A 115,875-nucleotide genomic window follows, 5' to 3' on the forward strand; every position below is an offset into this window, starting at 1 on the left:
TCCTACATTAGCTAAGCAAGCTGTTTTTCAGCATCGAACATGAAAATTCAGCCAAACACTACGAATCCACGTGACCAAGTCTGATATCTCGTAAAATAACAGAACTGTAAATGGTTAACTCAGATGTTGGCCAACCCTCTCCTAATCAGCACACAGCGTTTTCTTCTGCTAAAAAAAAAAGGGGCATGCCTCATAAATATCTCTTGCACACATAATTCTATTTCTTCCCAACTTTATTTCGATAAAATTGGCACATGACATTGTATAAGTTTAAGGTGTACAGTGTCATTAATTGATATACGTATATATTGCAAAATGATTACCACAGTAAGGTTAGTTATATCCGTCACCTCATGTAGCCACCTTTTGGGTTTTTTGTCTAGGTTTTGGGTTTTTTTTTTTGTTTTGGGGGGTTTTTTTGATGAGAACTTTAAAGATCTATTCTCTTAGCAACTTTTAAGTATACAATACAGTATTGTTAACTGTAGTCACCCTGCTGTACACTACATCCCCAGATCTTATTCATTTAATAACTAGAAGTTGGTACATTTTAACCACTTTCACCCATTTCCACCAGCTCCACCCCTGGCAACCACCAATCTAATCTGTTCCTAGGAGTTCAATGTTTTTAGATTCTGCATGTAAATCATACAATATTTGTCTTTCTCAGTCTGACTTATTTCACTGAGCATAAAACCCACAAGTTTCATCCATGTTGTCACAAACAGCAGGATTTTCTTCTTTTGGTGGCTGAATAATATCCCATTGTGTACATATACCATGTTTTCTTTATCAATTCATCCATCAGTGGATAATTAGGTTGTTTCTGTATCTTGACCATATAAATAATGCTGCAATGAACATGGGGATACAAGTATAATTTTTGTGTCCTTCAGATAAATACCAAGAAGTGGGATTGCTGGATCACATGATAGCTCTACATTTAATTTTTTGAGGAACCTCAATAGTGTTTTCCATAAGGGCTGCACCAACCCACATTCCCACCAACAGTGCACAAGGGTTTCCTTTTCTTCACATCCTTGCCAACGCTTTCCTTCTCTTGTCTTTTTGATAATAGCAGGTGTGAGGTGATATTGTGGTTTTGACTTGCATTTCCCTGATAATTAGTGATATTGAGCATGTTTTCATGTACCTGTTGGCCATCTGAATGTCTTTTTTGGGAAAATGTCTATTCAAGTCCTTGACTTGTTTTTTTTTTTTAACGTCTTTATTGGAGTATAATTGCTTTACAATGGTGTGTTACCTTCTGCTGTATAACAAAGTGAATCAGCTATACAAATACATATGACCCCATATCTCTTCCCTCTTGCGTCTCCCTCCCACCCTCCCTATCCCACCCCTCTAGGTGGACACAGAGCACTGAGCTGATCTCCCTGTGCTATGCAGCTGCTTCCCACCAGCTATCTATTTTACATTTGGTGGTGTATATATGTCCATGCCACTCTCTCATTTCATCCCAGCTTACCCTTCCCCCTCCCCATGTCCTCAAGTCCATTCTCTACGCTTGCATCTTTATTCCTGTCCTGCCCCTAGGTTCTTCAGAACCTTTTTTTTTAGATTCCATATATGTGTTAGCATACGGTATTTGTTTTTCTCTTTCTGACTTACTTCACTCTGTATGACAGACTCTAGGTCCATCCACCTCACAACAAATAACTCAATTTTGTTCCTTTTTATGGCTGAGTAATATTCCATTGTATATATGTGCCACATCTTCTTTATCCATTCATCTGCCTTGACCAGTTTTTTAATTGGCTTGTTCTTTTACTCCTGAGTTGCTTGAGTTCCTTAATATCCTTTGGATATTAATCCCTTATCAAACATATGGTTTACAAATATTTTCTCCCACTATGTAGGTCTTCTTTTCATTTTGTTGATTCTTTCTTTTTCTGTGCTGAAGCTTTTTTGTCGATGTAGTTCCACTTGACTGATTTTTGGTTTTGTTGCTTGTGCTTTTGTTGCCATATCTAAAAACTTGCTGCCAAGACCAAGTCAAGGAGTATTTTCACTTGTTTCCTTCTAGGAGTTTTAAAGTTTCAGGCCTTACAATCAGGTCTTTAATCCATTTCAAGTTATTCTTTGTGGGTGATATAAGACAGGGGTCCAGCTTCATTCTTCTGCATGTGATTATCCAGTTTTCCCAACACCCTTTATGGAAGAGACTATTCTTTCCCCATTGAGGGCAGTTGCCTCCCTTATCTAATATTGGTTGACTGTTAATGCAGGGCCTTATTTCTGGGCTCTCTGTTCTGTTCCATTGGTCTATGTGTTTTTAAGCCAGTATACTATTTTGATTACTATAGCTTTGTAATATACTTTGAAATCAGAACATGTGATGCCTCCAGCTTTGTTCTTCTTTCTCATGATTGCTTTGGTTACTCAGGGTCTTTTGTGGTTCCATACAAATTTTAGGATTGTTTTTCTATTTCTGTGAAAAATGCCACTGGAATTTTGAAAGGGATTGCATTGACTCTATTGACAGCTTTGGGAAACTTGGGCATTTAAACAATATTAATTCTTCTGATCTATGAACACAGGATGTCTTTCCATTTATCTGTGTTTTCTTCAACTTCTTTCATCAGAGGCTTACAGTTTTCAGCGGAGAGATATTTCACTTCCTTGGTTAAATTTATTCTTAAGTATTTCGTTGTTATTGATGCTATTGTGAATGGGGCTGTTTTCTTTATTTCTTTGTCAGATGTTTCACTGTTAACATATAGGCAGGCCATTGATTTCTGTATGTTTATTTTGTATCCTGCAGATGTACTGAATGCATTTTTAGGTGTAAGAGTTTTTGGTGGAGTCTTTAGGGTTTTCTACAAGTAACACTTCGTCATCTGCAAATGGGAACAATTTATTTCACTTCTTTCATTTTTTTGGATGCCTCCTATTTCTTCTTCTCGCCTGATTGCTCTGGCTTGGAATTCCAGTACTATGTTGTGGTTACCCTCACTTACATAAAATACCTTATAGTTATAACATCCAATTGTAAGTTGATAACCACTTAACTTCAATAACATACAGAAACCTTATACTTTTACTTCTCCCCCTTCCTCACATTTTACCTTATTGATGTTACACTTTATATCTTGTTTACATTGTGTATCCAATAGCAAACTATTATTATTATGGTTTTTTAATCCATTTGGTTTTTAACTTTTAAGCTAGAGTTGTAAGTGAATTATGAACCACCATTACAATATTAAAGAATCTGACTTTGATTATATTTTATCATTACCAATGAGTTTTACACATTCATACATTTCTACAATGTTAATTAACTTTATTTCCACTTGAAGAACATCCTTAGCATTTCCTGTAAGGTAGGTCTAGTGGTGAGGAGCTCCCTTAGCTTTTGTTTGCACAGGTAAGTATCTCTCACTCATTGCTGAAGGACAGCTTTGCTGGGTATAGTATTCTCCGCTGATGATGGTCACTCTATGGCCCTTTCTGTCTTTACCAGAGGTCGATGGCTATTTTGTGCCCCCAAGTTAAGTTCTGAGGTCTCTAATATATGTGCTTCTTCTGGTATATATTGCCCACGGGCAGAGTTGTCCACACTAACTCAAAGAATTTTTCCTGGAACAGATGCCATTTAAAGATAGAAATTTTTCAAGTTACTAAGTATGTGATCTCATGATTATTCCCAGGTGAGGTGTGGGCTAGCATTAGAACTCAAATAGTCTGAACAGCAATTGGGATTGACTCTTACTTTCCCACTCTTAGTTAGTGGGAAAATGACTTAATATGTTCCCATCCATCATCCCACCCCAGAAACGTAATGATGGTGGTAGAGTCTTTGATTTTATCTGGGTTCCTGGCCACACCATCTCTCTCTTTGGCTACTCATCAGAGTTGAAAATTTACCCTGAAAAGACGTTTCATCTCTACCCAGCCATCCATCCGCTCCACGCTCATCATGATATCGACATATTGTGCTAGATACAGCAGCAACCCAGATTGATATCTTTGTGCAAGTTTACATACTGGAAAGTTTGCATTTGCCTAGACAAACACAACAAATAATATGACAAAAGGTATCTGCCGGGGTGGTTAAGCACAGGCTCTGAATCAGACTGTCTGGATTCAAATCTCAGCTCTGTTACATGTGAGCTTCTATGTCCCAATTTCCCAGTTTATGAAATGCTACTAATAATTGTACCTACCTCACAGAGTTGAGATTTCAACCCTGATTTTTAACTGGGTCTAAATATTTCCGTCATCTAAACCATGTTTCTTATCTTAGAAATAAAACTCCCAGTTAAAAGAAGAAGAGTGGATACACATTCACAGAAACACATTTCACAGTTGCAGACTCCAAGATTCTCTGATACTCACCTTTGGGTTTTCATCCATGTCTTGCAAAGTTTCTGTGTGAAACTTTACCTTGCTTAAACTGCCTCATCTTGCTTAAACTGCTTCTTCCTTAGATTGAGGAGCAAAAGCCAACTCGTTGCTTTTGCTCCTTGAAGCTTCTACTCGTTCCAGTATTCCAATGAAGTCAATTTACAGTTTTACAATGTTTCTGACCTAACACAGCCATACCATCTGCATTTTACTAAAGATGGTAATCACTAGCCCCCTCGCCCCACACTTTTATTTTTAACTTGTTAACTGGAATAAGCAAATATGACACCATTTTCTTAATGCATAATTTCTTATGAGGTATTTGAATAATGTATTTTAGAGTCAGTACTAATTCACAGAAAGGCAAGCAAGTGGTAGGGATTTTTCTTTTCAGTAAGGAGCAAAGATTCCTTACAAATCTTTGATTCAAATATTTAAATGCAAAAGGTGGGTATATAAATATATTATAAAAATGTTTTTTGAACCACATGCCATAATGACAAAAATAAAGGCATTACAATTGTGGCATTTCCATTTAAGAATGATCAATAAAGAGAGAGGAACCAAGATGGCAGAGAAGAAGGACGTGCTCTCACTCCCTCTTGTGAGAACACCAGAATCACAACTAGCTGCTGGTCAATCATCGACAGGAAGACACTGGAACTCACCAAAGAAGATACTCCACATCCAAAGACAAAGGAGAAGCCACAGTGAGATGGTAGGAGGGGTGCAATCACAATCAAATCAAATCCCATAACTGCTGGGTGGGTGACTCACAGACTGGAGAACACTTATACCACAGAAGTCTACCCATTGGAGTAAAGGTTCTGAGCCTCACATCAGGCTTCCCAACCTGGGGGTCAGGCAACAAGAGGAGGAATTCCTAGAGAATCAGACTTTGAAGCCTAGCGGGAATTGACTGCAGGACTTCGACAGGACTGGGGGAAACAGAGACTCCACTCTTGGAGGGCACACACAAAGTAGTGTACATAGGGACCCAAGGGAAGGAGCAGTGACCCCAGGGGAGACTGAACCAGACCTACCTGCTAGTGTTGGAGGGTGTCCTGCAGCGGCGGCTGTGGGGGGAGGCTGTGGCTCACCCTGGGGACAAGGACACTGGCAGCAGAAGTTCTAGGAAGTCCTCCTTGGTGTGAGCACCCCCAGAGTCTGTCATTAGCCCCACCAAAGAGCCCAGGTAGCCCCCAGTGTTGGGCTGCCTCAGGCCAAACCACCAACAGGGAGGGAACCCATCCCCACACATCAACAGTCAAGTGGATTAAAGTTTTACTAAGCTCTGCCCACCAGAGCAACACCGATCTCTACCCACCACCAGTCCCTCCCAGCAAGCCTCTTAGATAGCCTCATCCACCAGAGGGCAGTCAGCAGAAGCAAGTAGAACTATAATCCTGCAGCCTGTGGAACAAAAACCACATTCACAGAAGGATAGACAAGATGAAAAGGCTATGTACCAGATGAAGAAATGAGATAAAACCTCAGAAAAACAACTAAATGAAGTGGAGATAGGAAACCTTCCAGAAAAAGAATTCAGAGTAATGATAGTGAAGATGATCCAGGACCTCGGAAAAAGAATGGAGGCAAAGATCGAGAAGATGCAAGAAATGTTTAACAAAGACCTAGAAGAATTAAAGAACAAACAAACAGAGACGAACAATACAATAACTGAAATGAAAACTACACTAGAAGGAATCAATAGCAGAATAACTGAGGCAGAAGAATGGATAAGTGACCTGGAAAACAGAATGGTGGAATTCACTGCTGTGGAACAGAATAAAGAAAAATGAATAAAAAGAAATGGAGACAGCCTACGAGACCTCTGGGACAACATTAAACACAACAACATTTTTATTATAGGGGTCCCAGAAGGAGAAGAGAGAAAAAAAGGACCTGAGAAAATATTTGAAGAGATTACAGTCGAAAACTTCCCTAACATGGGAAACTAAATAGCCACCCAAGTCCAGGAAGCACAGCGAGTCCCATACAGGATAAACCCAAGGGGAAACACACAGAGATACACAGTCAAAATGTCAAAAATTAAAAACAAAGAAAAATTATTGAAAGCAGCAAGGGAAGAACGAAAAATAACATACAAGGGAACTCCCATAAGGTTAACAGCTAATTTTTCAGCAGAAACTCTACAGGCCAGAAGGGAGTGGCATGATATACTTAAAGCGATGAAAGGGAAGAACCTACAACCAAGATTACTCTACCCAGCAAGGATCTCATTCAGATACGATGGAGAAATCAAAAGCTTTACAGACAAGCAAAAGCTAAGAGAATTCAGCACCACCAAACCAGCTCTACAACAAATGATAAAGGAACTTCTCTAAGTGGGAAACACAAGAGAAGAAAAGGACCTACAAAAACAAACCCAAAATAATTAAGAAAATGGTAACAGGAACATACATATCGATAATTACCTTAAACATGAATGGATTCAATGCTCCAACCAAAAGACGCAGGCTTGCTGAATGGATATAAAAACAAGATCCATATTTATGCTGTCTACAAGAGACCCACTTCAGACCTAGGGACACATACAAACGAAAGTGAGGGGATGGAAAAAGATATTCCATGCAAATGGAAATCAAAAGAAAGCTGGAGTAGCAATACTCATATCAGATAAAAAAACTTTAAAATAAAGAAGGTTACAAGAGACAAGGAAGGACATTACATAATGATCAAGGGATCAATCCAAGAAGAAGATATAACAATTATAAATATATATGCACCCAACATAGGAGCACCTCAATACATAAGGCAACTGCTAACAGCTATAAAAGAGGAAATCAACAGTAACACAATCATAGTGGGGGACTTTAACACCTCACTTACACCAATGGACAGATCATCCAAAATGCATATAAATAAGGAAACAGAAGCTTTAAATGACACAATAGACCAGAGAGATTTAATTGATATTTATAGGACATTCCATCCAAAAACAGCAGATTACACTTTCTTCTCAAGTGCGCACGGAACATTTTCCAGGATAGATCACATGTTGGGTCACATATCAAGCCTCAATAAATTTAAGAAAATTGAAATCATATCAAGCATCTTTTTGGACCACAATGCTATGAGATTAGAAATCAATTACAGGGAAAAAAACGTAAAAAACACAAATACATGGACACTAAGCAATACATTACTAAATAACCAAGAGATCACTAGAGAAATTAAAGCGGAAATCAAAAAATACCTAGAGACAAATGACAATGAAAACACGATGATCCAAAACCTATGGGATGCAGCAAAAGCAGTCCTAAGAGGGAAGCTTATAGCTATACAAGCCTACCTCAAGAAACAAGAAAAATCTCAAGTAAACAATCTAACGTTACACCTAAAGGAACTAGAGAAAGAAGAACAAACAAAACCCAAAGTTAGCAGAAGGAAAGAAATCATAAAGATCAGAGCAGAAATAAATGAAATAGAAACAATAGCAAAGATCAATAAAACTAAAAGCTGGTTCTTTGAGAAGATAAACAAAATTGATAAACCATTAGCCAGACTTATCAAGAAAAAGAGGGAGAGGACTCAAATCAATAAAATTAGAAGTGAAAAAGGAGAAGTTACAACAGACACCACAGAAATACAAAGCACCCTAAGAGACTACTACAAGCAACTCTATGCCAATAAAATGGACAACCTGGAAGAAATGGACAAATTCTTAGAAAGGTATAACCTTCCAAGAATGAACCAGGAAGAAACAGAAAATATGAACAGACTAATCACAAGTAATGAAATTGAAACTGTGATTAAAAATCTTCCAACAAGGGCTCCCCTGAAGGCGCAGTGGTTGAGAGTCCGCCTGCCGATGCAGGGGACACGGGTTCGTGCCCCAGTCCGGGAAGATCCCACATGCTGCGGAGCAGTTGGGCCCGTGAGCCATGGCTGCTGAGCCTGCGCGTCCGGAGCCTGTGCTCTGCAACAGGAGAGGCCACAACAGTGAGAGGGCCACGTACAGCAAAAAAATCTTCCAACAAACAAAAGTCCAGGACCAGATGGCTTCACAGGTGAATTCTATCAAACATTTAGAGAAGAGCTAACACCCACCCTTCTCAAAGTCTTCCAAAAAACTGCAGAGGAAGGAACACCCCCAACCTCATTCTGTGAGGCCACCATCACCCTCATACCAAAACCAGACAAAGATACTACAAAAAAGAAAATTTCAGGCCAATATCACTGATGAACATAGATGCAAAAATCCTCAACAAAATACTGGCAAACTGAATCCAACAACACATTAAAAGGATCATACACCATGATCAAGTGGGATTTATCCCAGGGATGCAAGGATTCTTCAATATCCACAAATCAGTGTGATACACCACATCAACAAATTAAAGAATAAGAACCATATGATCATTTCAATAGATGCAGAAAAAGCTTTTGACAAGGATGCCACCACCACAGGAGCTGGGGGGAGTAAGGAAAGCTTCTCCCTAAGCCTTTGGAGGGAGTGCAGCCCTGCTCACATCCTGATTTTGACCTCAAGCCTCTGGAACTGTGAGAGAATAAATTTCTGTTGTTTCTCCCCAGTTTGTGGTAATTTGTTATAGCAGCAACAGGAAATTAACACACTGATTCACCCACCGTGGCTGCCCCCCTGCATGTCCATCCATCACAAACCCTGATTCTACCCTCTGAGTGACTCTCACACCCTATGTTTCCTCCCTTCCCCTCCCGTCTCTCATATCCTTACTGTGCAAGCACCTAACTGGCTCCCGCTGTTGATTTCTGCTCTTCTCCCATGCATTCCTACACAGTAGCAAGGATGACCGTTAAAGACACATATCTGAAGGGGCCACTTCTTGAACAAAGCACAGCTACCACGAAGAGGATAAAGTCCAACAGCTTCAACATAGGCGACAATCCCTTCAGGGACCTCCTGCCACCTTCCTCACTGCTCTCTCTGCCCTATCATGACTTCATCAGGTTCCTCCGCCCCGCCATGCTGCCCCCTCTCTGTACTCCCCTTCTGGCGCCCCACATGCTTAGTCATGTCTCTAACACGTAAATCCCTCCATCACATCCACCAGCACGTGTCCAGCACCAAATGTGTTCCTGGAAGATACCAAGTGCTCAGTAAACACTTTTTGAAATAATGATACAATGTAATCAAATTTCCTCAAGTCACATCAGACCAAATGTGATCAGATACATCTTTTCAGGAATCCAAGTTTCAACTCAGAATCCATTTTAAGAGAAATAACGTTTGAAACATCCGGTCACCATTGAGAACATTGTTTCCAGTGAGACAAAATGTTGTTTCGTTCAATCAGCCAAAAGATGAACTCCGGCTCACAATCTCTTTAAAATTAGGAACTTGCTCACCTCAAAGCTTGTTCATCAATTACCACTTGCCTTCCCTCAAGCCAAATCTTCAAACAAAACATGCACCCATATGTGCTCTGGGAATGCCGGGCGGGGGGGGGGAACCACAGGTCCTAACCCTTCCTGAGACAGGGTGCCACACCCAGAGAGAGTAATGACAGGAAGGACAAGGGAAAGAAAATCAATATTCTCCGCCTGCCCGGGGACCCCTCTACTCCATCTCCCCTTCCTCCCATTCAGCCGAGAGCTGCGCACAAGCCCAGTGCCAGCTGGTAGCTTCGAGGACAAGTTCATCTCTGCAGTTGAATGTGGTCACACTCCTCCTCTTCTTTACCACCACCATTCTAGGACTTGCCCAAATTAGCAACAAAAACCAACAGAAATCCACTTCTACATTCTCCCCCAATCCATTCAGTACATTTGTGATTGCAGTGTCCACCACCATTCTTTCCTCTGGGACACTGATTTATGTAAAACTAATAGGAGTCCTGTCATTCCTTCTAGACCCACAATCGTCCCACCCGAATCTAAGCGTCTTCCCATGATCCCTGCCTCAGTAAATAGCACCACTGTCCACCTAGCTCTGCCAACCAGAAACCTAGGAATCACTTTTGTCACTTCCTTCTCCCTGGAACCCATTTCCAATCCCTCAAGTACTGTCAGTTTTACCTCCTAGTCTGTCCATTCCTCTCAATTTCCACCATCATAATTAATTCTCATCTAGATTATTATCGTAATCTCCTAATTGGTCTCCCTTCACCCACTTTTGCTTCTTCTAATTCATCCCGCGTGTCAAAGGCAAAAGGCACTTATCAAGTTGCCGCTCCAGCTCTTCTGCAGCCCCACCCCACCGCCATCTTGACCTGTATCCTTCAACTTGAACCTTTCAATAGCTCCCTTATTCTTGGGATAAGAATGAAGATGTTGCCTGTAGCCAACAAGGACAGTATTATTTGGCCTCTGCTCTTTCCTAGTTTCATCTCTTCTCACTCAGCTCTTCAGCCTCTAACCTCCCTACCCTTCCGTGAATTCACCGTGTTTCCTTCATCCGGGAAATCTTTGCACATTCTGTTCCTGCTGCTGGGAGTGCTCTCCCCTCATCCACTCTGTCTGCACCGACTTCTACTCAGCCTTTCGACCTCAGTGGAAAGATATCTTCCTCGGAGGACTATACCCCCCAAGACTGCACCCCTGTGTCATCCTATATCCTCAGGCACTGAGTGCCTTTCTGTTCAGCTCTCACCACTGCATCTCAAAGCACCAAACATAGGAAACGTAAAACAAACCTTGTCCAATTCAGTCTTTGCCCTGGAGGCTTCAACTTGCCAAGAAGAAGAATACCTTGCTGCCCATCTTGAATCTTGTTTCCACTGCCACCTGCATACTTCTTCTTGCCCTTTCAACCCCCCACCCCCCCCAAAAAAAGGCAACGGTAGGTGAGATAGTATCACATACCGCCCTTTACTACAGATTTTAAGCCCAGAATGCTCACCAATAAGCTTGGTTGTCTAAAACTTAAATCTCTCTCAGATCATGGATAGATTCTGGGATAAACATGTTGGTGAGAAACAAGGATCTCTTTTAAAATTAAGCACTTGATCTTTGTGCTTTATATGTGCACTATGCTCAGACAATTTACACATTTCACTTTGTTCTCTCATTATTTTTTGACTTTTGGAAACCACACATATATTTACTCATCAATAATAGGAACTGTGTGTTATTTGTCTTAGTAAAATCAGTCCACAGTTTGCACTTGGTAAACATTTAATTATCATTTTTAATATAATGGATTTAGTCCCCTTAAGCTTGAGGGAAGAATTTGAGATACATCCTTCTTAAGTAGGATTTCTCAGAATATTCTGAGTTTCCCCTTTTATCATTAGTAATATTGCTGATAAGAATGAAAACACCTGACATTTATTAGCACTTATATATCAGACACTGCAAAGCATATTATGCATTTAATATTCATAATAAACCTATGAAATAGGTAACATTTTTCACCTATTTTACAGCCTAGGTGATACAAAGAGGTTAAGTAATTTGTCCAAGGACACACAGAGTGTAAGCGATAAAGCTAAGATTTGAAACCAGGCAGTCTGATTCCAAAGCCGTGATCACTCACCACACCACACTGCCTTCTATCACTTTAAAAAGGCCACCACCATAGTTTTCCACTTTGGATAAAACCAACTATGCTCTTAGCTGACCCAAACTTCCTACAGATAACAAATATGAGTACTGTCCAAAGTACAAAAGAGAAAGAAGGAAGGAAAGAAAGAAGGAAGGAAGGAAGGGAGGGATGGAGGTGAATTCTACCAAACATTTAGAGAAGAGTTAACACTTATCCTTCTGAAATTATTCCAAAAACTGCAGAGGAAGAAGCACTTTCAAACTCATTCTATGAGGCCACCATCACCCTGACCCCAAAATCAAACAAAGATATGAAAAAAAGAAGAAAACTACAGGCTAATATCACTGATGAACACAGACACAAAAATTCTCAACAAAATACTAGCAAATCAACTCCAACAATACATTAAAAAGATTGTACACCATGATCAAGTGGATTTATCCCAGGGATCCTAGGATTTTCAATACCTGGAAATCAATCAATGTGATATATCACATTAACAAATTGAAGAATAAAAACCATATGATCACCTCAATAAATGCAGAAAAAGTTTTTGATAAAATTCAATATACATTTATGAGAAACACTCTTCAGAAAATGGACATAGAGTGAACACACCTCAACATAATAAAGGCCATATAGGACAAACCCACAGCTAACATCATACTCAATGCTGAAAAGCTGAAAGCATTTCCTCTAAGATCAGGAACAAGACAAGGATGCCCACTCTTGCCACATTTATTCAACATAGCTTTGGAAGTTTTAGCCACAGCAATCAGAGAAGAAAAAGAAATAAAAGGAATCCAAATTGGAAAAGAAGAAATAAACCTGTCACTCCTTGCAGCTGACATGTTACTATAAGTAGAAAATCCAAAAGATGCTACCAGAAAACTACTACAGTTCATCAATTAATTCAGCAAAGTTGATGGATACAAAATTAATATACAAAAATCTGTTTAATTTCTATACACTAACAACAAAATATTGGAAAGAGTAATTAAGAAAACAATCCCATTTACCACTCCATCAATAAGATTAAGATACCTATGAATAAACCTACTAAGGAGACAAAAACCTCTACTCTGAACACTTTAAGATGCTGATGAAAGAAACTGAACATGATACAAACAGATGGAAAGATATACCAGATTCTTGTTTTGGAAGCATCAATGTTATTAAAATGATCATACCATCCAAGGCAATCTACAGATTCAATGCAATCTCTATCAAATTACCAATGGCATTTTCACAGAACCAGAACAAAAAATTTTTTAATTTATATGGAAACACAAAAGACCTCAAATAGCCAAAAGAATCTTGAGAAAGAAGAATGAAGCTGAAGGACTCACGCTCCTTGACTTCAAACTACATTACAAAGCTACAGTCATCAAAAAAGTATGGTACTGGCAGAAAAACAGACATATAGATCAATGGAACAGAACAGAAAACCAGAAATAAACCCACTCACTTATGGTCAATTAATCTATGACAAAGGAAGCAAGAATATACAATGGAGAAAAGACAGTCTCTTCAACATGTGGTGCTGGGAAACCTGGACAGCTACATGTAAAAGAATGAAATTAGAGCATTCTCTAACACCATATACAGAAATAAACTCAAAGGCACATGAAAAGATGCTCAACACAGCTAATTATTAGAGAAATGCAAACCGAAACTACAATGAGGTATCACCTCACAACAGTCAGACTGGCCACCATAAAATGTCTACAAATAATAAATGCTGGAGAGGGTGTGGAGAAAAGGAAATCCTCCTACACTGTTGGTGGGAATGTGAATTGGTGCAGCCACTATGGAGAACAGTATGGAGGTTCCTTAAGAAACTAAAAGTAGAGCTACCGTATGATCCAGCAATCCCACTACTGGACATATATCCAGAGAAAACCTAATTTGGAAAGATACATGCATCCGAATCTTCACAACAGCACAGTTTCCAATAGCCAAAACATGGAGGCAACCTAAGTGTCCATTGATGGATGAATGGATAAAGAAGATATGATATATATATATATATATATATACAATGGAATATTACTCAGCCATAAAAAAGAATGAAATAATTCCATTTGCAGTAACACGGATGGACCTGGAGATTATCATACTAAGTGAAACAAGTCAGACAGTGGATGACAAATATTATATGATATCACTTTATGTGGAATCTTTAAAAATTACACAAATGAACTTATTTACAAAACTGAAATAGACTCAGAGACATGGAAAACAAACTTACGCTTACCAAAGCAGATAGCAGGGGCATGGATTAGGAGTTTGGGATTAAAATATATACACTACTATATATAAAATAAGTTCCTACTGTATAGCACAAGGATCTATACTCAATATTTTTTAAAACCTATAATGGAAAAGAATCTGAAAAGAATATATATGTTTAACTGAATCACTTTGCTGTACACTTGAAACTACCCAAAATTGCAAATTAACTATACTTCAATTTTAAAAAAAGACACTTTGGAGTCTTAACTCCCAGTACCTAGGAATGTGACCTTATTTGAAGATAGAGTCCTTGCAGAGGTAACCAAGTTAACATGAGGCAATGAAGGTGAGCCCTAGTCTAATGTGACTGGTGTTCTTATAAGAAAACAGAAGTTTGAAAACAGGGACCTGCACACAACAGGGAGATGCCAAGTGAAGATGAAGACAGAGATCAGGGTGATGCGACACAAGGCAAGGAACATTAAAAATTACCAATGGGCTTCCCTGGTGGCGCAGTGGTTAAGAATCCGCCTGCCAATGCTTCTTGAGCTAATTTCTAGGAAAATTCAGAGGCAACACTTTTTAAAATAGATAACCTCACAAAGATTCTTAATTGTGTACACGAATTAACTAAGGACATAATTTGCCTTAAAAATTTCCATTTGGAGGCTGAGTCCTTAAGTTTTGCTAAGAACATTGTTACTATTTGTAACAACAGCTAACAGTCACTGAATGCTTTTACAGCAAGCAGGCCACTGTGCTGAGAAGCTTCAGAGATTCTCCGATTTAATCCTGCCCACGGCCCTGTAAGCAAACGGATGCCCAGAAAGATTAAGTACCTTGTGCAAAATACCCAGCTGGCAAAGTATTAAGCGGGACTTAAAACAGCGGTCCCCAACCTTTTCGGCACCGGGGACTGGTTTCGTGGAAGACAGTTCTTCCACAGAGTGGGGAGTGGGGTGGGAATTGTTTGGGGATGAATCAAGCGCGTGACATTGATTGTGCACTTTATTTCTATTATTATTACATTGTACTATATAATGAAATAATTATACAACTCACCATAATGCAGAATCAGTGGGAGCCCTGAGCTTGTTTTCCTGCAACTAGATGGTCCCACCTGGGGCTGATGGGAGACAGTGACACCCGAAGTGCGTTGTTTATGTCCACTCTACTCCATGATCTCATTTTGGTTGCTGTCACTGCAGAAAACCCCGCTTCTCAAGGTTAGGATGTTGGAAATGGAAGCAGGCTTTTCAGTGCTTTTGTGGCCATCTCAGGATATCCCATCTTGACTTTAACCCAGAACATATGGAGATTTGAAATTGTCTCAAACATACTTTTAAGGCCACTGTCATTTGCGATCTCAAGCAGTTGATCCTCTTCTAGCACAAAGTTGATTCACCTGGCTTATTCACAAATGGGTCACAGACCCATTCCTTCCCAGTTCAGGGGGTCTTTTGCGGTTGTGAAGTAACGCTCAAACTCTTCTGAAAGCTGAGATAGCTGAGCATGCACCAGGTGGGAGAAAGAAGGCCCTGGCTCAGTCTCTTTCAAAATCTCCGCTAATGTTTGAAACATGTCAAAAACCCCAGTGTTTACTCGCCGCCCCCATAATTCCAGTTCGGCTTTGAATGCAGCCACTTTATCTGTGGACTTGAACACAGCTGTCATTCTCTCCTGAAGTGACAGATTGATGTCGTTGAGCAGGTGGAATATGTCACACGAGTAAGCAAGTTTTGCGACCCATCCTGTGTCACTGAAATGTGCTGCCAGTGGCGACTGTTCTAAAAGAAATCTCTGGAGCGGCTCTCGTAACTCAGAAACTCTGGCCAGTGATCTACCTTTAGAAACCATCTCACTTCTGTGTATAAGAGAAGACGTGGGTGCTGTGTGTTCATCTCCTCACAGAGCTGCATGAACAGACGTGAGTTAAGGGCGTGTACTCTAACGTGGTTGATAATTTTAATCACATCCTGCAAAACGTTGTTAAGTTCAGGTGACATTTTTCAGCTAGCTGGCATTTCTCTACGATGACACAGTGTGTGGACTCACATTCAGAAGTGACCTCTTTGACCCGAGTAGTGAAACCAGAAAGCCATCCAGTCATGGCAGCCGCTCTGTCCGTTCATATACCGACACAAAATGACCCATTCAGTTTTCCTGATATGTAATCATTCAAAGACTTGACTAGCTCTGCAGCTGTGCTGTGGTGTTGTTTGGCAACAAAAGCGCACATAACACATCCTCAGGCACATCCTCCTGAAAAATATATCACACAAAAACAAGCATTGTTGCATTGTTGTCAACAGCGGTAGACTCGTCAACCTGGATTGCATACCACGGTGACTCATTGATCCTCTCTAACAATTGTGCCTCAACATCCTCTGCTATTTCATCAGTTCGTCTAGTTATGGTGCTAGCCGAAAGAGGAACATGTGCCACCTTTTGAACTGCAGCCTCTCCTAAAAGTTCACGACAAATGTCCTTAGCAGCAGGCATGATCGACTCTTCACCAACAGTAAAGGGCTTCTTAGGTTTAGCAATGTGGTTAGCCACTAAGAATGATGGTCTCAGTGCAAACACATGTGATGAAGTGGTGGCCTTCAGTAATTGCTTCTGTTCTTCATGTTCACCTTTTTTTCTTTTGAAAAACTCTAAAGCCTTGTCTTTTAATGCAGGGTGCTTGGTCTCCATGTGGCGAACCAGTTTTGAAGGTTTCATGGCTTCACTGGATAGCAGGTCACCACATAATATATAAAGTGGGCTTGGAGAATGTGACTCACCTGTTGCGATGAACCCGTAATGTAAGTAGGACTCTTGGTATTTTCTTTTAAATGCAGCTTTCTTCTTGTTAGCAGTCTTAAGAGTCTTCTGCTGTCTCATCATTGGGTCTTTCCCCCTTTTCAAAGACGCTCTCCCACAACGTTTGTTTTTTACTCATTTTGGCTAGGATTAGCTTGTGGGCTTACCAAAACTGTGACTGTGAAAAGTGCACAGTGCAGGGAAGAGGCATGGATGGAAGTGGTAAATAAAATAATGGGTGGGCCACACACGGACTAAAATAAGTGTCAGATTCTGACTTAAAGCCTGCCACCAGATGCAGCTTGTCACTTGCCAGTCACTGAGAAGGTTTTGACCTGAGTCTGCAGTGGATTTATGATGGTCTCTGTGCCGTCAGACCTCTCTGCTAAGGATCATCTGTATTTGCAGCCGCTCCCCAGCACTAGCATCACCGCCTCAGCTCCTCCTCAGATCACCAGGCATTAGATTCTCATAAGGAGCGCGCAACCTACATCCCCCGCATGCACGGCTCACAGTAGGGTTCGCGCTCCTGCGAGAATCTAATGCCACCGCTGATCTGACAGGAGGCGGAGCTCAGGCGGTGACGTGAGCAATGGGGAGCGGCTGTAAATACAGACGGAGCTTCACTCACTGGCCCGCCACTCACCTCCTGCTGTTCCTAACAGTCCATGGACCGGTACTGGCCCGTGGCCTGGGAGTTGGGGACCCCTGATTTAAACCACTTGAAGTCTCTGAATCCAGAACTCCATCCCCGCTTGGGTTTCTAGTAGCTTTACTAATGATATTACCTGTGTTCCTCAGCTGGGGGCATAAAGATTTCCCTGGGTTATCCTATCCTGTGGTTGCCAGGACCTATTAAGGGCAGAAGTGTCTCCAAGACCAAATTATTTATGTCTAAGAAAGCCCTTGGCCGAGGGTCAATACTCACTTGTGCAGGAAGAACTCAATAATGCTTACCGAATGAATGAATCCAGGGTGGAATTTGGTGAAAAGAAATGATTCTTTAATACCCATTTAAGAATTAAAAAAGAGACTGTCTCCAAATCTTCTCTCATTCAGGGCTCACGTGGAATGCTGTGCATTCCATTTGGATGATTCAGGAAGGAGAAATCACGGCTAAAACTGGTGCGAGTCTGAGGAAAAGGATTATTCTGTGAGAAAAGGGGACAAGGTGCTATTAGCCCCAAAGACAGGCATCTTTTTGGATCGACACTTGCAACCTAAATCTACACTGAGTGGTCAAAAAAACCCAAGCGGAGGAAAGACGCTAAAATGTGAGGAGAGCCTCAGAGTGATTCTCCCAAACTTTCTATCAGCACTCCATCCTCACTCTAAAACGCTCAGATCTTGCAAACAGGGGCGCTGGAAATCACCCGCGTCGCTTTGGTGACTCCCCAGGAGACTGTCTATATCTATCCTTCTGAGAGGAGAGTTTTGCGCCCTGTTGCTCAGGCACCCAGGCCGTGCGGCTGGCCCTTGAGGACCTGGGCACAGAGGACTCAGGCCCCTCCACCAGCCCCTCAGGGAGATCCCCGCCGACTCCCCGGCCAACCCGACGCTTTCCTGCGGCGACTCCAGCTGCAGGGTCAGGAGTCAGACCTGGTTTTGAATTGCCTCAGGCCCTGGTTCAGGCAGGCAGCCAGCTTCCCCGCACCTCCTGCGCCAAAACGGACGGCCAGGTTGGAGGCTTGCTGCCAGGTCTCCGGGCGGAACCGAGGCCTGGGGCGGAGACCAGTCTGCAGGCGTGGAGGGCGGGGCGGGCCGTGAGGCGCTGCCGGGGGCGGGGACGCGCTGGATGCCAGGCTGGGGGTGGGGATCGGCCAGGAGGGCCGAGGCCAGTGGGTGTGCTGAAGGGCCTTGGAGGCGTGGTCACAGGTCTGGAAACCCACCGGAGGGGCGGCCGGTGGCCATAGTCCGCGTCGCGCAGGGCGGGAGGGGCACGCATCCTAACCTGCCAGTGGACTTTGCCAGTCCTGCTACGCGCCAGGCCGGATCCTAACCAGGCTCTCGCGCAGCCAACAGCCGGGCCTTCGGCGGCCTCTCCTGGCGCCGCGCGCCGGACCACACGCGGGGGACAGCAGAGGTGGCCTTTCCAGGGCAGGGATTAGGGGGCAGGATTGACGCGGATCCTTGGTTTTCCCAGGCTTCAACTACATAAGGCGGGGCTTGCCGCTTGGAATCCGAGAATGAATTACACACGGTTCATCACGGCTGCGAGCGCGGCCAGAAAGCCTTCTGCCATTCGAGTCATGAGTGAGTCCGGGCCCTGCTCTCCCACTGGAGGGGGCGGTCCCCGCAGAGCTGCTCCGGGCGGCCTGTGCCCGGCTCTGCGCAGACCTGGCACAGAAGGCGCGCTGGAACGGGCACGAGTGTGGGCCATCAGCAGTAGAGAGAGGGCAGGCCGCTGTGGACACGTCCTGCTTCGGCTCCAGAGGGCTCTTCCGGGCACAGGAGTCGGGGTTCGACTCAGCGTGCGGGCGAGTGCGGAGTGGGGAGGGCGGGTTCGCCGGAGACAGAGGGGTGCGCGCGGAGCCGGGCACGGACGGGCCGAGTGGAAGCCCGTCTTCTGTTACTGTGACCCTTGGCTTGTCCGCCTGATCACTCCGCCTTCTTAGATGCACGTGTCTATTCCTTAGTTCCTCCACCGGTGAGGTCGGCCCACAAAAAAAGGCATCTTCTGTGTTTCTTTCGGACTAGCATTCTATCACTAGAAATCGTTACTCTTTAAAGTTTTACTGACTTTAATGCAGCATGCTGAACCATCTCTGTTTAGGAAGGTCTTCACTGAAAGTGTTTCTTCTCCTCCTCCTTACTTGTTGTAGCTGAGATATTGGGCAAGTCATCGAAATCTGTCCTCTCCCTGGCGACTGGAGCACCAAACCCCAACACGTTCCCTTTCAAGTCTGCGGTTATCACCATAGACAACGGAGAGACCATCCAATTTGATGAAGAGATGATGAAGAGAGCACTGCAGTATTCTCAGAGTGCTGGGTACTGATCAGTAGATAATGTAACCTTGTTGGTTCATTTTCATGAGCAATATTCTACAGCCCGCTGATAGAGTGACGTGTGTGTTTTTTAACTGGGTATTCAGCAGTGAGGAAGGTTTGGGGAAGAGCTTTAGAAAAAAAATAATTGCAGCAATGATACTGAATGCCTAAGATGCCAGGGACTGCTTCTCAACCTTACTCGACTAGGAGAGGGAGAGAAGGCTTTTGAAAGTAGGTACCATTTGAGCTGAGACTGGAATAAAAGAGAGAGAGAGAATATAGCTAGGTGAAGAAGCAGGGTAGGAGAAAGGAGGAAAAGGATGACCCAGGAAGCAGCCAGTTTAGGTCCTAGGGAAATTTCTTAATGATTATGTTCCCTTTCTAAACAGGCAGCTATGTAAGCATGTTGCCCTCAGTTCAGATGTGTTTAATTTCATAAAGGCAAACTGGAACACATATTCTAAGGCTTTCCTTAGCTGGTCTTCTTCAAGTGATAAAGGGTAACTTGCAGAGTGTCTATGAATTATACTTTATTAAAGCCTGTCTGCTCTGTGATTGAAGAATAATGCATGTTGGGTGCATAAAAATTGTGTTGTATATAATGTATACCTAGGCTTTTCTTTCCATGATGCAAAGAACTTACTGAACCTGCACTTCTAGGTATCCTACAGAAATCTCCCTAAGGGAAACAAAAAATGAATTACGCAGTGAGAGCTCTCATGTAAAAGAAAAAGTACAGGCTTTGGAATGAGAAAGCTGTAGATTCAAATCTCAGCTCTTTTAATCACCAACTGATTAACTTATGTGGATTTCTTAATCTCTAAGTCTGTTGCCTTGTCTTTTAAGTAAAGATATTAATATTGGCAAAAAGCATTTGAGGACCTTTAAACTGCCTGCTATAAAGACACCATTTAGTTCCTGTCTACTATTATTATGATTTCCACTACTGTCAATTTTTACATGCATTTTATGCTTTAGACTCCCAGAGCTGTTATCCTGGCTAAAACAGTTTCAAGTAAAATTGCATAATCCTCCCACCATCCATTATCCAGCCAGCCAAGGACAAATGGACATGTGTGTCACATGTGGCAGCCAAGAAGGTCTCTGTAAGGTAAGACTGGAAGGAAAGACACCCGTGGGAAGAATCAAATATTACGTGCACCCATACAGCCATCTCTCCCTTAGCCACAGAGCATCATGTTCTGTGGGTTATGAAGGCTTCCCTGTCTTCACCTAGAATCATAAGTGGAACGTAAAGACATTCACCAACCTGATTTCTCTTAAACAGAGATCCCACCATCAATGACCCAGAGCTCTGAGTCATTAGGACAAGATTCCGGTTCAGGAAGAACTCAACCACTACCTGCACCTTAGTGAGCACTGCTTAGTTTCATCTAGCTCGGAGATTCAGGCTACATTTCAGTTATGTTTGTGGTTATGGCATTTCAACCCATGACTTTTAAATTCTTCGAGGGTGTATCCTGATACTCCTGAGATGAAACGTCATTCGTTTGTGTGTCTGCTGGTGTCATCATCTGTGCCGGCTGCCCCTTGTACCCTGACTCCCTCTTGGCTGTGCTTCTCCAGGTCTACGTATATGTCTGTGTCTGTGGCTGACTTCTCCTCTGGGTTACTTTCTCTCTCTCTTTCCCTCTCTCTCTCTCTCTCTCTGCCTCTCTCCTGGGTTCCAGGAACTCCACAGAGGTAACCACCACTGGGGGGTCCCCGGATAAAGAGACTGCATACATGGTTCTCAGTTTCATCTATTTGTTTCTTTTCTTTTTCATGAATAATTAGTCCTGGAAAGGAGGCTCTACATTCAGTCCTCACACCTAGATGAAAGTATGACTCTTGTTTTTCTCAAAGCAGAGTAGCTTTCTTGCTCTTCTTTTTTATGTAAATGTGAAAGCTGGTTAGTTTTCATGAATTTTCATTAAATTATTATTACATAATAATGTATTAAAGTAATAAGACTATAATTTTCCTCCCTCTTCTTGGACTTAATTAGGAAAAACAAAAGGATTAGCTGCTGTTTCAGTTTTATTGTTGAAGAGAAATATTTGTGATGCCCCAGACAAGTAGGGAAAAAAAAGGACTTCAGTGAATTTCTTTTCTTAGGAAGGAACACTATGTGCCTTTTTTTTTTTCCAGAAAGATGCACAAGAAAGTTTCTTCTTTGTCTGTTGCAACATCAGTCATATCAAAGAGGAAGAGAGCATAGATGGCCAAATGCATCAGTAACTCACTGGCTTATAGCCATGCTTGTTCCAGAGGCCTCCTGGGAATCCGGTTTAATATTTCTCTCACTTTGTTCTCCAGGAGGGATATTATTTTAGGTGTCCGTGTCTCAGATCATAAACAGCCCTCCCTCCTCATTTAGGATATTTGACTTTCTCATGTCCCCTAATTGACATGGGAAATGAATGTGATGAGGTTTTCATCTGATCCACAGATGATACACAAGCCACCTCAGTGATCTGTTTGGTCCTAGGATGTCTTGTAAATCCTGAATCAATGAACTTGTCAGAGGAAGATACTGTTTGTCATAAAAGGTCAAAAGCTCATAAGGAAACGTAAATGGAACATCCTAGTCCAAATTGGAAAAAAAAGTCACATCTTCTGTCTCAATGGATAATGGCCGTGCTGTTTGTCAAGAGATCTAGTTTGTTAAAATGATATAGGGAGGAGAGGCTTGACCTGGGGATTGTGAAATGTCACAGGTTGGGAAAGGATTATTCTCTGACTCGTGTAAGATTTAGTCAGAATGGACCCCTCTGATTTAGGCTGGAAAAATCTCTTGTGTGGCTCTACTGATGTCACGAGGCATCATACTGTCCTCAAGATCCCCCGAGACTTGTGGGCCTTGTCCTCCCTGACCTCTGAGTCTCCTTTACCCTTGCTGAGCCCCGCTCCTTTCTGGAATGCTCCCCTTCCTCCTTGCCCTGCCCCCCTTGCAGTGTCCCTTATGTATGGGAGCCCCATGAGGCTGGGCCCCCAAACCTCTTTCCCCTTCACACACACGCACCTTCCCTGGGCATCACACCCGGCGATCACGTCCATGCCATTAACTCCAGGCTCCCTGCACATCCACGCGTCCACCGATCCAGGCTGTTTCAAAGGCACCTCAGACCAAAACACTGATCTGCTTCTCCCTCAGAACAGACAGCGTTGGGGGTGTTTTTCAGTCAGTGGCACTCCTCCCACCACCTCCCCACTTGCATAGCCAGGAATCCAGGGCTCCCTCCTGACACCTCTCCTTCCTCGCGCCCCCTCAGTCCACAGTTAGGTCTGCTGGTTCTGATTTCCTAAATACCGCTCAGTTCTCTCCAGCCCCACCATCATCAACCCATCCAGACCACCCTTACCTTTCCCAAAGACTGCAGCAAAAACCTCCCAAATGAGCCTAAAAACTTCCCAGACTCCACCTGTACTCTCATTCCTTTTTGATACTTTGAGTTTGCAGCCAGAATGACTTTCTCAAATGCCTGTCTGGTCACCTGACTGCCCAGTCCCACCCTCTACTTAAAATTCTCACTGGGTTCACTTGGCCCAAAGGCCTCCCTGGGACGCTCTCTGCCCACTTCCCTCTGAGCTCCTTCCACTCTCCTCTTCACACTCCACCTCAGCCACAGGATTCTTTCAGTTTCTCAAACTGTGCACGTATTGTCACCCCTCCTCCTACTCGTCACGTCCTCATGGAAGCCCTCCCTGAATGCTCTAAGTTCCCTGAGTGCCCAAGTCCTCCTACAATGAGTACGTAGAGCCTTGGCATCTATACGTAATAGCGCTTATCACCGATTTTACATATGCATTTATCTGAGTAGTTATTTGATTAGAATCTAGCTTTCAATGAACTAGCACCTCCACGAGGATAAAAACCATCCCACTATACTCATCAGTTTGTCTCCATAGGTCCTGGCTTATAGCAAAGATTTTTAAATTATTCAAAGAAGGAATACATGAATTTTAGGAGCCAAACCAGTTATGTATATATATATATGTTAAACCTAGAACGGAGGTTTGCAAACTGTGGCTTGAGAGCCAAGCCAGCCGTTGTCTGATTCTGTAAATAGAGTTTTATTGGAACTCAGCCACACCATCGGCTGACGTATTGTCTACAGCTTTCTCACCATAGAGGCAGAGATGAGTAGTTGCAATGGAGACACCAGGGCTCACAAAATATGTCCCATCTGGCATTTACAGAAAACTTGCCAACTCCTTCTCTAGAATCCTAGTGAGCCCAAACTAAAAAAAAAAAAAGGTGGGGGGAGGTGTTTTCTAAAAATGGAAACCAGACTAACGAAGCTAACCTATGCTTCTTTTGTTAGGTATTTGAAATGATCGTTAATCCTGGAGATAATATCCTCGTAAATGAACCTATTTATTCAGGAACAATTCATGCTGTGAGTACACATTTCTACAAAAGGCAACTCTCTTTTCTTCTAACAAATAAGAAACCACTGCACCTTGAGAATTCTCTGTCCACTGAAACATAAAATAGCATCTTTCTTCTTAAACAGGAGAATCATTAATATATGCAAAATATGTGAAATGTACCCTCTGCTTTATACATTTCTCCTTATAAGGTCTAAATGTAGAGGTGCTAAAATTGGGTTGTGCAAAATCATGTCCAGATTTGTTAATATTCCACCTGAAATGTGACTTAATTTACAAAGACATTTTTTCACTACCATCTATATTACCACATGCCTGCTCTGCTGTGCCCTGGTCAGAACACACCACTGTCGGGGGCACAATACTTTTGGGTGGATGTGAATACAGACTGGAGCACAGTCAGAGAAAAGCAACCAGAGTGAACAAAGAAATGGAAATAATACCATAGGTTGAATTGTTTTAGGAACTATGCTCTTTTCTGCAGAGAGAGAAGACTCCACGGGGCCATGAGAATTGTCCTCAAGTACATGAAATCTAGCCATGTGACAGAGGAGTTAGATTTGTCTGAGCATGTCCTCCGGTTCATAGAACTTGAACCAAAGGGTAGAAACTCCAGGGAAACAATTTCAACTCAATGTAACAACCGTATTACCATCAGCCTTACCAGCTCTCTGAGGAGTAAAGCACTGCCCATCACTGCAGGGGCTCAAAGAAAGAAGCCAGACACAAAAGGACAAATATTGTATGATTCCACTTGTACAAAATATAAAAAATAGGCAAATTCATAGAGACAGGGAGTTGATGAGAGGTTACCAGGGCCTGGGGGAGGGGGAAATGGGGAGCTGTTGCTTAATGACTACAGGGTTTCTGTTTAGAGTGATGAAAAGATTCTGGAAATTGATAGTGAGAGACGCACACATTATGAACGTAATTAATGCCACTGAATCCCACACGTTAAAATGGCAGATTTTTTGTTATATATATTTTACCACAATTTTAAAAACTAAAGTAAAATAATGGCCTTAATCATTGGATACTAATTATTATTTTCCTGAACTCCAAAGATGTAAGATTACACGATGCCTGTAAATGTAAAACTTGTATCTATGTAAATAGCACGATGCACACACGTTTTCACATGCCCAAACAGAAACCCGTGCCACACTGTGAGGGAATATGCCGACGGTTCATATGTGTTTATCTCGTGACCCAATATGAACTTGTTTTATTCATGTACATGTGTTTTTAAAGTCTAAGCCCTTTTAAATTTGCCACAAGTAGGGTCTGGATTATTCTCACTTAGTGCATAAGTCTACATTTGACCGCTAATATGTGTGTTTGCATATCCTTTGAAAAATTTTTTTTCTGAGAACTTCACTCAATTATTGGGTTTTTTTCTTAATTTTTATTGAAATATAGTTTATTTACAATGTCATGTTAGTTTCAGGTATACAGCAAAGTGATTCAGATATATATATATATCTGTTCTTTTTCACATTCTTTTCCATGATAGGTTATTACAGGATATTGAGTATACACTTCCCTGTGCTATACAGTAGGAACTTGCTGTTTATTTATTTTATATATTGTAGTATGTATATGTTAATCCCAAACTCCTAATTTATCCCTCCCCACCTTTCCCCTTCAGTAACCATAAGTTTGTTTTCTATGTCTGTGAGTCTGTCTGTTTTGTAAATAAGTTCATTTGTATCCTTGTCTTAGACTCCAGATATAAGTGCTATCATATGATGTTTGTCTTTCTCTGACTTACTTCACTTAGTATGATAATCTCTAGGTCCATCCATGTTGCTGCAAATGGCATTATTTCATTCTTTTTTATGTCTGAGTAATATTCCATTGTATATATGGACCATATTTTCTTTATCCATTCATCTGCTGATGGACATTTTAAGTTGCTTCCATGTCTTAACTATTGTCAATAGTGCTGCTATGAACATTAGGGTGCATGTATCTTTTTGAATTATACTTTTCTCCATATATATGCCCAGGAGTGGGATCACTGAATCATATGGTAACTCTACTTCTGGTCTTTTAAGAACCTCCATACTGTCTGTTCTCCATAGTGGCTACACCAATTTACATTCCCACCAACAATGTCAGAGGCCCTTTCCTCCACACCCTCTCCGGCATTTATTATTTGTAGACTTTCTGATGATGGGCATTCTGACTCATTTGAGGTGGTACCTCATTGTAGTTTTCATTTGCATTTCTCTAATAATTAGGGATGTTGAACATCTTGTCATGTGCCTGTTGGCCATCTGTATGTCTTCTTTGGAAAAATGTCTATTTCAGTCTTCTGTCCATTTTTTGATTGGGTTTTTTTTTTTGTTTTTTGATATTGAGCTGTATGAGCTGTTTGTATACTTTGGAAATTAATCCCTTGTCAGCTGCACAGTTGGCAAATGTTTTCTCCCAGTCTGTAGGTTGTCTTTTCATTTTGTTGATGGTTTCCTTTGCTTGTTATTAATAAGTCCCAATTTTTTCTTTATGAACATAAAACATAAAAATACAAGACTTTTATAAACCTATGTCTATAAGCAAGGCCACTATTTTCAACTTCAGCCTCTGCAATTGGTACAGTATTGAAACACTTCTACATGCCTTGATGGGCCACTGCCACTATGCTCCCTGGCTCCCCTGGCTCCTCTCCTAAGACCACCCTGAACCCCCCATGGTACAGAGCTAATGCTGACCTGGCATGGGGCCTACAGGATGCACCTGAAGTGCCCAGGCTACACCACTTGTCCAATATTTTGAATATCACCTCTGCTTATAACTATTTTATGTATTAGCATCACAGATGCTTTACATGATGAATTTACTTTGTAAAAAACTTCCTTAATAAACTCCTATTTTATGAAGCAGTTCTAACCATAATTATAAAGATGATACAGTCAGAAGAGGCTGGGTTATGCTGTGGAATAGCTGACTTCTTATCTCGCTGGCCTATGGCTGCAAAGTCCTGTCTTTCTCTCACACGTCGTGTCCACGGTCAGGCCACCAAGCTCTGTGCCATGCTATCTTCATCCTAGGCCCCAGAGTGACAGAAGCAGCCTCATCTGGACCGCTGCCAGTCTTAGAGCAGAGGGAACAGGGAACGAGAGACCCAAGCTGGAATTTAAAGCTTCTGCTTGGAAGGAACACCCATCACTTCTGCACGCAATTTATTGACCAAAGCCAGACCCCTGGCCAAGCCTGACATATATGAGCAGGGATGTCTACCCTTCCTCTAGGAATTGACAGGGAATATTTTTGAACCATAATAGAACCTTAACCGGGGCAACAGTAGAATCAGAAAATACCACCTCAGGCTGAGTGCAGGTTTGTGTTTAAGGATATAAATGGTAACATTTTCGTTACTGTAAGAACCAGTGACTATGATATTTGGTATCATGTCTGAGTCTTGGGTTTTCTTTTCTCCTGTCCTCCACAGGTGCAACCACTGGGCTGCAACATTATTAACATTTCCAGTGATGAGCACGGGATTATTCCAGACTCCCTCAGAGAAATACTTTCCAAATGGAAACCAGAAGATTCAAAGAACCCCAAGAAAAACACCCCCAAATTTCTTTATACTGTCCCAAATGGCAACAACCCTGCTGGGAACTCATTAACAACTAACCGCAAAAAGGAAATCTATGAGGTATTTTCAAAGATTGTGTTCCGTGGCTGTGTTCTTGTTTCTTTCTGACCCTTTAGAAGAGTGCTCTCAAGTTCCTTCTCTGATTAACCTCTTGCTCTCAAGGAAGATGATTTTTTTATTTTATTTTATTTTTTGCGGTACGCGGGCCTCTCACTGTTGTGGCCTCTCCCGTTGCGGAGCACAGGCTCTGGACGCACAGGCCCAGCGGCCATGGCTCACGGGCCCAGCCGCTCTGTGGCATGTGGGATCTTCCCGGACCGGGACACGAACCCGTGTCCCCTGCATCGGCCGGCGGACTCTCAACCATTCGCTACCAGGGAAGCCCAAGGAAGATGATTTTTAATAAAAGGGTCCCCGTAAATTTAAACTCAAGAAACTATTACGCTCTTGCTATGAGGTTTTCCTTTCCCTTTAATTGATATTTTGGTTGAAAGAGACGTTACTGTTGGTGTAGTGTTAAACTCACCTCTTCCTCCCCTCTCTTCCTTCTGTCTTCCCCTCACCCCCACCTCCAATGCATCCCGTGGCTCCCACCACCAACGTTATCCAAACCCACCGTCTCCTTGGCCACCTGCCCGCCCTCCCAGACCCCGTGACTGCCCCCCTCCTCACAGCTCCCGCCCCCGGCTCGTGGCGTCCTTCCTGCTCAAGTGTAGATCTACAACCCCTCCTCCAGCTGCTTCCCTGCACTTAAAACAAGATCAGAGTCCTTCACCTGCCACGCACAGTTATGCGACCTGGGCCTCGGTTCTCAGGTCTCTCACATCCTTCTTGTTGCAGCTACAGAGCCTTCCTTCTGTCCCTGACAAACCTATGCCTTCTATAAACGTCTATCCCTTAAACATGCCAAGTATTTTCTCACCCCCAGGGCCTTTGCTCCTGGTCCCTCAGTCTAAAATCTTCTGCCCTGTCATCTGCACGCCTGGTCCTTCCTGCCGGCCTGAGCTCTCCTGGAGCTTCCATGTCACTCTCTCTCTCTCAGACATCCACCCTCTTTAACCTTCTGCCCAGACCTCAAAACCTCCCTCCTGACCCTCTGTTCACTATCCACTGGCTCACGTTCCTTCTCTCTTTCCCACCAGATCGTAAGTTCCCTGAGGACAGAGCTTTTAGGGCTGGCTCCTGTCCTCCTAGGACACGGAGCCCTCAGTAGCTTCTTGGATGAATGAATGAATGAATGAGTACAAAGAACTGTGGTTCCAAGTGATTTTCATCTTCGAGCGCTCTGAAGAAATAAACATGCTCCTTTAACCTTTTTTAGCTCGCAAGAAAATACGACTTCCTCATCATAGAAGACGATCCTTACTATTTTATGCAGTTCAACAAGGTAAGTGCAGTGTCAACTCAACCCACAATCAGTAGACAAGTGGCTGTAAGTTACTGTGCTGATGTGAGTTTAGCCGGGCTGCCGAGCATTTTCATCTCTGGTATTACTGCTCTTTCCAGAAATTCCTTTCCTTTAGAATAACGGCTGGCTCTCTGTGCCAGGCACGTGGAGGGACGAGTGAGTCAAGGGTGAGGGTCGTCTGGACTCCAAATCCAGGTCGTGGCTCCTTAGACATCGTGCCAGGGTTACGGAGTGGGTGTCTCCTTGGGTGTCAACCTCAGTCTCTCGGGGGTGGCTGACGGGTGGAGGACTTGGGAGGCGTGTCCAGGCGGAAGGAGGAGGACGGCCGCGCTCGGTCGTGAGGCGGTGGTGGGAAGAGGAGGGGCGTTCCTAGCACCGTGCTGCCCACTCGCCATCCCTGTCACTTAGGGTCGGGGACTTTCCTGCAGAATCATGGGCTTTTAGATCCTTTCCCACTATATATGTACACCACTGTCCACGAGCATGGTTTCCTAGGAGACAACAGTAGTGGTACAGACTCCCAATGCCCAATTCCGCAAAATCCAACACTGTATTTGCTCTCAGGGCTGCACAGAACAAACACATGCACTTAGTCCCCACTCTATATCTACGGAGAAGAAACAGAACTCTTGGCTTTTTATCTAGTTTGCCTGAATACCATGTCTGCCTGCCGCCCACCTTCAACACGACCATGGCCCCCTTTCTTGTTGGCATTTACGTTTGAAGTAAATATGGAAGTTTCAGCATTGCAGACCGACTACACTGCTCGTCTTCCCTTGCACCTTGTGTTTCTAGTTGGTCTAAGGCTCAGCATCTCTTCCTAAACAGCCCTGAATGCTGACGGCCCTCTTCGCTTTGGTCTTTTCCAAACTAGTTTTTCTTGAATCCTTCCTCGAAATCTGTTCATCCTGGATCTCAAGCCTTGGGACAAGGAGGTCCTGTGTGAGTTTCCTCTAAACTCACGGGAGTGGCAGCGTGAGCAAGTGCAAGGACATGTGTGTGGGTTTGGCAGAAAAGCCGTGAAGATCGGCAGATACGAATAGAAGAACGTGCATCTCTGGTTCTTACTCCATTTCAAAGGCTGAGATGAAGACAAGGAAAAGGATGTTTGTCCTACTGTTCTCCAAATCCATTCCTCCCCAGTCTCTGCACAAAGTAGGGATACGGTCTCTAACAGACTTCCCAAACCAACAGTATTTTTCTTCCATTTCAAGCCCTGGGCACCGACTTTTCTCTCCATGGACGTTGATGGGCGTGTCATCCGAGCTGACTCTTTTTCCAAAGTCCTGTCCTCTGGGTAAGGCCCTGGCTGTGCCTGCAGGCTGCATCTAAAGGTGACAGAGGCTGCACCTCAGCAAACAGTTCTCATTTAAGATACCTGTATTCCCGTTTGATTTTATCTATTAATACCAGGCTTTTCTCCCAATCTGTCCCCAGTGGTCAAAGATAGTTGGCCATTAAATTTATAGCTGTAGGGGGACTGGTCAGGTTTTTGGTTACATATACGAAAGAGCACATTTAGAAACACGTGGTCTATTTTAAGTGTACAATTAAGTTTAAATGTGTATTTTAAATAAGTAGTTTTATTAGACTGTGTTAACTAAGTGCTTGTCCCCAGGTCACAACTTTCTTCCCCATGAAATCACTAACATGGTATTACTTGTTAATGCAGTGTTGGTACTGTGCCTTTTCTCTTTGTGCAGGTTGCGAATAGGGTTTATAACTGGTCCAAAGCCCTTGATCGAGAGAATTGTTTTACACATACAAGTTTCAACAATGCACCCCAGCACATTTGCCCAGGTATGGACAACTTAGGAAATAGGAATTTTTTTGAATCAGATCATAAAACAAAATAGATGTTGGCAAATAAGACTGAGTGAACATGACAGGGAGAGAAATCACTGATTGCATCTCTAGTTCCGCATGGACTGAATTAGGAGACCACGCACAGCAGATGTTTGCTTTAAAAGCCAAAAGAGATTTGAATGGACCTGGTACTGTTTCACAGTGTAGACCAAACACCTTGAGGGTCAGAGATCTTATTCAGCTGTGTCCTGGCATCTAGCCCAGGAATCCCATGAAAACTGTGTTGTACTCGACAGGACAGAAGAGTTTTGGTGAAGTAACACACCATTAGCTTCACTGTCCTGGAATCTGAGAGCAAGGGTTCCAAACCTACATCGTGGCCCGATCTCTCCCTTCACTGCCCATGTGCTAAGCTCCCTACAAACAGTGGCTGGAATGTATTTTAATTAAATACAGTAAAATTATTTTTGGAGAATGTATAAATATCTTCACAAGCTTTAAGAAATGATTGGAGCCATCCCTAAGGCAATCTTGAGAACCAACCATAAGGACAGGACTGCTACCTAACAACTCAAAAGGTGTAGTTTATGTAGAATGGACATTTCTTTGACATTATACATTCCACAAAGTGCACGTGACCCCGTGTTTTATCTAGTTGGGGACTTTTCCATATTTTCTGTATCTCTTATCAAACGAATTTCACTATCCATTTACATTTAGAACTTCCATTTTGGATAGAAAATCTCTGAATATATTGTATAACTTCATGTATCGACTGTACATGGGGGGGTTGTTTATTTTTTTGTCAATTTATCTCTTTATTTTGATCATAACATTTGTTCAATTTCTGGAACTAATTTTTTTTTAATATCTTTATTGGACTATACTTGCTTTACAATGTTGTATTAGTTTCTGCTATATAGCAAAATGAATCGGCTATATGCATACGTATATCCCCATATCCCCTTCCTCTTATATCTCCCTCCCACCCTCCCTATCCCACCCCTCTAGGTGGACACAAAGCACCGAGCCGATCTCCCTGTGCCATGCGGCTGCTTCCCACTAGCTATCTATTTTACGTTTGGTAGTGTATATATGTCCATGCCACTCTGTCACTTCGTCCCAGTTTACCCTTCCCCCTCCCCATGTCCTCATGTCCATTCTCTATGTCTCCATCCTTATTCCTGTCTTGCCCCAAGGTTCTTCAGAGCCTTTTTTTTTTTAGATTCCATATATATGTGTTAGCCTACGGTATTTGTTTTTCTCTTTCTTACTTCACTCTATATGACAGACGCTAGGTCCATCCATCTCACTACAAACAACTCAATTTAATTTCTTTTCATGGCTCAGTAATATTCCATTGTATATATGTGCCACGTCTTCTTTATCCAGTCATCTGTCAATGGACACTTAGGTTGCTTCCATGTCCTGGCTATTGTAAATAGAGCTGCAATGAACATTGTGGTACATGTCTTTTTGAATTATGGTTTTCTCAGGGTATATGCCCAGTAGTGGGATTGCTGGGTCATATGGGAGTTCTATTTTTAGTTTTTTAAAGAACCTCCCTACTGTTCTCCGTAGTGGCTGTATCAATTTACATTCCCACCAACAGTGCAAGAGGGTTCCCTTTTCTCCACACCCTCTCCAGCATTTATTGTTTGGAGATTTTTTGATGATGGCCATTCTCACTGGTGTGAGGTGATACCTCATTATAGTTTTGATTTGCATTTCTCTAATGATTAGTGATGTTGAACATACTTTCATGTGTTTGTTGGCAATCTGTATATCTTCTTTAGAGAAATGTCTGTTTAGGTCTTCAGCCCATTTTTGGATTGGGTTGTTTGTGGGGTTTTCTTGATATTGAGCTGCATTAGCTGCTTGTATATTTGGAGATTAATCCTTTGTCAGTTGTTTCATTTGCCAATATTTTCTCCCATTCTGAGGGTTGTCTTTTTGTCTTGTTTATGATTTCCTTTGCTGTGCAAAAGCTTTAAGTTTCATTAGGTCCCATTTGTTTATTTTTGTTTTTATTTCCATTCCTCTAGAAGGTGGGTCAAAAAGGATCTTGCTGTGATTTATGTCAAACAGTGTTCTTCCTATGTTTTCCTCTAAGAGTTTTATAGTGTCTGGCCTTACATTTAGGTCTTTAATCCATTTTGAGTTTATTTTTGTGTATGATGTTAGGAAGTGTTCTAATTTCATTCTTTTATATGTAGCTGTCCAGTTTTCCCAGCACCACTTATTGAAGAGGCTGTCTTTTCTCCATTGTATATTCTTGCCTCCTTTGTCAAAGATAGGGTGTCATATGTGCATAGGTTTATCTCTGGGCTTTCTATCCTGGTCCATTGATCTATATTTCTGTTTTTGTGCCAGTAACATACTATCTTCATTACTGTAGTTTTGTAGTAGAGTCTGAAGTCAGGGAGCCTGGTTCCTCCACCTCTATTTTTCTTTCTCACATTGCTTTGGCTATTCAGGGTCTTTTGTATTTCCATACACATTGTGAAATTTTTTGTTCTAGTTCTGTGAAAAATGCCATTGGTAGTTTGAGAGGGATTGCATTGAATCTGTAGATTGCTTTGGGTAGTGTAGTCACTTTCACAATGTTGATTCTTCCAATCAAGAACATGGTATATCTCTCCATCTGTTTGTATCATCTTTAATTTCTTTCATCAGTGTCTTATAGCTTTCTGCATACAGGTCTTTTGTCTCCTTAGGTTGGTTTATTCCTAGGAGTGTAAATTGGAGTGTTTCTTTAATTTCTGTTTCAAATTTTTCATCATTAGTGCATAGGAATGCAAGAGATTTCTGTGCATTAACTTTTTATCCTGCTACTTTACCAAATTCATTGATTACCTCTGGTAGTTTTTTGGTAGCATCTTTAGGATTCTCTATGTATAGTATCATGTCATCTGCAAACAGTGACAGCTTTACTTCTTCTTTTCCAATTTGGATTCTTTTTATTTCTTTTTCTTCTCTGCTTGCTGTGGCTAAAAATTCTAAAACTATGTTGAATAAGAGTGGTGAGAGTGGGCATCCTTGTCTTGTTCCTGATTTTAGAGGAAATGGTTTCAGTTTTTCACCATTAAGAATGATGTTGGCTGTGGGTTTGTCATATATGGCCTTTATTATGTTGAGGAAAGTTCCCTCTATGCCTACTTTATGGAGAGTTTTTATCATAAATGGTGTTGAATTTTGTCAAAAGCTTTTCCTGCATCTATTGAGATGATCATATGGTTTTTATCCTTCAGTTTGTTAATATGGTGTATCACATTGATTTGCGTATATTGAAGAATCCTTGCATTCCTGGTATAAACCCCACTTGATCATGGTGTATGATCCTTTTAATGTGCTGTTGGATTCTGTTTGCTAGTATTTTGTTGAGGATTTTTGCATCGATGTTCATCAGTGATACTGACCTTTAGTTTTCTTTCTTTGTGACATCCTTGTCTTGTTTTGGTATCAGGGTGATGGTGGCCTCTAGAATGAGTTTGGGAGTGTTCCTCCCTCTGCTATATTTTGGAAGAGTTTGAGAAGGATAGGTGTTAGCTCTTCTCCAAATGTTTGATAGAATTCGCCTGTGAAGCCATATCATCCTGGGCTTTTGTTTGTTGGAAGATTTTTAATCACAGTTTCAATTTCAGTGCTTGTGATTGGTCTGTTTATATTTTCTATTTCTTCCTGGTTCAGTCTCGGAAGGTGGTGCCTTTCTAAGAATTTGTCCATTTCTTCCAGGTTGTCCATTTTATTGGCATAGAGTTGCTTGTAGTAGTCTCTTAGGATGCTTTGTATTTCTGTGGTGTCTGTTGTAACTTCTCCTTTTTCATTTCTAATTTTATTGATTTGAGTCCTCTCCCTCTTCTTCTTGATAAGTCTGGCTAATGGTTTATCAATTTTGTTTATCTTCTCAAAGAACCAGCTTTTAGTTTTATTGATCTTTGCTACTGTTTTCTTCTTGTTTACTTGAGATTTTTCTTGTTTCTTGAGGTGAGACTGAACTTAGTATGATTTTAGGCAGCCTCTGTGCTGATGGGAGGGGTTGTGCCCCTGTTTTACTAGTTGTTTGGCATGGGGCCTCCAGCACTAGAGCTTGCTGGCCATTGGGAAGAGGTGGGTCTCAGCATTGAGACAGAGATCTCTGAGAGAGCTCTTGCCAATTGATATTACATGCAGCAAGGAAGTCTCTGGTGGTCCAATGACCTGAACTTGACTCTCCCACCTCAGAGGCTCAGGCCTGACAACAGGCCGGAGCACTAAGACCCTGTCAGCCACACAGCTGAGGGAAGCCTTCAGCCAAACAGAAACATGGTGAACGGAGCACACGCCTGTAGAAACCCTCTGCGACTGTATGTGTTTTACATTTAGAGACCATCCAGGGTGGCAGCTATTGGGTGGATCTTGGACTGGACAGTCTGACTTAAGTCCCGGCTCTTTGAGGAGCAGTGACCTCAGGAACGTTAACTTCACCTCGTGCCTCAGTCTCTTCCTCAGTATATTAGAAATCATGACCTGCCTAATAAGGGTATTACGAAGATCAACTTAGCTTAAATACGTTCATATGGTACAGCAGTTTCCGGCACATAGCAAGGACCACATAAATATTTTGTTATTTTTACTATTATTCTTGTCATTGTTAATAATCAATCTTATTATAAGTTGCTGGCTCTACAAAGCTTGGTACAGCCTGTAGCATCCTCTTAGGGTGGTTTGCACATGATCAAGAGTGGTTTGCTTTTACGTTTGGGCAAAAAACACATTTCAGAGGATGAATGATGACCTTATTACTGTCTCATCCCGTTTAGCTCCTGGTATCACAGCTTCTGTACCAATGGGGAGAAGAGGGCTTCCTGGCTCATGTAGACAGGTATTGTATTGTAGGTTCCATACTTTACATAGAAATGGACTTCACTCTATTAATTTTCATTTTTGAAGTATTCCAAAATAATGGAAAAACCACAATGGTAAAATGTTTACCACCCAACAGGTCAAATAAATATGCTCTATTCCCTCATCAAGAATTCAACATTTTCATCAAGATAGAAAATAGATTCTTACAGACTGGACTTCAGAGCCTTTTAATTTCTGCAATCAATGTACTAAATACATCCTTTTCATTGTTTTCTTCTTCTAGGGTTATTGATTTCTATAGGAAGCAGAGGGATGCATTATTGGCAGCTGCAGACAAGTGGTTAAGTGGTGAGTGGAACTTACATCCTGTCCTGGGATGAACAGTAGCCCTTATATGAGTGAGTGATACACACCACAGAGTATTATTAATATCCCTGGGGAAGGAAACAGGGTCCAGGAGTATTCTTGTCAAGAAAATGTTACCTTATAAATAATCTCAGAAGTAACAGCACAAACCCTGGCACAATTCTACGCACTTCTACTATACTTGACTGCTACAAAGAATCTGTGGTTTAAAGAAAAATGGCCAATTAGTCTAACACCAGCAATAATCTACTTAAAGCTAAATAATATCTGTACTCAAAAGGTTTTCAAAATTTTGCTCCAAATAGAAGAGGAATTGTGACATAACATATTCCTTTTCTAACTAGACTCTATAAAGACAAAACAGTCCAATAGTACAAACTAAGTACAGTCTAAGGTGGATTTCTCATTACAGATGATTTGCCTTTTAATCATTAACCTCATTAATCAGTAGTATTTCTATTGCTAATTTGATTTCAAAATGCTTTAGATTTTTTTTTTGCTATTTGTTTTTTTTAATTTTTAAATTACTCTTTTTTTGTTAGTTTCTGCTTTATAACAAAGTGAATCAGTTATACATATACATACGTTCCCATAACTCCTCCCTCTTGTGTCTCCCTCCCTCCACCCTCCCTATCCCACCCCTCCAGGCGGTCACAAAGCACCGAGCTGATCTCCCTGTGCTATGCAGCTGCTTCCCACTAGCTATCTACCTTACGTTTGGTAGTGTATATATGTCCATGCCTCTCTCTCGCTTTGTCACAGCTTACCCTTCTATTAAGGAAGAAAGTAAAATGAATTACCCGGGTTTAATTACACCACTAAAAATGCCTTTTGTAGGAATAATAGTAAATACAAAGTATTCACTTCTTATTTCCCTCATATCTTGTTCCCTATGTAGTCCTGATAAAAACACAATTACTATCTTTTTCATAAGAGTACTATTCTACCACTTCCTATAGTGAAGTTGAAAAAAAGGTTTTAATCAACATCAAGGTTTTTTTTTTAAAGGTAATAATCAAAATAACTCTTGTTCCTTCTTGGTTTCTCTATCCTTATATTCAATGAAATATAAAGCCTACAAATACACCAGGAATTCCTGAATTTTAAGTACTTCTTAATTACATTGCAATAAAAACTACAATTCATTGGACTTCTGAACGATTATGTAAACGATAGGATTTACTGAAACACTAGAAGGCTCTAGAAAGGGTTGAGGAATCCTCTTCTAAAATTGAAAGAGCCACATTTGGCTTAGGGACAGTTCTAAGAAAGGGAGGTGGGCATGGCACTGGATTTCCTGCACTGCCCTGAGACCCACTAAAATCAGAAATATACACGAGTCCCCTCTCTCCCTTTCAAACCCTCCCCTCACTTTTTAAAATAAAACTCAGAACACCAATTTTCAGGACTCCTAAAACTATATTTTTAAAAAATGCTATCACCAAAGGAACTTTTTTGGAAACACTAGTTTACAGTTACTGCAATTTGTCATTTCAGCGATATAGCTGACATCATCAAAAATGGTCTCGGGGAAACATTTCTTCTCTTCTTTTGTTTGTAGGTTTGGCAGAATGGCATGTTCCTACTGCTGGAATGTTTTTATGGATTAAAATTAAGGGCCTTCATGATGTAAGAAAACTGATTGAAGAGAAAGCCTTTAAGAAAGAGGTAAAACAGGAAGAAAAGCTATATTTTTTCTTTAAAGTAATATCTTAATAAAAATGGCGAGAGATGTTTATCACTGCCCGCCAACCCAAGGCATAATGTTTGCCTATCAGATACATTATCTCCTTACTAAGAACATAATAGATTTTGGGTTACGGAATTAGTCTCCTGGTCTAAACCAGGGGAAATACTCAGCTCAGCTACTGATTAGCTTAGTGGCTAAGAGCACAGTCTCTGGAGCCACGTCCTTGGGTGTGAATCCCAGCTCCAGCCCTGCCCCGATATGTGGCACTGGATGAGCTGCCCTTCCTGAGTTTCATCTGGAAAATGCAGATAATGAGAATCCCTCCCTCTTAGGGTTGCTATGATGAAAGCAGTCAATATGGATAAAGCACTTAGACTAACACCTGGCATATAGTAAATGCTTGATAAATATAAGCCATTAGTATTTATAATAGAAGGATTTTTTTTTCCTGATTATGAAAGTAAAGCATACTTATGATAGCATTATACTTCATTAAAGCATAATGAAAAATTTTTAAATAGCCCATAATTTTACCACCCAGATTTTATGACCATTTGTGAAATATTTTCTTCTTGAAGAGGTTGTATACATCTAGTATTTTGGCTACGAAATTATTTTTTTATTAAAGCATAGTTGATGTACAATATTACATTAGTTTCAGGTATATAACATAGTGATTCAGTATTTTTAAAGATTAGACTCCATTTAAAGTTATTATAAAATATTGGCTGTATTTCCTGTGCTATATAATAAATCCTGTATCTTCTTTATTTTATACATAATAGTTTGTAGCTCTTAATCCTCTACCCTTATTTTGTCCTTCCTCCCTTCCCTCTTCCAACTGGTAACAACTAGTTTGTTCTGTATCATCTGTGAGCCTGTTTCTTTTTGTTGTATTTATTCATTTTATTTTTTTAGATTTTGCATATATGTGATAACATGTTATTTCTCTTTTTCTGACTTATTTCATGAGGCATAATACCCCTCAAGTCCATTGATGTCACAAATGGCAGGACTTCATTTTTTTTATGGCTGAGTAGTATTCCATTGTGTGTGTGTGTGTGTGTGTGTGTACACACATACCACATCTTCTTTATCCATTCATCTGTTGATGGACACTTCGGTTGTTTCTATATCTTGGCTAATATAAATAATGCTGAAATGCATATTGGGGTGCATGTATCTGTTCAAATTAGTGTTTTCTTTTTTCCGGATATATACCCAGGAGTGGACTGCTGCATCATATGGTAGCTCTATTTTTAGATTTTTAGGAACCTCAATATTGTTTTCAATAGTGGCTGCGCCAATTTGCACTCCCACCAACAGCGGAGGAGGGTTCCCTATTCTTCACATCCTCGCCAACACTTGTTATTTGTGTTCTTTTTGTTAATATCCATATTTACAGGTGTGAGGTGATATCTCTTTGTGGTTTTGATTTGCATTTCCCTGTTGATTAGTGATGTTTAGCACCTTTTCATGTACCTGTTGTTCATCTGCATTTCTTCTCTGGAAAAAACATCTATTCAGGTCTTCTGCCCATTTTTTAGTCTGGGTTTTTTAAAAATAATGCTCTGCAATTATGTTACATGATTAAAATTACACAGGAAAGTTTATATCCTGTTTTTTTCACTTAAAATTAGCCCGCAAGGATTTCTTCTAGGTTTTCTTTCTCCTTTTGTACTTAAATCATAAGTCTACTTAGATTTCATTCAGTGGCACTAATTAAGCTGAGACATCTAAATATGCTTCTGTGTAGCTTTCCAATTTACAAAATCAATCTACCGTTCTCCATTAATTAATTCCTTTATCATGTTCCTCACTTTTTTGTAAACACCAAGTTCTGTTTCTAGTATCACTTTTGTCTTGAGGCAGTGAGTACAAAGAACAGATCGTGTTGTTGTTGGCAAACTCCTGTGCTAGAGCATAAGAGACAGTCTAGAGGTCAGAGCTGAGAACTGGCTGACTGGACCGGTGAGCCAATCCATTCCCCTGGGAAAGTCACTCATTCCCTGTAATCATCATACTTGACCGCAGGACTCATGCTTTATTAATTGTTTTAATGCTAATAACAGCACATAGAAAGTGCTTAATAAATACTTAAATGACTTAACTCATATAAGTGCATTTTAGTACAATAAATCAATTTTATTACTTTTTTTTTTGCTTTCTTATCAATGCCATTATTCTCCAGAACATTTGATGTGTGTATCCCTGAACTAGAAGCTAAGGATACAGACTTCATATTTATTGTCATTTTTTTTCAGTCCCTTTCTTTTATTCCAAATACCCTGTTGCACGTACCTTTCTTTACCTTTTCTAAGTAATCTCTAACACTGCTGCCTTAGCCCAAATTTTGGTTATCTTGCAAGGAGATTATTACCATCCCCTCCTTCTCTACAGAAACTTGCTTCTGGCACATCCCTAAGCTGTTCCACAATGTTGGTAGAAATTATGGTTTTCATTTCATTGTTAATCAGGACAAAAAAAAAACAACTCATCTTCTGCCTTGAAATTTTCTCCCCAGAATGCCCCCAAATCATTTCATTCCCAGCTCACCTAACCTCAACAACAAGGAGCCAGATTTACACCATGAAAAAACAAGCAGTTTCTTAAAGTTCTGAATGTCATGATTTTACTAGACAACAATCTCAAAGACTTAACACAACCCAGCTTAATTCTGACTCACGCACAGTTTTCAAAGACATGCTCTATAACCTCCTCTGCTCCTGCCATGAGTCAGAGACCCGGGTTCCATTTTAGTTTCATTGATCTTTTCTATTGTCTTCTTAGTCTCTATTTATTTCTGCTCTGATCTTTATGATTTCTTTCCTTCTACTAACTATGGGTTTGGTTTGTTCTTCTTTCTGTAGTTGCTTTAGGTGTAAGGTCAGGTTGTTTATTTGAGATTTTTTGTTTCCCAAGGTACGACTGTATTACTATAAACTTCCCTCTTAGAACTACTTTTGCTGCGTCCCATAGGTTTTGGATCATCATGTTTTCATTTTCATTTATCTCTAGGTATTTTTTGATTTTCTCTTTAATTTCTTCCATGATTCATTGGTTGTTTAGTAGCATATTTTTAGCCTCCACATGTTTGTATTTTTTGCAGTTTTTTTCAATAGCCACAAATCAATCTGTGTGACACACCACGTTAACAAATTGAAGAATAAAAACCATATGATCATCTCAATAGAGACAAAAAAGGTTTTGATAAAATTCAACATCCATTTATGATAAAAACTCTCCAGAGAGTAGGTATAGAGGGAATACGCCTTAACATAATAATGGCTATATATGAAAAACCCACAGCTAACATCATACTCAACAGCGAAAATCTGAAAGTATTTCCTCTAAGATCGGGAGCAAGACAAGGATGCCCACACTCACCACTTTTATTCAACAAAGTTTTGGAAGACCTAGACACAGCAATCACCGAAGAAAAAGAAATAGAAGGAATCGAAAGTGGAAAAGAAGAAGTAAAACTGTCACTGTTTGCAGATGATGCTATACATAGAAACTCCTAAAGATACTACCAGAAAACTACTAGAGCTCATCAATGAATTCAGTAAAGTTGAATGATACAAAATAAATACACAGAAATTTGTTGCATTTCTATACACTAACAACAAAAGATCAGAAAGAGAAATTAAGGAAAAAATCCCATTTACCATCACATCTAAAAGAAAAAAATACCTAGGAATAAACCTACCTAAAAAGGCAAAAGACCTGTAATTGGAACCCTATAAAATGCTGATGAAAGAAATTGAAGACAACACAAACTGATGGAAAGATACACCATGTTCTTGGATTGGAAGAATCAATTTTGTCAAAATGACTTTACTATCCAAGGCCAATTACAGGTATAGTGCAATCCCTAACAAATTACCAAGGTCATTTTTCACAGAACTAGAACAAGTAATTTTAAAATTTGTATGGAAACACAAAAGTCCCCTAACAGCCAAAGCAGTCTTGAGAAAGAAGAACGGAGCTGGAGGAGTCACATTCCCTGACTTCAGACTACACTACAAAGCTGCAGTAATCCAAACAGTATTGTAGTGGCACAAAAACAGAAAAATAGATCAATGGAACAGTATAGAGAGCCCAGAAATAAACCCACACACCTATGGTCAATTAATCTATGACAAAGGAGCAAGAATATACCATGGAGAAAAGACAGTCTCTACAATAAAGGATGCTAGGAAAACAGTACAGCTACATGTCAAAGAATGAAATTAGAACATTCTCAAAGATCATATACAACAATAAACTCAAAATGGTTTACAGACCTAAATATAAGACTAGATATTATAAAACTCCTAGAGTAAAACAGTCAGAACACTCTTTGACATAAATCATAGCAATATCATTTTTGCTCTGTCTCCCAGAGTAATGGAAATAAAAAATAAATAAATAAACGGGACCTAGTTAAACTTAATAGCTTTTGCACAGCAAATGAAACCATAAAGAAAACAAAAAGGCAACCTACGGAGTGGGAACAAGTATTTGCAAATGATGTGACAGACAAAGGATTAATTTCCAAAGTATAGAAACAGCTCATACAGTGCAATATAAAGAAAAAAAACCACAAATAACCCAATCCAAAATTGGGCAGAAGACCTAAAAAGACATTTCTCCAAAGAAGACATACAGATGGTCAACAGGCACATGAAAGGATGCTCAATATCGCTAATTATTAGAGAAAATCAAATCAAAACTACAATGAGGTATCACCTCATACCAGACAGAATGCCCATCATCAAAATGTCTACAAATAATAAATGCTAGAGAGGGTGTGGAGAAAAGGGAGCCCTCGTACACTATTGGTGGGAATTTAAATTGGTGCAACCAGTATGGAGGTTCATTAAGAAACTAAAAATAGAGTTACCATATGATCCAGGGATCCCACTCCTGGGAATATATATATGGAGAAAGGTATAATTCAAAAAGATACCTGCACCCCCATGTTTCACTGCAGCACTATTTACAATGGCCAAGACATGGAAACAAACTAAATGTTCATCGAAAAATGAATAGATAAAGAAGGTGTGGTACATATATCCAATGGAATATTATTCAGTCATAATCAAAGAATGAAATAATACCATTTGTAGCAAATGGATAGACCTAGCGATTATCACACAAAGTGATGTCAGACAGAAAAAAAACAAATATCATATGATATCACTATATGTGGAATCTAAAAAAATTATACAAATGAACTTATTGACAAAATGGAAATAGACCCACAGACATAGAAAACAAACTTATGGTTACCAAAGGGGAGAGGGGGGAACGGATATATTAGGAGTTTGGGATTAACATATATACACTACTATGTATAACATAGATAACCAACAAGGTCCTACTGTATAGCACAGGGAACTCTACTCAATACTTTATAATAACCTATAAGGGAAAAGAATATGAAAAAGAAAAGATACATAGATAGATTGATATACATATACACATATACATATGTATAACTGAATCACTATTCTGTATACCTGAAACTAACACAACATTGTAAATCAGCTATAGTTTAACTTAAAAAAATGAAATAAAATAAAATATTTTTTAAATGATATTTCATTGTTTGGATTTATTTTACTTTTCTAATTATGTTAAAATTTTATTCATGTTTATTACCATTTCTATTTCTTGAATAAGCTGTCCTTGTCCATTTTAAGGTTTTTCCTCTGTTTCTGTGCATTCTTTATAATATATGGAGAAGAGGTAGAATTGTTGTATTTATTGTAAACACTGGTTTCTATGCTTTTAGTTTTATTATATGACATGCAGTAATTTTATATAAATTGATTTTTCTCTTGTGATTTTTTTCATTGCTTTTTAAGTTTAAAAGTCATCCTCCACTCTGAGATTAGATTCACCTATATTTTCTTTTAGTTTTCTTTAATGGTACATCACCTGTTTTCATAAACTCTCTTAGATATTCATGCTTCCTGGATATCATTTCTACCTTGATAGTTCAGCTCCTTGCCCCTACTTCAGAGCATCCTTCTCTTTAGCTTCTCCAGAGCAGATGGACATGGTGAGTACAATATTCTCTTTAGAGTAAAAGTAGATATCCATTTATTTTTTTGTGTTCATTTTGTGAGTTACAACATTATTTGATAGCTTCTTGAGTTTCTGCAAAATGGGTATTGGTTGGAAAGTCACAAACTACCATTCAGAGAAGTTGCCAGGCTTCTATAGACAAATGATGCAACCAAGTTGGAGTTGAATTTTATTGCTTTCATGAATACATGACAGACCTGTTCAACAGTGTTGGCAAATTATCAACACGTTAAAAAGAGAAACTCTTTCATTTCTTCATAGAATTAACATGAGCCATAGTACAAATTCATGAAGCCATCCATCTCTATCTCTTGAGGAAGGGTCAAATAGAATAATATGAATGATTAGAGTTAAGTAATTGCTTAATCACAAAGTCCAGCTTTAACCAGGATTACAGGAAACCAAGAAGAAAGTTCCTAAGAACTGTGTGTCGGGAACCCACAGAAGAGCCATAAACTGAAGAGTCCAGGAAGTGTAAGAAGAGTGTATACTTATCCTTGGAGATGGGCTGTCTCCGGCTATGTTCTTGATTGACTTCCTTTCTCATGTCATTAAATATGCTTTTCATAAGTTATATATGCATAGAGCCGGACAACTGAAACTATACAGAAGGCATGTGCAGGTGAGAGAGTATATGAAAAAAATAATTCGTGTTCTGGGAGAAGAGGATGATCTTGAGGGGATAAGGATTTGAAATATTTCCTGGGCCTCTGATGTGCTTCCGTCTACGTATATTAGTGGACATGACGGCCTCTGACCCAGATAAAACTGAGGTTAATCCTGACTTTTCACTGTCTGATCTCAACCTAAGATGGATACTCTTTGTTTAAATTTCTCAAGTTATGACAGACTTTTCCTAAACAGCATCCTAATTTTATTAATTCTTCTCTCTGTTCGCTTTTAGGCCTTCCAGGGATTAGCCCAACTTATAAAGGAATCTTTATGAAGAAATCGAACTCTTCATAGCACTCACGGTTTTCAGATAAATTATTTCTATGTTTTAGCAGGAAGAAATGATTGTTAGTGTCAGACTTACAGATTGGGTTTCACCAAATACGTCATATCTGTAGTAATTTAACTAGACAACTTTTAAAGTGCCCTTGAATGCATCAGATTGCCAAAATATATTTATAATCCACATATACATGTTGATAACTTTTCAATCCACAAAAAAATATTTTTATCCTGGATTTTATTGTAAAGATTTTTATAGTTGCTTTATCATTTCCCATAAATTTTCTTTGAAAATAACATTTTTACAGTAAATTATTTGTAAGCAAACAATCATGTTCAAAATGGTATGTAATGTGAACTTCTCCTATTTTGAAGAAAATGTAATGAGAGCTTGTTGCAAAAATTGTTAGAATTTGACCATTATACATAATTTTTAGTAAGAGTATCACAGACATTATGTTATGGCACAGAAATCTATTTAAAATAAAATTCTGAATCTAAACATACCTAAACGTCTGCCTATTAATTCTAAGTAAGGAGGAGAGATTAAGGACTGAGAAAAAGGTACTACATTGTATTTTTATGAAACTACACAACTTTCAAAAGCACGTTCTTATCAGTTACGTTATTTCAATCTAGTAGACTCCTTTGAGGTACTTAGGATATACTTGTAATGATTTTCTTTCTCACCTTTAAGATCTTTATTTTCCCCATCTGATTATTAAATATATGCTCACTTAATTTTTTTCAAACAACCCAGTAAGTATAAGGAATAAAGTAAAAGCCACTGGGTGTCTCACCCCCAACGTTCATATCCATCCTTTTAGATGTTTTCTATGCATGTACATGTAATAGGTAAAAGAATGGGATCTCATTAGGACAGTATCATAAATACCCTGTATCCATTTTCTATTGCTGTATAACAATTTACCAGCATTCCAAGCCCCATCCTTGTAAGGTCATCAGGTCCTTTAAGGAACTAGGAAGTTTATGTCACTGTCATTCTCGCCATCCTTGTGTATGTAAACATTTCCATCACAGTTAGTATTTTCCCAGCATATGAATGAGCTGCAGCGTTTGGTCCTGGTGGGAATCAATATGGCTGTTTCAAGTTGACCTAAAATGAACAGTTGTCAGGAAGCACAGAGAGTCCCAGGCAGGATAAACCCAGTGAGGAACACGCCAAGACACAGTAATCAAATTGACAAAAATTAAGGACAAAGAAAAAATATTAAAAAAAAAAATATTAAAAGCAACAAGAGAAAAGCAACAAATAACATGCAAAGGAATTCCCATAAGGGTACCAGCTGATTTCTCAACAGAAACTTTGCAGGCCAGAAAAGAGTGGCATGATATCTTTAACTTTATGAAAGGTAAGAACCTACAACCCAGAATACTCTAGCCAGCAGAGGCTCTTATGCAGATTCAATGGAAAAATCAAAAGTTTACAGACAAGCAAAAGGTAAGAGAATTCAGCACCACCAGACCAGCTTTGCAACAAATGCTAAAGGAACTTCTCTAGGCAGAAACGAAAAGGCCACAACTAGAAACAAGAAAATGATGAATGGAAAAGCTCACTGGTAAAGGCGAACATACAGCAAACATAGGAAATCATCCACAAACACGTATGATAGCAAAACCAGCAATCATGAGAAGAAAAGAGCACAAATGCAGGATATTGGAATACATTTGAAATTAAAAGACCAGCAACTTAAAACAATCTTGTTTATATAAAGACTGCTATATCAAAACCTATGGTAACCTCAAACCAAAAATCTACAATAGATACACACACAAAAACGAAAAAGGAATCCAACCACAATACTAAAATCAGTCATCGAATCAGAAGAGAAGAGAAAAAGAGGAAGGGAAGAAAAATGACCTACAAAAACAAACCCCAAACAATTAATAAAATGGCAATAAGAACATACATATCCATAATTACCTTAAGCATAAACAGAATAAATGCTCCAACCAAAAGTCACTGACTGACTGAATGGAAACGAAAACAAGACCCTTATACACACTGTCTACAAGAGACCCACTTCAGATATAGGGACACACACAGACTGAAAGTGAGAAGTTGAAAAAAGGTATTTCATGCAAATGGAAATCAAAAGAAAGCTGGAGTAGCAATACTCATATCAGACAAATAGACTTTAAAATAAAGACTGTTACAAAACACAAAGAAGACACTACATAACAATCAAGGGATAAATCCAAGAAGAAGATATCACAATTGTAAATATATATGCACCCAACATAGGTGCACCTCAATATATAAGGCAAATAGGAACAGCCATAAAAAGAAAATAGTTGTCATTTGGCATGGTTTCCTTCTGAATTAAATTTAAATATTGACTTGTCCACTTTAGGAAACTGCACCCCCCCGCCGCCCATGTAAGAAAGTCATTAATGCTTCCCTATTGATCAATGAAACTAAAAGCTGGTTCTTTGAAAAGATAAACAAAATTGACAAACTGTTAGCCAGACTCATCAAGAAAAAAAAGGGAGAGGACTCAAATCAATAAACTTAGAAATAAAAAAGGAGAAGTTACAACTGGCACCAGAGAAATACAAAGGACCATAAGAGACTACTACAAGCAACTATACACCAATAAAATGGACAAAGAAACGGACAAATTCTTAGGAAGGTACCAAGCCTGTACCAGGAGGAAATAGAAAATATGAACAGACCAATTACCAGTACTGAAACTGAATCAGAAACTTTAAAACTTTAAAGTCCAGGACCAGAAGGCCTCACAGGTGAATTCTACCAAACATTTAGAGGAGGGTTAACACCCATTCTCTAAAACTATTCCAGAAAAAAATGCAGGGGAAGGAACACTTCCGAACTCATTCTACGGGGCCACCATCACCCTGACACCAAAACCAGATAAAGATATCATTTAAAAAAAAAGAAGAAATTTACATGCCAATATCACTGATGAACATAGATGCAAAATTCCTCAACAAAATACTAGCAAACAGAATCCAACAGCACATTAAACGGATCATACACCATGATCAAGGGGATTTATCCCAGGGATGCTAGGATTTTTCAATATTCAGAAATCAGTCAATGTGATACGTCACATTAACAAACTGAAGAATAAAAACCATATGATCAGCTCAGTAGATGCAGAAAAAGCTTTTCATAAAATTCAACATCGATTTATGATAAAAACTCTTCAGAAAGTGGGCATAGAGGGACCATATCTCAACATAATAAAGCCATATATGACAAACTCACAGCTAACATCATTCTCAACAGTGAAAAGCTGAAAGCATTTCCACTAAGTTCAGAAACAAGACAAGAATGCCCACTCTCACCACTTTTATTCAACATAGTTTTGGAAGTCCTAGCCACACCAACCAGACAGGAAAAAGAAACTAAAGGAATCCAAACTGGAAAAGAAGATGTAAAACTCTCACTGTTTGCAGATGACATGAAGTATACATAGAAAATCCTAAAGACACCACCAGAAAGCTACTAGAGTTCATTAATGAATTCCATAAATTTGCAGGGTACAAAATTACTTTACAGAAATCTGTTGCATTTCTATACATGAACAAGGAAATATCAGAAGAGAAATTAAAGAAACAATCCCATTAACTACAGCACCAAAAAGAATAAACTACCTAAGAATAAACCTACCTAAGGAGGCAAAGACCTGTGCTCTGAAAACTATAAGATGCTGATAAAAGATATAGAAGACAACACAAACAGATGGAAAGATATACTGTGTTTTGGACTGGAAGAATCTATATTGTTAAGATGACCATACTATGCAAGACAATCTACAGATTCAACACAATACCTATCGAATTACCAATGGCGTTTTTCACAGAACTAGAACAAATTAATTTTAAAATTTGTATGGAAACACAGAAGACCCCTAAGAGGCAAAGCAATCTTGAGAAATAAGAACAGAGGCAGAGGAATCACACTACCTGACTTCAGGTTTTACTACAAAGCTACAGTCAAAACAGTATGGTATTGGCACAAAAACAGAAATATAGATCAATGGAACAGGATAGAAAGCCCAGAAATAAACACACAAACTTATGGTCAATTAATCTACGACAAACAAGGCAAGAATATACAATGGAGAAAAGACTGTCTCTTCAGTAAGTGGTGCTTGGAAAACTGGACAGCTGCATATAAAAGAATGAAATCAGAACACTCTCTAAACCATAAACAAACATAAATTGAAAATGGCATACAGACCTAAATGTAATACTGGACACTATTAAACACCTAGAGGAAAACATAGGCAGAGCATTCTTTGACATAACTGGCAGCAATATCGTTTTGGATCCTCTCTTAGAGTAACGGAAATAAAAACAAAAATAGACAGGTGGGACCTAATTAAACTTAAAAGCTTTTGCAGAGCAAAGGAAACCATGAACAAAACAAAAGGACAACCTACAGAATGGGAGAAAATATTTGCAGAAGATGCTACTGACAAGGGATTAATTTCCAAAATATACAAAGAGCTCATACAGCTTAATATCAACAAAACAAACAACCCAATCAAAAAATGGACAGAAGACCTACATAGATACTGCTCCAAAGAAGACCTACAGATGGCCAACAGGCACATGAAAAGATGCTCGACATCATCGCTAATGATTACAGAGGTGCAAATCAAAACTACAATGAGGTACCATGTCACACCAATAAGAATGGCCATCATTAAAAAGTCTACAAATAATAAATTTTGGAGAGGGTGTGGAGAAAAATCAACCCTCCTACACTTTGGTGGGAATGTAAACTGGTGCAGCCACTAAGGAGAGCAGTATGGAGGTTACTTTAAATACTAAAATGGAATTAATATATGGTCATGCAACCCGACTCCTGGGTATATATCTGGAGAAAACTCTAATTCAGATAGACACATGAACCCCAATGTTCATACCAACACTATTTACAATAGTCAAGACATGGAAGCAACCTAGCTATCCCGTGACAGATGACTGGATAAAGAAGATGTGGTACCTATTACTCAGTCATAAAAAAAAGAATGAAATAACACCATTTGCAGCAACATGGGGAGACCTAGAGATTATCATATTAAGTGAAGTAAGTCAGACAGAGAAAGACACATACCATATGATATCACTTATATGCAGTATCTTAAAAAAGAAAAAAAGATACAAATGAACTTATTTACAAAACAGAAACAGACTCACAGACATAGAACACAAACTTATGGCTACCAGAGGGGATCCCGAGGGGTGGGGGCAGAGGGAGGGGGAGGTTACATTAGGAGTTTGGGATTAAAATGTACACACTACTATATCTAAAATAGATAAACAATAAGGTCCTACTGTATAGCACAGGGAACTATATTTGAAATCTTGTAATAACCTAGAATGGAAAAGAATCTGAAAATGATACATATGTATAACTGAATCACTTTGTTGTACACTTGAAACTAACAGAACATTGCAAATTAACTATACTGCAATTTAAAAAAAAGAGATACTTTGGAGTCTTAACCCCTAGTAACTAGAAATGTGACCTTCTTTGAAGATACAGTCCTTACAGAGGTAACCAAGCTAACGTGAGGTGATGAAGGTGAGCCCTAGTCTAATGTGACTGGTGTCCATATAAAACAGGGAAGTTTGAACACAGAGACATGCACACAACAGGGAGACACCATGTGAAGACGAAGATGCAACCACAAGCCAAGGAACATTAAAAATTACCAGCAAACCACCAGTATCTAGCCGAGAGGCCTGGAACAGATTCCTGGTCACAGGTCTCAGGGAGAACCACCCCTGCTGATACCTTCATCCTGCACTTCCAACCTCCAGACCTGTGGCTGGTCTCCACCATCTCTTTAGACGTGTTACAGCCCCCAGCACAGAGGAAGCACTCAACAATTGTTTACAGGATGACTGGGTCCACAAGCCCTGGCCCTTTCATACATTCTGTCCCCAGGAGTCCTAAGCCAAGTCTTTAAAAGGCAGCCTGAGCTGTGTGACCTCGCTCACTCACCCCACACCCGGGAAACAACTCCTTCTGCGGTTGCTCCTGACAATTTCAAAGTCTGGTCTGTTGGATTTCTCTGGCAATCAACTATCTCTTCGGTTTTCAGCTTCTGACTGTCAGGTAAGCTGTCCCCAACTCAGCACTTGCCTACCCTTTCCCACCACTGTGGCCATCCTCTGCCTGCATTTTCTAAGCACAACCCTCAGGGCCCCTGCGTTCCAGTAGCCGCCCTGATGGGCCACCTCTCTGCCTCCCTACCTGACCTAAATCATCACCACCTCATAATGAATCAGCACCCTCAGCCTCTCACCTGTCAAACTCCAGCAGCCAAGTAGAAAATTCAGCAAACACATGAAGCTGGAGAGCATGCATCTTATGATGAGCTGGCCTGAAATCTTAGTTTTTGATCCTTTAGTTTTATTGCTATTGATTGGAAATATGGGCGGATATTAGTTCCGTACTTAAAAAAAAAAAACCTCTATGTAATAAATATTATAAGCAGCATAGACCTGAGAACACGAAAGACCTTTCACAAACAGGTTCCTACAACCAAAGGGAAGAAGTTTAAGTTTGTGTATCTAAGGTATCTAAGTATCCAGGGGAACCACACTAAGGGGGTGGGAGAGGAGTCCTGAATCTCCAGTAACATCAAAATCTCCACTTTTATTTAATAATTAACTATGGTTTATAATTTAGAGGTTAGTTAGAGCTTCTTGAGCAAATTTCTAGAAAAATGCAGAGGCAACACTTCTTTAAATAGGTAACCTCACAAGGACCCTTAATTGCCTACATGAATGAACTAAGGACATAATCTGCCTTAAAAGTTGCCAGGGGCTTCCCTGGTGGCGCAGTGGTTGAGAGTCCGCCTGCCGATGCAGGGGACACGGGTTCGTGCCCCGGTCTGGGAGGATCCCGCATGCCGCGGAGCGGCAGGGCCCGTGAGCCATGGCCGCTGGGCCTGCGCGTCCGGAGCCTGTGCTCCGCAACGGGAGAGGCCACAACAGTGAGAGGCCCGCGTAACGCAAAAAAAAAAAAAAAAAAAAAAAAAAAAAAAAGTTGCCAGTTTCTCCAGCAAAAACCATTAGGAAACTGAGTCCTTAGTTTTGCTAAGAACGTTGTTACTAGTCATAATAATAGCTAACAGTTACTGAAGGCTTTTGTAAGATCAAGTCATGTGCTGAGGAGTGTCTGAGATTCCCTGATTTCATCCTGCCCACAGCCCTGTGAGCAAACTGATGCCCAGAAAGATTAAGTAGCTTGTGCAAAACACCCAGTGGTAAATCATTAAATGCGGCCTCCCGCACTGCCTGCGCCAACAAAGAGAGCAGGCTGCAGGCGCGTGGTCAGGACTCCAGCAGGACAGGCGGTCACGGGCGGGAGGGGCTAAAGGCATACGAGGGCGGGGGCGGGATGGAGGGGCGTGTCAGGGGCGTGGCCGGAATCGAGGGGCGGGGCGGGCGGGGCTGGGATGGAGGGGCGCGGCAGGGGGAGGTACCAAAGGGAGTGGGGCGGGAGGGGCACGCATCCTAACCTGCCAGTGGACTTTGCCAGTCCTGCTACGCGCCAGGCCGGATCCTAACCAGGCTCTCGCGCAGCCAACAGCCGGGCCTTCGGCGGCTTCTCCTGGCTCCGCGCGCCAGACCACACGCGGGGGACAGCAGAGGTGGCCTTTCCAGGGCAGGGATTAGGGGGCAGGATTGACACGGATCCTTGGTTTTCCCAGGCTTCAACCACATAAGGCGGGGCTTGCCGCTTGGAATCCGAGAATGAATTACACACGGTTCATCACGGCTGCGAGCGCGGCCAGAAAGCCTTCCGCCCTTCGAGTCATGGGTGAGTCCGGGCCCTGCTCTCCCACTGGAGGGGGCGGTCCCCGCAGAGCTGCTCCGGGCGGCCTGTGCCCGGCTCTGCGCAGACCTGGCACAGAAGGCGCGCTGGAACGGGCACGAGTGTGGGCCATCAGCAGTAGAGAGAGGGCAGGCCGCTGTGGACACGTCCTGCTTCGGCTCCAGAGGGCTCTTCCGGGCACAGGAGTCGGGGTTCGGCTCAGCGTGCGGGCGAGTGCGGAGTGGGGAGGGCGGGTTCGCCGGAGAGAGGGGTGCGCGCGGAGCCGGGCACGGACGGGCCGAGTGGAAGCCCGTCTTCTGTTACTGTGACCCTTGGCTTGTCCGCCTGATCACTCCGCCTTCTTAGATGCACGTGTCTATTCCTTAGTTCCTCCACCGGTGAGGTCGGCCCACAAAAAAAGGCGTCTTCTGTGTTTCTTTCGGACTAGCATTCTATCACTAGAAATCGTTACACTTTAAAGTTTTACTGACTTTAATGCAGCATGCTGAACCATCTCTGTTTAGGAAGGTCTTCACTGAAAGTGTTTCTTCTCCTCCTCCTTACTTGTTGTAGCTGAGATATTGGGCAAGTCATCGAAATCTGTTCTCTCCCTGGCGACTGGAGCACCAAACCCCAACACGTTCCCTTTCAAGTCTGCGGTTATCACCATAGACAACGGAGAGACCATCCAATTTGATGAAGAGATGATGAAGAGAGCACTGCAGTATTCTCAGAGTGCTGGGTACTGATCAGTAGATAATGTAACCTTGTTGGTTCATTTTCATGAGCAATATTCTACAGCCCGCTGATAGAGTGACGTGTGCGTTTTTTAACTGGGTATTCAGCAGTGAGGAAGGTTTGGGGAAGAGTTTTAGAAGAAAAATAATTGCAGCAATGATACTGAATGCCTAAGAGGCCAGGGACTGTTCTCAACCTTATACGACTAGGGGAGGGAGAGGTTTTAGGAAGGTGGTTCCATTTGATCTGAGACTGGGAAAAGAAAGAGAATATAGCTTGGTGAAGAAGCAGGGTAGGAGAAAGGAGGAAAAGGATGACCCAGCAAGCAGCCAGTTTAGGTCCCGGAGAAATTTTTTTTTTTTTTTTTTTGTGGTACGCGGGCCTCTCACCGCTGTGGCCTCTCCCGCCGCGGAGCACAGGGTCTGGACGCGCAGGGTCAGCAGCCATGGCTCACGGGCCTAGCCGCTCCGCGGCACGTAGGATCTTCCCGGACCGGGGCACGAACCCGTGTCCCCTGCATTGGCAGGCGGACTCTCAACCACTGCGCCACCAGGGAAGCCCCTGGGGAAATTTTTTAATGATTATGTTCCCTTTCTAAACAGGCAGCTATGTAAACATGTTGCCCACAGTTCAGATGTGTTTAATTTCATAAAGGCAAACTGGAACACATATTCAAGGCTTTCCTGAGCTGGTCTTCTTCCAGTGATAAAGGGTAACTTGCAGTGTCTATGAATTATACTTTATCAAAGCCTGTTTGCTCTGTGATTGAAGAATAATGCATGTTGGGTGCATAAAAATTGTATTGTATATAATGTATACCTAGGCTTTTCTTTCCGTGATGCAAAGAACTTACTGAACCTGCACTTCTAGGTATCCTACAGAAATCTCCCTAAGGGAAACAAAAAATTACGCAGTGAGTGCTCTAATGTAAAAGAAAAGGTACAGGCTTTGGAATGAGAAAGCTCTTTTAATCCCCAACTGATTAACTTATGTGGATTTCTTAATCTCTAAGTCTGTTGCCTTGTCTTTTAAGTAAAGATATTAATATTGGCAAAAAGCATTTGAGGACCTTTAAACTGCCTGCTATAAAGACACCATTTAGTTCCTGTCTACTATTATTATGATTTCCACTACTGTCAATTTTTACATGCATTTTATGCTTTAGACTCCCAGAGCTGTTATCCTGGCTAAAACAGTTACAAGTAAAATTGCATAATCCTCCCACCATCCATTATCCAGCCAGCCAAGGACAAATGGACATGTGTGTCACATGTGGCAGCCAAGAAGGTCTCTGTAAGGTAAGATTGGAAGGAAGGGCACCCGCGGGAAGAATCAAATACTACGTTCACCCATACAGCCATCTCTCCCTTAGCCACAGAGCATCATGTTTTGTGGCCTACAAAGTCTTCCTTGTCTTCACCTAGAATCATAAATGGAACGTAAAGACATTCACCAACCTGATTTCTCTCTCTTTCTTTTTTTCACATCTTTATTGGAGTATAATTGCTTTACAATGTTGTGTTAGTTTCTGCTGTACAACAGTCAATCAGCCATATGCATACATACATCCCCATATCCCCTCCCTCGTGCATCTCCCTCCCACCCTCCCTATCCCACCCCTCTAGGTGGTCACAAAGCACCGGGCTGATCTCCCTGTGCTATGCAGCAGCTTCCTACTAGCTATTTATTTTACATTTGGTAGTGTGTATATGTCCATAACACTTTCTCACCTCATCCCAGCTTCCCCTTCCCCACTCTGGGTCTTCAAGTCTGTTCTCTACCTCTGCATCTTTATTCCTGCCCTGCCACTAGGTTCATCAGTACCGGTTTTTTTAGATTCCATATATATGCATTAGCATACGGTATTTATTTTTCTCTTTCTGACTTACTTCACTCTATATGACAGACTCTAGGTCCACCCACCTCACTACAAATAACTCAATTTTGTTCCTCTTTATGGCTGAGTAATATTCCATTGTATATATGTGCCACATCTTCTTCATCCATTCCTCTGTCGATGGACATTTAGGTTGCTTCCATATTCTGGCTATTGTAAACAGTGCTGCAGTGAACATTGTGGTACATGTTCCTTTTTGAATTACAGTTTTCTCAGGATATATTCCCAGTAGTGGGATTGCTGGGTCGTATGGTAGTTCTATTTTTAGTTTTTTAAGGAACCTCCATACTGTTCTCCACAGTGACTGTATCAATTTACATTCCCACCAACAGTGCAAGAGGGTTCCCTTTTCTCCACACCCTCTCTGATGTTTATTGTTTGTAGATTTTTTGATGATGGCCATTCTGAATGGTGTGAGGTGATAACTCATTGTGGTTTTGATTTGCATTTCTCTAATGATTAGTGACGTTGAGCATCTCTTCATGTGCTTCTTGGCCATCTGTATGTGTTCTTTGGGAAAATGTCTATTTAGGTCTTCTGCCCATTTCTGGATTGTTTGTCTTTTTGATATTGAGCTGCATGAGCTGCTTGTATATTTTGGAGATTAATCCTTTGTCAGTTGCTTCATTTACAACCTGATTTCTCTTAAACAGAGATCCCATCATGATTGACCCGGAGCTCTGAGTCATTAGGACAAGATTCCCGTTCAGGGAGAACTCAACCCCTACCTGCAGCTTAGTGAGCGCTGCTTACTTTCATCTGACTCAGAGATTCAGGCTAAATTTCACTTTTGCTTGTGGCTATAACATTTCAGTGTATGACTTTTAAATTCTTTGAGGGTGTATCCTGATACTCCTGAGATGAAACGTCATTCCTTTGTGTGTCTGCTGGTGTTATCATCTGTGCCGGCTGCCTCTTGTACCCTGACTCCCTCTTGGCTGTGCTTCTCCACATCTACGTATATGTCTGTGTCTGTGGCTGACTTCTCCTCTGGGTTACTTTCTCTCTTTCCTTCTCTCTGTCTCTCTCTCTCTCTCTCTGCCTCTCTCCTGGGTTCCAGGAACTCCACAGAGGTAACCACCATTGGGAGGTCCCCAGATAAAGAGACTGCATATAAGGTTCTCAGTTTCATCTATTTTTTTCTTTTCTTTTTCATGAATAATTAGTCCTGAATAAGGAAGCTCTACATTCAGTCCTCACATCTAGATGAAAGTATGACTCTTGTTTATCTCAAACCAGAGTAGCTTTCTTGCTCTTCTTTCTTATGTAAATGTGAATGTTATAATCCAGTTAGTTTTAATGAATTTCAATTAAATTATTTTTACAGAATAAGGTATTAAAGTAAGACTTTATAATTTTCCTCCCCCTTCTTGGACTGAATTAGGAAAAATAAAAGGATTAGCTGCTGTTTGATTTTTTTTCTTGAAGAGAACCATTTGTGATGCTCCAGACTAGTAGGACAAAAAAGTTCTTTTCAGTGAAATTCTTTTCTTAGGAAGGGACATTATGTGCATTTTTTTCCCCAGAAAGATGCAGAAGAAAGTTTCTTCTTTGTCTGTTGCAACATCAGTCATATCAAAGAGGAAGAGAGCATAGATGGCCAAATGCATCAGTAACTCACTGGCTTATAGCCATGCTTGTTCCAGAGGCCTCCTGGGAATCCAGTTTAATATTTCTCTCACTTTGTTCTCCAGGATAGATATTATTTTAGGTGTCCGTGTCTCCGATAATAAACAGCCCTCCCTCCTCATTTAGGATATATGACTTTCTCATGTCCCAATGTATGTGATGAGGTTTTCATCTGATCCATGGATAATAATACGCAAGCCACCCAGTGATTTGTTTGGTCCTAGGAGGTCCTGTAAATCCTGAATCAATTAGAAACTTGTCAGAGGATGACACTCTCATAAAATGCAAAAAGCTCATAAGGAAAAGTAAATGGAATATCCTAGACCAAATCAGGAAACAAAAGTCCAATCTTCTGTCCCAATGTATAATGGCCATGCTGTTTATCAAGAGCTCTAGGTTGTTAAAATAATAGGGAGGAGAGGCGTGACCTGGGGACTGTGAAACATCACAGGGCAGGAAAGAATGATTCTGTGACTCATATAAGATTTAGTCAAAATGGTGGACTAGTGTCTCCGTGAGGGTAAAAACCATGCCTTTAGGCTCATCATTTATCTCCATCCTTTACACAGGCCTGGCTTATAGCAAATATTTTAAAATTTTTCAGAAAAGGAATAAAAGGAATAAATACATTTTAGGAGCCAAAGCAGTTATGTTTTTTTTTTCCAACCTAGAACGGAGGTTTGCAAACTGTGGCTTGAGAGCCAAGCCAGTCCTTGTCTGATTCTGTAAATAGAGTTTTATTGGAACTCAGCCACACCATCGGCTGACGTATTGTCTACAGCTTTCTCACCATAGAGGCAGAGATGAGTAGTTGCAATGGAGACACCAGGGCTCACATCCCATCTGGCAAGTTACAGAAAACTTGCCAACTCCTTCTCTAGAATCCTAGTGAACCCAAACTAAAAAAAAAAGGAGGGGGGAGGTGTTTTCTAAGACTGGAAACCAGACTAACGAAGCCAACCTATGCTTCTTTTGTTAGGTATTTGAGATGATCGTTAATCCTGGAGATAATATCCTCGTAAATGAACCTATTTATTCAGGAACAATTCATGCTGTGAGTACACATGTCTACAAAAGGCAACTCTCTTTCTTATAACAAATAAGAAACCACTGCACCTTGAGAATTCTCTGTCCACTGAAACATAAAATAGCATCTTCTTAAACAGGAGAATCATTAATATATGCAAAATATGTGAAATGTTCCCTCTGCTTTATACATTTCTCCTTACAAGGTCTAAATGTAGAGGTGCTAAAATTGGGTCTTGCAAAATCATGTCCAGATTTGTTAATATTCCACCTGAAATGTGACTTAATTTACACAGACATGTTTTCACTACCACCTATATGACCACATGCGTAAGGATGGCCATATGTCAGTGTAGGATAACTGTACAGTAACATGGTACGATCAGGACTTTCCTCTCCAGTGTTAATTAACGGGACTCTAATATCCAGAATGAGGAATCGCATCACCTGCTCTGCTGTGCCCTGGTCAGAACACACCACTGTCGGGGGCACAATACTTTTGGGTCAATGTGAATACAGACTGGAGCACAGTTGGAGAAAAGCAACCAGAGTGAACAAAGAAATGGAAATAATACCATAGGTTGAATTGTTTTAGGAACTATGCTCTTTTCCGCAGAGAGAGAAGACTCCACAGGGACATGAGAATTGTCCTCAAGTACATTAAAGCTAGCCACGTGACAGAGGAGTTAGATTTGTCTGTGCATGTTCTCAGGTTCATAGAACTTGAACCAAAGGGTGGAAACTACAGGGAAACAGTTTCAACTCAATGTAACAACTGTCTAACCATCAGCCTTACCAGTTCTCTGAGGAGTAAAGCACTGGCCATCACTGCAGGGGCTCAGAGTAACTCTCAATGGCCACCTGACATAAATGCTAGCAAAGTAATTCTAGCTTAGAGTAGGGGATTTAATGAGATGACCGCTATGCTCTACTGAATCTAACTTCATGGATTATCTTTTTTTTAATTTAATATTATCTTTGTGAAAAATGAATATATATAGAAAGCAATTAGCTAGTCTTGATGAAAGGCATATTCCCTCAACACTCCCAAGTAGGGGTAAAAATATATTATAAACATTGCTTTTCTAATGAACAATCTGAAAAGGAAATTAAGAAAATTCCATTTGTAATAGCATCCAATAGAATAAAATATCTGGGAATAAATCTAACAAAATGGGTGAAAGACTTCCTCATTAAAAACTAAAAAACATTGCTGAAAGAAATTAAAGAAGATGCCAATAAACCAAAAGGCATCACCTTCTCCTGGGTTGGAAGACTTAATACCGTTCAGCTGTCAATACTACCACAGCAATTTACAGATTCCATGCAATCCCTACCAAAATTCCAATAGCCTTTTTTACAGAAATATAAAAGCCAATCCTCAAATTCATTTGGGATTGGAAAGGGTCCAAATAGGCAAACCAATCTTGAAAAAGTGCAAAGTTAGAAGATTCTCAGTTCCCAATTTCAAAACTAACTGCCTTAATCTGCAGTAATCAAAACCGGCTGGTACTGGCATTAAGGATAGATACATATCCCAATGGGATAGAATTGAGAGTTCAGAAATAAACCATACAGCTGTGACCAACTGATTTTGACAAGGGTACCAAAACCATTCAACAGGAAAAAAAAAAAAGTCTCTTCAACAAATTTTGCTGGGATAACTGTATTTCCACGTGCAAAAGAAAGAAATTGGACCCTCACCTCATGCCATATAAAGATGTAACTCAAAATGGATCAAACATTTAAATTAAGAGCTAAAACTATAAACTCTTAGAAGAAAACATAAGGCAAATCTTCTTGACCTTGGATTTGGCACTATTCTTAGATATAACAACAAAAATACAAGCAACAACAAAAATATAAACTGGACTTCATCAAAAATTAAACTCTTTTGAGCGTCAAAGGACATTATGAAGAAAGTGAAAAAACAGCCTACAGAGTGGGAGAAAATACATGCAAATCATATATATGGTAAGAGTTCAATATCCAGAGTATATAAAGACCTCCTACAATTAAAATACAAAGAAATTAATTTAAAAATAGACAAGGGGGGCTTCCCTGGTGGTGCAGTGGTTGAGAGTCTGCCTGCCGATGCAGGGGACGCGGGTTTGTGCCCCTGTCCGGGAAGATCCCACATGCCGCGGAGCGGCTGGGCCCGTGAGCCATGGCCACTGAGCCTGCGCGTCCGGAGCCTGTGCTCCGCAACGGGAGAGGCCCGCGTACCGCAAAAAATAATAATAATAATAAAAATAGACAAAGGACTTGAATAGACATTTCTGCAAAGAAGATATATAAATGGCCAGTAAGTATATGAAAAGATGGTCAACATCACTAGTCATTAGAGAAATGAAAGTGAAAACCATAGTGAGATACTACTTCACACCTACTAGCATGACTATTATTTTTTTAATGGAATATAGCAAGTAATGGTGAATATGCAGAGAAATTGGAACCGCAGTACATTGCTGGTGGAAATGTAAAATGGTGCAGCCCCTGTGGAAAACAGTTTATCAGTGCCTCAAAAAATTAAACATAGAATTACTGTGGACACACAAATTCCACTCCTAGTATGTACCCAAAAAGATTTGAAAACTGGGGCTCAAACAGAAACAGAAACGTTCATAGCAGCATTATTCACAACAGCCAAAACATGGAGCAGCCCAGGTGTACATCAATGCATGAATAAAATGTGGTCCATTCACACAATGGAATATTATTCAGCCAGAAGAAGGAAGGAAGTGCTGACACCTGCTACAACATGGATAAACCTTGAGAGCACTATGTCAAGTGAAAGAAGCCAGACACAAAAGGACACATATTGTATGATTCCACTGGTACAAAATATCTGAAATAGGCAAACTCATAAAGACGGAAAGTTGCTTAGTGGTTACCAGGGGCTGAGGGAGGGGGAAGTGGGGAGTTATTGCTTAATGATACAGGGTGTCTGTTTGGAGTGATGAAAAGATTTTGGAAATTAATAGTGACGATGGATGCACACACTGTGAATGTAATTAATGCCACTGAGTCGCACACTTTAAAATGGCAAATTTTTGTTATTTACATATTTTGCCGTAATTTTAAAAACTAAAATAATTACCTTTTCTTAGCGACTGGATACTAATTGTTAATTATTTTCCTAAACTCCTAAGTCATAAGATTACACAATGCCTATAAATATAAAATTTTTGTCTATGTAAACAGCACACACACACACACGTTTTCACACACCCAAACAGAGACCAACGCTAGGCTGTGACGGAATATGCCGACGGTTCATGTGTGTTTATCTCATGGTCCAATATTGACTTCTTTTATTGCATGTTTATGTGATTTCTAAGTCTAAGACCTTTTAAATTTACCATAAGTGGGGTCTGGATTATTCTCAGTGCATAATTCTACATTTGACTGCTAAGAAAACTGTTTGCTTATCCTTTGAAAATATTTTTTCTGAGAACTTCACTCAGTTACTGCTATTTTTTTAATTTTTATTGAAATATATTGTATTTGATTTACAATGTTGTGTTCATTTCAGATGTACACCAAAGTGATTCAGTTATACATATATATGTATAACTTTCAGATTCTTTTCCATTATAGGTTATTACAAGACACTGAGTATAGTTCCCTGTGCTATACAATAGGTTCTTGTTGGTTACCTATTTTATATATAGTAGTGTGTATATGTCAGTCCCTAACTCCTAATTTATCCCTCCACTCCTCTTTCCTTTTGTAGCCAGAAGTTTCTTTTCTATGTCTGTGTGTGTCTATTTGTTTTGTAAATAGGTTCATTTGTATCATTTTATTAGATTCCATATATAGGCAATATTATATGATATTTGTATTTCTCCATCTGACTTACTTCACTTACTATGATAATCTCTAGATCCATCCATGTTGCAGAAAATGGCATTATTTCAATCTTTTTATGGCTAATATTCCATTGTGTATATATGTGTGTGTATGTGTGTGTGTATATATATATGTATATACATACATACATATACATACCACATCTTTATCCATTCATCTGTCAATGGACACTTAGGTTGCTTCCATGTCTTGGCTATTGTAAATGCTGCTGCAATGAACATTGGGGTGCATGTGTCTTTTAGAAGTATGGTTTTCTCCAGATATATGACCAGGAAGGGGACTGCTGGATCACAAGGTGAACCTCCCTACTGTTCTCCATAGTGGCTGCACCAATTTACATTCCCACCAACAGTGTAGGAGAGTTCCCTTTCCTCCACACCCTCTCCAGCATTTATTATTTGTACACTTTTTGATGATGGCCATTCTGACCAGTGTGAGGTGGTACATCATTGCAGTTTTCATTTGCATTTCTCTAATAATTAGTAACATTCAGTATCTTTTCATGTGCCTGTTGGCCATCCGCATGTCTTCTTTGGAGAAACGTCTATTTAGATCTTCTGCCCAATTTTGGAGTGGGTTGTTTGGTTTTTTTTTTGATACTGAGCTGTCCGTATATTTTGGAAATTAATCCCTTTTTGGTTCCATTGTTTGCAAATAGCTTCTCCATTCTGTAGGTTGTCTTTCCATTCGTTGATGATTTCCTTTGCTTGTTACTTATTAAGTTCCGATTTTCTTCTTTATGTTTGTCCACAGACATAAAACATAAAAACACAAACCTTTCATAAAACAATGTCTATAAACAAGGCCACTACTTGTGACTTCAGCCTTTGCAATCGGTACAGTATACTATCCACATGCCTTGGTGAGCCACTGCCCTGACGCTCCTTGGTTCCCCAGCACCACCCTGGCTCCCCTGGTCCCTCTCCTAAGACCAACCTGAACACCCCATAGTACAGAGCCAATGCTGGCATGGTAGGGGGCCTCCAGGACCCCATTCCAGCCTGCTCTGTATCTGATGTGTCCATGCTACACCACCTGTCCAATATTTTGAATATCACCTCTGCTTATAACTATTTTATGTATTAGCACCATAGATGCTTTATAAGATTAATTTACTTTGTCAAAAAACATTCCTTAATAAACACCTATTTTATGAACCAGTTCTAACCATAATTATAAAGATAACGCACTGTGGGCGTAGAGCTGAGTGCAGGTTTGTGTTTAAGGGTATAAACGGTAACAGCTTTTTGTTTAAGGGTATAAATGGTAACATTCTCCTTAGTGTAAGAACCAGTGACACTGATATTTTGTATCAAGTCTGAGTCTCTGGCTTTCTTTTCTCTTTGTACTGGACAGCTGCAACCCCTGGGCTGCAACATGATTAATGTTTCCAGTGATGAGCACGGGATTATTCCAGACTCCCTCAGAGAAATACTCTCCAAATGGAAACCAGAAGATTCAAAGAACCCCAAGAAAAACACCCCCAAATTTCTTTATACTGTCCCAAATGGCAACAACCCTGCTGGGAACTCATTAACAACTAACCGCAAAAAGGAAATCTATGAGGTATTTTCAAAGAATGTGTTCCGTGGCTGTGTTCTTGTTTTGTTCTGACCCTTTAGAAGAGCGCTCTGCAAGTTCCTTCTCATTGCCCCTTGCTCTCAAGGAAGATGATTTTTAATAAAAGGAAGTCATCTATGCCAGGGTCGCCATGAATTTAAATTCAAGAAACTATTACACTCTTGTTGACTATGAGATTTTTCTTTCCCTTTAATTGATATTTTCATTGAAGGAAATGTTACTCTTGGTGTGATGTTAAACTCTACGAGGCTATATAATAATTGGCCCCAAGTTTGATTTTCATTATTTTATGTTTGTACTTTGAACCTGTCCCTTCCCTTTCCTTCTTCTTGTCATTCCAGGTTACAAAGACATTCCTTTAACATAGGAGGCAGGCTCCTTTTGTAAACTCTCCTCTAGGTAGCTGAACACGATGCCTAAGATTTTCACTATAAACACTGTTCTAAAATCGCATGTTAAGCTCCACAGAATCAAGTACAAAGAACTATGATTCCAAGTGATTTTCATCTTCGAGCGCTCTGAAGAAATAAACATGCTCCTTTAACCTTTTTTAGCTCGCAAGAAAATACGACTTCCTCATCATAGAAGACGATCCTTACTATTTTATGCAGTTCAACAAGGTAAGTGCAGTGTCAACTCAGCCCACAATCAGTAGACAAGTGGCTGTAAGTTACTGTGCTGATGTGAGTTTAGCCGGGCTGCCGAGCATTTTCATCTCTGGTATTACTGCTCTTTCCAGAAATTCCTTTCCTTTAGAATAACGGCTGGCTCTCTGTGCCAGGCACGTGGAGGGACGAGTGAGTCAAGGGTGAGGGTCGTCTGGACTTCAAATCCAGGTCGTGGCTCCTTAGACATCGTGCCAGGGTTACGGAGTGGGTGTCTCCTTGGGTGTCAACCTCAGTCTCTCGGGGGTGGCTGACGGGTGGAGGACTTGGGAGGCGTGTCCAGGCGGAAGGAGGAGGACGGCCGCGCTCGGTCGTGAGGCGGTGGTGGGAAGAGGAGGGGCGTTCCTAGCACCGTGCTGCCCACTCGCCATCCCTGTCACTTAGGGTCGGGGACTTTCCTGCAGAATCATGGGCTTTTAGATCCTTTCCCACTATATATGTACACCACTGTCCACGAGCATGGTTTCCTAGGAGACAACAGTAGTGGTACAGACTCCCAATGCCCAATTCCGCAAAATCCAACACTGTATTTGCTCTCAGGGCTGCACAGAACAAACACATGCACTTAGTCCCCACTCTATATCTACGGAGAAGAAACAGAACTCTTGGCTTTTTATCTAGTTTGCCTGAATACCATGTCTGCCTGCCGCCCACCTTCAACACGACCATGGCCCCCTTTCTTGTTGGCATTTACGTTTGAAGTAAATATGGAAGTTTCAGCATTGCAGACCGACTACACTGCTCGTCTTCCCTTGCACCTTGTGTTTCTAGTTGGTCTAAGGCTCAGCATCTCTTCCTAAACAGCCCTGAATGCTGACGGCCCTCTTCGCTTTGGTCTTTTCCAAACTAGTTTTTCTTGAATCCTTCCTCGAAATCTGTTCATCCTGGATCTCAAGCCTTGGGACAAGGAGGTCCTGTGTGAGTTTCCTCTAAACTCACGGGAGTGGCAGCGTGAGCAAGTGCAAGGACATGTGTGTGGGTTTGGCAGAAAAGCCGTGAAGATCGGCAGATACGAATAGAAGAACGTGCATCTCTGGTTCTTACTCCATTTCAAAGGCTGAGATGAAGACAAGGAAAAGGATGTTTGTCCTACTGTTCTCCAAATCCATTCCTCCCCAGTCTCTGCACAAAGTAGGGATACGGTCTCTAACAGACTTCCCAAACCAACAGTATTTTTCTTCCATTTCAAGCCCTGGGCACCGACTTTTCTCTCCATGGACGTTGATGGGCGTGTCATCCGAGCTGACTCTTTTTCCAAAGTCCTGTCCTCTGGGTAAGGCCCTGGCTGTGCCTGCAGGCTGCATCTAAAGGTGACAGAGGCTGCACCTCAGCAAACAGTTCTCATTTAAGATACCTGTATTCCCGTTTGATTTTATCTATTAATACCAGGCTTTTCTCCCAATCCTTCCGAGTGGTCAAAGATACTTGGCCATTAAGCTATAGCTTAGTGGGGACTGGTCAGGTTTTTGGTTGCATATACGAAACAGCACATTTAGAAATACCTGGTCAGATATGCATTCTATTTTAACTGTACAATTTAATTTAAATGTGTATTTTAAATAAGAAGTTGTTTTATTAGAATGTGTTAACTGTCTAGGTCCATTTGTCCCTAGGTCGCAACTTTCTTCCCCATGAAATCACTAACATGGTATTACTTGTTAATGCAGTGTTGGTACAGTGCCTTTTCTCTATTTGTGCAGGTTGCGAATAGGGTTTATAACTGGTCCAAAGCCCTTGATCGAGAGAATTGTTTTACACACAGAAGTTTCAACAATGCACACCAGCACTTTCACTCAGGTAGGAATTTTTTGAATCAGATCATAAAATAAAACAGATGTTGGCAAATATGACTGAGTGAACATGGCAGAGAGAGAAATCACTGATTGCACCTCTAGATCCGCATGGACTGAATTAGGAGACCATGCACAGCAGATGTTTGCTCTAAATAGCAAAAGAGATTGGAATGGACCTGGTGCTGTTTCACAGTGTAGACCAAACTCCTTGAAGGTCAGAGATCTTCTTATTCAGCTGTGTCCTGGAATCTAGCCCAGGAATTCTGTAAAAACTGCGTTGGACTCAAGAGAGCGGAAGAGGTTTGGTGAAGTAACACACCGTTAGCTTCGTTGTCCTGGAATCTGAGAGCAAGGGTTCAAACCCGTGTGGTGGCCCGATGTCTGCCTTCACTGCCCATGTGCTAAGCTCCCTACAAACAGCGGCTGGAATGTATTTTAACTAAAATACAGTAAAATTATTTTTGGAGAATGTATAAATTTCTTTACAAGCTTTGAGAAATTACTTGTATAAATATCTTTACAAGCTTTGAGAAATTACTGGACCCATCCCTGAGGCAACCTTGAGAATCAGACCTTAAGGACAGAACTGCTACCTAAGAACGCAAAAGGGGTAGTTTATGTAGAATGGACATTTCTTTGACATTATACATTCCACAAAGTGCAGATATCCCGTGTTTTATCAAGTTGGGGGCTTTTTCTATATTTTCTGTATCTGTTATCAACCAAATTTCACTATCCATTTAGAACATTTAGGACTTTCATTCTGGATACAAAAATCTCTGAATATATTGTATAACTTCATATATAGACTGTATGTGTTTTATATTTAGAGGCCATCCAGGGCGGCAGCTATTGGGTGGATCTGGGGCTGGACCTTCTGACCTAAGTCCAGGCTCTGTGATGAGCAGTGACTGCAGGAAAGTTAACTTCACCTTGTGCCTCATTCTCTTTATCAGTGGAGTGGAAATAATGACCTGCCTAATAAGGGTATTACAAACATCAACGTAGCTGAAATATATTCATATGGTACAGCAGTTTCCAGCACATAGCAAGGACCATATACATATTTGTTATTTTTGCTATTATTGTTGTCATTGTTATTAATCAACGTTGTTATAAGTTGCTGACCCTATAAGGCTTCGTGCAGGTTGTTGCATCTTCTTAGGGTCGTTTGCACATAATCAAGAGTGATTTGCTGTTATGTTTGGCAAAAAAACACATTTTAGAGGATGAACCTTATAACTGTCTCATCCCTTTTAGCTGCTGGTATCACAGCTTCTACACCAATGGGGAGAAGAGGGCTTCCTGGCTCATGTAGAGAGGTACTGTATTTTAGGTTCCATACTTTATATAGAAATGGACTTTGCTCTATTAATTTTCACTTTTGAATTATTCCAAAATAATGGAAAGCCCACAATGGTAAAATGTTTACCATCAGACAGGTCAAATAAATACGCTCTATTTCCTCATCAAGAATTCAACATTTTCATCAAGATAGAAAATAGATTCTTACAGAATGGACTCCAGAGCCTTTTAATTTCTGCAATCAATGTACTAAACACATCCTTTGCATTGTTTTCTTCTCCTAGGGTTATTGATTTCTATAGGAAGCAGAAGGATGCATTACTGGCAGCTGCAGACAAGTGGTTAAGTGGTGAGTGGAACTTACATCTTGTCCTGGGATGAACAGTAGCCCTTATATGAGTGAGTGATACTCACCACAGAGTATTGTTAATAACCCTGGGGAAGGAAACAGGGTCCAGGAGTATTCTTGTCAAGAAAATGTTACCCTATGAATGACCTCTGAAGTAAGAGCACAAACCCTGGCATGATTCTACGCATTTCTACTATAACTGACTGCTGCAAAGTAACTGTGGTTTGAAGAAAAATGACCAATTAGTCTAACAATCAACCAGCAATAACCTACTTAAAGTTAAATAATACCTGTAGTCAAACGGTTTTCAAAATTTTGCTCCAAATAGAAGAGGGATTGTGAAATCAACAACATACTCCTTTACTGACTCTATAAAGACAAAACAGTACAATCTAAGGCAGGTTTCTCATTACAGACAATTTGCCTTTTAATCATTAACCTCATTTATCTAATATTTTCTATTGCTAATTTGATTTCAGAATGGTTTAGATTTAATTTTCTATTAAGGAAGAAAGTAAAATGAATTGCATGGCATTAATTACACCACTAAAAATGCCTTTGGCAAGAATAACAGTAAATACAAAGTATTCACTTCTTATTTCCCTCATATCTTTTTCCCTACGCAGTCCTGGTAAAAACACAATTACTATCTTTTTGATAAGAGTACTATTCTACCACTTCCTATAGTGAAGTTGAAAAAAAGGCTTTAATCAACATCAAGGTTTTTTTTTTTTAAAGGTAATAATCAAAATCAAAATAATTATTCTTCCTTGGTTTCTCTATCCTTATGTTCAATGAAGCATAAAGCCTACCAATGACCAGAATTTCTTAATTTTATGTACTCCTTTCATAATTAACTACATTCTGATAAAAACTTCAATTCATTAGACATGAACAATTACATAAATGATAGGATTTATTGAAACACTAGAAGCCTCTAGAAAGAGTTGAGGAATCTGCTCCTAAAACTGAAAGAGCCATGTTCGGCTTAGGGGCAATTCTAAGGAAGGGTGGTGGGCATGGCACTGGATTTTCCGCACTGCCCTGAGACCCACTAAAGTCATAAATAAACACACGAGTCTCCTCTCTCCCTTTCAAACCCTCACCTTACTTTTTAAAATAAAACCCAGAGCATCAGTTTTCAGAACTCATAAAACTATATTTTTAAAAATGCTATCACTGAAGGAACTTTTTTGGAAACACTAGTTTATAGTTACTGCAATTTGTCATTTCAGCGATATAGTTGACATCATCAAAAATGGTCTCGGGAAATATTTCGTCTCTTTTGTTTGTAGGTTTGGCAGAATGGCAAGTTCCTACTGCTGGAATGTTTTTATGGGTTAAAATTAAGGGCCTTCATGATGTAAGAAAACTGATTGAAGAGAAAGCCTTTAAGAAAGAGGTAAAACAGGAAGAAAAGCTACATTTTTTCTTTAAAGTAATATCTTAATAAAATGGCAAGAGATATCTATTGTTGCCCACCAACCCAAGGCATAATGTTTGTCTATCAGATACATTAACTCCTTACTAAGAACATAATAGAGTTTGGGTTACGGAATTAGTCCCCTGGTCTAAACCCGGGGAAATACAGTCATTCAGCTCAGCTACTGATTAGCTTAGTGGCTAAGAGCACAGTCTCTGGAGGCACGTCCTGGGGTGTGAATCCCAGCTCCAGCCCTGCCCTTATATGTGGCGTTGGGTAAAATGCAGATAATAAGAACCTCTCCCTCTTAGGGTTGCTATGATGATGAAAGCAATAAATATGGATAAAGTACTTAGACCAATACCTGGCACATAGTAAATGCTTGATGAGTATTAGCCAGTAATATTTTTTATTATTTTTAAAAAAATTTTATTGGAGTATAGTTGATTTACAATGTTGTGTTAGTTTCAGGTGTACAGCAAAGAGATTCAGTTATACATATACATATATCCACTCTTTTTTAGATTCTTTTCCCATATAGGCCATTACAGAGTATGGAGTAGAGTTCCCTGTGCTATACAGTAGGGCCTTATTAGTTATCTGTTTTATATATAGTAGTTGTATATGTCAATCCCAAACTCCCAATTTAACCCTCCTCCCCTTACCCACTGGTAACCATAAGCCATTAGTATTAAAATAAAAGGATTTTTTTCCTGATTAGGAAAGTAAAGCATACTCATGGTAACATGATTCTTCATTAAAGCATATTGAAAACTTTTTAAATAGCCCATAATTTTACCACCCAGATTTTATGACCATTTGTGAAATATTTTCTTGAACAGCTTGTATATATCTAGTAGTTTGTCTATGAAATTGTTTTTTTATGAAAGTATAATGCTTTACAATATTACATTAGTTTCAGGTGTACAACATAGTGATTCAATATTTTTAACAATTAGACTCCACTTAAAGTTATTATAAAAAATTGGTTATATTCCCTGTGCTGTACAATATATCATTGGATCTTCTTTATTTTATACATAATAGTTTGTACCTCTTAATCCTCTACCCCTGTCGTGCCCTTCCCCCTCCCTCTTCCCACTGGTAAGCACCAGTTTGTCTCTATTATGTGTGTCTCTTTCTTATTGTTTATTCATTTTATTTTTTTTAGATTCTGCATATAAGTGCATATTTGTCTTTCTCTGACTTATTTCACTAAGCATAATACCCTCCAAGTCCATCCATGTTGTCACAAATGGCATTATTTCATTCATTTTATAACTTTGTGTATCATATCACTATATATATATATATATATATATATATATCACATATTCTTTATCCATTCATCTGTTGATGGGCACTTAGGTTGTTTCCATATCTTGGCAATTACAAATAATGCTGAAATGAACACTGGGGTGCGTGTATCTTTTTTTTTTTTTTTTTTGTGGTACGCGGCCTCTCACTGTTGTGGCCTCTCCCGTTGCGGAGCACAGGCTCCGGATGCGCAGGCTTAGCGGCCGTGGCTCATGGGCCTAGCCGCTCGGCGGCATGTGGGATCTTCCCAGACCAGGGCACGAACCCGTGTCCCCTACATTGGCAGGCGGACTCTCAACCACTGTGCCACCAGGGAAGCCCCAAGCACGTATCTTTTTTAATTAGCGTTTTCATTTTCTTTGGACATATACCCACAAGTGGAATTGCTGGGTCATATGGTAGTTCTATTTTTCGTTTTTTGAGGAACCTCCATACTATGTTCCATAATGCTTCACCAATTTACATTCCCACCAACAGTTTACAAGGGTTCCCTTTTCTCTGCATCCTCGCCAGCATTTGTTATTTGTTGTCCATTTGCTGGTTGCTATTTTAATAAGCGTGACGTGATATCTCATTGTGGTTTTGATTTGCATTGATGATTAATGATTGGCATTAATCTGATGATTAATGACGTAGAGCATCTTTTCATGTGCTTTTTAGCCATCTGTATGTCTTCTCTGGAAAAACGTACATTCAGGTTTGTGCCCATTTTTTAATCGGGTGGTTTGTTTGTTTGATATGGCTGTGCAATTATTCTACAGGATTAAAATTACACAGAAAAGTTTATATCCTGCTTTTTTCACTTAAAATTAGCCCACAAGGATTTCTAATTTTTTTTCTCCTTTTATACTTAAATCATGTCTACTTAGATTTCATTCAGAGGCACTAATTAAGCTGAGACATCTAAATATGCTTCTGTGTAGCTTTCCAATTTAGCAAATCAATCAACCATTCTCCATTAATTAATGCCTTTATCATGTTCGTCACTCTTTTGTAAACACCAAGATCTGTTTCTAGTATCACTTTTGTCTTGAGGCAGTGAGTACAAAGAACAGATCATGTTGTTTTTGGCAAACTCCTGTGCTAGAGCATAAGAGACAGTCTAGAGGTCAGAGCTGAGAACTGGCTGCCTGGACTGGTGAGCCAATCCATTCCCCTGGGAAAGTCACTCATTCCCTGTAATCATCATACTTGACCGCAGGACTCATGCTTTATTAATTGTTTTAATGTTAATAACAGCACATAGAAAGCGCTTAATAAATACTTAAATGACTTAACTCATATAAGTGCATTTTAGTACAATAAATCAATTTTATTACATTTTCTTTGCTTTGTTATCACTGCCATTATTATTCACAATATTTGATAAGTGGCTATTTGTTTGTATCCCTGAGCTAGGAGATAAGGATACAGGCTTCATATTTTATTATAGTTTTTTCAGTTCCTTTTATTTATTCCATATACCCTGTTGCATGGACCTTCAACTTTTCTAAATAATCTCTATCTTTAACACAACTCTCTTAACCCAGATTTTGGTCAACTTGCAAGATTATTACCACTCCCTCCTTCTCCACAGAAACTTGCTTCTGGCACATCCCTAAACTGTTCCCCAATGTTGGTAGAAATCACAGTTTTCATTTCATTGTTAATCAGGAAAAAAAAAAAAAAAAAAAAACCTCATCTTCAGCCTTGAAATTTTCTCCCCAGAATGCCCCCAAATCATTTCATTCCCAGCTCACCTAACCTCAACAACCAGGGGCCAGATTTACACCATGAAAAAACAAGCAGTTTCTTAAATTCTGAATGTCATGATTTTACTAGACAACAACCTCAAAGACTTAACACAATCCAGTCACAACCCAGTTCTGACTCACGCACAGTTTTCAAAGATGTGGTCTACAGGCTCCTCTGCTCCCGCCGTGAGTCAGAGACCCAGGTTCCTGCCACCTTCTTGCTCTGAGTTTTTCAACACACGGATCCATGATGACCGCAGCATTGAGGGCATGGTGGGTCACACAGGGAGACGTTCAGGGCCAGGCCGAGAAGTAGCACCACAACTTCCCCTCTCCTGGCTAGGATTCAATCACGCAGCCACAGGCATCTAGAAAGAGGCTGCGGACAGTGTGTTTTCATGCACAGGAAGCAGGAGACACATGCTCTGGGGCAGCGAGCTGTTGGCCACAGAAGTCACCAAGAAGAGCAGGTGTCCCACCGTTTTAACACCATTACCTATCATTTTTATTCCTTCACTCTATGTATTAAGTGTTTCCACCTCTATGAGTGACCAATTTTCTTTGCACCTCGGGGACACTACACTCTGTATCTTCTCCCTGACAGACTCTTCCCCTACGTTTTGCTTGGCCTATGCCTACTTATCTTTCAACTCCAGGCTGAAAGGTCACCCCCAAATTTGATAACTCTAAAAGGGTATTTAGCACTGATTGATTTGCAGATGTTGAAAAATCCTTGCACCCCTGAGATAAATCCGACTTGATCATGGTGTATGATCTTTTTGATGTGTTATTGGATTCGGTTTGCTAGTATTTTGTTGATCTTTGCATCTATGTTCATTAGTTATATTGGCCTGTAATTTTCTTTTCTTGTGGCGTCTTTGTCTGATTTTGGTAGTAGGGTGATAGTGGCCTCATAGAATGAGTTTGGAACCATCCCTTTCTCTGCAATTTTTTGGAAGAGTTTCAGAAGGATAGGTGTTAACTCTTCTCTAAATGTTTGATAGAATTTACCTGTGAAGCCATCTGGTCCTGGACTTTTGCTTGTTGGGAGTTTCTAACTCACTGGTTCAATTTCAGTGCTGGTAACTGCTCTGTGCATATTTTCTCTTTCTTCCTGCTTCAGGTTTGGGAGGTTGTACCTTTCTCAGAATCTGGCCATTTCTTCTAGGTTGTCCATTTTATTAGTATATACTTGCTTGTAGTAGTCCCTTATGGTCCTTTATATTTCTGTGGTGTTGGTTGTAACTTCTTTTCATTTCTGACTCTACTGAGTTGGGCCATCTCCCTTTTTTTCTTTTTTCTTTCTTTTTTTTTTTTTTTATGGTACGTGGGCCTCTCACCGTTGTGGCCTCTCCCGCTGTGGAGAACAGGCTCCAGACGCACAGGCTCCAGACGCACAGGCTCAGCGACCATGGCTCACGAGCCCAGCCGCTCCACGGCATGTGGGATCTTCCCGAACTGGGGCACGAACCCGTGTCCCCTGCATCGGCAGGTGGACTCTCAACCACTGTGCCACCAGGGAAGCCCTCCCTTTTTTTCTTGATGAGTCTGCCTCAAGGTTTATCAATTTTGTTTATCTTTCCAAAGAACCAGCTTTTAGTTTCATTGCTCTTTTCTACTGTCTTCTTAGTCTCTATTTATTTCTGCTCTGATCTTTATGACTTCTTTTCTTCTACTAACTATGGGTTTGGTTTGTTCTTCTTGCTCTAGTTGCTTTAGGTGTAAGGTTAGGTTGTTTATTTGGAATTTTTATTGTTTCCTGAGGTATGATTGTATTGATATAAACTTCCCTCTTGGAACTGCTTTTGCTGCATCCCATAGGTTTTAGATACTTGTGTTTTCATTTTCATTTACCTCTAGGTATTTTTGATTTTCTCTTTAATTTCTTCAGTGATCTATTGGTTATTTAGTAGCATATTGTTTAGCCTCCACATGTTTGTGTTTTTTGAGTTTTTTTCAATATCCACAAATCAATCCGTGTGATATACCACATTAACAAATTGAAGAATAAAAACCATATGATCATTTCAATAGAGGCAAGAAAAGCTTCTGATAAAATGCAACATTCATTTATGATAAAAACTCTCCAGAAAGTGGGTATAGAGGGAACACACCTTAACATAATAAAGGCTGTATATGAAAAACCCACAGCTAACATCATACTCAATGGTGAAAATCTGAAAGGATTTCTTCTAAGGTGAGGAACAAGACAAGGATGCCCCACTCGCCACTTTTATTCAACAAAGTCTTGGAAGACCTAGACACAGCAATCAGAGAAGAAAAAGAAATAGAAGGAATCGAAAGTGGAAAAGAAGAAGTAAAACTGTCACTGTTTGCAGATGAGATGATGCTATACATAGAAAATCCTAAAGATACTACCAGAAAACTACTAGAGCTCATCGATGAATTTGGTAAAGTTGCAGGATACAAAATAAGTACACAGAAATTTGTTGCATTTCTATACACTAACAACAAAAGAGCAAAAAGAGAAATTAAGGAAAAAATCCCATTTACCATCACATCTAAAAGAATAAAATACCTAGGAATAAACCTACCTAAAAAGGCAGAAGACCTGTACTTGGAAAACTGTAAGATGCTGATGAAAGAAATTGAAGACAACACAAACAGATGGAAAGATAGAGTATGTTCTTGGATTGGAAGAATCAATATTGTCAAGATGCCTTTACTCTCCAAGGCCAACTACAGGTTCAATGCAATCCCTGTATCAAATTACCAATGGCATTTTTCACAGAACTAAAATAATTTTAACATGTGTATGGAAACACAAAAGACCCCTAACAGCCAAAGCAGTCTTGAGAAAGAAGAATGGAGCTGGACGAGTCACATTCCCTGACTTCAGACTATACTACAAAGCTGTAGTAATCAAAACAGTATGGTACTGGAACAAAAACAGAAATATAGACCACTGGAACAGGAGAGAAAGCCCAGAAATAAACCCATGCACCTATGGCAAATTAATTTACAACAAAGGAAGCAAGAAAATACAGTGGAGAAACGACAGTCTCTTCAGTAAGTGTTGCTGGGAGAACTGGACAGGTACATGTAAAAGAATGAAATTAGAACATTCTCTAACACCATAAACAAAAATAAATTGAAAATAGCTTACAGACCTAAATGTAAGACTGGATAATACAAAACTACAGCAAAACAGGAAGAACACTCCTTGACATAAATCACAGCAATATCTTTTTCATTCTGTCTCCTAGATTAATGGAAATAAAAACAAAAATAAATAAATGGGACCTACTTAAAAGCTTTTGCACAGCAAAGGAAAGCATAAAAAAACAAAAAGGCAACCTACAGAATGGGAACAAATATTTGCAAATGATGCGATTGACAAGAGATTAATTTCCAAAGTGCACAAACAGCTCATACAGCGCAATATCAAAAAAGAAAACAACCCAATCCAAAATTGGGCAGAAGACCTAAAAAGACATTTCTCCAAAGAATACATACAGATGGCCAACAGGCACGTGAAAAGATGCTCAATATCACTAATTATTAGAGAAATGCAAATCGAAACTACAATGAAGTATCACTTCATACTGGTCAGAATGCCCATCATCAAAATGTCTACAAATAATAAAGGATGGAGAGGGTGTGGAGAAAATAGGACCCTCCTACGCTGTTGGTGGGAATGTACAATGGTGCAGCCACTATGGAGAAAAGTATGGAGGTTCAAAAGGAAACTAAAAGTAGAGTTACCATATGATCCAGTTATCCCACTCCTGGGAATATATATGGAGAAAAGTATAATTCAAAAAGATACATGCACCCCAATGTTCATCGCAGCACTATTTACAATAGCCAGGACATGGAAGCAACTTAAATGTCCATCAACAGAGGAACAGATAAAGAAGATGTGGTACATATATACAATGGAATATTACTCAGCCAGAATTACTCAGAATGAAATAATGCCATTTGCAGCAACATGGATCAACCTAGAGATGATCATACTAAGTAAGTCAGACAGAGAAAGACAGATATCATATGATATCACTTACGTGGAATCTAAAAAAATGATACAAATGAATTTATTTACAAAATGGAAATACACCCACAAACATAGAAAGCAAACTTATGGTTACCAAACGGGAAAGTGGGGAAGGGATAAATTAGGAGTTTGGGATTAACATACATACACTATTATGTATACAATAGATAACCAACAAGGACCTACTATATAGCACAGGGAACTATACTCAGTATTTTATAATAACCTATAAGGGAAAAGAATATGAAAAAGAATAGATCGATAGATATACATATACATATACACATATGTATAACTGAATCACTATGCTGTATACCTGAAACTAACACAACATTGTAAATCAACTATAGTTTAACTTAAAAAAAATGAAATATTTTTAAAAATGATATTTCATTGGATTTATTTTACTTTTCTAGTTATGTTAAACATTTATTCATGTTTATTACCATTTCTATTTCTTGAATAAGCTGTCCTTGTCCATTTTAAAGTTTTTCCTGTTTCTGTGCATTCTTTATAATATATTGAGAAGAGGTAGAATTGCTGTATTTATGTAAACACTGGTTTCTATGCTTTTAGTTTTATTATATGACATGCAGTAATTTTATATAAATTGATTTTTCTCTTGTGATTTTTTTCATTGCTTTTTAAGTTTAAAAGTCATCCTCCACTCTGAGATTAGATTCACCTATATTTTCTTTTAGTTTTCTTTAATGGTACATCACCTGTTTTCCATAAACTCTCTTAGATATTCATGCTTCCTGGATATCATTTCTACCTTGATAGTTCAGCTCCTTGCCCCTACTTCAGAGCATCCTTCTCTTTAGCTTCTCCAGAGCAGATGGACATGGTGAGTACAATATTCTCTTTAGAGTAAAAGTAGATATCCATTTATTTTTTGTGTTCATTTTGTGAGTTACAACATTATTTGATAGCTTCTTGGGTTTCTGCAAAATGGGTATTGGTTGGAAAGTCACAAACTACCATTCAGAGAAGTTCCCAGGCTTCTATAGACAAATGATGCAACCAAGTTGGAGTCGAATAGATTTCAGACCTGCTCAACAGTGTTGGCAGATTATCAACAAGTCACAAAGAGAACCTCTTTCGCTCCTTCTTGGAATTAACATGAGCCATAGTACATATTCATGAAGCCATCCATCTCTATCTCTGGTGGAAGGGTCAAATAGAATAATATGAATGATTAGAGTTAAGTAATTGCTTAATCACAAAGTCCAGCTTTAACCAGGATTACAGGAAACCAAGAAGAAAGTTCCTAAGAACTGTGTGTCGGGAACCCACAGAAGAGCCATAAACTGAAGAGTCCAGGAAGTGTAAGAAGAGTGTATACTTATCCTTGGAGATGGGCTGTCTCCGGCTGTGTTCTTGATTGACTTCCTTTCTCATGTCATTAAATATGCTTTTCATAAGTTATATATGCATAGAGCCGGACAACTGAAACTATACAGAAGGCATGTGCAGGTGAGAGAGTATATGAAAAAAATAATTCGTGTTCTGGGAGAAGATGATGATCTTGAGGGGATAAGGATTTGAAATATTTCCTGGGCCTCTGATGTGCTTCCGTCTACGTATATTAGTGGACATGACGGCCTCTGACCCAGATAAAACTGAGGTTAATCCTGACTTTTCACTGTCTGATCTCAACCTAAGATGGATACTCTTTGTTTAAATTTCTCAAGTTTCCTAAACAGCATCCTAATTTTATTAATTCTTCTCTCTGCTCGCTTTTAGGCCTTCCAGGGATTAGCCCAATTTATAAAGGAATCTTTATGAAGAAATCGAACTCTTCATAGCACTCAGTTTTCAGATAAATTATTTCTATGTTTTAGCAGGAAGAAATGATTGTTGGTGTTAGACTTACAGATTGGGTTTCACCAAACATGTCATATCTGTAGTAATTTAACTAGACAACTTTTAAAGTGCCCTTGAACCCATCAGATTGCCAAAATATATTTATAATCCACATATACATGTTGATAAATTTTCAACCCCCCAAAAGTACTTTTATCCTGGATTTTATTGTAAAGATTTTTATAGTTGCTTTATCATTTCCCATAAATTTTCTTTGAAAATAACATTTTTACAGTAAATTATTTGTAAGCAAACAATCATGTTCAAAACAGTATATAATGTGAACTTTTCCTATTTTGAAGAAAATGTAATGAGAGCTTGTTGCAAAAATTGTTAGTATTTGACTGTTATACATCATTTTTAGTAAGAGTATCACAGATATTATGTTATGGCATAGAAATTCATTTAAAATAAAATTCTGAATCTAAACATACATAAAGGTGTGCCTATTAATTCTAAGTAAGGAGGAGAGATTAAGGACTGAGAAAAAGGTACTACATTGTATTTTTATGAAACTACACAACTTTCAAAAGCACGTTCTTATCAGTTACGTAATTTCAATCTACTAGACTCCTTTGAGGTACTTAGGATATACTTGTAATGATTTTCTTTCTCACCTTTAAGATCTTTATTTTCCCCATCTGATTATTAAATATATGCTCACTTAATTTTTTTCAAACAACCCAGTAAGTATAAGGAATAAAGTAAAAGCCACTGGGTGTCTCACCCCCAACGTTCATATCCATCCTTTTAGATGTTTTCTATGCATGTACATGTAATATGTACAAGAATGGGATCTCATTAGCACAGTATCATAAACACCCTGTATCCATTTTCTATTGCTGTAGAACAGTTTACCAGCATTCCAAGACCCAGTCCTTGTAAAGTTATGTGGTCCTCTGAGGAATTAGGAAGTTTACCTCTTTATCATTCCCACCATCCTTGTGTATATAAACATCTCCATCATGGTTATTATTTTCCCAGCATCTGAATGCCATGTTATACCTCTGGCAGCTAAAGTTCTTGAACAAAAATCTTACCTTAAAGCTCAAATCCAATTGGCTGGCTCCAAGCCTGGATCCCCTTTCTAGGACAAGGGGTGGTGGTCCTTTGGGAGACTGGAGACACGCAGGCAGCAGAGGACAGCTGAGATGGGGGAGCTGACGAGCCTGTGAAGTGGGATAAGAGAGAGGAAAGTGCAAATTAATTCGTAAAAGTAAAACCGGCCTTCCATGTATTTTATTCAGTAGTTTCCAACAAGAGCCAAACTGCTCAGCCTGGGCTATACACAGGAGGGCCTAGTTTTTCTTATTAAGTCCCCAACATAGGGGAGTTGATGTACAGCCCCCTTTCAAGCCGGGAAACATGCCCTCTAACGACAGTCTATGGGAATCTGCTTCTTCATAGGAAAATAGCAAGGCAGAGACAGGACGCGCAGGAGATGGGCAGGCTGCCCCCTTATCACTCAGGGTTCACTTTCATTGCCAGAGATTTCCTGCCTCTCAAACGTTAAAGCACCACAGACAGGAGCCTCGCCTGGTGCCTTTGCCCTTGTGCGTCTTTCCAAGCTGGGAACGCTGTCTGGCAGGATCCAGAAACACTAACAGGTTTGTAGTCTTTGACACAGCGTATCAGATGCTGTGGCTTGGCTCAGAGGCTGAGCTCCTTCCTGTGTCTTTGAGCTCTGGAAGGTGAAATGCCACATTTCCAGATGGCCTTGCAGACACAGCCCCAGGTGTTAGCTCTGTCCCCCAGACGCCTGCGTTCAGAACTGAGTCAGGAGGCGAGAGGGCAGGATATGGGGTTCCCGTCTCCCGGCACAGCTAAGGCAGCAGGACCTCACAGCAGGCCACTGCCCGGCTGGGTGAGTCCGCTTCTTCTGGCAGAAATAGGGAAATGCGGGGCTAGAAACTGTCCCCAGCCCTGTGGAAAACGCTCCATCCACATTTTCAGTCATGCCAACCATTTGGAAACCACGGAATACATGATAAAAATGTTTTTTGCTTAAACTAGGCAGAGTAGTTTCCGTTATCTGCAACTGAATGCCCACCAGCCCAGGGATGTCGGGGTCTCTAAGACCACCCTTGGGCTTCATGGGTCGCTGGAAGGACTCAGAGGACCAGAAGTTGTTCTATTCATAGTTACAGGTTATTATAGCAGAAGGATAGAGCAAAATCTCAAAGGGAAAGTCACGTGGGCAAAGTCTAGGGGAAACCAGACACAAGCTTCCGAGAGTCCTCTCCCAGCAGTGCCATGGGACTCACTTAATTCCTTCAGCAAGGATGGGTGACACCGTGGTTGCAAAACTGCCCCACCTGCCGCAGAGGGAGAGCAGGTGTTCAGCATAAACCACCTGCAGAAACCATGACAGCAGGGATCAGCCCCCAGGCATGCAGAACACTCCTCCAGTCCGTGTACCCCAAGAGCTCGGTCGCCAGGAGCCAGCCAAGGGCAGACATGGAAGCAGCCCGTTCCTGGGTATGTGCACGGTCCCAGGGACCCAGAGCTGCTGCCTTAACCCTCTCCTGCCCACCAGGAATCCCACTTATGGACAGGTAAAGAGTTACCCGAAATATGCAAGACACTAAAAACTACAAAGAGAGTAATTGTAATTTAAAACAGCCAAAACCTGGGGGTGGGAGTAGAGGTTTGGTGACTAGAGGTCTCACGATAGGAAGATGTTACATCAGTTATGGCTCATCCACTTAACTAAGTTTTAGGCCACCACTAAACACCAGTATGGTAAAATGATCATATGGGATGAAAAGTCAGGGTATAAAAGTGTACACAAACTATTCCCTCACTGCCCGATGTACAGTGAGGCCAAACAATACCAAAACATTGGAGTTTGGAGCAGACAAAGGTTTACTGCAGGGCACCGCAAGGAGATGGATGACTCAAGCCTTAAAAACCCTTATGTCCCTGAAAGCTTTCAGCAAAGCCCCCTTACAGGAAAGGTGAGGGAGGGGCGTAGTTAGTTGTTGCAGGCTTCTTGGTGTCAGATCCGTTGTTGTTGAGGTCGGGTCATGGTCAGGTCACAATGTTCCTGTAAACCTCCCCCACATGCCGCGGAGCTGCTGGGCCCATGAGCCATGGCCGCAGAGCCTGCGTGCCCGGAGCCTGTGCTCCGCAACGGGAGAGGCCACGGCAGTGGGAGGCCCACGTACAGAGAAAAAAAAAAAGAAAGGGCAAGGTCCCAAGGCTCGACTTTCGCCCTCCGAGGTCCAGGCCCTGGCTAAAAGGAAGGGGTCCCTGCGGGGGGCTGGGGAGGGGGTGCATACCCTGCCCTGGAGCCTTCGTCCAGCACCAGGTCTGGGTCCTCCCGCCAGTGCCCAGGCTCTGCTGAAGAGGCAGATCTCAGTTGGCGGCACCCTCAGGGCCGGGTCCCCAGACCCTGCCCAGCCGTCATCACTGAGGGAGCCAGGCGCCCAGAACCCAACTGGCCCTCAGGCTCCTCAGGCCACACAGATGACAAAGTCAGGTCCTGCAGACTGTGTCCCATCCAAACTGCTGCTGCCATTAGTCACAGTGGCAGGGATGGGGATGAGGGTCACCGCCGCCTCAGGGCCTGGGCCGGGCCAGTGGGTGGCCTTGGTGAGGGCTCTGGAGCCCTGCAGGACACAACCCCAGTCTGTTCCTTGGGCCCCCCAGCTCACCTGCCAGGCCCGAGGCCGGGTGAGCTGGAGGGCCCCAGGGAGAAGGCCAAGATCCGCCTCTTACCTCACTCTCGCCTGAGGAGCACTGGCTGAATGGGCCCACTAACGGTGGCTCATTGACAGCTGGTCACTTGGGGGAGGGGCCCATAGCGGTGCCGACAAATGGTCGAGTGGGACCTCTGACACAGCTCTAACCATGGTGTTTGTGGTCTCCCGGTAACCACTGCCTGGTAACAGCATGGGGGTGGGCGTGATAACAGCAATGGCTGTGCTAGGGGCTGCACGCTGCTGTGCTCTATTACAATTCCCCCGTTTTCTTTGATACTCCTCAGTCTTGAGGAGAGCACGTGGGTATGTTTTGGACAGAGTGGCTAATCATAAACTCGGCAGAGGAATTCGGTTTTGGTGGGACTTGGTCTCCACTTCCAATCCTGTTTCAACCTTCCCCAAGTCTTTCAGGGAATCGGACGATGACTGCTCTAGCTAATTCCTGCTGAAATGGGGTGTAGTCCTACCTTGATTTGGGGAATGGATACCACGTTGGAAATATTCCCAAGTTCCAAGTCCTGGATCCAAGTCTTATATAAGAAAGATCTTGTATAAGGGATTCAGGAAAATAAGACTGAAAACCAGTCTGGATCTTGCACTCCGTGGGAGACTGGTTGCCAGATAGCCAGACTCACAGAAGTATAATTTACCAAATTGCTGTAAGTCATGAGTAACTTGAGGGGAAGGGCTTCCCTATATCTGGAGAACACAGACCCAAATCAGGAATATTCCAGACAAAACCCATAAACAAAACCATATACACCAGTTTACACAATAACTAATCCTTTTACTTTTTATGAAGCCATCAGATCTTCCATTAGGATTTTAAATTTCTTATTCAGTTCAGCGGTATATCTGAAATTTACTCTAGATCTGTGTTTGTCAGAAAGTCTTTCCTATGAATCTTCTTGAAAATGAAGCACTTTAACATCTTTATTAGATTATAATTGCTTTACAATGGTGTGTTAGTTTCTGCTTTATAACAAAGTGAATCAGTTATACATACACATATGTCCCCACATCTCTTCCCTCTTGCATCTCCCTCCCTCCCACCCTCCCTATCCCACCCCTCTAGGTGGTCACAAAGCACCAAGCTGATCTCCCTGTGCTATGCAGCTGCTTCCCACTAGCTATCTATTTTACGTTTGGTAGTGTATATATATCCACGCCACTCGCTCACTTCGTCCCAGCTTACCCTTCCCCGTCCCTGTATCCTCAAGTCCATTCTCTAGTAGGTCTGCATCTTTATTCCCATCTTGTCCCTAGGTTCCTCTGACCATTTTTTTTTCTTTTTTTAGGTTCCATATATACGTGTTAGCATACTGTATTTGTTTTTCTCTTTCTGATTTACTTCACTCTGTATGACAGTCTCTGGGTCCATCCACCTCACTACAAATAACTCAGTTTCATTCCTTTTTATGGCTAAGTAATATTCCACTGTATATATGTGCCACACCTTCTTTATCCATTCATCTGTTGATGGATACATAGGTTGCTTCCATGTCCTGGCTATTGTAAACAGAGCTGCAATGAACATTTTGGTACATGACTCTTTGAATTATGGTATCCTCAGGGTATATGCCCAAAACAGGGATTGCTGGGTCGTATGGTAGTTCTATTTCTAGTTTTCTAAGGAACCGCCATACTGTTCTCCATAGTGGCTGTTATCATTTACATTCCCACCAACAGTGCAAGAGTGCTCCCTTTTCTCCACACCCTCTCCAGCATTTATTTTTTCTAGATTTTTTGAAGATGGCCATTCTGACCAGTGTGAGATGATATCTCATTGTAGTTTTGATTTGCATTTCTCTAATGATTAATGATGTTGAGCATTCTTTCATGAGTTTGTTGGCAATCTGTATATCTTCTTTGCAGAAATGTCTATTTAGGTCTTCTGCCCATTTTCGGATTGGTTTGTTTGTTTCTTTGTTATTGACCTGCTTGTAAATTTCGGAGACTAATCCTTCGTCAGTTGCTTCATTTGAAAATATTTTCTCCCATTTTGAGGGTTGTCTTTTCGTCTTGTTTATGGGTTCCTTCACTGTGCAAAAGCTTTGAAGTTTCATTAGGTCCCATTTGTTTATTTTTGTTTTTATTTCCATTTCTCTAGGAGGTGGGCCAAAAAGGATCTTGCTGTGATTTATGTCATAGAGTGTTCTGCCTATGTTTTCTTGTAAGAGTCTGATAGTGTCTGGCCTTACATTTAGGGCTTTATTCAATTCTGAGTTAATTTTTGTGTATGGTGTTAGGGAGTGTTCTAATTTCATACTTTTACATGTACCTGTCCAGTTTTCCCAGCACCACTTATTGAAGAAGCTGTCTTTGCTCCACTGTACATTCTTCCTCCTTTATCAAAGATAAGGTGACCATATGTGCGTGGGTTTATCTCTGGGCTTTCTATTCTGTTCCATTGATCTATATTTCTGTTTTTGTGCCAGTACCATACTGTCTGGATTACTGTAGCTTTGTAGTATAGTCTAAAGTCAGGGAGCCTGATTCCTCCAGCTCCATTTTTCGTTCTCAAGATTGCTTTAGCTATTTTGGGTCTTCTGTGTTTCCATACAAATTGTGGAATTTTTTGTTCTAGTTCTGTGAAAAATGCCAGTGGTAGTTTGATAGGGACTGCATTGAATCTGTAGATTGCTTTAGGTAGTAGAGTCATTTTCACAATGTGGATTCTTCCAATCCAAGAACATGGTATATCTCTCCATTTATTTGTATCATCTTTAATTTCTTCCATCAGTGTCTTATAACTTTCTGCATACAGGTCTTTTGTCTCCTTAGGTAGGTTTATTCCTAGATATTTTATTCTTTTTGTTGCAATGCTAAATGGGAGTATTTTCATAATTTCACTATCAGATTTTTCATCATTAGTGTATAGGAATGCCAGAGATTTCTGTGCATTAATTTTGTACCAGCTACGTTACCAAATTCATTGATTAGCTCTAGTAGTTTTCTTTAGCATCTTTAGGATTCTCTATGTATAGTATTATGTCATTTGCAAACAATGACAGCTTTACTTCTTTTCCGATTTGGATTCCTTTTATTTCTTTTTCTTCTCTGATTGCTGTGGCTAGAACTTCCAAAACTATGTTGAATAATAGTGGTGAGCGTGGGCAACCTTGTCTTGTTCCTGATCTTAGAGGAAATGTTCTCAGTTTCTCACCATTGAGGATGATGTTGGCTGTGGGTTTGTCATACATGGCCTTTATGTTGAGGAAAGTTCCCTCTATGCCTACTTTCTGGAGGGTTTTTATCATAAATGGGTGTTGAATTTTGTCAAAAGCTTTCTCTGCATCCATTGAGATGATCATATGGTTTTTTCCTTCAGTTTGTTATTGTGGTGTATCACGTTGATAGATTTGGGTATATTGAAGAACGCTTGCATTCCTGGAATAAACGCCACTTGATCATGGTGTATGATCCTTTTCATGTGCTGTTGGATTCTGTTTGCTAGTATTTTGTTGAGCATTTTTGCATCTATGTTCATCAGTGATACTGGCCTGTAGTTTTCTTTCTTTGTGACATCTTTGTCTGGTTTTGCTATCAGGGTGATGGTGGCCTCGTAGAATGAGTTTGGGAGTGTTCCTTTCTCTGCTATATTTTGGAAGAGTTTAAGAAGGATAGGTGTTAACTCTTCTCTAAATGTTTGATAGAATTCGCCTGTGAAGCCATCTGGTCCTGGGCTTTTGTTTCTTGGAAGATTTTGTTTGTTTGTTTTTCAGTACGCGGGCCTCTCACTGTTGTGGCCTCTCCAATTGCGGAGCACAGGCTCTGGACGCACAGACTCAGTGGCCATTGCTCACGGGCCCAGCCGCTCCACAGCATGTGGGATCTTCCCGGACCAGGGCACGAACCCGTGCCCACTGCATCAGCAGGTGGACTCTCCACCACTGCGCCATCAGGGAAGCCCCTGTTGGAAGATTTTTAATCACAGTTTCAATTTCAGTGTTTGTGATTAGTCTGTTCATATTTTCTATTTCTTCCTGGTTCAGCCTCAGAAGGTTGTGCGTTTCTAAGAATCTGTCCATTTCTTCCAGGTTGTCCATTTTATTGGCATAGAGTTGCTTGTAGTAATCTCTCATGGTCCTTTGTATTTCTGCAGTGTCAGTTGTTACTTCTCCTTTTTCATTTCTAATTCTATTGAGTCTTCTCCCTTTTTTTCTTGATGAGTCTGGTTAATGGTTTATCAATTTTGTTTATCTTCTCAAAGAACCAGCTTTTAGTTTTATTGATCTTTGCTATCATTTCATTTCTTTTTCATTTATTTCTGATCTGATCTTTATGATTTCTTTCCTTCTGCTAACTTTGGGGGTTTTTGCTCTTCTTTCTCTAATTGCTTTAGGTGTAAGGTTAGGTTGTTTATTTGATATGTTTCTTGTTTCTTAAGGTAGGCTTGTATAGCTATAAAGTTCCCTCTTAGAACTGTGTTTGCTGCATCCCATAGGTTTAAGGTCATTGTATTTTCATTGTCATTTGTTTCTAGGTATTTTTTGATTTCCTCTTTGATTTCTTCAGTCATCTCTTGGTTATTAAGTAGTGTGTTGTTTAGCCTCCATGTGTTTGTATTTCTTGCAGATTTCTTCCTGTAATTGATATCTAGTCTCATAGCGTTGTGTTCGGAAAAGATACTTGATACAATTTCAATTTTCTTCAATTTACCAAGGCTTGATTTGTGACCTAAGATATGATCTATCCTGCAAAATGTTCCATGAGCACTTGAGAAGAATGTGTATTCTGTTGTCTTTGGATGGAATGCCCTATAAATATCAATTAAGTCCATCTTGTTTAATGTATCATTTAAAGCTTTTGTTTCCTTATTTATTTTCATTTTGCATGATCTGTCCATTGGTGAAAGTGGGGTGTTAAGTCACCTACAATGATTGTGTTACTGTCGATTTCCCCTTTTATGGCTGTTAGTATTTGCCTTGTTATTGAGGTGCTCCTATGTTGCGTGCATAAATATTTACAATTATTATATCTTCTGAAGATGAAGCACTTTTGCAAAGCATCAGCTTAACTGTCTATTAAAGACTTTAAAAGGCAAAGTTAAAGATCTGATTACAATGGTTTGCCAAAGAAGCTTAATCAAGTTGCAATGATATAACCAGACTTATGGCTGATAGATTATACCAGAGCATATCTACATTTCTGACACTTTATATAATTTCTAGAATATCTATAGCAGTAACGTTTATCTGTACTGGATAATCTTAGAAGGCTTATCACTCCTTTGACAATGCTTCCCAAGTAATTCAATACACCAAATAATACTTACTAAATATTCCTCCTTGACATGACTTAACGGCCCCCTAAAGAATCCCAAAGTTAGCTGGAGGTCAAAAGAACCTTAATTAAAATTTGATATTTGGGAAGTTTGTCAAAATGTTTCAAAACACTTGGTCAAATAAGACCATCGGTCACTGTAAGACAATACTTGTTTCTTATCCAAAGTGAGAAGAGATCTTAAAAGCAAATACAGATCACTTAAAGGCAAGGAAGTTCATATAACCTCTTATCAAAAGCAGCATTCTAAATAAACTTGTACTCTTAACAGAGAGGAACCAAATCTAGTCTTGCACCGCTTACTTTTTATTTTTATTTTTTTGGTACGCGGGCCTCTCACTGTTGCGGCCTCTCCCGTTGTGGAGCACAGGCTCTGGACCCGCAGGCTCAGCGGCCATGGCTCACGGGCCCAGCCGCTCCGTGGCATGTGGGATCTTCCCGGACCGGGGCACGAACCCGTATCCCCTGCATCGGCAGGCGGACTCTCAACCACTGCACCACCAGGGAAGCCCTCAGAGCTTACTTTTAATAACAAAATCTATTTACCTAATTTTAATGTAATCTCAGCCCAACCGTGCACAAAACTCCATTTTTACTCAAAACACGGATCCTACTTCCTCACTCTATACTGAAAATTTTTTCATTCGATTTTTAGTAGCTTTAATTACATATTTAGATTAGGATCCTCAACTCTTAAACACCTTAATTTTTAGAGAAAACCAAGAGGCAAGTAATTGTGAACTGTTTGTCATTCCAGCATTTTGATTGGAAATTTATGCTTTAGTTTTTCTCTCCTAAGAAGGCAAAGGTAGATAAAGTTAGATTTGCCCAGCAACCAGCGTTCAAATATTTTATCCTATTTGAAATGACCCAGATAGTCAATGAATTCTTGTCATTTAACTTAGTTCAGTTTCAAGTTACCAAAATCTAGATAGGCTATTCTAGATAGACTTAAGGTTTCATCATATCAAGTTATTTTCCTTGCTGACAAATTTGCAACAGATATAAGGTCTTATCTGATTTCTAATAAACCTAGGTACAACAGAAATGTTATACTTAACAAACCAACAAGCTTAAGCTAGCTGCAATACCAGATCAGATATCAACCCAGATCATGAGGCCCTGAAATTCATTTTGGCCAATTTTCTAAGTATTAGGAAGTATTTAATTTGTAAGCATTTACTTTAGAGTCAGTTAAATAGAGCTCATTTACAAGTTAATTCAGCAGTATTATAACCAAAAATGGTCCAAATCTGGAGAATGCCCCTCAAGGCGCTGCATTTGGGAAACAAATCTGAGTTTCCCATAGCCAGCATACCTAAACACAAGACCAAATCAAACGTACACACAAAGAACAAAGTCTACTTCCTACAGGAGAAAAACAAAAGGGTGAAGTTCAACAATTTCCTTAACTTTTTCAAACAAAGATCCCTCTTTTTAACAACAAACAACATGCAAATAGAAAGATAGGGAATCGTGACCACAAATGTCATGGCAATTCACCTGGTAAATGCAAAACCAAAAATAAACGTTGGAATAAGTTAAGTTTACTTAGTTAACTTCAAGCTTTTTCCAAGAAATATTTTTATTTTCTCAGGGTCAGAATTCTGAAAAAAAAGTATTTCATCAAGCCAGCTTTCTCTAACTGCACAGGCAAAAAAAAACCAGTTTTGGAATTCCAAAAGAGTTTCATCTTAACCAATTTTTCTTTAGAGTGTAAAAAATACAGTGCTCATGCAGTGTTTAAAAAATCTTCTTTCTGGGCTTCCCTGGTGGTGCAGTGGTTGAGAGTCCGCCTGCCGATGCAGGGGACACGGGTTCGTGCCCCGGTCCGGGAGGATCCCACGTGCCGCGGAGCGGCTGGGCCGTAGGGGCACTATAAGATGGAATAGAGCTCTGATTATCACAGCAGGTGTTATCAAATACCAAACAAACAAATGCAGTGCAAAACGGTCTCTCAGGATCACAGTTCCCTAGCACCAAAAAGGAGATTCCCACCCACTGCAAACGGAAAATCCCAACCAAAGCTCCGCCACAGGCAAAACCGAACATAATGGGAAAGGATACCTGGTGTCATCACACTTGAGCTCCGTTTTTCACCAAAGACGTCTCAACAAGCCAATGCAAGTACTGATTCACACACATACAACATACAAATAACAAACACGGTCCCACAAACAAAAGCACAAGCCAGAGCGGCTCACCCCAAAATGACATATACAAAAACACAAACAACAAATAAGCTACAGTCGCATAGACAGAAAATCAGAGAAAGTGTAGTCTAAAATTCCACTTCCACTCCCAGACGGAGGCCTCCAAACAGAGTGGTCCAGCTCTCAAGAGAACGGACCCAAAGTGGCTCACTTGCTGCAACAGAAGCAGCCCAAATGGAGTGGAGAGAATTCCCAGCCTGCACAAGCTGGAGTGACTTACCCCCAAGCAACACCAAATGTGGACCACAGCTCTGGATGTTTCCCTGCTCCCAACAGCCTCGTGCACTGGGGCGGCCGACCTCTATCAGGGAGAGCCCCTCCGAGTTCCCTGGAGCAAAATGAGCTCCAGCAGCTGCTGGGAACTCAGGAAAGGGGCTGCCCCTGGCTGGGGTCCACTGGCCACTGGCACAGACATCCTGGCTGGCTCGCTATAATTGCTACCAAAACACAAGTCCGTGTGCCTCATACACAAGAGAGGCCAAACAATACTGAAACATCAGAGTCTGGAACAGAGAAAGGTTTATTGCAGGGCCATGCAAGGAGATGGGTGGCTCATGCCTTAAAAACCCCAAACTCAAGCTCGAGGAGAAGATGGCGGAAGAGTAAGACATGGAGACCTCCTTCCTCCCCACAGATACATCAGAAATACATCTACATGTGGAACTGCTCCTATAGAACAGGTACTGAACGCTGGCAGAAGACCTCAGACTTCCCAAAAGGCAAGAAACTCCCCACGTACCTGGGAAGGGCAAAGGAAAAAAGAAAAAACACAGACAAAAGAATAGGGACGGGACCTGCACCAGTGGGAGGGAGCCGTGAAGGAGGAAAGGTTTCCACACACTAGGAAGCCCCTTCGCGAGCAAAGACTGCAGGTGGCGAAGGGGTAAGCTTCAGAGCCACGGAGGAGAGCGCAGCAACAGGGGTGCGGAGGGCAAAGCAGAGAGATTCCCGCACAGTGGATCGGAGCCGACCGGCACTCACCAGCCCTAGAGGCTTGTCTGCTCCCCTGCTGGGGTGGGCGCGGGGGGGCTGGGAGTTGAGGCTCGGGCTTCTGTCGAATCTCAGGGAGAGGACTAGGGTTGGTGGCGTGAACACAGCCTGAAGGGGGCTACTGGGCCAGGCTAGCTGGGAGCGAGTCTGGGAAAATGTCTGGACCTGCCGAAGAGGCAAGAGACTTTTTCTTGCCTCTGTTTCCTGGTGCGCAAGGAGAGGGGATTAAGAGCGCTGCTTAAAGGAGCTCCAGAGACAAGCATGAGACGCTTAGGCTGCTGCTGCCGCCACCAAGAAGCCTGTGTGCGAGCACAGGCCACTATCCACACCGCCCCTTCCGGGAGCCTGTGCAGCCCGCCACTGCCAGGGTCCCGGGATCCAGGGACAACTTTCCCGGGAGAACGCACGGCGCGCCTCAGGCTGGTGCAACGTCACGCCGGCCTCTGCCGCTGCAGGCTCGCCCCCCACTGTGTACCCCTCCCTCTCCCCGGCCTGAGTGAGCCTGAGCCCGAGAATCAGCTGCTCCCTTAACCCCGTCCTGTCTGAGCAAAGAAAAGACGCCCTCCAGAGACCTACATGCAGAGGCGGGCCAAATCCAAAGCTGAACCCCAGGAGCGGTGGGAACAAAGAAAAGAAAGGGAAATCTCTCCCAGCAGCCTCAGAAGCAGTGGATTAAAGCTCCACAATCAACTTGATGTACCCTGCAACTGTGGAATACCTGAATAGATAACACAAATTGAGGAGGTGGACTTTGAGAGCACGATATATTATTTTTTCCCCTTGTCCTCTTTTTGTGAGTGTGTATGTGTATGTCTCTGTGTGAGATTTTGTCTGTATAGCTTTGCTTTCACCATTTGCCCTAGGATTCTGTCCATCCATTCTTTCTTTTTTTTTTTGACTTTTAAAATTTTTTTCATAATTTTTACTTTAATAACTTTATTTTATTTTATCCTTTCTTTCTTTCCTTCCTTCCTTCTTTCCTTCTTTCATTCCTCCCTTTCTCCTTTCCTTCTTTCATTCCTCCCTTCCTTTCCTTTCTTTCTTTCTTTCTTTTCTTCTTTGTTTCTTTCTTTCTTATTTTTTCTCCCTTTTATTCTGAGCCGTGTAGATGAAAGTCTCTTGGTGCCCAGCCAGGAGTCAGTGCTGTGTCTCTGAGGTAGGAGAGCCAACTTCAGCACACTGGTCCACAAGAGACCTCCCAGCTCCATGTAATATCAAACGGCGAAAATCTCCCAGAGATCTCCATCTCAACGCCAAGACCCAGCTTCACTCAACGACCAGCAAGATACAGTGCTGGACACCCTATGCCAAACAACTAGCAGGACAGAAACACAGCCCCACCCATTAGCAGAGAGGCTGCCTAAAATCATAATAAGTCCACAGACACCCCAAAACACACCACCAGACGTGGACCTGCCCACCAGAGAGACAAGATCCAGCCTCATCCACCAGAACACAGTCAGTAGTCCCCTCCACTAGGAAGCCTACACAACCCACTGAACCAACCTTAGCCACTGGGGACAGACACCAAAAACAATGGGAACTACGAACCTGCAGCCTGCAAAAAGGAGACCCCAAACACAGTAAGATAAGCAAAATGAGAAGATAGAAAAACACACAGCAGATGAAGGAGCAAGATAAAAACCCACCAGACCTAACATATGAAGAGGAAATAGGCAGTCTACCTGAAAAAGAATTCAGAATAATGATAGTAAAGATGACCCAAAATCTTGGAAATAGAGAAAACGCAAGAAACATTTAACTAGGAACTAGAAGAACTAAAGAGGAAACAAGCAATGACGAATACCACAATAAATAAAATTAAAAATACTCTAGAAGGGATCAATAACAGAATAACTGAGTCAGAAGAACGCATAAGTGACCTGGAAGATAAAATAGTGGAAATAACTACTGCAGAGCAGAATAAAGAAAAAAGAATGAAAAGAACTGAGGACAGTCTCAGAGACCTCCAGGACAACATTAAATGCACGAACATTCGAAATTACAGGGGTCCCAGAAGAAGAGAAAAAGAAAGGGATTGAGAAAATATTTGAAGAGATAATAGTTGAAAACTTCCCTGATATGGGAAAGGAAATAGTTAATCAAGTCCAGGAAGCAGAGAGAGTCCCATACAGGATAAATCCAAGGAGAAACATGCCAAGATACATATTATTCAAACTATCAAAAATTAAATACAAAGAAAACATATTAAAATCAGCAAGGTAAAAATAACACACAACGGAATCCCCAGAAGGTTAACAGCTGATCTTTCAGCAGAAACTCTGCAAGCCAGAAGGGACTGGCAGGACATATTTAAAGTGATGAAGGAGAAAAACCTACAACCAAGATTACTCTACCCAGCAAGGATCTCATTCAGATGTGATGGAGAAATTAAAACCTTTACAGACAAGCAAAAGCTGAGAGAGTTCAGCACCACCAAACCAGCTTTACAACAAATGCTAAAGGAACTTCTCTAGGCAAGAAACACAAGAGAAGGAAAAGACCTACAAAAACAAACCCATAACAATTAAGAAAATGGTAATAGGAACATACATATCAATAATCACCTTAAACGTGAATGGATTAAATGCTCCAACCAAAAGACACAGGCTCGCTGAATGGATACAAAAACAAGACCCATATATATGCTGTCTACAAGAGACCCACTTAGACCTAGAGACACATACAGAGTAAAAGTGAGGGGATGGAAAAAGATATTCCATGCAAATGGAAATCAAAAGAAAGCTGGACTAGCAATTCTCATATCAGACGAAATAGACTTTAAAATAAAGACTATTACAAGAGACAAAGAAGGACACTACATAATGATCAAGGGATCAATCCAAGAAGAAGATATAACAATTGTAAATATTTATGCACCCAACATAGGAGCACCTCAATACATAAGGCAAATACTAATAGCCATAAACGGGGAAATCAACAGTAACGCAATCATAGTAGGGGATTTTAACACCCCACTTTCACCAATGGACAGATCATCCAAAATGAAAATAAATAAGGAAACAAAAGCTTTAAATGATACATTAAACAAGACGGACTTAATTGATATTTATAGGACATTCCATCTGAAAACAACAGAATACACATTTTTCTTAGGTGCTCATGGAACATTCTCCAGGATAGATCATATCTTGGGTCACAAATCAAGCCCTGGTAAATTGAAGAAAATTGAAATCGTATCAGGTATCTTTTCCGACCACAACGCTATGAGACTAGATATCAATTACAGGAAAAGATCTATAAAAAATACAAACACATGGAGGCTAAACAACACACTACTTAATAACCAAGAGATGACTGAAGAAATCAAAGAGGAAATCAAAAAATACCTAGAAACAAATGACAATGAAAACACAACAACACTAAACCTATGGGATGCAGCAAACGCAGTTCTTAGAGGGAACTTTATAGCTATACAAACCTACCTTAAGAAACAAGAAATATCTCAAATAAACAACCTAACCTTACACCTAAATCAATTAGAGAAAGAAGAACAAAAAAACCCCAAAGTTAGCAGAAGGAAAGAAATTATAAAGATCAGATCAGAAATAAATGAAAAAGAAATGAAGGAAACAACAGCAAAGATCAATAAAACTAAAAGCTAGTTCTTTGAGAAGATAAAATGGCCAAACCATTAGCCAGACTTATAAAGAAAAAAAGGGAGAAGACTCAAATCAATAGAATTAGAAATGAAAAAGGAGAAGTAACAACTGACACTGCAGAAATACAAAGTATCATGAGAGACAACTACAAGCAACTCTATGCCAATAAAATGGACAACCTGGAAGAAATGGACAAATTCTTAGAAATGGACAACCTGCCGAGACTGAACCAGGAAGAAATAGAAAATATGAACAGACCAATCACAAACACTGAAATTGAAACTGTGATTAAAAATCTTCCAATAAACAAAAGCCCAGGACCAGATGGCTTCACAGGCGAATTCTATCAAACATTTAGAGAAGAGCTAACACTTATCCTTCTCAAACTCTTCCAAAATACAGCAGAGGGAGGAACACTCCCAAACTCATCCTACAAGGCCACCATCACCCTGATACCAAAACCAGACAAAAATGTCACAAAGGAAGAAAACTACAGGCCAATATCACTGATGAACATAGATGCAAAAATCCTCAACAAAATACTAGCAAACAGAATCCAACAGCACATTAAAAGGATCATACACCATGATCAAGTGGGGTTTAATCCCAGGAATGCAAAGGTTCTTCAATATACGCAAATCAATCAACGTGATACACCATATTAAAAAATTGAAGGAGAAAAACCATATGATCATCTCAATAGATGCAGAGAAAGCTTTCAACAAAATTCAGCAGCAATTTATGATAAAAAACCTGCAGAAAGTAGGCCAAGAGGGAACTTTCCTCAACATAATAAAGGCTATATATGACAAACTCACAGCCAACATCGTCCTCAGTGGTGAAAAACTGAAACCATTTCCACTAAGATCAGGAACAAGACAAGGTTGCCCACGCTCACCACTCTTATTCAACATAGTTTTGGAAGTTTTAGCCACAGCAGTCAGAGAAGAAAAGGAAATAAAAGGAATCCAAATCGGAAAAGAATAAGTAAAGCTGTCACTGTTTGCAGATGACATGATACATACATAGAGGATCCTAAAGATGCTACCAGAAAACTATTAATCAATGAATTTGGTAAAGTAGCAGCATACAAAATTAATGCACAGAAATCTCTGGCATTCCTATACACTAAGGATGAAAAATCTGAAAGTGAAATCAAGAAAACACTCCCATTTACCACTGCAACAAAAAGAATAAAATATCTAGGAATAAACCTACATAAGGAGACAAAAGACCTGTATGTAGAAAATTATAAGACACTGATGAAAGAAATTAAAGATGATACAGATAGATGGAGAGATATACCATGGTCTTGGAATGGAAGAATCCACATTGTGAAAATGACTCTACTACCCAAAGCAATCTACAGATTCAATGCAATCCCTATCAAACTACCACTGGCATTTTTCACAGAACTAGAACAAAAAAGTTCACAATTTGTATGGAAACACAAAAGACCCCGAATAGCCAAAGCAATATTAAGAACGAAAAATGGAGCTAGAGGAATCAGGCTCCCTGACTTCAGACTATACTACAAAGCTACAGTAATCAAGACAGTAGGGTACTGACACTAAAACAGAAATATAGATCAATGGAACAGGATAGAAAGCCCAGAGATAAACCCACACACATATGGTCACCTTTGATAAAGGAGGCAAGAATATACAGTGGAGAAAAGACAAACTCTTCAATAAGTGCTCCCAGGAAAACTGGACAGGTACATGTAAAAGTATGAGATTACAATACTCCCTAACACCATAAAGAAAAATAAACTCAAGGGCTTCCCTGGTGGCGCAGTGGTTGAGAGTCCACCTGCCGATGCAGGGGACACGGGTTCGTGCCTGGTCCAGGAGGATCCCACATGCCACGGAGTGGCTGGGCCTGCGAGCCATGGCCGCTGAGCCTGCATGTCTGGAGCCTGTGCTCCACAGCGGGAGAGGCCACAACAGTGAGAGGCCCATATACCACAAAAAAAAAAAAAACAACAACAACAACCTCAAAATGGATTAAAGACCTAAACGTAAGGCCAGACACTATCAAACTCTTACAGGAAAACATAGGCAGAACACTCTATGACATAAATCACAGCAAGATCCTTTTTGACCCACCTCCTAGAGAAATGGAAATAAAAACAAAAATAAACAAATGGGACCTAATGAAACTTAAAAGCTTTTGCACAGCAAAGGAAACCATAAATAAGACGAAAAGACAGCCCTCAGAATGGGAGAAAATATTTTCAAATGAAGCAACTGACAAAGGATTAATCTCCAAAATTTACAAGCAGCTCATGCAGCTCAATAACAAAGAAACAAGCAACCCAATCCGAAAATGGGCAGAAGACCTAAACAGACATTTCTACAAAGAAGATATACAGATTGGCAACAAACACATGAAAGAATGCTCAACATCATTAATCATTAGAGAAATGCAAATCAAAACTACAATGAGGTATCATCTCACACCAGTCAGAATGGCCTTCAAAAAATCTAGAAAAAATAAATGCTGGAGAGGTTGTGGAGAAAAGGGAACCCTCTTGCACTGTTGGTGGGAATGTAAATTGATACAGCCACTATGGAGAACAGTATGGAGGCTCCTTAAATAACTAAAAATAGTACTACCATACGACCCAGCAATCCCACTACTGGGCATATACCCTGAGAAAACCATAATTCAAAAAGAGTCATGTGCCACAATGTTCATTGCAGCTCTATTTACAATAGCCAGGACAAGGAAGGAACCTACGTGTCCATCAACAGATGACTGGATAAAGAAGATGTGGCATATATATACAATGGAATATTACTCAGCCATAAAAAGAAACGAAATTGAGTTATTTGTAGTGAGGTGGATGGACCTAGAGTCTGTCATACAGAGTGAAGTATGTCAGAAAGAGAAAAACAAATACCGTATGCTAACACATATATATGGAATCTAAGAAAAAAAAAAGGTCATGAAGAACCTAGGGGTAAGACGGGAATAAAGACACAGACCTACTAGAGAATGGACTTGAGGATACGGGGAGGGAGAAGGGTAAGCTGGGACGAAGTGAGAGAGTGGCATGGACATATATACACTACCAAATGTAAAATAGATAGCTAGTGGGAAGCAGCCGCATAGCACAGGGAGATCAGCTCGGTGCTTTGTGACCACCTAGAGTGGTGGGATAGGGAGGGTGGGAGGGAGGGAGACGCAAGAGGGAAGAGATATGGGAACATATGTATACGTATAACTGATTCACTTTGTTATAAATCAGAAACTAACACACCATTGCAAAGCAAGTATACTCCAATAAAGATGTTAAAAAAAAAAACAAAACCCAAACTTGAGGGGTTCGAGTTCCTTCTAGTGCCCCCCCCGCCCTGCCCCGCCCCCCCCTTCCCCACTCACCCAGAGGACTCAGGTCCCACACACTTGGAGAGGAGGCCCAGACCCCGTGGCCAGGCCAGTAGCCTGATCTCTTTTCCTTTGTAGCTCTTCCCACAGTAAGAAGTAATTCTGTGTGCACTTGTTAATTGATGTTCTCTCCCAAGCCCTCATCTCTGAGGACAGGAGCTATGCCATGCTCCTCTTGGCTGCGTCCTCGAGGCCTGCAACAGAGCCTGGCTGAGGGCAGGCCTCCAGTAAATATGCGTTGCCACTGGCTTGTGTACTTTTAATGGGGAAGTTTGTGGTGTGTGAATTACGTCTCAACAAAGCTATTTTTAAAAAGACATTACCATTAAAACAAGTAACCTAATTAAACACTAAAGAGAATTACTATACGGTGGCATTTAATGTAGTTAGAAAAAAAGTTTGAGTTGCATGTCTACTGACATGGGAAAATATTCAAGAGACACATGCAAAAGAGTTTTGCTAAAGCAGTTTATTTATACAATATGACCCCGGTGTTTTTTGTTTGTTTGCTTTTGGGGTTTTTTTTTTTTTTGCTTAACAAAAGGATATATCCACATGTTTAACCAGTATTTTTGAATGCCCGTATTTGTGGGCACAGTTATAAGTGTTTGTGACCCATCAGTGAATAAAGACACTTGTTATCATGGGGCTTACGTTCTAGCACGGGAGGTTTACCACAAATAATAAGCACAACACACAAGTACATCATATAGCCTGTGAGATGGGACAAAGGGCCATGGGGGGGGGGGTCACCTGGCAGAGAGGGTTGGGAGGCTGGCGAGGAACACGGTGCAGCCGGAAATTAAGGTGCTAGCCTGCTCCTTGAGAAGGTGAGCAAAAACTCAAGTGGGCATTAGCCAAGCGGGTGTCTGAGGGGGTAGCAAGACCCCAGGTTTGAGCCTCTTCGGTTCAGGGGACAGCCAGGGCACCAGTGTGGCTGCAGCAGAGCAAACAACAGGGACCCACTGCGAGAGGAGGGTGGGGTGGCCGGAGCACCTTGTTGCCGAGGTGAAGACGGTGGCTTTCACCCTCCGAGAGTGGGAGAACCATGGTGGGATTGTGACCACAAGACAGAGAGGACCTCCAGTCTGAGTGGGTGGCTCTGGCTGTGGAATTGAGGGCAACAGGCAGGGAGGCCTGTCCAAAGGCTACTACAGTAACCCAGGCCCGGGAGGATGACGGCTCGGACCCAGCAGAGGGCAGACAGGTCGTTAGGAGAGGCTGCTGTCCAGGTTTTTAAAAACAGAGCCAAGGAGGTCTCCTAATGCACTGAATGTGAGGGGTGACAGAACGAGGAGTCAAAGCCCCCAGTTTTTTGTCTAAGCAACCGGGAGTGAAGCTGACAACCACAAAGATGAAGCAAAGGATGAAGCCAGTTTGAAAGAAAGAACTGTGGCTTAGCCTTGGACGTGTCACTTTTGAGGAGCCTGCCAGGCATCTGTGCATCACTGTCTGCAGTGGCCTCTCTCAAAGTACCTGCTGACCAGAGGCCGGGAACCCCTTCCCCGGAATCCCTTCTCCATCAGTCAGCCGATGAGAGGCCTCAGATATGAGGCCCAATTCCCTGGGAGTGGTTGTAGGCAGAGGGAGGTTGGCAGTGGCTTCTGAGTGAGCTCTGTGATAACTGCCCACATCTGGGTTGCTGGTGGGTGCCTGTTACCCACAGCATCTTTTTTTTTTAATTTATTTGTTATGTATTTATTTATTTTTGGCTGCGTTGGGTCTTAGTTGCTGCATGCGAGCTTTCTCTAGTTGTGGCGAGCCGGGGCTACTCTTCGTTGCGGTGCGTGGGCTTCTCACTGCAGTGGCTTCTCTTGTTGCAGAGCACGGGCTCTAGGCATGCGGGCTTCAGTAGTTGTGGCATGCGTGCTCAGTAGCTGTGGCTCATGGGATCTAGAGCGCAGGCTCAGCAGTTGTGGCGCACGGGCTTAGTTGCTCCATGGCACGTGGGATCTTCCTGGACCAGGGCTCGAATACTCACATCATCTTCAGGACAGTACACTGCAGGAGCCTGAGGGAGCTGGCCGGAGGACCCTGACACCTGGTGGCTTCCAGTGTGTGCTTGCTGCAGGTGAAACAGAGTGACAGCTTGGCTGACTGACCCTCCCCGAGGCCTTCTCACCATGGGCTCAAGTCCCAATCCCTTGAACAATCTATGTACTCAGAACGCAGAGAGCACCATCTCTTTTCCTGACAGAACACCCAGATGGAGGCATGGATGAAGTGGCTGGAAGTGTCCACCTGGAGTCTGGAGAGACGTTGGGGCTGGAGGTGAGCCTTGGGGTTACCCAATCAGGTCCGGCTGCTTACCACTCAAAAATCAACACTCGAGAGAGAGAGAAATGTTGCTAGAAAGGAGAGTTCCTTTAATCAGGATGCTGGCAACGTGGGGAGATGGCGGACTCCATGTCTCCCCAAAACCACCTCTGAGATTCTGCTCGCCATGGAAGTTTTAAAGGGAAGGAGGGGAGTAATCTCAGTTAATCACTGAGATGGGGGGTCAGGGTCATCGCCGTCCCCCACTGTGTACAGGCTCGTGGAATCCTCGTCATCTTCCTCTAGATGTGCTCTTGATCACATGTTTGGTCACACAGTTCATGCAGGAGATTACTGGAGCGGACACTAGGGAAGAGATCCGGCCACTATTAATTACTGATTCTTCATTTCTACATCTTTGATCTACAGAAAGAATGGACAACTTCAGGCAAAGTATCGTGTGATGAGAAGACCTGAAAGGTGTGCTTGGGCCGGAGATGAGTAGAGCATGGGGTGCCTGGCGAAAAGTCACGATACAGCTCTGCTAAAGTGACAGGGAAAGGGGCTTCCTGCTGAGGGTGGTTTCCTACAAAGAGGTGCTTACAGTGGGAGCCGTCAGCAAATGGCAGCATCTAAACCACCTTGAACCTGAATGACTACCAGATAGAGAGAGAGAAGAGTTAGGAACTGAGCCTGGGGAAGCCGACACAGACAGCTGCAGCGAGGGGGCGGCCAAGTCAGACCAGGAGGAGGAAGGAGGCGAAGAGCCAGGCCAGTGTGTGCTCTGGAAGCCAGAGGACAAAGGGCAAAGGTCAGGAGAGAACACCCGCCGTGCCCAGTGCTGCTGAGGTCAGGTGGCGCCGAGGACCGACCCACGCGTCATGCAGAGCAGGGTCACCGGTGACCTGGACGAAAGCAGCTTCGTGACGTAGTGGCGGCGTGAAAAGCTGATTGGAGGGGGCTTGGGACAGAGTGGGAGGGGAAGACCCCACACAGCTGTGTTCACTGTAAACACCTGGCGACGTGTAGGAAAATGTGAGCAGGCAGTGTGCCCTTGTCAGGAGGTTCCAGGTGAGGTCCCGTCCCCTGCACCCCTTTACTGGGGCGCTAAAAATGACCATGCAAATCCGTCTATAATAAGTGAAAATACAGTGATCAACATCCCCCTCCAAATGCTTCAACCACAAGCAGCCCGCGCTGGCCCGAGGCTGACTGAGTCCCGGGGGCTCAGGTCTGAGCCATAGAAAGTGTAGGTCAAATTCAATTCCAGTACATAACAGTTCAACTGTTGCAAAGTTAACAGTCCCCAGGCGGTGCCCACCTTCTCCTGATTCCCAACAAGACCAGACGACGCACATCCAGCCTACTGTCCCCTAACTTCAGTGATGGGGCACTGTGAAATTAATGAGGCCCCTGACAACTTGAAGATTCTTTTCAGTAATTCAAACAGACGTTTATGGAACCCTTTCCATGCAGCAAGAACGCGCTAAACACCACATTTAAGGAGATGAACGGGGTTGCCGAATGCTTACTCTACACTGTGGCCACGTTCACCCAGGATGAGCACAGTGCCAGCCACACCCACACCCGTCAGCTCCACTGAGAAGCAGGCAAAGCAGAAATTTCAGGCACTTGAAGCTCGGAAGGCCTCAAAAAGGTAAAAAACCTGGGGAAATCCAACTGCAACACAACACATAAAACAGCCGCGGAAGGGACCTTATTACTGGGGTTGACACAGTCAGGGGACTTTCTCGCAGGGCTCTGGACAGGGTCCTGTCCTGACCTCGTGCTCCCAGCACCTCCCCCGGTCACTGTGTATGGTTATCACTTAACACTTATTGCACTAATTATCTCCCTTGCTCTCTTTCCAGCAAATACAAAGTCAGATTTAATGAGTACAGACGCATCAACAGCCGAATCAACATGGAGAAGCTTCAAATGCTCGCAGGACCCAACCGACGTTTCTCTCCAGCCTCAACGCGGTTTCTATGCTGTTCATGGTGATGCCCTAAACATCCAGTCCCTGGGATTGCAGTCTGCCTGCCCACGAAGCGGGTCTTCAAAGTACAACAGGGAAGAAAAAGAGAACTAAAAGCCAGGTTGGGTGACACAGATGAGGAGAAAAGTCACAGGGCTGTATCTTGGCGAGTCTTTGAACTGCTGATGATGGACACACACCAGAGTCTTACAGTCAGGAGGCCAAGTGCTTTCCCACAATTACCTGACTTAATGCTCAAGGCAACCCAGAGGAGTCATCAGCCCTACTTCACAGATGAGGAAGCCGAGGTTCTGGGACACCTGGGGGATGAATGACCCTGGGCTGAGCTCAGGGCCAGACAGAGGAGTGGGGGAAGCCCAGCTGGGGTCCGCCACGGGGACATGGCGGCTGCACCAGTGTGTGTGTGCAATGTGGTCAGGAAAGAAGAGGCAGAGGAGTGAGACTCTGCAGGAGGGTTGGCTGCATTTACGGGCCGACTTGGCACACAACTGCTCAAGAGAAAGAAGCCTGATTGGCACTTGGACTCTGTATCAAAGGGCCAGAAATATACAGCCCTAGATTTGTAGGGAAGAATAAACATGAAAGGCTTGTGGGAATGACAATGGTTAGGGTGTTCAAGCTTCAATAATTCATGACAGCCTGGGAAATCTCAGAAGTCCATATATAGGATTGCTTCAAACTGTATCACATTTTTTTTTTCTTAAGTTATAGTTATTTATTTACTTTTGGCTGCATTGGGTCTTCATTGCGGTGTGCGAGGTTCTCATTTCAGTGGCTTCTCTTGTTGCGGAGCACGGGCTCTAGGCGCACGGGCTTCAGTAGTTGTGGCACGTGGGCTCAGTAGTTGTGGCTTGTGGGCCCTAGAGAGCAGGCTCAGTAGCTGTGGTGCACGGGCTTAGTTGCTCCGTGGCATGTGGGATCTTCCCGGACCAGGGCTCGAACCCGTATGTCCTGCATTGGCAGGCGGATTCTTAACCACTGCGTCACCAGGGAAGTCCCACATTACATTCTTTGGCTGTAACGAAAAGTGCCCAGGTTATTTGAAATGTAGACTGAAGTAACAAGCCTTGACCAGCAGGTGGCAGGCTTGCCTCATGATGACTTCAAAAGCTCACAGAAAGGATGACAAATTTTTGATTCTGAGTGATACCACCACAAAAATCCAAATGTATCTCATATATAGCAGGAATTATGAACGCAGCATTGTTTAATCATACTATGGCCTTGAGTTTCATGAATAATGTTGTCTGAATCTGTTCATTCAATTAACTGCAAGAATACAAGAAAATACATGTAGGTATTAAGTGAATTAACTGTCAAGACGTTTCTGCACACTCCACGTAATGCATAATGTCTAGGCCATTCTGAGTCATAGTGGGAGGAAGTAATATATTTAAACATTGATTTTCCCATTAAGACATTTAACATATTTTGTCTTCCTATGTGAGGCCTGTCACTAACTGTATATTGCATACTCCCGGGTCTCATTTAATTAAAAAAAAGTTCAAGTTTTCATTCATTGTAGAGAAATAACAAAATTTACTTTCAACTTTTCGGAAAGCTTAATATGTGGCTGTGATTTTTATAATATTTAAAAGTATATTTCATATAGTACTCAAAATTAAAACGGTAAAACTTGTAGGATAATCATGGTAAGTATATGTTTACTCTCAAAATATTTGCCGAGTCTAGTCCACTAAGATAACACATTTTCCTCTGTTGACCTTATTTCCATTAAGTCAACCTCTGGCTTCCCTAGCTGGTGTGACAGGTCAACAAGTATGGCCCTGCCCCAGCAGGAAGTTGGCATGAAGCAGGAGAGAGAAGGTTCCCGCCTTCAAGGAGCCCATAGCTTTGTTATACAGATGAGACCATCAGAGTCTTATGTCCCTGGGAGCTTTCTAAAGCTCTCAAAGGTATGATTGCACCTACAGTCCCAACAAAAGACTTAATGTCATCAAGGTGCAGAATGTCAGCGAGTTTCACATTTAGGTAAAGAAAGGCCAGCCAGGCGCTCATTACCTGGGTCACCCATTACCACCCACTCCACAGCCCAGCCCCACATGTCCACTCTTCAAAATCCAGGTGATTAAAACCTGTATTTCAGGGGACTTCTCTGGCAATCTAGCGGTTAGGACTCCACACCTCCACTGCAGGGGGCCCAGGTTCAATCTCTGGTCTGGGAAATAAGATCCCGCTTGCTGCGTGGCATGGTCAAAAACCAAACCAAAACAAAACAAAACAACCCACCATATATTTCAGAAAAATTTTACATGCCTATGTATCAGACTTCCTTTTAATAACGGAACCAGAACTCTTTCCATCAACAAATGCCAGGAGACTAAGAAACGCATGGTGTGATTAAAACGTAAGATGGTGTGTACATTTCAAATTTCAGTGAATAAAAGGAGACAGAAGGAACCAAGTTACTAAAGGCTGGTGGTACAGAGTCAGGCCGTCTGCTGGTGAGAACAGCTAGGGAAAGTTTCCTGGTAGTGATGGAGGTGGGCTGGAGCCAGGAGGATGGGCAAAGTCAGAGACTCTTACTTTGCAGCATTTAATTTATTTATTTTGCAGCATTTGAAGGACTCTTTACCTATTTTTTTTTTTTTTTTTTTTTGCGGTATGCGGGCCTCTCACTGCTGTGGCCTCTCCCGTTGCGGAGCACAGGCTCCGGACGCGCAGGCTCAGCGGCCATGGCTCAACGGGCCCAGCCGCTCCGCGGCATGTGGGATCTTCCCGGACCGGGGCACGAACCCATGTCCCCTGCATCGGCAGGCGGACTCTCAACCACTGCGCCACCAGGGAAGCCCTAATTTTTAAAATAATACGATCTTCACTGCCCACTGATCTCACGTACAAAATAATCAGGTTGCATCCAACCGTCTCCCAAGACCCTACTGGGTCTACCCCTCCATAAACTGAGTATCTTCATGCCGCTCACGCTCTTATGTACTGAACTGTGTCCCCCAAAATTCATATACTGAAGTCCTGACGCATCCTTCCCCAGAGGGACAACGGCCCTACTGACACCGTGATCTTGGATTTCTAGCCTCCAGAACTAAGAAACAAGTTTCCCTTTAAGCCACACAGTTTGTGGTACGTAGTAACAAACTACTTGTTAGCAAACTACTAACACACATCAACCAGAATTCACTACCTTCATCTCAATATTTGGTATGTGTAAACATACACGGTGAAATCCAACATAAGTATTCAGATGCAGTCAGCCATTAGAATTACAGATCGGGGGGAAAAAAAAACTTTCCTGCAGAGGCTGGCTAAATTCAAAGAGTCTGGGTAAAGCCTCTTTTGCTGCCTTAAAAAATCAAGCATGGCTGCTGGTGGCAGCCAGTGAAATAGCCAAGGGGCCGATGAGGCCACCCCGTGGGTTCCACATCACGTGGAGGGCCGTTCGCATCTCCGCTCTGCCCATCATCGGCTTGTTTGGAGCATGAAGGTATTCACAATGCTTTCCTTGAGAAGTTCTTCTTGCTCTTGGTCAAGCAGGGCATCCGCTGGCATAGGGACCACCTCGTGTGGCAGAGCTGGGCTTTCAGCTCCGATGCCAACCTGAAAGAGGGCCCAGGATGCCGTGACCCTGACTCTGACCCTCACACCCTCTGTCCGGTGGCAGTACCATGCCGATTCTGAAAACACTGGCCACGATTCTTTGTGTCTTGGGTAACTTATTAATAGACACCCCTACTTCCAAAAAGGACTTGAGGTAACTTAAAAACAACACCTGGCCAACATGTACATTATAAACTGTTACACGTTTCATAAGGTCTGCTCTTATGGGATTGTAAGGTCTTCTCAGATACCTCCTGGAAACGTCTGTCTGTGCTCCTAGATCAACACGTGTTTCAAACTCTGAAATAAGTTTTAGCGGCCAGGACATCATCCTCTACACATAGCAGATAATCACAGGTAAACCGATTAGTGTCCACGGCAGAAAAAGGGGGGGAAAGTCCTCACTCATTCTTATGATCTGCTCATCACGTTCCCCTATAACAGGCTCCGAAAGACAATATAATTCCTTATATTACAAGAAAACTTACTTCGTGGAAAAAAAATATTTTTTATGTTTCTAACTTATTCTTGTGTATACTCAATGGTGATCAAACTTTTAAAAAAAATTAAAGATAGAAAAAAACTGTAGTAAGAGCCAAATATATAACAGGAAAACAAGGAGTGCAAAAAGAAATAGGAAAAATGGAAATGAATGGAGTGAGTCCATTTTTCGAGAGAAATAACCATTCAAGCACTACAATTCCTGACAAGTTTTTTATACAGAGAAAAGCAATTCAAGAAAAGAGGCAGGAGTGGGGAATAACTTAGAAAAGTTTACATTTTTAACAAATTAATTTTTAAGAAAATTTTCAAAGAAAAAATCAGAATCCAAGAGTTTCAGTGTGAACACGTAAATCATAGGCTTTTTCTGTAGGAGATCTTTTGAATTATCCTAAAGGATCTCAAAACAAGCAAAACCCAGAACCATCTCCTCAAAAGCTGTATCTCTGGTACTTGCACTGGAATCTCAGTCCCATAAACACCACATACAAACGACCCCATGGCAGTACCGCGTGCTGGACTCTGAAAGCTTCATTCAGTGCATCCTCACAAAAAGGAAGCTTCTCTGCCCCCTCCCAGCAGCACCTGCACTCAGGTGACACGAACGCTGCCACTCCCCCTTAGACGGTCTCCCCATGGCCCTGCTGTCAGCTGATGGCTCCACTGGGAGACAGGAGTCTGGGAAAGACCATGTTCCAGAAAAATGTTTTCTGGAAACGTACTGTCTTAGGCAGCCCAGGCTGCTGTAACAAAATTCCCCAGGCTGGGGGCTTAAACAGCAGATGTTATTATCGCAGTTTGGAGGCAGGGAGTCCGAAGCCAGGGCCGGCTTCCCGGGAAGCCCCCCTCCGCCTGCGTGGCTGCCTCTGCCATGTCCCCATGCTGGGGGAGGTCCTCTCCAGCTCTGCTCACAGGGGCACTAGTCCAGCAGGAGGGCTCTCCCTTCACCACCCGATTACCTCCCCACCATCCTAAGTCCATCCCACTGGGGGTTAGGTTTCCACATGGGACCTCTGGGCGGACAGGACTCCATCCACAGCACAGAGAAGGACGGACCCAGCCTGGCCGCCTTTGCGGTCCTGCCCACGGACATCATTCCTTGGCGCACAGTTGGTACAAGCCCAGCAGGACTCCCCCGAGTGGGCTTGGGGTCTGCCCCCTCCCAGGTGCTGGGACGCGGGGATATCCACGCACAGGGCCCTGCAGGGCACACACTCGCTCGCGCACAATGTCATGGCATGTCGGGGAAGGACCAGGCGCCCTGGTAAATGCAGGGCAGCTCAGATGGCAGGAGTGCACGGGTGGGGGAGAGACGCCCCTCGGCAGGATGGCCAGGGGACGCCGGCAGGACAAGCAGTAGGCAGAGCCTCTGGCTTCTGAGGAACTCAGCACACGGAGGTCCAGCTGCTCGGCCACCGAGGGACACCCGGCCGCCGGGAAGGGTTCGTTGTTGGGAATATGAAACTTAATTATCACTAAATTATTAAATTAAATAGAATTACTATTAATAAAAATTAAATGTAATTAATACAAATGAGAAGACACCAAACTCGCGGAGCTTGTGGAATCCACACTCTCCACATGGCAGTTCCTACCTGGCTCCCTGTACCTGGAGCCCACTGTCAGCATGCCTCGCGCTGGAAGACAAGCCGTTGTGAGCCCTGGTACTTAAGCCTAAACTTAAGCAGCATCCCTGGCCTTTAAACCATCAGGTTGTTTCAGAGGAAATCTCGCACTGGCTTTGATCACCCCGGTTCCTGAGCAGGTTACAAACAGGACCCTGACGACACTTAGATTAGCAAGGTCATCGTCAAAAGGAAAGGCCAAGAAACACACAGTGCACTCGTACCAATGGAGCAGGAATACTGCACCTCTGGTCCATAGACAGTACTGATGATGCAATTGAGACATAAAATCAACGTCCAACTGCCCACCCGATCTTCCCGGTTTTCTAATATCGGTGACAAGCTATACTCGTCCGCTCTGCCTCATATGCAACTTCCCGTGACCATCTTAAAACCACAACAAAGTGAGGTTAAATTCCAAACATAAATGATACCCTGGCTTTACTGTCGGGCTGGTGTGTCCTGTGACCTGAGAGCAGTAACCAACCAAACAGGCCTTTCTTGAACAGTTCGAGCTGGATCAACACAAGTGCGCGCAGCCCAGCTCCAGAACGGCCGCCTCTCACCTAACATAACTCAATCAAAGAACTGCCGTGACTTCCAGGCTCCTTCCCATCACAGAAACCCCACTTCTAGCACAAAAGGCAATGTGGTCTCTGACCCCGCATCTGACCCTTCCCTACGTGGGATGCAGAAAATGCAACTCCTTACGTTTAATCCTCATGGTGAAATGTAGTAAAGAAGAAAGGTTTAATCTTAGGGCAGAACGAGTAGAGGGATTCCTTCAAGACCGTGGATAGGACTGCCCAGACATTTGTACAGAGACGTTCCTCTCACTCTCCCATTGGAGAGAGATTATATACTCAAACGGGAATATTAAGCTTTACGGTCAAGGCAAGGGCTTTTCTAGAGTAATTTTTACTACATACTCATCTCAGAGATTAGCCAAACATGAAAAGCCACCTCCCCAAACACCAACCTGCTTCTAATCAAATCACCATTCAGGTTTTTTAGGTAAACAACTATGCAAAAGGAAGTCATTGCCTTTCTTTCATGTACATTTCCTCATGAAGACTAGCTCACTTAAAACCACTACATATAAAATGGATAACTAATAAGCACCTACTGCATAGCACAGGGAACTCCACTCAGCACTGTGTAATGACCTATATATATGGGAAAGGAATCTAAAAAAGAGTGGATGTATGTGTATGTCCACTCACTTTGACTCACTTTGCTGTCCACCTGAAACTAACACATCATCGTAAACCAGCTATACTCCAAAATAAATTAATTAAATTAAAAAAAACTGTTTAAGTCACTCTTAAGTTCAGGCTTTACTCAGCAGACAGAGCCAGTACCAACCATGTATAGGATAACACCCTGGATGCAGAGGCTGCACGGACAGGAGACGTGGCCTCCGTCCTCAAGGAGTTCCAACTAGTTTGGGGGGATGTGCAATGTGTGTTCAATGCCGTTTGCATGATAAAACAATTTTCATGTTGTGCCAGATAAAAATACGATTCCTTAATTTGCTGTGTAGTAAAATTCTTTAGCCCCATTAAAAATGTGGCATTCGTTATTATTCGTTCTTGCTGTAACCCTGTCACAGCAAATGCATTCATCATGCTTAATGTTTTTATTAATCTCCCTACATAAATAACTCACGGGGTAAGAATCACTCTCCAATTTGTTTTATGGCTTAAGAAAAAGGCACCCTAGTTCTTTCGTAAATGAACTGTCACTGTAAGTTATGCAATGTTCCTAAATTGTTAGACAAATCTGGCGTATTAATTTCATAATAAATTAAAATGTATGTATGAGACTCAGTTTTCCCACTTATGTGCAGTGTTAGTCTCACTGGCCCAAAATATTGCATCTAATGCATTCTGAAAGTCACAGATTCTGTGGCTAACTTTCTGCACTGACGTTAAGAGTAAACTGTGGTAACGATTGTACAACACCGCCCCTTTAACACTTCAAGTGGGAACCATCACCTTAACGTTTAGGAGGATGCAGCCTGACAGTTAGGGCAGCAACTCTAAAACGATCAATATGTGTTTATAGATATTAAAGATTCTGATTCCATGAAAACATTGCACTCATCTGACAAGAGGATCAAGTGCGGACATACATTCCCTCTTAAGCTCCTGTTTCCTATCTCTCCACAGTCCGCTACAAGGAACCCAGGGCTCTCACTGAGGCTCGGGATTGAACTGCAGCTCAAAGAGGCTGCTGGCTTTGAGGGGCTCGAGGAAACCCCAGGGGGACCCACAGGACGCTGGGAATCCTCAACAGGGCTGGGTCAGGGTAACAGAGTCTAGGCCCAGAAACCAGCAGGTTATCAGCCTGTCCTCAGGGTGGTGGGGGGGAGCAGAGGTGACAGGAGGGCAGCAGGAAGGTCATCCAGCCCCAATGCCAGGCCTCAACCTGGTGCCGCCACGAGGGGTGGGAGACTGGGGGGGGTGTGAAGGCAAAGGACCCGCACCCTCCTCCATCACCCCCGACCCTGAGGACAGGGACGGGAGAGGAAGCGGAACAGGGTAACCACGAGCCCCCGAAAGGTCGCATCACCCTGCGCTTTCAGCCTTCAGCCTCCGGGCCCCCCAGACCCTGCCCACAGAGAGGCCCACTCAGACCACGGCCTTCTCCCACAGGAAGTGAGGCCCTGGCGGACCCAGCGACAGGGGGCAATTTGGAGAAGCTGCGGCTGCCATCCTGCTCTCTTAACTGGTTCCTGACAATATCTCACAAACACCAGAAAGGTGTATTTCATGTCTAAAAGCTGGCAATGCTAGAATGATGTAATTCTATGCTCCTAACTTGCCTGTCAGATCACATTTTGAATACTTTAAGTCAATAACAACTACCATTTAAAGGAAACCTGAGCCAGAATCTCGTAAGAAATAAATCAATTCAACCCTCTCCACGTGCGGTCCCAGGAGCCGTCCTGGACACGAGGTCAGCGGGACCAGCCTGGCTTGACGCCGGGGGTCTCATCACTGACTTGGTTCCTCCTTTCCCTGGTAGTTTTCTCATGACTGTCCCCATGACACTACGAAAGGGAAGGAAATAACGCTCTCAAGAAGAAGTCGTGTGAGAGTCAAAACAAGCGAAAGTAAGAGAGAGACAGAAAACCAGATTCAGCCTTCAGAACCAAAGCCCCAGGTAGTGGAAGGCGGTCATGGGAACCTGACAATGCAAACTCCACGCCGCAGCAGGAACGTGGTCTCCCCGCAGGAGTAGCTTGGTGCTCAGCTAGGACTGACACCTTCAGAGCTGTCCCCGACTCTCCTGCTTCTCTGGTGCCCTCAGGAGTCGGGGCCCAGCACCAGGTGAATTATAGGTTGGCAAGTGCCTAACAGATGATGAGGTACTACCTGCTGCATCTCTTACGGGGAATAAGCAATAGCGGACTTTTAATGTAATTAAATGTCATATTCATGTACCAGCCAGAGATTCCTGAAGCTGCGCTGGTTAGCTCAGTCCATTTGCAGTCATTACTACTACAGGCCAAAGCACAGACACGCAATTATAAATCACTGAAATCAGCCACGTGGAGATAGCCGGGCAAAGCCCTCTCCTACTCCACTCTGATTGCTGCCGACCTCGCCAGCCAATGTCACTAGGCATCTCAGCAATTCCTAGCTGCACTTCTCACCTGACCCTACACCCCACACTGTGGGCAGCAGATCGCAATTTCCATTCAACTTAAGCAAACTGGCTCGTTTAGTTCATACATACGATTACAACATTCCTCAAGTTTTAGGGATGGTTGATTCCAAGACACTTTTAGATCTCCTATTAAAGCGAAAGGAAAGGCTCATTGAAATTAATAGCAGAAATGCTGACCTATTACAGTAGAGAACCCTTGAACCACGATGCTAAAATAAACCAGCCACTTAGCAACCTTTTCCTGGAAACATTTTCATGAACTCAGCCATACACTCCTCCGGGATATATTTGCAGCTCTGCGTTTTTTACCAGCTGACCCAAATCAAGGGAGGAACAGTCTGGTAACCGACCTGAAACACTTTATCAGAAAGAAAAGCCGAATCAAGATGACACAGACCGAGACCAAAGTCTGGATGGCGTTTCCCACTAACCAGCTGAATGACAGATTTTGTATTTTTACACGCCTGCCTCCGAGATACTCCAACCTGGAGTTCTAACACCAATTTCAGCACGTGATTCCACAAAATCGATGGGCATCCATTATGTGCCAGAACCTACACGAGATGAGCTTGAAAAGATTACTAAAGAGAAGCTGCAGAGTTTGTGTCCCCCTGACACGCAAGCGTGGTCCAGGAGAGCCCCGTGCCCTCAGCCAGACAGTTCGGCTGTACCAACCCCCGCGCGGGCCAGAAGCAAAGAAAAGCTATTCATGAGCACACTCGCCACGATGGAGAACACACCACACAACTGTTCCTGTAGTGACAGGTGGAAACTGTACTTATTATCAGGCAGACGGGGGCAGGGATCTGAGTGAAGGCCGGCACGCTTCCGCTGTGTTTCTTGTGCCGGGAGGGAAGTTCCCGTCTTGTTAGGAAACTTCATCCCCAGGCGAGGCTCAAGCCGCAGTTGTAACAGCATCAAAAGTAAGTTTCAGGGCTTCCCTGGTGGCACAGTGGTTGAGAGTCCGCCTGCCGATGCAGGGGACGCGGGTTCGTGCCCCGGGCCGGGAAGATCCCACATGCCACCGAGAGGCTGGGCCCGTGAGCCATGGCCGCTGAGCCTGCGCGTCCGGAGCCTGTGCTCCGCAACCGGAGAGGCCACAGCAGTGAGAGGCCCGCATACCGCAAAAAAAAAAATAATAAGTTTCAGGCCCCGTGTCAGCCCCGGCCCGTGGTGACGCATCACGTGTGGATGTCCAGCGCCTCCATGCTGCCCGCTGCGGAGCCCCCTCCCCCGGCAGGGCCTGGGCTTGGGCCACCGGCTCCCTGGACCCTAACCTCGGCCGGCAGACGGGACTGCTCCAGAGGAAGATGGTACCCAAGTAAAAGCAAGGCCTCCCACCTCCCAGTCCTTCAAATCTCCTGTGAAAACCAGCTCTTTCCACCTTCTGTGGGGCGAGCATCTCACTCTCTCCATTCCTGCCTCGGGCGAGGCCCCTTCCCCCGGCCCCTCCCACCCACCACATGGCCTCGTAACCCCAGTCAGCCGCCTTGGCCTCTGCCCGACCGGCTCGGCTCAGCTCAGCCAGCCCTCGGGGCTCCCCCCTCGCCTGCATCCCTGCTGGAGCCCCTGTGTCCACTTTTTATCACATGTATCCACGGACGGAATTTCCTTTCCTTCCCTCTTAATTCTAGCAAATGACTGCTGAGAAAAGCGCGAGGCGTGGAATCGCCTCCACAGAACTCACACCTCGACTCTCTGAGCTCACCTTGGAGTCCTCATTGTGCAGGGGTCCCGGTCACTCTTACGCAGGTCAGAGAGGCCGCCGACAGTCCCCTGGCGGAGCCCAGGGCTTCGAGCCGCACCTGACCTGGGCGCAGGGCCTCCCAAGCCGCTGTGTTCCTGGAGAACACCTCGGCATCCCTGGTGTCTCTCTCCCATGTGCTGACCAGTGATGTGTGTGTTAGTTTCATGACACGGGTCACCCAACTTGGACCCGTGCTGGGAAAGTGGATGTTTGGCCTTCCCTCCTTCCCGAGGAAATTATAAACTCAAAGACCAGGACACGAAGCTACGCACAAGACCTAACTTCTTCAGAATGCAAGGGAAACGCAGCTGTGAAGTCCGTTTTCACAACGCCCCTGCCCCTGGCCCCGCCCCACCTCCCAGGCAGCCTCTCCCGGCTCTTCATGGAGAGGTTCCCGCCTCTGCCTTTCCCACCGCCTCTCAGGAAGGCCCTGCACACGGAGGTGACCCCCGGATCCATCCCGTCTCCTGCCAATAACCCGTGTCCCTAAATCCAAGTCACCGTCAGGAGTGAAACCCAAAGTGGGCAGCAGGCTTAGCTGGAAGGTGACCAGGGCCTTGCTGTGGCCTCAGAAAACAATCAGGGAGGACGGGACCCCCAGCTGGGTCACCAGGCTGCACGCAGCCCTTTGCTCTGCGGTTCCTGGCTAACTGGTTAGACAACACATGTGCACACACCCCTCAAAGGACCAACATCAGGGCTCCGTCTACACCCAGACGAGGAAGGAGTATTTTCTTAACCCTGACTCAGACTTTTCAAGAAGCTTCACCCTCCTCGGCCAGCAAGTCACAGGGTTGTGGAGAGAAAGGCTTGCTTCCTTCCATTCCTCCCCCACCCCCTCCTCACTGGCCTCGTCAGGCTCCCAGGAACACGGACGCTGCCTAATGAGAGTCCCAAAGCTCCTCCTGGCCTCTTCCAGGAAGGGGTCACGTCAGAGCCTCCACAGCCCGCTCACCCCCACCAAGGGGGCTGCCCTGAGGACACAGGTGCTGGGGAATCACACGTGGCCTAAGAGGCCACCAAGTAAAGCCCCGAGCGGCTCAACACACCGATGGGCAAGCAGCTGCCTTACCTCGTGCTGGTCGAGATCCCCAGACTCCCCAACACAAGCCCCGGCTGTTTAACACGCACAAACACGGGTAACGCTTCTGAAACGGGCCAACTCTCTCCCCACCCACGTGCTTCTCTCCACCAGAGAAAACCAGCACACGGGCTACTTACTTGAAGTTCTGGACTAATACTTTGGTTTTTTCCTTTTATCCATATGACTTACAACTGTGTTTCTCAAATGTATCCAGAATCACCTGGAGGGCTTGTTAAACTCGCCGCCAGCCGCCCCTCCCCCCTCCATCCACTCGGCTCAGGAGGTCTGGGTGGGTTAAGCCTCCCCGGTGAACCTGAAGCAGGTGGCCAGTCACCCCCCCCCAGTCAGCTGGAAGTGCTCTTGGCAGGCAATACAAGCTGGCCGAACTGCAAAAAGCACGTTCCTTCCTAAATGGTTAACCTGCCCTCTCTGTGTGCTACACTCTCATTAGAAAAAAAATCAAACACGATCTATTCTGAGGAGTAACCTGTAATTAGAAGCTAATGACCACACTGTAGAAGGAAACAAGGAGAACAATGGAGTCTGTGGATTAATAAGCAAAACAACACGGAACTTTGTGCAGCTACATACTGATAAACAAGGACCTCAGACATGCCCTGATCTCTGAAGCTGAAGAAAATCCACTGGGTTGAAAGTCAGATCTGAGGTCTCACATCACTCAAAGGAGTAGAACCATTTGGCAAACAGCATACGATGTGACTTTGTTCTAGTATTTTTTTCCGTGCACTCTACTTACAATTCTTGGGAAGAATTTTTTAAATTAATGAACTTTAAACATTAGATGGGTACATATACCTATCATTCATTTATTAAGTAAAAATCTTACCGAGGCTTGAGAGCGAAGACACAGAGAGGGCTGACAGGAGCCCTTGTGGTCACGCTGCCTCAGTGCAGCGAAGATGAAGGAAAATAAATCAAGGTCAGATGGAGACAGAGCACACGGCACAGGCAAGGTACCCAAGAAAAACCCCTGGGGAGGTCAGAGGAGATCCAGCCTGAACTGGGTGTTGAAGATGTAACCGTTTGCCAAGAGGTAAGAGAGGCAAATGGAAGGACAAGAGAACTACAGGAACACAGAGGTGTGACTTTTAGGGTCAGCTAGAATGGGGAGCACGAGGGGACACTGGCTGGAGGCCAATCAGGAGAGGCAGACAGGGGCCAGTTCATGCTTAAAAACTTGGACTTTCTCCTGAAGGCAGCAGGAATCCGTGTAAGGATTTTTCGCAGATATACTGAAATATAATTTGCTGAGAAAGAAGTGTGTGGAGGCAGAGGGAGGATCCTTCTGGAAGGTCGTTGCTCTGGGGTTGATGGGGAAGCTGACACGGCCCGAAAAGGGTGGTGCAGGTGGAGGGTCTGCATCCAGCGAGGTCTAAGGGCAGGGTGGACAGGCCAGCGACTAGCTGGGACGGGGGAAAGCAAATGAGCGAATCTGGGATAACATCCATATGTGTGCTGCACATAGCTAAGAAGGGGGTACCGGTCACCAAGCTAGGACATGCAAGGGAGGAGCAACTACAGCTCGTGACTTCTGTTGGGGACATACCGGGTTCAAATTCTCACCCATCCTCTCCCAGGCTAGACTCTTCGCGGTGTGGACCTCCAAGGGGCCTGGGCGAGCTCAAGGGCAGGGCTCACGAGGCATGGGCAATGATGGAGCCTCACAGTTTCACGAGAGGGAGGCGGGGGACCTCAGCACAAGCTAGGGCTCTGGGGAGCACCAGAGTAAGCCCCCCAGGAAATTGTTCCCCAGAGGGACCTTCACTACAGGGGGTGTCCCCAAGCACGCTGGCGCTGAACTGGGGCTGGACTAGGGGTGAGTGAAGCCGCCCTTGGAGGGAATCCCAATGAAACCGTGTAACTCAGAGTGGGACTTGAACCCATGGTGTTTTAAGTGAGATCACACACCTGGTCTCAGGACTTAATGAAGCTCAGGTTCTTGACGTCTCAACACAGAAAGAATTCAGTGAGAGACAAAGTGATAGGTAAGAAGTGGATTTATTTAGAAACACACTCCACAGACAAGAGTGTGGGACATCTCAGAGGCAAGAGCGGCACCAGGGCATGGGGTTGTCAGTTTTTATAGGGGTGGGTAATTTCATAGGCTA

General features: G+C 42.1%; 2 protein-coding genes across 6 annotated transcripts; both read left to right on the plus strand.

Annotated features, from left to right (window-relative positions):
- The first annotated feature begins 18,676 nt into the window (after positions 1 to 18,676).
- Positions 18,677 to 45,542, plus strand: AADAT (aminoadipate aminotransferase). 3 transcript variants are annotated; one of them, XM_032634127.1, is made up of 14 exons: positions 18,677 to 18,775; positions 19,044 to 19,153; positions 19,723 to 19,891; positions 20,869 to 21,001; positions 24,219 to 24,293; positions 27,740 to 27,949; positions 29,211 to 29,276; positions 30,512 to 30,594; positions 31,001 to 31,097; positions 35,906 to 35,967; positions 36,235 to 36,299; positions 37,879 to 37,985; positions 43,955 to 44,056; positions 44,987 to 45,542. In XM_032634127.1, the coding sequence occupies exons 1-14, from the start codon at positions 18,696 to 18,698 to the stop codon at positions 45,026 to 45,028; spliced, it is 1,401 nt and encodes a 466-aa protein (XP_032490018.1). In that variant the 5' UTR covers positions 18,677 to 18,695; the 3' UTR covers positions 45,029 to 45,542. The 3 variants fall into 3 exon arrangements, with proteins under 3 accessions (XP_032490018.1, XP_032490019.1, XP_032490020.1); XM_032634128.1 differs by having other exon boundaries at positions 18,695 to 19,153; XM_032634129.1 differs by lacking the exons at positions 18,677 to 18,775; positions 43,955 to 44,056 and having other exon boundaries at positions 18,792 to 19,153.
- Positions 45,543 to 52,530: 6,988 nt separating this feature from the next.
- Positions 52,531 to 78,506, plus strand: LOC116755162 (kynurenine/alpha-aminoadipate aminotransferase, mitochondrial-like). Of its 3 annotated transcripts, none has more exons than XM_032634131.1 (13): positions 52,531 to 52,870; positions 53,438 to 53,606; positions 54,768 to 54,900; positions 58,108 to 58,182; positions 63,384 to 63,593; positions 64,163 to 64,228; positions 65,464 to 65,546; positions 65,974 to 66,070; positions 67,327 to 67,388; positions 67,656 to 67,720; positions 69,016 to 69,122; positions 76,957 to 77,058; positions 77,445 to 78,506. In XM_032634131.1, exons 1-13 carry the CDS (start codon positions 52,804 to 52,806, stop codon positions 77,448 to 77,450), a joined length of 1,242 nt encoding a protein of 413 aa, XP_032490022.1. In that variant the 5' UTR covers positions 52,531 to 52,803; the 3' UTR covers positions 77,451 to 78,506. The 3 variants fall into 3 exon arrangements, with proteins under 3 accessions (XP_032490022.1, XP_032490021.1, XP_032490023.1); XM_032634130.1 differs by having other exon boundaries at positions 52,549 to 52,870; positions 77,958 to 78,506; XM_032634132.1 differs by lacking the exons at positions 69,016 to 69,122; positions 76,957 to 77,058 and having other exon boundaries at positions 52,549 to 52,870; positions 77,958 to 78,506.
- Positions 78,507 to 115,875: the final 37,369 nt, after the last annotated feature.

This window comes from Phocoena sinus, chromosome 6 (assembly GCF_008692025.1).
Source record: "Phocoena sinus isolate mPhoSin1 chromosome 6, mPhoSin1.pri, whole genome shotgun sequence".
Lineage (NCBI taxonomy): Eukaryota > Metazoa > Chordata > Mammalia > Artiodactyla > Phocoenidae > Phocoena > Phocoena sinus.

Excerpts from the sequence above, each read along its gene's own strand:
- AADAT (XM_032634127.1), top strand. The coding sequence starts at position 18,696 with ATGCCAGGCTGGGGGTGGGGATCGGCCAGGAGGGCCGAGGCCAGTGGG. Across the intron at positions 21,002-24,218 it reads GCCAAGAAGGTCTCTGTAAG|GTATTTGAAATGATCGTTAA; the intron begins GTAAGACTGGAA and ends TTCTTTTGTTAG. Across the intron at positions 37,986-43,954 it reads AGAAAGCCTTTAAGAAAGAG|ATATTCATGCTTCCTGGATA; the intron begins GTAAAACAGGAA and ends AAACTCTCTTAG.
- LOC116755162 (XM_032634130.1), top strand. The coding sequence starts at position 52,804 with ATGAATTACACACGGTTCATCACGGCTGCGAGCGCGGCCAGAAAGCCT. Across the intron at positions 54,901-58,107 it reads GCCAAGAAGGTCTCTGTAAG|GTATTTGAGATGATCGTTAA; the intron begins GTAAGATTGGAA and ends TTCTTTTGTTAG. Across the intron at positions 63,594-64,162 it reads GCAAAAAGGAAATCTATGAG|CTCGCAAGAAAATACGACTT; the intron begins GTATTTTCAAAG and ends AACCTTTTTTAG.